General features: G+C 39.9%; 1 protein-coding gene and 1 non-coding gene across 3 annotated transcripts; one reads left to right on the forward strand and one right to left on the reverse strand.

The window, feature by feature from the left end:
- Positions 1 to 19,272: 19,272 nt before the first annotated feature.
- Positions 19,273 to 95,256, forward strand: CLINT1 (clathrin interactor 1). Of its 2 annotated transcripts, none has more exons than XM_033180453.1 (12): positions 19,273 to 19,513; positions 62,470 to 62,574; positions 63,185 to 63,281; positions 65,700 to 65,808; positions 66,765 to 66,929; positions 70,639 to 70,816; positions 74,627 to 74,873; positions 76,683 to 76,752; positions 85,892 to 85,966; positions 88,888 to 89,180; positions 91,657 to 91,861; positions 93,552 to 95,256. In XM_033180453.1, exons 1-12 carry the CDS (start codon positions 19,473 to 19,475, stop codon positions 93,896 to 93,898), a joined length of 1,932 nt encoding a protein of 643 aa, XP_033036344.1. In that variant the 5' UTR covers positions 19,273 to 19,472; the 3' UTR covers positions 93,899 to 95,256. The 2 variants fall into 2 exon arrangements, with proteins under 2 accessions (XP_033036344.1, XP_033036345.1); XM_033180454.1 differs by having other exon boundaries at positions 91,711 to 91,861.
- LOC117066201 lies at positions 71,254 to 71,359 on the reverse strand. The gene has a single exon (XR_004430189.1). It is a non-coding gene; the product is annotated as a U6 spliceosomal RNA (small nuclear RNA).
- Positions 95,257 to 105,832: the final 10,576 nt, after the last annotated feature.

Consider the following 105,832-nt stretch of genomic DNA (forward strand, 5'->3'; position numbering starts at 1 on the left):
AAATAAGGCAGGGTGCATGATGGCTCACGCCTGTAATCCCTGCACTTTGGGAGGCTGAAGCGGGCAGATCACCTGAGGCTGGGAGTCCGAGACCAACCTGACCAAAACGGAGAAACCCCATCTCTACTAAAAATATAAAATTAGCTGGGCATGGTGGTGGGTGCCTTTAATCCCAGCTTCTCGGGAGGCTGAGGCAGGAGAATCACTTGAACCTGGGAGGTGGAGGTTGCAGTGAGCCAAGATCACGCCATTGCACTCCAGTCTAGGCAACAAGAGCAGGAAAAAAAAAAAAAAGTACAAATGGCAAATAAGCACATAAAAAGATACTCAACATCACTAACCATCAGGGAAACATAAATGAAAACCACAATGAGATACTACTTCACATCTACCAATAAAAAAGACAGATGATAGTAAGTTCTCTTTTCTCTTTTTCTTTTCTTTTTTTTTTTTTTAATTTTATTTTTTGAGACTGAGTCTCGCTCTGTCACCCAGGCTGGAGTGTAGTGGCCGGATCTCAGCTCACTGCAAGCTCCGCCTCCCAGGTTCACGCCATTCTCCTGGCTCAGCCTCCCGAGTAGCTGGGACTACAAGCGCCCGCCACCTCGCCCGGCTAGTTTTTTTGTGTGTGTTTTTTAGTAGAGACGGGGTTTCACCGTGTTAGCCAGGATGGTCTCGATCTCCTGACCTCATGATCCACCCGTCTCGGCCTCCCAAAGTGCTGGGATTACAGGCTGGAGCCACGGCACCCGGCCCTTTTTTTTTTTTTTAACCTCATGATGCAACAGTAGATTATATGTTGTAACCAGGATGTGGAGAAATTAAAACTCTCATACATTGCTGGGAAGAATGTAAAATGGTAATGCTACTTTGTAAATCAGTCTGGCAGCTACTCAAAAACTTAAATATAGACTCCAGAGGCTGAGGTAGGAGGATTGCTTGAACCCAGGAGTTTGAGGCCAGCCTGGACAACATAGCAAGCCCTTGTCTCTAAAACACAAACAAGCAAAAACACAGAGTTACCAAGTGACCTATTTGTTCCATTTGTGGGTATACAGTCAAGAGAATTGAAAACATTTCTGCAGAAAATTTGTACACAAATGTTCAGAGAAGCATTATTCATAGTAGCCAAAAAGTAGAACCCAAAAGTATATCAACGGCTGCATGGGCTGGGTATGGTGGCTCGTGCCTATAATCCCAGCACTTGGGAGGCTGAGGCAAGAGGATTGCTTAAGGTCAGGAGTTCAAGACCAGCTTATGCAACATAACCAGAATATTTTTTAGAGATCTTGTTTCTAAAAAAAAAAAAATTTTTTTTTAATTAGCCAGGTGTGGTGGTGGTGTGGGCCTGTAGTCCTAGGAGTACTGGGAAGTTGAGGTGGGAGGATTGCTTGAGTCCAGGATTTTGAAGCTGCAGTGAGCTATGATTGCACCACTTATTCCAGCCTGGGTGACAGAGCTAGACCTTGTCTCTAAAAAAATTTTTTTAATGAAATAAAATAAAAACTGATGCATGGGACAGTGGCTCATGCCTATAATCCCAACACTTTGGGAGGTCGAGGTCGTGGATCACTTGAGATCAGGAGTTTGAGACCAGGCTGGGCATCATGGCAAAACCCTGTCTCTACTACAAATACCAAGAAAAAAGAATTAACTGGGCACAATGGCACAGGTCTGTAGTCCCAGCTACTTGGGAGGCTTAGGCAGGAGAATTGCTTGAACCCAGGAGGTGGAGTCTGTAGTAAGCCGAGACTGCACCACTACACTGCAGCCTAGGAGATGGAGTGAGACTCCATCTCAAAAAAAAAAAAAAAAAGATTCACGGATTAAACAAAGTATGGACATCATACAATGGAATAATAATCATACATAAAAGAGAAATGAAGCACTGATACACGCTACAGCATGCATGAATCTTGAAAACATCACCCTTAGTGCAAGAAGCCAGACACAAAATACCACATATTATATAATTCCATTTATATAAACTGTCCAGAATAGGCACATCTATAGAGATAGAAAGTATACTAATGATTGCTAGGTGTTGGGGGGAAAGAGGGAATGGAGGTAACTGCTAATGGATATTGGTTTTGAAGGGAAGGTCATGATAATGTTCTGGAATTAGATAATGAAGTGGTTTCATACTTCGTGAATATGCTAAAAAAAATCACGGAATTGTCACAAGAATGAATTTTATCATATGTGAATTATGTCTCAATTTCTATAAAAGTAACTTCTGGCTTCTCACAGGTGCTGCATTAAGGAAAACAAATCATTAATTCAGGGTATCTAAGCTCATTATCAGAGACCCAAGTAAGGAAAGAAAAATGCTCAGCAAATCATCAGGGAGACCAGATTGGTTCTTCCAACTCTAGAAGCATTCTAATAGCATCCATGCCAATCTCTAGTGAGTACGCATTTACACTTTATACAATGACTAGCCCCAAAGTGACACTGTGGCTGAAATCTAGCTTCAGGACCAACCAATTCTCTTCCTCACTAATCTTCCTACTTCAGTCTTTCAGGCATTTCCTCTGCAGCATCAGAAAGAAGAAAGGGCGAGTTTATAATTCATTCACAGATAAGTGAATTTAATTCTGCATATTTTACTATTTTACTGAGCACTTGGGAAGTGCTGGACATTTGCTAGACACTAGGGAATCAGCTGTAATCAGGATGGCCATGCCTTTGCCTTCAAGGAGCTTATATTCTTATATGAAAGACAGATAAAAACTATAGTAGGCTGGGCACAGTGGCTAGTGCCTGTAATCCCAGCACTTTGGGAGGCTGAGGCAGATGGGTCGTTTGAGTCCAGAAGTTCAAGACCAGCCCAGGCAACATGGCAAAACCCAGTCTCTACAAAAAATACAAAAAATTAGCCGGGCATGGTGGTGCGTGCCTGTAGTCCCAGTTCCACAGGAGGCTGAGGTGGGAGGATCACTTGAGCCTGGGAGGTGAAGGTTGCATAAGGCCTAGCCAGGTATTTGTTTTTCAAAGTCATTAGGTTTTGGGATGGTCTCTTTCACAACAATAGATAACTGAAACAGGAGGTAATGGCATCGCAAGTGCCTCCACATCCTTGATAATACCCTTAACCCTAACCTTGCCTCCACAAATAGTTCCTTCCCTTCATTCCGTTCAATAAAACCCTTTTGAGTTCTGTTTTCTGCTGTGGCCCTGCCTAATATAAGCAAATTAATAAATTAATTATATAATCACAGATATTTGTTGGTACCAGGATGAAAATACATTAGGCTACTGTGACAGGGAATGACAGAGAAAACCAACCTCAGGCAGAATAGCTAGGGAAGAGCTTTCTGACTCACTCTGTCAGAGTCAGTTTACATCGACAGCAAAGAGGCAGATGGAAACACAGTGCTAGAGTAAGCAAGGTGGTGGCAATCTCACCGGAGGAACCCACTTCCGATGTAAGTCACTCTTTTTCTTTTTGGTGTCTCTGCTATGGGCCACTGAACTAGCGTCTGCGACTGCTTTCGGATCTCTGGGTGTATCATTCATTTCATTCTATTAGGCAAAGTATTTGAAGCAGAAGAAAAACAATGGGAATGACTCCTTCCCCGGACGCCTGCCTTCCATCTCCCAATACACCTAAAAGTGCAGTTTCGACAGGTCCAAGCTATACTGACCAAGAAGAAATAGAACTGAAAAACAGGAGTGATATTAAAAGGGATTCTACAGAAGGTATAAAAACACAGGTTGGCCTCAACTATAAACACTTTGAAATCAAAGCAACTTATTTTTATCAATCCAGTTGGCAAGTATTCCAAAGAGCAATGGCATCCAGTGCTCGTGAGGATGTGACAAAACAGGCTCTTCAATGTGTTGCTTGCTGAGAGTGAGAACTGCCCTATTACTTCTCTGGTATACGCTCTGCCAGTATCCAATTAAATAAACACAAATCTTCCCCATGCCCTCTTTCAAGAATCTATTCTAAATATCATATGTAAAGATAAAAGTAGAAACATCCTTTTTTTTTTTTGAGATGGAGTCTCATTCTGTCGCCCAGGCTGGAGTGTGGTGGTGTGATCTCGGCTCACTGCAACCTCTGTCTCCTAGGTTCAAGCGATTCTCCTTCCTCAGTCTCCCGAAGTAGCTGCGATTACAGGCATGTGGCACCACGCCCGGATAATTTTTGTATTTTTAGTAGGGACAATGTTTCACCATGTTGCCCACGCTGGTCTCAAACCCCTGACCTCAGATGATTCACCCATCTTGGCCTCCCAAAGTGCTGGGATTACAGGCGTGAGCCATTGCAACCAGCCAAGAAATATTTATTTTATTGCAACATTATTTACCATAGCAAAGCCAAAAAATGGAAATAATCTGACTTGGCCAGGCAAGGGTACTCATACCTGTAATCCCAGCACTTTGGGAGGCCTGGGTGGGCGGATCACCTAAGCCCAGGAATTCGAGACAAACATAGCAAGACTCCATCTCTATTTTTTTCATTTTTTTTTATTTTTTTTATTTTTTTATTTTTTTTTATTTTTATTTTTGAGACGGAGTCTCGCTCTGTCGCCCGGGCTGGAGTGCAGTGGCCGGATCTCAGCTCACTGCAAACTCCGCCTCCCGGGTTTACGCCATTCTCCTGCCTCAGCCTCCCGAGTAGCTGGGACTACAGGCGCCCGCCACCTTGCCCGGCTAGTTTTTTGTATTTTTTAGTAGAGACGGGGTTTCACCGTGTTAGCCAGGATGGTCTCGATCTCCTGACCTCGTGATCCGCCCGTCTCGGCCTCCCAAAGTGCTGGGATTACAGGCTTGAGCCACCGCGCCCAGCCTCATTTTTAATAAATAAATACATGATCTGACTATCCAACAATAGGAGAATGGTTCAATAAATTATGGTACATTCATATTAAGGTATTACACCATTATTGAGATATGAGAAAAAGAATAAGTTACATCTATATTTATCAAACTGGCGGCAGATCCATGATAAACTATCGAGTATTTTTAAAAGCAAACACCATAACCTGATCCCAAAACAAAATTTACATATGTGCATGTATTATTGTTTATATCTGTCTGAGCATGGATGGAGTGTGAAAAAAAAATACTGAGATTTTAACAAAATTACCATATTAAATTTTTCTTTTTACAGCTTTGGATTGTTTTGCTTGTTAAAATGAATGTATATTACTTCTATTTATTTGTTTATTTTTGAGACAGGATTCCACTATGTTGTTCAGGCTGGTCTTAAACTCCCAGGCTCAAGAAATCCTCCTGCCTCAGCCTCCCAAGTAGCTAAGACTACAGGCTCATGCCACTATTCCTGCTCTACTTTTACTTTTTTTTTTGAGACGAAGTCTCGCTCTGTAGCCCAGGCTGGAGTGTAGTCGCGTGATCTCAGCTCACTGCAACCTCCATCTCCCAGGTTCAAGTGATTTTCCTGCCTTTGCCTCCCGAATAGCTGGGACTACAGGTGCATGCCATCACACCCGGCTAATTTTTGTATTTTTAGTAGATATGGGGTTTCACCATGTTGACCAGGCTGGTCTTGAACTCCTGACCTCAGGTGATCTGCCCACCTAGGCCTCCCCAAGTGCTGGGATTACAGGCATGAGCCACCGCACCCAGCCTACTTTTAATTCTCTTGTTCTCACTGCTCCATCTATCTCAAGCAAACATGGTTGTAATTTTTTTTTTTTTTTTTTACCTTGGATTGGTTTTTCCTGTTTTAGAATTGTACATAACTGGAGCCATAGCTTTTTGTGTCCAGCTCTTTGCTCACTTTTTTTTTTTTATTTGAGATGGAGTCTGTCTTTTGTTGCCCAGGCTGGAGTGCAGTGGCACGATCTCATTGCTACCTCCACCTCCCAGGTTCAAGTGATTCTCCTGCCTCAGTCTCCCAAGTAGCTGGGATTACAGGCCTGCCACCACACCTGGCTAATTTTTGGTTTTAGTTAGTTAGTTAGTTTGTTTGTTCTTGTTGTTGTTGTTATTGTTTTGAGACAGATTCTTGCTCTGTCACCAAGGCTGGAGTGCAGTGGTGCAATCTCAGCTCACTGCAACCTCCGCCTCCTAGGTTCAAGCAATTCTCATGCCTGGGCCTCCTGAGTGGCTGGGGTTACAGGTGCATGTACCACAATGCCCAGCTAATTTTTGTATTTTTGTAGAGACGGGGTTTCACCATGTTGGCCAGGCTGGTCTTGTACTCCTGACCTCAGGTGATCCGCCCGCCTCAGCCCCCAAAGTGCTAGGATGACAGAGCCACCACACCCAGCTTCTTTGCTCACTTTTATCTGTGAGATTCATCCAGGTTGTGATATATATCAGTCATTCATTCCTTTTTGTTGGTAAGTCATATTCCATTCCAATGATATTCCACAAAATTTGTTTATCCATACCCTGTTGATGGACATTTGGTTCATTTCTGGTTTTTGGCTATTGTGAAAAAAGCTGCTGTGGTACATTCTTACGTGAGAATTTTGATATAGCTTTTTATTTCTCTTGGATAAATACCTAAGGGTTGAATTGCTGCATCAAAGGATAGATAGATGAGGATGTATGACCATATTTTATTTTTGTAATTAAAAAAACTAATAAAAACATTTCAAAGAAAAAATTTGAAGAAACTGAATAAATCTGTTTTAAAAATGATACCACTACTACTTGCTATCTTGCTTTCCACTCCCTCCCCTCCCCATAGGTATTTGAATCTGTCAGATGTTGGATTTCAACCAGTGACCCACCACTTTTCAGGATGAATCATCAAAAACGGGGAAATTCTACTAAACCTTCCCAAGAGGAACTAGGTTTGAATACCACCCACCAGAGGCCATAAGATGCAAGTGATAATCCCGGAGAACTGCCAGCACACAGGAAAATCAGTTTCCATGGGCAGACACCACTTGCAAACAAAGCAAAACAGAAGTCATGACACTTATATTCTCTAATAACAAGGTGTCACCAGAACAGATACGTAGCATTAAAAAGAAGAAAAAAGTATGTTCTGAAATTAGTCAAATTAACACAGCAAAGAATGAGAATATCAAGAAGTAAGCTCACTGCAGGGAGGGCTTGTAAACAAATTGTGAACCAAACCTTGGTGACTTCCAAATCTAAACAGAAAGTCTAAAGCGCTACAAAAATTCCGTCAATACCCTGAAGACTGATTCTCAGGAAGGATTGGCTAGAATATAAATATGATATAAAAGAGAATGTACAGAAGTCCCTTTTTATCCACAGTTTTGCTTCCCACACTTTCAGTTACCCACGCTCAACTGCACTCTGAAAATATTAAATGGGAAATTCCGGAAAGAAACAATACATAAATTTAAAATTGCTCAATGTTCTGAGCAGCCATTCTGAGTAGCATGATGAAATCTCTTGCCATCCAGCTCCATCCCGCCTGGAATGTGAATCGTTCCTTTGGCCAGTGGATCCACACTGTCTACCACTGCCCATTAGTCATGGAGAGTGTCTGCTCCTGACATCCAACCATGGATATTGTCATGGCTGGATGATCCAGGATCACCTGAAACAGACGCTCCTCCTTCTGATGATTCATCAGAAGGTCAATACTAGCCTAATACTACCCCACAAGGCCTATGACATTCACCTAACTTCATTTCATCACGTAGGCATTGTATTATCTCACATCATCACAAGGAGGGTGAGTATGGTACAAGAGGATCTTTTTCTTAATTTAGTTTTTTTGCTTTTTTTTTTTTAGAGACAGGGTCTCGGTATGTTGCTCAGGCTGGTCTCAACTTCCTAGGCTCAAGCAATCCTGGCATTGTCCTCCTAAAGTGCTGGGATTACAGACATGAGCCACCATACCCAGCCAACAATAGAATATTTTGATAGAGAGAGAGAGAGAGAGAGAGAGGAGACAGACTACATTTACATAACTTTTATTACAGTATATTGTTACAATTGTTCCCTTTTATGATTTAAATTTTTTGAGACAGGGTCTCATTCTGTCACCCAGGCTCAAGTGCAGTGGCACAGTCTTGGCTCACTGCAACCTCTGCCTCCCAGTCTTAATCTATTCTCCCACCTCAGCCTCCCAAGTAGCTGGGATTACAGGAATGTGCCATCATGCCAGGCTAATTTTTTGTATTTTTTCATAGAGATGTTTCACCACATTGCCCAGGCTGGTCTCAAACTCCTGGGCTCAAGCCATCTTCCTGCCTCAACCTTCTCAAGCGCTGGGATTACAGGAATAAGCCATGACACCTAGTCAGTTGTTCTATTTATTATTGTTGTTGTTAATCTCTTACTGCATGTGTTAGTCCATTTCCTTTCTTTCTATTTTTTTGAGATGGAGTTTCACTCTTGTTGCCCAGGCTGGAGTGCAATGGCGTGATCTCGGCTCACCGCAACCTCTGCTTCCCAGGTTCAAGTGATTCTCCAGCCTCAGCCTCCTGAGTAGCTGGGATTACAGGCATGTGCCACCATGCCCATCTAATTTTGTATTTTTAGTAGAGATGGCATTTCTCCATGTTGGTCAGGCTGGTCTCGAACTCCCGATCGTAGGTGATCTGCCCACTTCAGCCTCTCAACGTGCTGGGATTACAGTTGTGAGCCACTGCGCCTGACCAAGTCCATTTTCATACCATGAAGAAGTACCCCAGACTGGGTATTCATAAAGAAAAAGACATGTTTGTTTGTTTTTTGAGACAGAATCTCGCTCTCTCACCCAGGCTAGAGTATAGTGGTGCCATCTTGGCTCACTGCAACCTCTGTCTCCCAGGTTCAAGGTATTCTCATGCCTCAGCCTCCCAAGTAGCTGGGCTTACGGGTGCCTGCCACGACACCTGGATATTTTTTGTATTTTTAGTAGAGACAGGGTTTCACCATGTTGGTCAGGCTGGTCTTGAACTCCTGACCTCAAGTGATCTGTCCACCTCAGCCTCCCAAAGTGCCGGGATTACAGGTGTGAGCCACTATGCCTGGCCTGAAAAAGAGGTTTAATGGACTCACAGTTCCACATGGCTGGGAGGCCTCACAATTATGGTGGAAGGCAAAGGCATGTCTTACATGGCAGCAGGCAAGGGAGTGTCTGCAGGTGAACTGCCCTTTTTAAAACCATCAGATCTTCTAAAACTTACTCACCATCACAAGAACAGCACAGGAAAAACCCACCCCCTTGATTCAATTACTTCCCACTGAGTCCTTCTCAAAACACATGGGGATTATGGGAGATACAGTTCAAGAAGAGATTTAGGTAGGGACATAGCCAAACCATATCACTGTGTTTAATTTATAAATTAAACTTTATCATAGGTATGTATGTATAGGAAAAAACATAGTATATAGAGGGGTTGGTACTATCTGCAGTTTCAGGCATCTCTTGGAATATATCCTCTCAGGATAGTGGGGAATACAGTACTGCCACACTGTCAATGACCAATTTTTCTGGTAACTGCTGAGCCTATGGCCACCACACCCCCTCTTTCTGGGAACTGGCCTTGAGTCCCAATCCACAAGGGGTCACAGTATCAGATATAGACACCTGGTAGATCAAGTTTGGATTCCAAGTGGCATGGGGAGCCACGGAATTATTTTGTGCAGATAGTAACGTGGTTGAATTTGTGATTTAAAAGGCTTTTGGAGTCCAGGTGCAGTGGTTCACACCTGTAATCCCCGCATTTTGGGAGGCCAAGGTGGGTGGATCACTTGAGGTCAGGAGTTCGAGACTGGCCTGGTCAACATGGTGAAACCCCATTTCAACTAAAAACACAAAAATTAGCCAGGCGTGGTGGTGGGTGCCTGTAATCCCAGCTACCTGGGAGGCTGAGGCAGGAGAATCGCTTGAACCCAGGAGGCGGAGGTTGCAGTGAGCCGATTGCATGGCTGCACTCCAGCCTGGGCGACAGAGCAAGACTCTGTCTAAAAAAAAAAAAAAAAAAAAAGAGAGATTTTTGGAGAGACATGTACAGGTATTTGCAATAGTTCAGATATCTAGAGAGATGATTGTGGTTGACACTGGCAGCAAAGAAGGAGAAGAGTAAGCCATAAACACCCCACCCTGCCAATATCTAGAACCTGGGAGAGAAAAAAGGAAGGTTTTCCAAGGAGCCTGAAATACAAGAAGAACCAGAAGATTCTGGGGCCATGAAAGCTAAGAGAGGAGTTTTGAGAAGGAAGAAGTGGTCAACCATAGCTTAGGAAGTAATGAAGAGAATGGCGGGTTCACGCCATTCTCCTGCCTCAGCGCCCTCCACCATGCCTGTTTGTGAAGAGGACAGCCTTCTGTTACAGGGAGCAGAGAAATGGGGCTACAGCTGGGAGAAGATAAAGGGACACGGAAGTAGCTATAGCATGTCTGTAGCTTCCTGTTGCACCTAAAATAATCTAAGAAGGCTGTGTCCTTAACTTGACATACAAGTCCCTCCATGTTGTGACCCCTTATGTTAGTCAGCGTCCCAGCAGGAAACACTGGCATTCTCAAGAGTGTAGCCAAAGACCCCGTAGTGAGGAGACAGTTTACTGCAGTGCCAGCAGGGTGAGGAAGCCAACAGCATTTGGGGAAGCATTCAGGGGTTCGCATCACGGTGAAGACATTGCCACCCAAAGCCTGAAGAGACAAGGGAAGGAAACTCAGAAGGGGAGCTGCCTGATACCAGCAGTGGCCACAGAGGGCCCAATGCCAGAAGCATGTGACAAAGCAGGTGTGCAGGGGAAGAAGTACCATGACTTCTCTTTCTTCCATCTTTGGATCCCCTCACAAAATTGGCAGAACCCTCTGAAAGCCAGAAGCCATGAGAATGCAGGTCATGGAGCTCTTAGAGGTCAGAAGGGCAAGGGGCAGGACAGAGGATAGAGAAGGGATTGCACAGGCAAATAACCAGCAGGTCCACGCTAACCTTCTGGGCTCATCTCTGCCCATCTCCCCACCCCCAGCCTCAGGGGCCTTCCTTCAGGTTCCAGAACATACTGAGCTGCATCCTCCCTGAGGCGTTGGTGCAGGCTGGTCTGTCTATCTGGAACGTTCTTTACCTCATCAACTCAAAATTATCCTTCCACTCTCATCTTAAATGTCACTTTTTCAGATAGGCCTTTCCTGGGTCATGCCCCTCCCCAGTCTAGATAAAATATCACTGTTATAGTCTCTCATAGCACCTTATTCTTTTCTTCTATAGCATTCATCATGGTTTGCGATGATAGATTTATCATGGCATTATTTGTTTAACATCCATCTCCTCTATTAGACTGCAAATTCCATGAGAACAGGAATTATGTCTGTTTTTCACAGTATAATTCTTAGCAATGGGCAAGTGCCCAAACATATATATTTATTTAAATACTTAACGAACCTGCTCTAACACTCTCTCCTGCATTGCTGAGATCTCTGGATACAAACAGTTTAGCAGTAATGGATCTTTATTAGTCCCTGTTACACTCCAGGTGCTATGCCGGAAATTTATGTCGCCTCATTCACTCCTCACAACAATCCAATGAGACAAGGACTCTTACTAGCCCCATTTTTCCAATGAGGGAACTGAGACCTGAAAAGTCAAGTTCACACTTGACCAAGGTCACACAGATCTGTGGTAGAGCCGGTTTGAATCAAAGTCCTGCTGACACCAAAGCTAGTGTTCTGAACTCCTCCCCACACACTGCACTGCCTCCTTAAATATCTTACTGTCGTTTGGGTTTGCCTATATGTCTATCTTCCATATTAGACTGTGTGAGGACCCATGTGGCCCCCCAGAGTTGGTATAAAGATTATTTTAAGCTGAAGACATTTGAGATTCAACAGATGCAGAAAGAAGCCTTCTTGGAGCTTCTCTTGTCTGACTCAAGGCAGAAACTCTACGCACCTTGCACGTATAAACGAATTCTTGCTCATTGGTTATTTGTCTGAGTAATGAAGACTGCCGTAAATTCCTTTTCTGGGGCAGCTTCTACCCCTAGGAGAGAGACCAAGAATAAATCTACCAGAAAGCCCTTCTCTGGGAAGTTTCATGGCCCTAAAGGAGACAGAAAGACTATTCATATCTATATAGAAAAACATGGTTGGACGTGTTGGTTCACACCTGTAATCCCAGCACTTTGAGAGACTGAGGCAGGAGGATTGCTTGAGCCCAGGAGTTCAAGACCAGCCTGGGCAACATAGTGAGAGCTGAACATAGTGACAACTCATCTCTACAAAAAAAAAAAAAATATATATATATATATACACACACACACACACACATATATATTTATTCCTTCTACATACGTATTTTATATACATATATTTGTCTCTACAAAAAAATATATATTTGTACTTAAAGAAAAACATGATCACAAACTTTCTTATCTCCCATTTGTTCTCCAAAAAAACCTATTTGTGTTTCCAGGGGAAACCTACTTGTTCTTCCCATAGGAATCTTTTCTCCCTGCTCCTCTTCCCCTACTAAATTAGGTATCTAAGCCTCACATTCTAACCACCGCTTTGAGTTACTCAAGTTACTCATCACTGAGCACTCCCTCTTGTATGCACACTGTACACATAAACGAATTCTTTCCTGGTGATCTGTTGTTTGTCAGTTAAATTCACAGGCCCCAGATACAAATATCAAAGGATAGAGGAAAAGTTTTTCCTTCCCTACAACTATAAGTTCCTTGGGTAACAAGTGTTAGTTATCTCTTTAACTCCAATGCACATTGCAAGTGCTCAATAAATGTTAAATATTGACTCCCACCAACAGAGTATGGCTATGCTGACTGACCTCCCCGCCCCACCCAAGTCTTTAGCCACACGTATTCTGTTTACTAAAGAGCAGCGGTCTGTGCATCAGTCTCTTTTGAGCTCCATTTTAGTAAGCTCTTTCTCTATAGCACAGTTCTTTTCTTACTTATGTATTTTTTTAAATATTGCTTTTTCTTTTTACTTTTTTTTTTCTTTTGAGATGGAGTCTCGCTCTGTCGCCCAGGCTGAGTGCAGCGGTGCTGTCTTGGCTCACTGCAACCTCTGCCTCTTGGGTTCTCGCCATTCTCCTGCCTCAGCCTCCTGAGGTAGCTGGGACTACAGGTGCCCGCCACCATGCCCAGATAATTTTTATATTTTTAGTAGAGACAGGGTTTCACCGTGTTAGCCAGGATGGTCTCGATCTCCTGACCTCGTGATCCGCCTGCCTCGGTCTCCCAAAGTGCTGGGATTATAGGCGTGAGCCACTGTGCCCAGCCTTAAATATTGTTTTTTCAAAGAAATTGTTGTTTTGTGTTTGAGACAGGGTTTACTCTGCCGCTCATGCTGGAGTGCAGTGGCGCGATCACAGCTCACTGCAACCTCTACCTTTCCAAACTCAAGCAGTCCTCCTGCTCAGCCCTCCATGTAGCTGGTACTACAGGCATGAGTCCCCATGTCTGGCTAATTTTTTTTTTTTTAGCTATGTTGCCTAGGTTAGTCTCAAACTCTTGGGCTCAAGTGATCCACCCATCTCAGTCTCCCAAAGTGCTGAGATTATAGGTGTGATCCCTGCCCCCGGCCTGGAGCACAATATTTTTATTTTTTTATTTTTGAGATAGAGTCTTGCTCTGTCACCCAGGCTGGAGTGCAGTGGCGCTATCTCGGCTCACTGCAAGCTCTGCCTCCCGGGTTCACACCATTCTCCTGCCTCAGCCTCCCAAGTAGCTGGGATTACAGGCGCCCACCACCACGCGTGGCTAATTTTTAAAAAATATTTTTTAGTAGAGACAGGGTTTCACTGTGTTAGCCAGGATGGTCTCGATCTCCTGACCTTGTGATCTGCCTCCCTCAGCCTCCCAAAGTGCTGGGGTTACATGTGTGAGCCACTGTGCCCGGCTTAGAGCACAGTTCTTTTGATGAACTGATAAGAGTTCAGGTTCTGTTGGAGCTTCAGTGTGAACTTGACACTTAGGAGTTTTCTAACCTTGTCCAGAAGGACCCTGCCTCAAAAACCAGCCAGCCCATCCTTTCTGAAATCCACCCCACTCACCCCTGACTCCGACTTGACCACGCTGGATAAATTCCCACAGTCACAAGCGGCCTAGTTGCTTCACTGATGGCACTTTCCTATGAGTGGCATTTTCAGAGGCCTAGACTCTAGGAACAGCACATCCACTCCAGGCTCGCCTATTTCAGGAGACAGAAGACAGAGCACCCAGGAGGCAGGGAAATGATTCTAAGAACATTTCTGCCTCTATCTCTCCTCCTGCTGGAGCGTGCCCATTCTCACAGAAGGAATGCAAACATGTTAGCCCTTTAGAGCATCTATCAAGCTTTCTGAATAGGCCCACCTGAGCCCCACTGACAGCCCTGAAAGGGGACTGAATGTCAGCCAAGAAGAGCCCAACTGTCGGCAGAACAGGAAGAAAGGCATGCTTCATGATCAGTCTACCTGCTGCAGAATGCCAGCCGTGCCACAGCAGCCTCAGCACCACAGCAGCCTCAGAACACTTCACTCCTTCCTTCTGCGTTGCTTCCTTTTCTTTTACGCTGTTCCTACTGGAGTTTTTTCCTTTTGTTCTTTCTCTCTTTTTTTGAGACAGAGTCTTACTTTGTTGCTTAGGCTGGAGTGCAATGGCACAATCTCGTCTCACTGCAACCTCTGCCTCCAGGGTTCAAGTGATTCTCGGGCCTCAGTCTCCCAAGTAGCTGGGACTACAGGCGTGTGCCACCATGCCCTGCTAATTTTTGTATTTTTTGTACAGATGAGGTTTCACCATGTTGGTCAGGCTGGTCTCGAACTCCTAACCCCAGGTGATCTGCCCTCCTTGGCCTCCCAAAGTGCTGGGATTACAGGTGTGAGGTACCACGCCCGGCCTCCCCATGATAGTCTTCTCTGTTTGATCTTCCCACCCCAGCTACTTTTGTGGAATTCCAAGAGCTGGGAAGGACCTGTGTCATCTAGCCCAGGGCATCACAAACCCTGGCAAAATCACTTAGAAGGTTTTTTCAAAGTACAATTCCCAGACCCCACCTTACATTCAACAGTTAACAACTCTTGCTTTTGTCTGCCAGAGCATGACTCTCTTCAGAGTTCCTTCAGAGAAGTCTTCCTTCCCCACTCCATGTGGTTCTACTAGAGCTACCAGTTCTGTAAGGCAGGCCTCTCTAGAGGTGATAGGACCCAAGATATGCACATAGTCCAAACTGGGCCAATCAGAGTTATCTTCTGAGATGTCTGAGTCAGTGTATGAAAGATCAAAGTGCCTCTTCCCCCTTGGATGCCTAATAGAAAATGTGGTTACAGCTGGGTGCAGTGGCTCACGCCTGTAATCCCAGCACTTTGGGAGACCGAGGCAGGTGGGTCACCTGAGGTCAGGAGTTCAAGGCCAGCCTAGCCAACATGGTGAAATCCTGTCTTTATTAAAAATACAAAAAAATTGTCCAGGAGTGGTGGCTCACACCTGTAATCCCAGCACTTTGGGAGGCCGAGACAGGTGGATAACCTGAGGTCAGGAGTTCGAGACCAGCCTGACCAACATAGTGAAACCCTGTCTCTACTAAAGATGCAAAAAACTAGCTGGGCTTGGTGGCAGACGCCTGTAATCCCAGCTACTCAGGAGGCTGAGACAGGAGAATCGCTTGAATCCAGGAGGCGGAGGGTGCAGTGAGCTGAGATTGCACCATTGCACTCCAGCCTGGATGACAGAGTGAGACTCCATCTCAAAAAAAAAAAAAAAAGAAAAGAAAAGAAACCAAGTATTCTGACCTCTGGAGATGAGCAGTCAGGTAGTCAGGTGTGATCAAAAACAAGACTCATGAGTCCAATACTGAAACCAAAGTGCAAATGTTCACCTGCTGTGTCAGTTTGGGTACTACAGGAAACAGAAGCCAAGATGGAATTAGAAGTATAAGATTTATTAGGGGAAATGCCTATGAAGGAAAAAGGGAAGTGAGAGCAAGAGCAGGTGGGGATGGTCTGAGACCACAGGGAAGTTCTGACACCTGTCAAGGAAGAGAAGGAAGGAAGGAAGATTGGGTAGGAAGAGTATCCGATTGCAGCAAAGCTTTGAGGAAATCTGGACCAAGTCGACGGAAAGCCCAGGTCAATGATTGCCCAGTGAAGGAGTCCAGCACTGGGCAGAAATGGCCTGGTTCCAGCACACCTTTCTCAGTCATTGCTGGGAATAGCCCCACAGAGAGTATGCCCTTGGCATAAATGATCCCAAAGGAAGACAGCAGGAAGCTGTCAGTCAACCACACTCCTTGCAACTGGTTCTCTTGAAAGTAGGTCTGGATGGTGCTTTTCCATGGCTGCCATACCCATGTACCATGAATTAAACTCCCCCAAGGAAACTCTAGGGAGGTGACCACATGAGATAAGCAGTCAGTGTCCATTGTCTACCCTGCTTTTCACAACACACATCATTAACATAACTGAGTATATATATATATAGAGAGAGAGAGAGACGGAGTTTCACACATGTTGCCCAGGCTGGCAAGTAGTGGCACAATCTCAGCTCACTGCAACCTCCGCCTCTCAGGTTCAAGTGATTCTCCTGCCTCTGCCTCCCGAGTGGCTGGGATTACAGGCACGTGCCACCATGCCCCGCTAATTTTGTATTTTTAGTAGAGACGGGGTTTCTCCATGTTGGTCAGGCTGGTCTCGAACCCCTGACCTCAGGTGATCCACCCGCCTTGGCCTCCCAAAGTGCTGGGATTAGAGGCGTGAGCCACTGCATCCGGCCTTTTTTTTTTTTTTCCTTCAAAACATGTATTGGTTTGGCCTTACTAAAAGTGTCAGCTCATTTAGTAAAAAATATATGCTATCCTGAAGAGGAGTGGGTGGAGCATTTTCTCATTTATTTTTCTACCATGAACATACTTGAATTGCCACAAAGAAGTTACTATGGAAACTGCTCTCAAACTTGCAATATAAAAGATAAAAATGGAACACTTTGTTGACATGCAAATAGTCTCTAGAGACCACTTTTTAACAAACTCTCCTGGTCTGATTTTTCTGAATCTTTTAAAGGCTCTCTTGAAATAAAAGTGGTCAGGCAGATTTTTTGGTGTTACATTCCAGATGGCTCCAGCTGACTGTGCAAATGTCACAGGTGACAACTCTAGGATGGGTCTAGACATACACAAACTTGGTTTTGGAATGAGCAAAGGGGCTGACAGTGTCCTGCTATGAACAGGCCCAGGGGAGGGAAGGTGGTTGTTTTTGAGCCAGGCCCGGTCTGCAGGTGTACTCTGGACTCATTTGTTTGAAAGTTAACTTGCTGAGCTCTTATTTATGCAAAGTAGTTTCTCTTTCTTATCTCCTCTGGCCACATTCTATCTCTGGGATCTTGAGCTGGATAGTCTTTTCAACAAAACAACACAAACTTCTTATTTGAAAGCCCTATTCCTCTATCTCTGCTCATCTTTACCTGCCTCTCCCCACCCACCTCTCCAACTTACTTTGTATCAGCCCAAGTACTCCTATCATTACAGAACTCTGAGATAACTTTGGATTTCTGCTTGTTGTACTTTTCTGCCTATCAATTCCTTCAACCTTGCTTCTTTCTCTTGGGGCCTCAATCCGAAAGCCTTACTGAAACATTTTTCAAAGCTGCTTTCAGTAATTAAGTGAATGCAACTTGGAGAGGGTTTCCTGTAGTCTCAGCTAGTTGAGAGACTGAGGTGGGAGGATTGCTTGAGCCCAGGAGTGTCAGACCAGCTGGGGCAACAGAGTGAGACCTCCAACTCAAAAAAAAAAACAACAAAAAAAGAGGTGGTTTGACTTGAGGGACCCGGGTCAGAGGTTGTTTATTTGGGATTATTGTTACCTAGCTTCATGACTAGCAACCGTCAATTTCACTTCTTTGTGAATCAGAGTCTTTATCTGATCCTTTCAAGGGATCCTCCCATTTCAGCCTCCCAAGTAGCTGGCCTCACAGTTGTGTGTCCCAACACCTGGTTGTTATTATTATTTTTTTTGTAAAGGGGGGGGGTCTCACTTTGTTGCCCAGGCTGGTCTTGAACTCCTGGGCTCAAGTGATCCTCCTGCCTCGGCCTCCCAGCCTCCCAAAATGCTGGGATAACAGGCGTGAGACACTGTGCCCGGCCTGTAATGAACTATCGTAGAACCTAAGACTAGCCTTCAGGCTTTTGCATTTCTGACAAACGGATGGCCCCACCCAGACCAGCCACTCCTCTGCTGGTCCTCCACCCAGAAGCTGACTCAGCAAAGGAGAACCATTTTCCACACTCCTCTGATTGCATCCCCAACCAATCAGCAGCACCCATGCCCTAACCCTCTGCCCAACAAACTATTTTTGAAAAACCCTAGCTTCCAAATTTTCAGGAAGATTAATTTGAGTAATAACTCTGTCTCTCAAGTGGCGTGGCCAGCTTCATGTCAAACTCTTCACTGCAATGGCTTGGTTGCAGCAAATTGATTTTATCTGTAAAGCGGGCAGAAAGAACCCGCTAAGCGATTACCCTATATGCAATTACCTTAAATGTTTCCTTGATTATTACATGTTTCTTCCAATTGCCTTTAAACTCCAAGAGAGCTGGGTCTCTAACTGTATTCCGCACTTCTGGAACACACAAGATGCCCAATAAATATTTGTAGAATGAAAAGAACTGTAAAATTTCATCAGACGGATCAAAGGAAGCTTAAGGTTGCTTGAAGCTTTAACAGGAGCATTGATAAAAATGAGTAAGTGGAGAAGGAAGTGATGACAAGCATTGCAACAAAGCAATGAAAGGAATGTGCATATTTATCCTTAAAAAAACACAAACCAGTCACATATATGCGTATGTGTGCGTGTATATATAATGTTGGCTTTTTAGTTTCCCGTGGAGTGTGAACTGAGTTTCTGAGGTTTATAATAAAGTATTTAACAAGGATTTCAGGTAGTTGTCTAAATATAAAACATTGTATAATAGAATTAGAGCAGAAAAGGATTTAGAATACAAGTTCTTCAATTTTACAGGGGTGGAAACTAAGGCCTAGAGATCTAAGTGTACTTGGGCATTGGGAAATAAATACAGCGATGTGTCTGTCGATGAGGAATACATATGCCAATCATACTTCTGTATAATCATTACTAATAACATAGCAATACTGCCTTACATTTGAAAAGTGTTTGAGTGTGACTAGATCCTGCACCAGTGGTTTTGAAACTTGAGCGTGATCAGAATCACCTGGAGGATTTGCAAAAGCACAGATCGCTGGGCCTCACCTCCAAAATTTCCAGCTCGGTAGGTCTGGTGCAGGGGACTGGGAAAGCTTGAGAAAAATTATCCCAACTCCTCTCAGCTCTCGCAACTGAACCGGCCCCGCTCGGCACTCAGGGAAAACTACAAGTCCCGGCGTGCCCCGCGCGCAGCGGCGGAAAGCCGGGCACTTCCGCTCCACGCAGGGCCTCTGCTGCCGCGTCTCGACGTGTCACCGGCGGCGCCGCTGCTGTGGCAAAGGAAGGAGCTGACTGGGGGAGTTCGAGGCGGTGGGCGGCGGTGACCCCGGCCTGGAACGGCCCCGGTACGGAAGTGTTCCAGGGTCCGTGGGGAGCAGGAGAGGGAGGCGGCGGCCCGTCCCGCGCGGGACACGATGTTGAACATGTGGAAGGTGCGCGAGCTGGTGGACAAAGCGTGAGTATCGGGGGGCAGTTGTGGCCGAGGCCCACGTGGGGGAGGGGGTAGGGGGAGACGGAGCTGGCCTTGGGCTAGGGGTTGCCCACGTCACGCCCCCCGGCTCTGCCAGTCCCATCATGGCGGCGACCCACTCCTTCCCGGCCCCGGGCCTCATCCCCGCTGGCGAGGCTGGGGAGGGACCCTCCCTCGTTTTAAAAAACCCTCCCTCGTTTTAAAAAAACATCATCTTGGCCACCCTTCTCTCCTTTCCAGGCCTTCCTGTCCCTTCCCCTATTCCAACCCCTGGGTGCCGACGCTTTGGTCATAAGGGGCGCGTTGTTTGACGCTGGGTCACTGCCCTGGCCGGAGGACTGTCTTGGCCCCAGGCTATGGGCTTTGCCTCCTGGGGAGCAGAGAAGGTTTGGGGTTGGGGGGCACAATGCACTGGTTTTCTGTGTCCCTCAGGGTGTAGTACGGAGAGACCTTAGACCTGGTTGGATTGTGTCTTTTACCTTCTTGGCCTCCTCTTAATTCCTAATGAACCTGAAGTGTTGGAGTGGGTGTTAGTAGTGTAACAAGTGGCTATTGTGGTCAGCCTGAAGTTACTCAAAAAGAGACTCATCCTTTGCTTTTCTAACACTAGTGAAAGTAGATCACTATATAACTTCTTGCGATTTTTTCTTCTGTTTCTTTTTCCACTACACATCATTTTTGGTGTGCTACTTGTTCCATTCGATTAAATTAAGAGGTCATTAAGAAATTTCCCCTTAAGAAAAAAAACAACGCAGGTTTACATCCTGTTGATCTGCTTTTAAAAGCAGGTAAAACGACCAGTACATAGTTGATTTCCTTTAAGACTGAAATAACTTCAGTCTCTTACTTGCACAAGGAAAACCTTAACTTTTAAAATGAATATAATCAGATGTAACAGTGGTTAAGTAAGGTCTTCTAGGCCAGCAGGAAATAAAGTTTAAGAATTTAGGCAGTCCTCTTCCTTTTGGGTTTTAATGATTATGCAATAAGTGTGGTGAGAAAAACAGTTCATTTGTGCCACCCACCTAACCTAAAATCAGGAAGTATAGATAACAAACTGTTTTCTTGACACCAGGAAACAAAGTAATTTCCAGTGCCTTGTCTGATACATGAGATAGAACTTAGAGCTTGATCATATTTATATATTTTCTGTGCTACTAAGAAGGCAATAGAGTGCCCAAGGAGCATAGGTTTCAGAACCTGCAAAGCTGGGTTCAAGCTTTGTAACCTTAGGGAAGTTACTTATCCTCACAGTGCCCTAGTTTTTTCTGGTTCAAAATGAAAATGCAACAATACCTACCTTAGAATATTGTTGTGAGGCTTCAGGGTTATGGGATTGTATTGCATATAAAGCCCTTAACGTATGTTTAGATCAGTGTACTTTTGAAACTAGCAAATGTTTTGCATTTAGAGATAAATCTCTTTAAGAGAGAAGCTTCAAGTTTGAAAAGTGATTTGCTTTAATAATTTTCCTTTATAACAACTCATTTGGCTATTAAGGCTTCAGCTGTTTATTTTGTACTCTTTAGCTATTTATATATTCTTTGCTTTTGCTTACCAAAGATGAAATAAACTAATAGTTCTTTTCCAGATCCAGGTTTATTGGCTTTTTTAGTATATTGTGTAAAGATTAGGATATCAACTTAAATAGTTTTTTAAAGGCCAAAAGAAGACTAAAAGCTGCCTTTTTTTTTTTTTTTTTTTTTTTGCCGGAGTCTCATTCTTTTGTGTAATCATAACTCACTACACCCTCCAACTCCTGGACTCAAGTGATCCTCCCGCCTCAGCCTCCCAAGTGGCCAGGACTACAGGCATGCACCACCGTGCCTGGCACTGCCTCTTTATTTCTAAGTCAGAGGTCAGCAGAATAAAACCATTAAGAAACACCTTGTTCTCTTAGAGGACTAAATTTGTGGTACTCAAAAATTTGAAGAGGCTGTACATTGTAAGACAGAAATTGAGGCAATATTCCTACTATTGTTGTACCTTTCATATTTGCTTATCACACTTGTTACTAATCTTCATGTGCTTTAGGTTAAATTTACCATGTAAGTAGTTATGTAAAGGAAAAGCTATTGTTGAAAAATATTATCTGTCTTTTTACTACCCAATTTAGGATGTAGACTTCAACCAGATTATTCAAGAACATAGAAGAATGTTGCCACCAAAGACTTTTTAAGGCTTTTGTGGGTGTCTGACACATTAAGATTAGAACATGAGGTTAATTTACTGATGAGTACTCGGGATTTTAATTTTCATCTTTCACTGGCAAGAAGAGAAGAAATTCTTCCCCCCAAATGTAAGCATCTTACAGAACTGTGGATCTGTTAGACTGTGCACCTTATAATGCCATAATAGATGTGCAGCAGATCCATAGAATGGCTGGTCTGATTATCAGAGATACAAAATGATGAAGGAACTTGCAAATGAAGAAACAGTGAAGCGATTAAGGACTATTCAGATAGGTAGATCAATAGAATGAGGGCTTATATGAGATAAAGATTAGGGGGTTTAACTATCTCGTTCATATTCTGGCATTACCTTTTTAATTAGCTGTATGTATGATTTGAGGCAGAATCACATGAATCTCCAGATGTTGCATTCCTTATCTGTAAAATGAGGGGACCTGGCTAGAGTAAGACTTTTTCCACCTTTAATGGCTATTGGAGAAATGTGTTTCCATCAAGGAAAAGTAGTTGGAACTAGTTTTTACAATAGCAGACAAATTTTTTAGCCATTATCCTCTGTAGGCAATTTAGGCTGAAAAGGGAAATTTTCTTAAAAAGTGGTAATAAGTGTTATACTTAAATATTTTGTGCAGTAAATACACACCATGACTCAGGAACCTGACTAGGACTTTTAGTGTGTATTGATACCCAGTGAGGTTTTACTTCAGAAAAAAAAAAAATGTACTCTTTGAAAAACGTGTTTCCTGGAGCCACTCTTAGATTCAGTATGGTAGCGGCTCTTAAGTATGATGATGTATTTATTTTACCTTATTTTATTTTTTTTTGAGACCGAGTCTCGCTCTGTCGTCCAAGCTGGAGTGCAGTGGTGCGATCTTGGCTCACTGCAACCTCTGCCTCCTGGGTTTAAGCGATTCTCCTGTCTCGCTCTCCCAAGTAGCTGGAACTATAGGCATGTGCCCCCAGGCCTGGCTGATTTTTTTAATTTTTGGTAGAGACGGGGGTTTCACCATGTTAGCCAGGATGGTCTCGATCTACTGACCTCATGATTCATCCGCCTTGGCCTCCCAAAGTGCTGGGATTACAGGTATGAGCCACCGCGCCTGGCTCTTTTTTTTTTTTTTTTTAAGATGGGGTTTCGCTCTTGTTGCCTGGGCTGAAGTGCAGTGGCGTGATGTCGGCTCACTGCCGCCTCCACCTCTGGGGTTCAAGTGATTCTCCTGCCTCAGCCTCCCTAGTAGCTGGAATTACAGGTGCCTGCCACCACAGCCATCTAATTTGTGTATTTTTAGTAGAGACAGGGTTTTGCCATATTAGCCAGGCTGGTCTCGAACTCCTGACCTCAGGTGATCCACCCATCTCAGCCACCCAAAGTGTTAATGATGTATTTCAGACATTGGCTTTTGAGACCTGGAAGACTTTCTGGAAGTGGGGGGATATTTTCCACAATCGCTGCACCTCCTAGTGGCAGTAGAGGGATTTGTTTTGCACAACATTGTGGAACTGAGAGGAAGCAGATAAAACCATAGGCCTGCCAGAGCTTGGGATGCCAGTATCTTCCCACTCGTCAAGTTGCATAAAAGGCGATGTGGCAGGAAAGGATAAGTGGCACCATTCCCACCAACTAGGAGCACTAGCTTAACCACTGTCATCCTATGACCTGTCTGTCTTTACTTGTGGCTATAATAAAATTGGACATGTTTATATTTTGTCATCCTATACATGGTAAAATTGAAAGTTGCTGCAGTTCTATTTTCTCTCCAGGTTTGAGGAATGTAATGAAGATGACACTTCATTACATAGTAACGGTAGTGGTAGATCAAAACTGCTACTTATTTGGTTAAGCTCAGCAAATCCTTCTCTTTCCTTGCAAGGAGTAATATTAGTGGTAAATCTATTTCATCAGTGGCCCGTCCCCCCTTTTTTTTTCGGAAACAGTCTCACTCTATCCCCCAGGCTGAAATGCAGTGGCGTGATTTCGGCTCACTGCAATCTCTGTCTCCTGGTTTCAAATGATTATCCTGCCTCAGCCTGCCGAATAGCTGGGATTACAGGTGTCTACCTCCATGCCTGGCTAATTTTTGTATTTTTAATAGAGATGAGGTTTTGCCATGTTGGCCAGGCTGGTCTCAAACTCGTGACCTCAGGTGATCCACCCACCTCGGCCTCCCAAAGTGCTGAGATTACAGGCATGAGCCACCTTGCCCAGCCTCAGTGGCCCTTTTTATGATAGTGATTCAGACAGCTCTGGCTTAGGTCCTAAGGCAACAGCTATGGGTAGTCCATTTTAAGTTATTCTCCTAAGCATAGCTTGCATTTTCCCTCATAAGTTGATTTTTATTAATGTATATTTGCGTGGTTTTAGTTCCTAAATGTTTAGATAATGTAATAGAGTTGTAGAAACTACTGTTCTAGTCTCCTGACTCCAGAGGGAGAAACTTTGCTTTTATGAAGAATAGTACATTCATTCATTTTAACAGACAATACATTTATTATTTACTGGATTAGTACTCTAGTTTCTTTTTATTTTTTATTTTTGAGACAGGGTCACAGTCAGTTGTCCAGGCTGGAGCACAGTGTTGCAAACACGCACACTGCAGCTGGGACCACAGCCATGCCTCCATGCTTGGCTAATTTTTAAAAATTTTTTTGTAGAGAAGGGTTCTTGCTATGTTGCCCAGGCTGGTCTTGAACTCCTGGGTTCAGGCAGTCTGCTTGCCTCAGCATCCTGAAGTGTGGGGATTATAGGCGGGAGCCATTGCGCCTGGTCTAGTACTCTATTTTCTGAACTTGAAACATTCAATACCTGCCTTAAAGAACCTTGCCACTACAGATATGCTGCAACTTGAACGGATTATTTGTTTTTCTTTTCTTTCAGTCTTCAGGTGTCATCCCCTTTATTTTCCTTATCTTACCAGTAAATCTCTGTTCAGTTTGCTTCTTGGAATTTGAAAGCAGAGATGGTAAGATAGTTGTCAGCTTTTCTAGTCTTCCCATGTCAACTTTTCTTTGAACCAACTGTAAGTAATTGTTATTGCTGAAACAATGAGTTAATTATTCTTCTCCTTTTCTAGTAACTGGACACAAGTAGATATTAAGAATTTAATTCCAAAGAAAGATGAGTTTGGTTTATTTCTGCTAGCATTTCTTAGGGGTAATTTTCTGTAGTTAAATCTATTTAGTACTACTGTCAGGGTGCTTTTAAAAAGTACTTAACTGCCTCTTACATTTTCTTGCACGCTTTAGTTTTAGTTTACAAGCAGTTTTTCTTTTTTTTTTTTTTTGAGAAGGAGTCTCACTCTTTGCCCAGTCTGGAGTACAATGGCGCGATGTCGGCTCGCTGCAACCGCTGCCTCCTGGGTTCAAGCAATTTTTCTGCCTCAACCTCCTGCGTAGCTGGGATTACAGGCACGTGCTACCATGTCCTCCTGATTTTTGTACTTTTAGTAGAGACGACATTTTGGCATGTTGGCCAGACTGGTGTTGAACTCTTGACCTCAGTTGATCCGCCTACCTCAGCCTCCCAAAGTGCTGGGATTACAGGCGTGAGCCACTGCGCCCGGCCTACAAGCCAGTTTTTCATCTGTTTACTGATAGGTCCATTGACAGTACTTAGCCTTTTTTATTTTGAGTGCCATTTGCTAGTACTCAAGGTTTCACAGTATGGCTCCACAGTTGAATCTTTTTCTGTACTTTTTTTTTCTTGAGATGAAGTCTTGTTCTGTCACCCAGGCTGGAGTGCAGTGGTGTGATCTCAACTCACTGCGACTGGCCTCCGCCTCCCGGGTTCCAGCGATTCTCCTGCCTTAGCCTCCCGAGTAGCTGGGATTACAGGCATGCGCCACCATGCCCAGCTAATTTTTGTAGAGATGGTGTTTTGCCATGTTGGCCAGGCTGGTCTCGAACTCTTGACTTCATGTGTTCCGCCTGCCTTGGCCTCCCAGAGAGCTGGGATTACAGGTGAGAGCCATCGTCCCTGGCCTTCTGTATTCTTATATTATTTTCCTACTTGTTTCCAATGTTTGTTTTGGTGAAGATCACTTTACAGATTCAAAGTACATTTTTAGTACTTTTGAAGGTTCTTATATACAGTTAACCTTTTAGTCTCAGCTACCTTTGGTGACAACATATTTTACTGTTTAGTCTTCTCTGTTTTTCAAGTTAACACTTCATGTGAGCTTTTCTTGTTTGGCTTGATTATGTGTTTGTCCATCCATGTATTTTTATAATAATTTGCTAGCCAAACGTACTTTGCCACTATACTTAGGTACCTCCAAATGGTGATTAATAAATCTGGGACTAGCTAGTGGTTCACAGGTGAGAACTGGATTGAAATCTTAGTTCTTCTACTAGAAACGGTGATCTTATGTGTTAGAATGGTATCTTTATTTCTCTGTAAAATGGAGATGATATTTTACAGGATTGTGAGGATTAAATGTGAAACAGTATAGTACTTGACATATAGTAAACTCTTGAAACATCTATTACTATTATTACTGTTACACACAAAACAGTATAATACTAGAAAAATCAAGGGAATACAGTGTTTGAGAAAATAAAGATATCGTTGTCAGACTAGGTTATTTACAAGTATGTAGGAACTGTATCTTCATCCATGAAGTCATTATTTTCAGTGAGTACTCTCTCTTAAGACTCAGTGTAGCCTACACATAGGACAGCTTATTTAAATACCTCTGTTGTTTGTGCCTTGTATTGTTTTTGCTAAATCATAAGTGGCTTCCACTTTAATTTTGCAAAGCATATTGCAGAAATACCCTTTCAAAAGACATGTTGAGGAATAAAGTCTTTGGAAAGACACGTTGTGAGTTCCATCTGCCAATTCTTAATATTTTGTCTAGCTTGTTTTGTGTATTCTCAAGATTTTAAAGTAACTGCTAATGGAAAACATTTCTAAAACCTAAAAATATTTATTTTATAAATGCACATTGAAGCAGACAATTTATTCTTGAGACCGAACAATATCAAGAAAAAGAATCCTCTAAAATATGTGATACCAAATTCATGGTGTTTGACAATGGGCGAACAGTACATACAAGGAAAGCACATTGGAGAAAGGGCCTTCCGGTTATTCAACCCCTCTTCCAAATTGGCAAGAAATTATTTTGGTTTTTTCAGGGCTCTTTTGCCTGAAAATTAAGTACAGGTAAAGGAACATAATATATTCCCATGTTAGAGCCAATTTATAGCTATTTATTACTCATGGATATATTTAGCTATAATTATAGCTAAATATATAGCTAAATAATTATAGCTAAATAATTAGCTAACAAATTATTAAATGCGAGTGATTTTGTTAATGTGCAACAGTGCACATGAATGGTTTGTACTTCATTTAAGAAGAGTCTAGTTAGCCAATTTTAGAATTTTTTTTTTTTTTTTTTGTGAGACAGGGTCTTGCTCTGTCGCCCAGGCTGGAGTGTAGTGGTGCCATCTCAGCTTCAGCCTCCCAAGTTTAAGCGATCCTTCCGAGTAGTTTAAGTGATCCTCCCAAGTAGCTGGGACAATAGACACACACCACAAAGCCCAGCTAATTTTTGTATTTTTGGTAGAAATGGAGTTTTGCCACATTTCCCAGGCTGGTCTCTAACTCCTGAACTCAAGCAATCTACCCACCTTGGCCTCCCAAAATGCTGGAATTGGAGGTGTGAGCCACTGTGCCTGGCCTAGGATACTTGTTTTGACATGAATTTTATTTAGCTTCTCAATTCTTAGGACAGTGTTTAAGTTCTAGATAACTTTAATATAAATAATCTTTTATTACAGTTTTGCACGCACTCACTATTATGTGGTAAATGTGCATGTATGCTTTTTCAACAATTACTGAATGAAATGTTTCAAAAATTCTCATTCAAATAGGCTATATTTTTATAGTAGAAAAAAAGGCATGCATTGAAAATTCAATTTTGGTGTTTTTTGTTTTTGTTTTTTCCATTTGTTTTCATGCATTTTTAGTAAATCATTAAGGAACAGTGCAAGACCAGGTGCTGTGGCTCACGCCTGTAATCCTAACACTTTGGGAGGCTGAGGAGGGAAGATCTCTTGAGCCCAGGAGTGCAAGACTAGCCTGGACAACACAGACCTTGTCTCTACAAAAAAATTTAAAAATTAGCCGGACATGGTGGTGCATGCCTATAGTCCCAGCTATGTGGGTGGCTGAAATGGGAGGATAACTCGAACACAGGAGTTGAAGGCTGCAGTGAGCTGTAATCGTGCCACTGCACTCTAGCGTGGGCAACAGTGAAACTTTGTCTCTCAAAATTTATTTTTAATATTAAAAAAAGAACAATGCAAATAAGCATACTGAGCCTTTTTCTATTAATTTTTCTCATACTCATTTTTCATTTGTCACTTTTTAAAGTGACTTAGGTTATATGGATGAAATTACATGTCTTAATTTGTAGTTAAACTCCATGGTTAAATAATACTTTTTTTTTTTTTGAGACAGGGTCTCACTTGTCACCCAGGCTGGAGTGCAGTGGCACACATGCTCTTGGCTTACTGCAGCCTTGACTTCCTGGGCTCAATCCATCCTCTCGCCTTAGTTCCCCAAGTAACTGGGACTACAGGTGCGCACCACGATGCCCGGCTAATTTTTTGTAGAGAAGGGATTTCACCATGCTTCCCAGCCTGGGCTCAAACTCCTGAGCTCAGGCAGTCTGCCCACCTAAGCCTCCCAGAGTGCTAGGATTATAGGCGTAAGCCACTGCACCCAGCCAGTAATATCCTTAGTTTGATGTATTTGGCTTATAAGTTCAGTACTGAATGGGCTTTGAAGGATGGCCTGTTTCTCACGAAGCCATGTAAAATGTTTAGCCCTCCCGAGCAGCGAGAGGGATTCTTTAAAAATACTAAGTCAAATGGGTTCAGAACTCTCCAGTGGCTTCTCATCTCATTGTTTACTGGCCTGTACAGATCTGGCTCTTTGCTGCCCTGCTCTGATCTCTTCTCCCACCGCTGTCCCTCACTGTCTCTGTTCTGTTCAGCGGACCTCCTATATTACATAGTATGCACTCACACTCGTCACTATTTTTTTCTGTGCTTGCCTTCCCCTGTTACACGTATTCATCTGCTGCCTCTGATATGCAAGTTCCTTGAGGGCAGGAATTTTGTTTTGTTTACTGCTGTATTACTAACACTTAAAACAATTATGACACAGTAGGTGCTCACATATTTTTGAATGAATACATTACATTTGGTAAGTTGATATTTGTTACAGAGGATATCCTTTAAATCCAGATATTTCTAATAATAAAAGCTAATAGTTATTGAGCATTTGCCATGTGCCAAGAACAAAGGTGACAACATTGTTATGTTCAATTTTCTGGTGAGGAAATTGAGCACAGACTGCCAAGAGCGTGCCACAGATAACACATCTAGAAAATAGTCTAGATTTAAATCTAGATGATATACTTTCAGAATACGTATTTAACAGTTTATGCTAATCTTTTACAAGACATCATGTAAACAAAAAATTGTTGTACAGGCATACCTCAGAGATATACCAGGTTTAATTCCAAACCACTGCAGTAAAGTGAATATTTGAATAAAGCAAGTCATACAAATTTTTAGTTTCCCAGTTCATATAAAAGTTATGTTTCCGGCTGGGCCTGGTGGCTCACGCCTGTAATCCCAGCACTCTGGGAGGCCAAGGTGGGTGGATCACCTGAGGTCAGGAGTTCAAGTCCAGCCTGACCAACATGGTGAAACCCCGCCTCTACTAAAATTACAGAAATTAGCCGGGTACAGTGGCGTGCACCTGTAATCCTAGCTACTCTGGAGGCTGAGGCAGGAGAATCGCTTGAACTCAGGAGGCGGAGATTGTGGTGAGCCGAGATCAGGCCACTGCACGCCAGCCTGGGCGACAGAGCAAGACTCTGTTTCAAAAAAAAAAAAAACCATACCACTATATGGTAGTCTATCAAATGCGCAATGGTATTATATTTAAAAATATTTTATTGCTAAAAGCTACAGCCATCTGAGCTTTCAGCAGATATTTATCCTTCTGCTGCTGGAAAACCTTGCCTCCATGCTGATGGCCGCTGACTTATCAGGGTTGTGGGATTGCTGGTTTGGAGTGGCTGTGGCAGTTTCTTAAAGTAACAGATGTAAAGTTTTCTGCATCATAGATTCTTCATTTCACAGATGATTTCTCTGTAGTGTGCAATGCTGCTCGATAGCATTTTACCTAAAGTAGAACTTCTTTTATAATTGGAGGCAGGCTGGGCACGGTGGCTCACGCTTGTAATCCCAGCACTTTGGGAGGTCAAAGTGGGCAAATCACTTGAGGTCAGGAGTTTGAGACCAGCCTGGCCAGCATGGCAAAATCCTGTCTCTACTAAAAATACAAAAGTTAGGCCAGGAGCAGTAGCTCACGCCTGTAATCCCAGCACTTCGGGAGGCCGAGGTGGGTGGATCACTTGAAATTAGGAGTTCGAGACCAACTTGGCCAATGTGGTGAAACCCCATCTCTACTAAAAATACAAAAATTAGCTGGGTGTGGTGGCGGGTGCCTGTGATCCCTGCTACTCAGGAGGTTGAGGCAGGAGAATCACTTGAACCCTGGAGGCAGAGGTTATAGTGAGCCAAGATCATGCCACTGCACTCCAGCCTGGGGGACAGAGTGAGACGCCACCTCAAAAAAGAAAAAAATTGGAGTCAGTCCGCTAAAGCTCTGCTACTGCTTTATCAGCTAAGTTATCCACTGCAGCCTGGGCAACAGAGCGAGACTGCATCTCAATTAAAAAAAAAAAAATTCTCAGGCCTTGGTGCAGTGGCTCATGCCTGTAATCCCAGCACTTTGTGAGGGAGAGGGGGGCGGATTGCTTGATTGCTTGAGCCTAGGAGTTCAAAACCAGTCTGGCCAATATGGTGAAACCCCATCTCTACTAAAAATATAAAAATCAGTCAGGAGTGATGGTGGGCCCCTGTAGTCCCAGCTACTCGGGAGGCCAAGGCAGAATTGCTTCAGTCTGGAAAGTGGCGGTTGCAGTGAGCCAAGATTGTGCCATTCCAGCCTGGGGGACAGAGCGAGACTCCATCTCAAAAAAAAAAATTTTTTTTTGGCCAGGTTGTGTTGGCTCACACCTGTAATCCCAGTACTTTGGGAGTTTCAAGGCATGTGGATCACTTGAGCTCGGGAGTTGAAGACCAACCTGGGCAATGTGGTGAAACCCCATCTCTGCTAAAAATACAAAAATTAGCCAGGTGTGGTGAGGTGTACCTGTAGTCTCAGCTACTCAAGAGGCTGAGGTAGGAGGATTATTTGAGCTTAGGAGATCAAGGCTGCAGTGAACAGTGATGGTGCCACTGTACTCTGGCCTGGGCAGTGGAGTGAGATGTCATCTCAAGAAAAAAAAAAAAAGTCTCTGTTGTCATTTCAACAATGTCCTTCACTGGGAGTAGAGTCCATCTCAAGAAACCACTTATTTTGCTCATCCAGAAGAAGCAACTCATCATTCAAGCTTTATCATGAGATTACAGCAATTCAGTCACATCTTCAGGCTCCACTTCTAGTTCTAGTTTTCTTGCTGTTTTCACCACATCTGCAGTGACTTCACTGAAGTCTTGAACCCCTCAAAGTGATCCATGAGGTTTGGAATCAACTTCCAGACTCCTGTAAATGTTGATATTTTGACCATGAATCACATTTTTTTTTTTCTTTTTTGAGACGAGGTCTCGCTCTGTCACTTCTCTTTTGCCCAGGCTTAGGCTGGAATGCAGTGGCACTATCAGCTCACTGCAGCCTCCACCTCCTGGGCTCAAGTGACCCTCTGGCCTCAGCCTCTTGAGTAGCTGGGACGCCAGGCATGTGCGCCACCACACCCAGCACCTGGCTACGTTTTTAATTTTCTGTGGAGACAAAGTTAAGGTTTTGGTATGTTGCTGAGGCTAGCCTTGAACTCTTGAGCTTAAGCAGTCCTCCTGCCTTGGCCTCCCAAAGTGCTAGGATTACAGGTGTGAGCTGTGCCCAGCCACTAATATTCTTAATGGCAAAACTAGTATGGTGAATTCTTTCCAGAAGGTTTTTTTTTTTTTTTTTGAGATGGAGTCTCGCTCTGTCACCCAGGCTGCAGTGCAGTGGCTGGATCTCAGCTCACTGCAAGTTCCGCCTCCCGGGTTTACGCTGTTCTCCTGCCTCAGCCTCCTGAGTAGCTGGGACTATAGGCGCCCGCCACCTCGCCTGGCTAGTTTTTTGTATTTTTTAGTAGAGACGGGGTTTTAGTGTGTTATCCAGGATGGTCTCCATCTCCTGACCTCATGATCCACCCGTCTTGGCCTCCCAAAGTGCTGGGATTAAAGGCTTGAGCCACCGCGCCCGGCCGCTCCAGAAGGTTTTCAATTTACTTTTCCCAGATCCATCAGAGAAATCACTAGCTAGGCAGTTACAGCCTTATGGAATGTATTTTCTTAAATAATAAGACTTGAAAGTCAAAATGACTTCTTGATCCATGGACTACAAAACGAACATTGTGTTAGCAGACATGAAAACACTCGTCTCTTTGTACATCTCCATCAGAGCTCCTTGGTGACTCCTCGTCCATGTGAAATAATATTTTGAAAAGAATCTTTTTTTTGAGCAGTAGATCTCAACAGTGAACTTAAAATAATCAGTAAACTGTGCTGTAAACAGATGTGCCATCATTCAGGCTTTGTTGTTCCATTTCTATAGCACATGCAGAGTAGATTTAGCATAATTCTTAAGGGCCCCAGGATTTTCATAATGTGCAGTGAGCACTGGCTCACAGCTGTGTTAGCCCATAACAAGAGAGTGAGCCTGTCCTTTGAAGTGTTGAAGCCAGGCACTGACCTCTCTTGCTATATGTCCTATATGGCGTCTTCCACTGGAAGGCTGTTTCATCTCCACTGAAAATCTGTTTAGTGTAGCCACCTTCATTAGATGATCTTAGCTAGACCTCCTGGATAACTTGCCATAGCTTCTACATCAGCACTTGCTATTTCACCGTACATTTTTCTCTTGTGGAGGTGGCTTCTTTTCTTAAACCTCGTAAACCTCTGCTAGCTTCAGCTTCTCTTCGGCAGCTCTCTCAGCCTTCATAGAACTGAACAGAGTTAGGGCCTTACTCTGGATTGGGCTTTGGCTTAAGGGAATGTTGTGGCTAGTTTGATGTTCTGTTCAAACCACTCAAATTTTTTTCATATCAGCAGTGAAGCTGTTTCATTTATCATTCTTGTATTAACTAGAGTAGCACTTTAGATTTCCTTCAAGAACATTTCCTTTGCATTCACAACCTAACTTTTTGGCACAAGAAGCATAATTTTTAGCCTGTCTCAGCTTTCGACATACCTTCCTAAGCTTAATCATTTCTAGCTTTTGATTGAAAGTAGGAGGTGTGTGGCTCTTCCTTTCACTTTTAACACTTAGAGGTCATTGTAGGGTTATTAATTGACCTAATTTCAATATTGTGTCTAAGGGAATAGAGATACCCGAGGAAAGGGAGAGTGGCAGGATTGGCCAGTCAGTGGAGCAGTCAGGACACATTAAACATATTATCAGTTAACAGCACGGTTCATGCTCTCCCCAAACAATTAAAATAGTAACATCAAAGATCACTGATCACAGACTGCTATAACAGAAAGAATAATGAAAAAGTTGGAAATATTGTAAGAAGTACTGAAATGCTTAATGCAGGGTTGCCACAAACCTTAAATATGTGTAAAGCACAGTAAAGCAAAGCATAGTAAAATTAGGTGTGTCCGTATTTCGCTATCAGAATGGTGAATTACTGGTATATACCTCACGCAAATTAAAAATTACTTGGGAAAAATTTATAGTACTTAAATTTTATTTTATTTTATTATCATTATTTTGAGACAGAGCCTTATTCTGCCGCCCAGGCTGGAGTGCAGTGGCACGATCTCGGCTCACTGCAACCTCCGCCTCCCGGATTCAAGTGATTCTCCTGCCTCAGCCTCCCAAATAGCTGGGATTACAAACGTGCGCCACCATGCCTGGCTGTTTTTTGTATTTTAGTAGAGACAGAGTTTCGCCATGTTGGCCAGGCTGGTCTCGAACTTCTGACCTCAAGTGATTCACCTGCCTTGGCCTCCCAAAGTGCTGGTATTACAGGCGTGAGCCACCACACCCAGCATACAGTACTTAAGATTCGGAACCAAATTTAGTTAGAGTGTGTTCTGTTTTCCACATATGCACCTATCATAGAAGGAAATTGTTCTGGCCTCTTGCGGTATTCTGAATAATGTCTGTGAGGTCGATGACCCTTAATGACAGGGAAGCAAATAGATGGTTCCATAGGTGAAAAAGAAAATCTTCATTGTTGTTACAAAGGTGTTCTCTATAAGCAACTGTAAAAAATATTTTTACATTTGTTGAGCTGTATTATGTGCTTCAGAATCAGTAGTCCTCTGTGACCAACTTTTAAAAGTTTCATAACCCTGTGATCTTTATATTGTGGTCACTTTGACATGCCTCAGTGTGTGCTGTGTCATATGAATTGGATTTATGCACAACTTTTTCCAATTTTTCTTATGTTCAGAGTGGATAATTTGGAATAATGTTCTTTAATCGCTTTGTACCATCTCAGTACCATTTTTCTGGCATAGGGTGTAAACATCTAGACATTATACAGAATCTCAAAATACGTTATTGATATTCTTACTAATCTTGGCTGACCTTGTAAGGGTCCTTCACTGAGTGCTTATTAAATAGCAACCATGAGCTCTGTAGAGTACTATAAGACGTGTGACAGATCGTAGGGTTCCAGTAGGCAGCTTATGGTTCTGTAAGGCATATGCACATGAAAACTGCATGAAAAAGAAATAGAAAATGACACAAGATGGTGTATCAGTGAGTGCTTTCTTAGAAGCTGGTTCTGTTGTAAAAGAAAGAAGGTCCCTATTATACCCTAATCAAATAGTCCAAAATAAATAATTTGAAATATAAATGTGTCTTTTTTGAGAACTTGAGGGGAAAATACACTATAAAAGTCTTCAAAATTTCAGTAGACAGGTTCTAGAAACAGTTCCTTCATGTCAGAAAAGTCAAGTCTAGTTTTTGAGATTGGATAATACATCTAAGTTTAATCGCTGGTGAAAAATGAAAAAAACTACAGCCTAGGCCGGGCGCGGTGGCTCAAGCCTGTAATCCCAGCACTTTGGGAGGCCGAGATGGGCGGATCACGAGGTCAGGAGATCGAGACCATCCTGGCTAACACGGTGAAACCCCATCTCTACTAAAAATACAAAAACTAGCCGGGCGAGGTGGCGGGCGCCTGTAGTCCCAGCTACTCAGGAGGCTGAGGCAGAAGAATGGTGTAAACCTGGGAGGCAGAGCTTGCAGTGAGCTGAGATCCGGCCACTGCACTCCAGCCTGGGCGACAGAGTGAGACTCCGCCTCAAAAAAAAAAAAAAAAAAAAAACTACAGCCTACTTAATTTAAACAGAATATCAAGTATTTGAGTTTACAAAGAGATGGTGTCACTCTTACCACTGTTGAGATACAGGATTTTTTGTTTTATCATTTTGTTAAGATTTTTAAGAGTTATATACTTTTGATTAGCATCTGATATTTGGCAATGTGAATTTAATCAAGCAGAAGAAAATCTATAGATGATATAACGAGACTGTACAATATCAAGCCTGTGTCTGCAAAGACGTAATTTTCACATATTGTGCCAGTGCAGGATGTCTCGTATTATCATTCTCTTAGAAGGATTTTATGCCTTTTTTTAAAGCTAACTGATTTTACTACTTTTTTTAGGTGTTGTCCTGAGGAGCAAGATAATACGATTCATAAAATTACCTTAATAGAGTGTTTTAATTGGAGCACCACCTATTTAAAGATAACTGGTTGTGAGTGTGCCACAGTTGATCAAATTTCTTTGGGTTTTAGTTTTGTTTTTTGTTTTTTGTTTTTTTTTAGTTTAGTTTTTAAATGAAGAGTGGGAAGGGTAAGTGGAGGAGGGACATGAGTCAAGATACTTCCTCTACTTCTGCTATATAAAATGAGGATGAGGGTCTACCTTCCAGGGCTGTTAAGAGAATTAAATAAGCTAATATGTTGTGAAAACATTTACCATTGTATTGTCAGTAAATTATTATTCTTTACTTTTGTTTTATTTCCTTAGTTTTGTCATTGTGAGGCATTTTCTGCAGTTGTTAAAAAGTTTAAAATGTAGATGAACAAAGGCCATTTTTAGGTTCTAATTAGTAGGAAATAAGTTGGGAAATAAATTTTTATAAAATTTAAACCCCTTTAACAGAAAAATTTTTACTCTTAAAATTATTTTAGTGACTATCTTATACCTGTGAAAACTAGAGTTGGGATCTAAAATACAAATAAAACTTAGGCTCTACTCATTTTTGAGTACCTTGGATATTTGATCTTCTTGTGAAACCAGTCTAACATATGATACTTCTTGGCAAGAAAACCACCTCACTATCCTTGCTTTTATAACACAAAATCGATGAACTTTAAAGAGCAAATAATCTGTGCAAGTGGCCTTAAGCAACTGCCAGCAATAGGAAAAAATATTTCACAGTTAAACTTACAAAACAAGGTGAGTCTGAAGTTGCTGTAAGTACAAAATAGGAGTGTTTTGCTTGTTAAATAGAAATAGTATTTTTATACTTTGTTTCTGTAAATGAACCCTGGGAACTTAAACTTTTAAAATTTATTGGATTTTGCATTTGAGGAACTTGTACTGGAATAGATAATGTGTTCCACAAGATAGGCAGTTGAATTTGTAATGGCTAGTATTTGCAAAGCTACTTTCAAATAAATATTTTATAGTAAATATTTAATTAAGTTTTTCTAGCAAGTGGGGATGGATATTCTAGTTATTTAGAGTCATAAATAGTGTGTTACCATCATATCCAAATATAACATCTCGCTAGTGTTTGTTAACTTCTGTCATTAACTAGAACAATTATCAGAGCTTTTTAAAAGTGTCCTGGAGTCTCACTGTGTCACCCAGGCTGGAGTGCAGTGGCGTGATCTCGGCTCACTGCAAGCTCCGCCTCCCGGGTTCACGCCATTCTCCTGCCTCAGCCCCTGGAGGGTATTTTTGCATATTGTTGAGTAAAATGGCTTTTAAGATTTTTGACTCATAAGTACTTAAGGCTGCTTGACATACTGACATGGCTTTGGGATATTGTTGGTAGAGGGTGTCCCAAAAGAATAAAGTTTGCATAACTTACGCAATAGTGATTGTTCCTTTTACTGTAACTTAGCTATAAAATAAGTTTTTAATTATCACCATCAGGTAAAAGTATGTGTTTTAACTCTAGTAAAATTTCCTTTACATTAAAACTTACATCTGTATCTAAAAGCGTAATGTTCATGCTGCATTTTAACTCTTCAGTGAGTTAGTGGAAGAATGATTACACTTGAGAGCTACTTACTGTCTAGTTCAGCTCTGAAATAAATGTTCTTCAAATTATAAAATCAAGAAAATGACAGCTTGACTGGACGTACTGGCTCATGTCTGTAATCCTAGCACTTTTGGAGGCTGAGGAGGGAGGATTTGTTGAGCCCAAAAGTTTGAGATTAGCCAGGGCCACATAATAAGACCCTGTCTCTACAAAAAAAAAAATTAGCCAGGCTCACAGATTATGTGCTGATGCACACCTGTAATCCCAGCTACTCAGGAGGCTGAGGCAGGAGAATTGCTTGAGCTCTGCAGATGGAGGCTTCAGTGAGCCCTGATTGTGCCACTGCACTCCAGCCTGGGCAACAGAACAAGACACACACAAAAAACCCAAAAGAAAATTATAGCTCAGAATGAAAAGGAAATACCAACCAATCCTTTTTCTTTTTCTTTTCTTTTCTTTTTTTTTTTTTTTTGAGACTGAGTCTCACTCTGTCACCCAGGCTGCAATGCAGTGGTACATCTTGGCTCACTGCAACCTCTGCCTCCCGGGTTCAAGCGATTCTCCTGTCTCAGCCTCCCGAGTGGCTGGGACTACAGGTGTGCGCTGCCACGCCCAGCTAATTTTTGTGTTTTTAGTAGAGACGGGCTTTCACCATGTTGGCCAGGCTGGTCTTGAACTCCTGACCTCAGGTGGTCTGCCCACCTTGGCCTCCCAGAGTGCTGGGATTATAGGCATGAGCCACCGTGCCTGACCATTTTCTTTTCTTTTTTAAACACACGCTCTCACTCTGTTACCCGGGCTGGATTACAGTGGCACCATCATGGCTCACTGCTGCCTCAACCTCCCGGCATCAAGCAGTTCTCCCACCCCAGACTCCCGTGTAGCTGGATCTACAGGCATATGCCACCATGCTGGCTAATTAGTTTTTGTATTTTTTTGTAGAGACGGAGTTTTGCCATGCTGCCCAGGCTGGTCTTGAACTCCTGAACTCAAGCAATCTGTCTGCCTTGGCCTTCCAAAGTGCCGGGATTGCATGTGTGAGCCACTACACCTGACTACAGCCAATCCTTTTCATGAGGTTTGACTTTGTTCCAAGTATATGTTACTTATTGAGGCACATTAAAAAATATATATATTTATATTAATATATTAATATAATAATATATTAATATATATTTAAGTATATATATATATACACACTTAAATACTTTTTTTTTTTTTTTTGAGAGATGAGGTTTCGCTGTGTTGCTCAGGCTGTTCTCCAACTCCTGGGTTCAAGCAATCCACTTATCTCGGCCTCCCAGAGTGGTGGGATTACAGGTGTGAGCCACCATCCCAGCCAAAAATATATTTTTTATTGAGATAAGCGACACATAAAATTAACAATGAATAGTGAAGAGAATACATATATACTTTTTATCCATATTCATCCGTTTTTAAGATTTTGCCACCTTTGCTTGCCATTCTCCCTCCCCCATCCCCATCTTTTTCTGTTTACATACACACACACATACTCTCTTCCCTCGTCCATTTGAAAGTAGGTTATATACATCATGCCCCCTTTGCTTCAGTGCTTCAGTGTGCATTTCCTGAGAATAGGAATTATTCTCTTAGATAGCCACAGTATAGTTTTAAAAAATACAGAAAATTTAACATTAAAACAATAGTTTTACTTCTTCCATATCCCAGTTTTGTCAGTTGTCCCATTCCAGGATTTCGTTTAGTAGCATGTGTTGTATTTAATTGTCGTGATTCTCTAGTCTCTTTTAATGAAGAATTTCTTAACCTTTCTTTGTCTTTCACAACAGGCATTTTGGAAACTACAAACCAGTTTGGTTTTTTTAAAAAATAGAATATTCCTCAGTTCTTCCTCTCTTTTTTCTTTCTTTATTTTTTTTGAGACAGTCTCACTCTGTTACCCAGGCTGGAGTGCGGTGGCACAATCTCTGCTCACTACAACCTCTGCCTTGTGGGTTCAAGCAATTCTCCTGCCTCAACCTCCTGAGTAGCTGGTACTATAGGCCCACATGCCCAGCTAATTTTTTTTGTATTTTTAGTAGAAACGGGGTTTCACCATTTGCCCAGCCTTGTCTCGAACTGCTGAGCTTAGGCAATCTGCCCGCCTTGTCTTCCCAAAGTGCTAGGATTACAGACATGAGCCATGGTGTCTGACCTCCTCTTTTTTCTTTTGAGCACCCTTAGCTTCTGATACAAAGATGTTTTAGGCTTATCCTGTACTTTGACTGCTTCAGCCCTGGAATCAGCCATTTCTCTGAGGACCCCTGGTTTTGGTTCCACTTAGTGGTAAAGCATATTTTTAAAATAGAGATTATACAGTTGATTATATGTACATAGATAGATAGATAGATTTTTGTCGTAATTAGATGATTACTAGAACTTCTTGGTATGCAGGATCACGTGTAATTCAGAGTTGGCACATGGGACAAAGGTCTGTTTTTTTGTTTTTTTTTTAAGACTGAGTCTTGCTCTGTCACCCAGGCTGGAGTGCAGTGCATGATCTCGGCTCACTGCAACCTCTGCCTCCCAGGTTCAAGCAATTCTCCTGCCTCGGCCTCCCGTGTAACTGGGATTACAGGTGCCTGCCACCATGCCCAGCTAATTTTTGTATTTTTAGTAGAGATGGGGTTTCACCATGTTAGCCAAGCTGGTCCCGAACTCCTGATTTCAAGTTATCCATTGACCTTGGCCTCCTAAAGTGTTGGGATTATAGGTGTGAGCCACTGCACCTGGCCTGGGACAAAGTTCTTTGGAAGTGTGGTGATGATACTTTTCTCTTGAGTAAAGCTTAAGGTTTTATTTTCATTTTTTTATTTTTATTTATTTATTTTTTTTGAGACGGAGTCTCGCTCCGTCGCCCAGACTCGATCTCCTGACCTCGTGATCCGCCCACCTTGGTCTCCCAAAATGCTGGGATTACAGGAATGAGCCACCGCACCAGGCCGAGAAATTTCTTTCTTTTTTTTTTTTTTTGAGACGGAGTCTTGCTCTGTCACCCAGGCTGGAGTGCTGTGGCCGGATCTTAGCTCACTGCAAGCTCCGCCTCCCGGGTTCACGCCATTCTCCTGCCTCAGCCTCCCGGGTAGCTGGGACTACAGGCGCCGCCACCTTGCCCGGCTAGTTTTTTGTATTTTTTAGTAGAGACGGGGTTTCACCGTGTTCGCCAGGATGGTCTCGATCTCCTGACCTCGTGATCCACCCGTCTTGGCCTCCCAAAGTGCTGGGATTACAGGCTTGAGCCACTGTGCCCGGCCTTTTTTTCATTTTTTGATTGTTTTGTTTTGAGTCAGGGTCTCCCTCTGTCACCCAGGCTGGAGTGCAGTGGGACGATCATGGCCCACTATAGCCTTGACCTCCTGGGCTCAGGTGATCCTCCCACCTCAGCCTCCCTGGTACCTGGGACTGCAGGTGTACGCCACTGCATCTGGCCAATTTTTGTACTTTTGTAGAGGTGGGGTTTTGCCATGTTGCCCAGGATAATCTCGAACTCCTGGGCTCAAGCAAACCACCCACCTCCCAAAGTGCTGGGATTGTAGGCATGAGCCAGCACACCTGGTCTGTTTTCATATTGTTAAGTCTAAAGAGAATAAGATTTGTGAAGAGCACTGCATTTCTGTTATTTCTATTCTCACTACTTCTAGCAATGCTATTTGGTTTGTAAAATTAGTTAATTTTGAATAGACAAAAAGCGTATGCTACACAAGTGTATGTATTGTAGATAATGGTTGTGATTATGGCAATAACATGCTCCCATAGAATGTATTCTTCCTAACAGTATTTCTTGTTACAGCCTTTCACCCGTAATTCATAGTTCTGCTTTTGGCTTTTGAATTGTTTATACCAGCAACTGATTACTGAGTAATTTAAAGAGTCTGCCTTAATTATGGCAGCACTATTCTAATTAGATGTTCGCACTTTATTTTGCAAATAGAAGTGTCAAGTATCCACATTTGCAAAATTTGTAGAAAAAAGTATTGAGAATTTATAGATAATCTTAAGATGTACATATTAAGCATGTACTTAGGCTGGCTTTACTCACAGAGTAAATACATAGTTCATTTGAAATATGAAATCCTTGACTTAGGCTGGGTGTTGTGGCTCACACCTGTAATGCCAGCACTTTGGGAGACCGAGGCAGGCAGATCACTTGAGGTCAGGAGTTTGAGACCAGCCTGGCCAACGTGGCAAAACCCAGACTCTACTAAAAATACACAGATTAGCTGGGCGTGGTTGTGGGCACCTGCAATCCCAGCTATTTGGGAGGCTGAGGCAAGAGAATTGCTTGAACCTGGGAGGCAGAGGTTGCAGTGACCCGAGATCATGCCATTACACTCCAGCCCCTGGGCAACAGAGCAAGACTCCATCTCAAAAAAAAAAAAGAAATCCTTGACTTAAATTGGATTAAATTGGCCATTTGTTTAAAGTGGCCTTTTTCCAGCAGTTAAGAAAAAAATTATACAAAGCTGAAAAATTACATAATTTTAAGTAGAACAAATAATATGTTCTTAATTTGAACATTAAGAGGTAAAAGAGCTCAGCTGGGCACAGTGGCTTATGGAATGGCTGGGATTACAGGGTGCCTATAATCCTAGCACTTTGGGAGGCGAAGGCCAGCGGATCATGAGGTCGAGAGATTGAGACCATCCTGGCCAACATGGTGAAACCCCGTCTCTACTAAAAATACAAAAGTTAGCAGGGCATGGTGGCACGTGCCTGTAGTCCCAGCTACTCGGGAAGCTGAGGCAGGAGAATCACTTGAACTCGGGAGGCGGAGGTTGCAGTGAGCCGTGATTGCGCCACTGTACTCCAGCCTGGGGACAGTATGAGACTCTGTCTCAAAAAGAAAAAGAGATTAAAAGAGCTTGAGAAATTAGCTGGTGAGACAACACGGATTTTGAATTTAATGTAAGTAGTATCCTTGTAGCCTTTTTCGGATTTTATAAGGAGTAATTTGAAAATAGCACATAATTAACATTTCTTTTAGACCGATTGCATTTCTCAAGTGTGAGTTTTTAGAATACATCATGATAAACATCTTTTAGTTAATGAGTTATTGTGTGTGTGTGTGTGCGCGTGCGTGTGTGCATGCGTGCATGTGTATATATTCCATTCTTCCTTCCTTTCCTTCCTTCTTTGGACAGGGTCTCACTCTGCCATCCAGACTGGAGTGCAATGGCACAGTCTAGCCCACTGCGGCCTTGACCTCAACCTCCCATGTAGCTGAGACCACAGGTGTGGGCCACCATGGCTGGCTAATTTTTTTATTCTTTGTAGAGGCAGGGTCTCTCCATATTTCCCAGGCTGGTCTTAAACTCCTGAGCTCAAGCAGTCCTCCCACCTCAGCCTCCCAAAGTGCTGGGATTACAGGTGTGAGCCACCACACCTGGCTTCCAGTATATTCTTAATGCTTACATAATCTCTGATAAAGGAGACTCAAATAATAGGTATGCATCTCATGTCAGATACTCTTATCCCAAGGGGAATAAAGTGTTATAACCAGAAGTAACAGGAAGCCACAGGATAACTTGGCTTTTTAATATAGTGAGGATTTATTGATCATCTGCAACTCTTGCAGGTACTTGAAAATACAACTATAAACAAGTTTTGGTAGAGAGAGGTAAATAAAAAGAACAAGTAAACAAAATAATTATGCATTCTGTGTTACGAAGAAAAGAGACTGCAGTTGAGAATGATGAGTGGGATTATTTTAGATAGAGTGGCCAGAGGAGGCCTTTCTGAGGATGTGGCACCTACATTAAGACTGAAAAGCAGAGTGAATAAAGTCAAGGAAAGTCTTCCAGGGAGAGGATATTTTAGAATGAGCAAGGTCCTGGATAAAGAAAGAGCTGGTGAGAAAGTGGCAGTGCAGTGTGGCAAGAACATGGAAGAAGAGGGGTAGCTTCAGAGGTTTGTAAGTCACTGTGTGGAGTTTGGGTTTATTCTAAGGGTCATAAGCAGCTGATGAGAAATTTTGATAAGGGAGCGAAATGACATCACTTAATGTAACTTACTCTTGATGCTGAGTTGGATAGTGGATGGGAAGGGAGAACAAGAGTAGAAGGGGATAGTGGCTGAAATCATGATTATAACACAACAATTAACAGCATGGTCTCTGGACCTTCATCTATGGAATCAGCCTGCCTGGGTTCATGTTTTGACACTTAATGGTTGCATGACCTCTAGTGAGATACTTAACCTCTTTGTGCCTCAGTTTTCTCATCTGTAAAATGGGGATAGTGATAGTAGCTGCCTCATAGAGTTGTTAGGAGGATTAAATGAATTGTTGGTGGCTTAGGACAGTGCCTGGCCCTTTAGAGTTATGTGTATTAAAAAACCAATAACCAAACAAATATGGCTTTATTATGGAAGAGAGTGTGAAGTATGAGAAAAGTGTCCTATACAAGAAGTCTTGGCTTTGTACAGTTCTTCTGTGGTAACAGATTGTGCAAAAGAAGGAGAGGGTTCCAGTATGTACAAGTTTCAGTTGACAACCTGCCAGAAAAGTGGAAATTGCTTATGTAAAAGAATTGCCACATCTATAGAAATGAAATTCATGATGGCTCCCAAATCCATAGTTTACACTCAGCCTGGGTAGGAGAAGTTTTTATGTTTTTGAAGTATGTTTTTTAACCTCAGTTTTCATTTAGTTCTTCAAATCTTTCTGTGGGACACAGAAGACTTGTGCCAAGTTATCTTAACATTTTAAGTCTTGGCAACGGATCAGTGAGTTAATTTCAGGGGATATAATAAATTAATAAATCTTTCTAGTCATGCCCCCAAAAGACCTGGCTTTGTGTGTTTGTTGAGTAGAGGGTGTTTATTTTAGTTCCCTTGTTCATATCTTGGCCTCAGCTCCCCTTTCTTCCTTTCTGCCTCTCTCTTCTCTGTTTCCAAGGTATCATGGAGTTCACTTGTATGTTAATTAGTCAGTTTTTCACAACCCATTTTTTTGTCAGACATTCATTGTTAGGCACTGAGAGGGAAAGAAAACTGCATAAGATACAGTGTAGTCAGTTCTCGTTATTTGAGGTAGCTATGTTTTATAAAGTCACCTTGAACAGAACCATTGCTTCTAGGGGAAAAGACAGGGGTAGGTTCCTGTGAGCCTCTGGTGACAACATTTTCTTTAGCCAGTCCATACATCACTTTGTTTTTTTATGTGTGTTTTTGTTTAAAGACATCTTTTTTTTTTTTGGAGATGGAGTCTCGCTCTGTCACCCAGACTGGACTGCAGTGGCGCTATCTCGGCTCACTGCAAGCTCTGCCTCCCGGGTTCATGCCATTGTCCTGTCTCAGCCTCCTGAGTAGCTGGGACTACAAGGTGCCTGCCATCGTGCCTGGCTAATTTTTTGTATTTGGAGTAGAGACAGGGTTTCACCGTGTTAGCCAGGAAGGTCTCAAATTCCTAACCTCGTGATCCACCTGCCTCAGCCTCTCAGAGTGCTGGGATTACAGGCGTGAGCCACCGTGCCCGGCCATCTTTTTAAATATGTATTTAAAAATTGCTGATTTATTAACATTGAACTCACTGCCAACAGCACTATAACTTATGCCTGAACAAAGCTTATCTTGCACACATTTTTTTTTTTCTGTAAGGTATATCACAATCTTCCTGAGCTTAGGAGCACTTGAACACTATGCTCAGGGCCATTTTAAACAGCCAAATTGCCAAATTGCCAGTATAAAGCATAAAAATGTGAAATACATTGCACCAAATAGTTTATAGAAAGGACACTTGTTTATGGTTTGAGAACTGAAACAAGAAGGCAAAGTGTCACCTTGTTTGACCGCGGACGGGAATGTGTGCTCTGGACCCCTCAGGTTTTTTGCTCCTCTGCTTATGTTCATGAACATGAAAGCACCATGAATACAGATTTTGAGGTTACATTTTAGTGAGTAGGCAAATTTGCGTATATGGAGTCCATAAATTATGAGGATCAACTCTATTTGCTTTTTAAAAAGTGATAGTATATTAAGGTAATTAAGATAAATTCATACATAGCCATTGTACGGGCAGAATATAATGCATACGAGTTAAAAAATGTAATGTTGGATTTGATCAAAGGAAGGGCAAATTATGGGTTGGAAAGAACAGGAAGGCTTCATTTTTGCATCTTTGATGAAAACTAGGTTTAAAAAGAGATGGGGATTCCGGAAGCACATAGAGTCACTGAGGTAAGAAAGTAAAGGGCGTGTTGTTAATGCAGTAATGCTAATCAGCTAGTAAAGCAGTATAATTATGCCACAAAGGAAATGAAACAGAAGGAATGAGAGAAAAGGCTAGATAGGTAAGTTGAGGCCAGATCATGCAGGTTCTGATTACCAATTCAATCAGGACTTTTTTTTATAGTCCTAAAGAAGCTATTTAAGAATTTTTGTCCTTTTGTTCTTTTACCCAGTAAATACTCATTGAACATCTGCTGTCACCAAGACTAATCCAAGAACTGGAGATTTTTTTTTGTTTTTGTTTTTAATCACTCTGTTGCCCAGGCTGGAGTGCAGTGGCGCAGTCTTAGCTTACTGCAACCTCTGCTTCCTGGTTCAAGCAGTTCTCCTACCTCAGCCTCCTGAGTAGCTGGGACTACAGGTGCAGACTGCCATGCATGGCTAATTTTTTAATTTTATTTTAGTAGAGATAGGATTTCACCATGTTGCCCGGGCTGGTCTTGAACTCCTGAACTGAGCTCAGGCAATCCGCCTGCCTTGACCTCCCAAAGTGCTAGGATTACAGGCATGAGCCTCCGTGCCTGGCTGGAACTGGAGATCTTTAAGAGAGCAAGATTATTTTGTGTCCCCAGGTATATGGAATCCAGAGGGGGAGACAGGCAAATAAACAGACATGCCTGTTACAATACATTGTTTTTGAGGCAGGGTCTCACTCTGTCACCTAGGCTGAAGTGCAGTGGCATGATCACGACTCACTGCAGCCTTGACTTCCCTGTGTTCAAGTGATCCTGCCCCCTCAGCCTCCTGAATAGCTGGGACTGCAGGTGCACACCACCTTGCCTGGATAATTTTTGTATTTTTTTGTAGAGACAAGGATTCACCATGTTGCCCAGGCTAGCTCGGACCTCCTGAGGCTCGAATGATCCACCTCAGCCTCCCAAAGTGCTGGGATTGCAGGTGTGAGCTGCCACACCAGTCTGATAACACTGGTTTTAGTTGTAATTCTAGCTAGTAGAAAGCAAAGGGTGCTATGAAGAGTGTGTACGTAGACTCCCAACTGTTTTGGGAGTTAAGGAAGATTTCTTGGAGGAAGTGACATTCAAGCTAAGACCTGATGATCAGGTGGAGTTAGCTGGAGAGCCGGGACAGAGAGAACAGCCTGTGCAAAAGGCCTATTCTTCAGGTGAGAATGACACATGAATGGGACTGAAGAAGTAAACTGGTATCTCACATGAAGGATTTTTTATATCTTGTTAAGGAATTTGGACTTCCTCCCTTTTTTTTCTTTTTTTTTTTGAGACAGAGTTTCTCTCTGTCACCCAGGCTGGAGTGCAATGGCGCGATCTCAGCTCACAGCAGCCTCCACCTCCCAAGTTCAAGCTATTCTCCTGCCTCAGCTTCCCGAGTAGCTAGGATTACAGGCATGCGCCACCATGCCTGGCTGATTTTTGTATTTTAAGTAGAGACAGGATTTCACCATGTTGGCCAGGCTGGTCTCGATTTCCTGACCTCAAGTGATCTGCCCGCCTTGGCCTGCCCAAGTGCTGGAATTACAGTAGTGAGCCACTGCGCCTGGCCTGGACTTCTGCTTAGAGGCAATAAGGAAGCCTTTACTAGATTTAAAATAGGAGCTCAATTAGTTAGGATTTGTCTTTCATCAAGAGCTCCCTTTGGCCCTAGTCTGGTAGAAGATGAGTCGAAGCAGAGAGACTAGTTACAAAGCTGTTCCCAGTAATCCAGGTGAAAAATAGTGGTGACCCTGGATTAAGGTAGTGTTGGTGTGGGTAGGGAGAAGTGGACGGTCATATTTGAGAGGTACCTAGGGAATAGAATTGCAAAGACCTGGGAGTAGATTGGATATTCAGTGGGAGGAAGGGAGAGAAGTAATCTCTGAAGTGATGCTCAAGCCATAACCTTGGATGGTACTGTCCACTGATACAGTAGGAGGAAAATGAGGGAAAGTGGTGATGAATTTGTGGTGCACTAACATGGCCAACACTAAATATTAGGAAGATTAATGTGGTCATGGTTTAGAAGATGAATGAAAAGAAGATACCCCAGAAGTGAAGAGATAGTTAAATGGCTTTTGTAGCAATCTCAGCCAGAAGTAAGGGTCTGTATTCTTAGTGCAGAACTAACAGGTTTGGGAAAGTAATGGGAGGTAAACACCAAGCAAATAGTTCCCCAAAGATTAGTATCAAATATCCCAGTGATGGCTTGCAGCCAGCTCAGGTTTATGATATGCCCCTCAGATCATTTTTCAGGACGAAAAGTAGTGAAACTACCTTTATATGTTACTTCTCAAATATACATAGAAAGTAATGTTTAAAAAGCAGCTCTCGCTGAGCGCAGTAGCTCAAGCCTATAATTCCAGCACTTTGGGAGGCTGAGGCGGGCAGATGACTTGAGGTCAAGAGTTGAAGACCATCCTGGCCAACATGGCAAAACTCCATCTCTACTAAAAATACAAAAATTAGCATGGCAGCACGTGCCTGTAACCCCAGCTACTGTGGAAGCTGAGGTATGAGAGTCGCTTGAATTTGGGAGGTGGAGACTGCAGTGAGCCGAGATCCTACCACTGCACTCTAGCTTGGGGGGACAGTGTGAGACTCTGGCTTTAAAAAAAGTGGCCTGGCGCAGTGGCTTACACCTGTAATCCCAGCACTTTGGGAGGCTGAGGCGGGCAGGGGCAGATCACAAGGTCAGGAGATCAAGACCATCCTGGCCAACATGGTTGGCCCGTCTCTACTAAAAATACAAAAATTAGCTGGGCATGGTGGTGTACGCCTGTAGTCCCAGCTACTGGGGAGGCTGAGACGGGGGAGGCTGAGATGGGAATCTCTTGAACCTGGGAGGTAGAGGTTGCAGTGAGCTGAGATCGCACCACTACACTCCAGCCTGGCGACAGAGCAAGACTGTCTAGAATAGAATAGAATAGAGTAGAATAGAATTTTTCACTCTTGGGACTTGATAAAGCTAGTTTCTTTCGATTCTCTCCTATACATATTTAATTGGCCTCTATGAACAATGTTACCTCTTTATGAGGGGACCCAAAGAAGTAGCTGCTCGTGTGAGAGTGAGAGATCATCCGTCTTTTCTATTGTGCTTTTTGCTGTTTCTTTGTCCTGCTGTGTGTTATAAGTAAGACGGGCGCAGTGGCTCACGCCTGTAATCCCAGCACTTAGGGAGGCTGAGGCCAGAACCCTGAGGTCAAGAGTTGAAGACCAGCCCTGTCAACATGGTGAAACCTCGTCTCTACTAAAAATACAGAAAAATTAGCTGGGCGGGGTGGCATGTGCCTGTAGTCCCAGCTATTCGGGGAGGCTGAGGCAGGAGAATCGTTTGAACCCAGGAGGCAGAAGTTGTAGTGAGCTGAGATCCTGCCACCGCACTCCAGCCTGGGCAACAGAGGGAGTCGCCATCTCCAAAAAAAAAAAAAAAAAACTAAAACATGAAGAAAAAAGAAAACTGTTTAACATAAGGTTATTAAGTGAGGATTATTAGGAAATTAAAACTTAAAGCTAAAAACAGGTGAGAATTTTGAAAGGATTGCAATAAAGTTTAAACTTTTTTTTTTTTTTTTTGAGACAGGGTCTTGTTATGTCGTCTAGTCTGGAGTGTAGTGGAACTATCATGTCTCACTGCAGCCTCAACTTCCCAGGCCCAAGCAGTGTTTCCACCTCAGCCCCACCCTCCACCCTCACCTCCAGTAGCTGGGACTACAGGTGTGTCCTACCATGCCTGGCTAATTTTTAAAAATCTTTTGTAGAGATGGAGGTCTCACTCTGTTGCCCAGGCTTAAATGTGTGTGTATGTGTGTGTGTGTGTGTGTATATATAGAGAGAGAGAGAGTGTGTGTGAGTGTGTGTGTGTGCAGAGACAAGGTCTCTCTACGTTGCCCAGGCTGGTCTTGAACACCTGGGCTCAAGTCGTCATCCCACCATGGCCTCCCAAAGTGCTGAGATTATAGCCGTGAACCATCTTGCCAGCCCTTAGGTATTTTGTTTAAACCCAACGAAAACCCATGTTTTTGAAGTACCGTATTTTTAAAAAGCAATGTGAAGCATTTACTCTTACGAAAATAATAAAGCAGATGACGTTTAAAATAAGCAAAGTAGGAAACTAAGATTAACAGTAAAAAACAAGAGTTTTAAAAAATGAGATTTAAAGCAAAATAAAAGGCTGAAAGCTAGCTAACAAGAATATAAAAACAATAAAAGACTAAAGGAAAACCTATTCATAAAAAAAAAAAAAAAAAGAAATAGCAGATACCAAAAACAAGAATGGCAAGATGAAAGTATAAACTAAAAATATTTTTGGAAGTTTGAAGAAAAGGACAACTGGTCGCAGTGGCTCATGCCTGTAATCCCAACACTTTGGAATGCAGAGGTGGTTGGATCAGTTGAGCCCAGGAGTTCGAGACCAGGCTAGGCAACATGGTGAAACCCCCATCTCTACAAAAAAATACAAAAACTAACTGGTGTGGTGGCATGCACCTGTAGTCCCAGCTACTTGGAAGGCTGATGTGAGAGGATCGCTTTAGCCTGGGAGGTCAAGACTGTAGTCAGGCATGATCGCACCACTGTACTCCGGCCTGGGTGACAGCAGGACCCTGTCCCTAAAGAAAGAAGAAAAGGGTAATTTTTTAGAATAGCATATACCAAAATGAGTTTCTTGGGATACTAACAAGACGGTAACAGGAAAAGGATAAATTGTCACAAAAGTTTTAGAAATGTTACATATTGGCGGGGCACAGTGGCTCCTGCCTGTAATCCCAGCATTTTGGGAGGCCAAGGTGGGCAGATCGCTTGAGTCCAGGAGTTTGAGACCAGCCTAGGCAACATGACAAAACCCTGTCTCTACTAAAAATTCCACACAAAAAAAATAGCTGAGGGTGTTGGCGTGCACCTATAGCCCCAGGTACTTGGGAGGCTGAGGTGGCAGAATCTCCTGAGCCCAGGGAGGTCAAGGCTGCAGTGAGCTGAAAAATCACACCACTGCACTCCAGCCTGGGCAATCAGAATGAGACTCTGTCTCAAAAAAAAAAAAAAAAAAAAAGTAATATCTCTCTTGGAGACTCACAGTGCACCATTAAAGTAATAGTCTCTGAGAAGTGTTACATGAATAAAGTTGTCTTTGTTTAAACATTTTCCAGACCTTCCCTGGAACCCTTTTTTGACATAGCACCTATTACATCTTCCAGGCAGAGTACTTTTTACAAAACATCATTTAGACTACTGTTATAAAAAAAAATTAAAATGGAAATCTTGGAAGTTTTAAACATGCTAAGAGAAATCAGCTGGAAATTTTAGTTTGAGTTGAGACTGTCATTTCCAGTCTTTCCTGTTGAGGGCACAGTGTTCCACAGTTAGCCTAGGGGCAGAGAGCAACTTGACACGCTTACCTTCTGGCCCCTCCTCCACCCAAAGCTGTCTTTTTAGGTTTTTTTTTTTTTTTTTGAGGCGGAGTCTCGCTGCGATACCCAGGCTGGAGTGCAATGGTGTGATCTCCACAGCCTCCCAGCTTTAACCCGATTCTCCTGCCTCAGCCCCCTGAGTAGCTGGGACTACAGGAGCACTCCACTATGCCTGGCAAATTTTTTTTTTTTTTTAGTAGAGACAAGAGTTTCACCATATTGACCAGGCTGGTCTTGAACTCCTGATCTCAAGTGAGCCGCCTGCCTCGGCCTCCCAAAGTGCTGCGATTACAAGCGTGAGCCACCGCCCTTTTTAGTTTTTATCTGTGCAGGTGGTGCACTGATAGAATACAGACTGCTGAGCCAGGGGAGTTAGGGGTGATCCCCAGCAAAATTAAGTCAGCCCAGGGATACTTCCTTAGCAATTTGAGAGAAGTTTTACTACAAGTGCTATTTTAGTTTTCTTTTAAAAAGTCAATTTTTAAAATTGTATAAATAAAAAATTTTTAAATTTTTAAACAGATGCTCCCCCTTCACCCCACTCTAGTTATTACCACTCTAACACAGCTGTTTTCATTTGGTTTTTTTGGTTCTTCCAGGCTTTGCTCACATGTACATGTGTTTTTATATAGTTGTTAGTGTTCATATACTTCTGTGTTATGAGGCCTCTTTTTCTATGGCCATGGAAGGAAAGGAATTTTCTAGTGGTGATTGTCTCTGCCTGCTCTGTTGCTTAGCATTGTTCCAAGTACCATTGCTGCCACATTTTGGAAGCTATTTTTCATCCTACTTCCCTTAATGTCACAGTTTGTTCTTCACTTTTGCCAGCCACAAAACAGCCCCTCCTGCAATCTTACTGGTGCCAGAGTGCCTCTGTGGAAAACAAAAACGACTTAGCATTGTGGGACTAGCCTGTCTTAAGACAGTTTTTCTGTAAGCCTGTCATCTGCCCAGGTCGTAATAGCAGGAGCACCTGTGCTAGAGAGGGAGTAGAAGGGCTTCCATATACAACATAATAAATAATAACAGAAAACTAAATGCTTTACACATGTCATTTCATTTAATCTCCATAATGGTAATAATACATAGGGGCCTTTCAGATGAGGAAGCCGAGGCACACAGTGGTTGATGTGTCCAGGGATCAGGTAGTGTATGCCAGAGACAAAATTCAGGCCCCAATAATCACTTAAAAAATTATTGATTGACTAATATACAATATTACTTTGCATTTGCCACAAAAATAGCCATAAAAGATGAAGCAGTTTATGAAAAATACGTAAGTGTGCAATGTTTTCCTTTAGCGTGGCCTTGTCTTTTGGAACAGTTTCTGGGGTCTAGATTCATTTTAATATCTGAAAATGGGCAAAATCTGAAAATTTGGTATTGGTAACCATTGAAGTTGTAAGGAAGGGGAAATAGTTTTATAGTTTCTTCCTTCCACAGGTCATAATTTAGCTATGGACATTAGGATGTTTTTCTTGGCTTATCTCATTCGTGTAGTTTTCTTTGCACATCTGTTACATAAATTACTAAACTATTTCCTTGAAAAGTTGCCAGTTTAAGTCATGTTTAATAGCAATCAAGAGTTGTTGCTTTTGGGGAAGAAGAATTAAATGACAGACTTTAAGGGGCAGAAATCCCACCATTCTCCTGGTTTAAATTTTTTTTTTTTTTTGATCAATCCCTGGATTTTTTGAGGCATTAAAATAATTATGTGGTTTTGGGTGTTTCCCAAAAGACTTTATGTTGGACTATAAACATTTAATGACCTTTTATATAAAATGAGTTATTTTAGTCCTTGCTTCTGTAAGTTCCTAACTTTTCAGTTATCCTCTTATATAGACATTTTGGTCTGACAAATTGTCATTTGAAACTAAACTTGAAGGGTTGACTTCTTTAGTGATTGTTCATACTCGGTAATCTTTTCTGACCTTGAATTTTTCATAAAATAATTATTTTCTGTGGCTTGCTTTTGGAAAAAAATTTTCAGATTTATTCTTCTAGTTATATTTTAGGACAAACATATTGGTTGTTGGAAATCTCAGAAATTTAAAAGTGAGTCTGGTTAATTTTGCCCCATCCAAACTGATAATTGAATCAATACTGGAAATTTTCCTGGAATGTTAGGTAAACTCTTCTGTAAGCAAGGTACCGTGTATTTCCTAAATGTACAGTTTGCAGTTGTCAGGATTTGGAAACTGGTTTTTAAGCTTGAAATTTTTAAGTAAAGACTATTTGTAATACAAATAATCTGTACTGGGTATTTTTAGCAATTAGAAGAGAAAGTATGGTATAAAATAGGTTAATGTCAGCTACTCATCAGATTGCTCAGATTAAATTTCTTGCATTACATTTCCTGCTATGAAACCATTCTTTGTGAAATGCAGTAAGTTTTTGGTAGATTTTTCTGTACAAAGTTTTGACTTTTTAAAACATCTGGAAGGTTTGTCACAGGAAATTTATAATTATGTTATGATCTCATATGCATGTATGGAAACATGTCACTTGACTAAACCAGTCCCTGACATCCACCTCACAGCTTAGCTTTGTTGTCCAGCTTTGAGGCTGTGGTACCAAATTATTTCTGTATTTAAAAAAAAAAAAAAGTGACTCAAAGCCAGCCTCTTGTGCTAGTAGTTAATGTGATAGGGTCTAAGAAAATGATAATTCATGGGCAGAAAATAAATACTTTACATATATTTGAGGAATACATCGTGTTTGGCAATAACTTGGATTGATGACACAGTCAAATCTATGTGGAATCCGTAAATTTATGAAGTGTTCTGCTATGCAAAAGTTTCTTACCTGAGAAATAAGACTTTGGTGACAATGTGTATTTGTTACTCAGTGGTGAGGATAAGCACAGGATCTTTAATTTATGGATGAATGTGGGAGATTGTTAACAGTCTGTACAGACATTTCCATTTTCATAATTTTGAAGATACACACAAGGGTCTTTAATCTTCCTTGAATGTTGGGAGTTCTTAACAGCTTTTTGAATTTTCCTACTTGCAGAGTATTGCTCGGTGTTTCACTTGCTCCCCCTCCTCCTCTCCCTTCTTCCTCAAACTGAAAAATACTTACATATAAAACAGTTCTATAATATTTATCTATTTTATCTATAAGTAGTACAAATACAGTCTAAAAATTTGAATTAAGATTACAAGAATATTGAGCCTTATCAATCAGCAATGTTCAGTGGTATTAAAACACTAAGAGTGATTAAAATTCTGTGGTTCATTTCTCTGCCTTCATAATACTGGACTCAACGATTATTGAAATTGAGGGCAGGCCGGGCACGGTGGCTCAAGCCTGTAATCCCAGCACTTTGGGAGGCTGAGACGGGCGGATCACGAGGTCAGGAGATCGAGACCATCCTGGCTAACACGGTGAAACCCCGTCTCTAATAAAAAATACAAAAAAACAAGCCGGGCGAGGTGGCGGGCGCCTGTAGTCCCAGCTACTCGGGAGGCTGAGACAGGAGAATGGCATGAACCCGGGAGGCGGAGCTTGCAGTGAGCTGAGATCCGGCCACTGCATTCCAGCCTGGGTAACACAGCAAGACTCCGTCTCAAAAAAAAAAAAAAAAAAAAAAAAAAAAGAAATTGAGGGCCAGCATTAGTCAGGATGAAACAAAGAATCTGATAGTAGAATCGATGTAAGAGTAGGATTGGTTTTAAAAAAATACAGTCCTTAATTTTCTGACAACTTAAACAATTATAATTTTAAAAATAGTTGTACCAGTTTCTATGGTCTTACCTCATGTCGGGAGGAAACAATTGGAAGTGGTGTTTTTAAACATTAAGACAGCATTTTCTGTAATTTTAATCTCATACAGACAGGCAGCTAGAGTTTGGACTTAGGCAGTTTGGCATGTTTTAAAGATGTATTAGGTACTCAAGTAACTATCTTGATCTTTCTTTGAGTATCCAGAATTAAGTAGGTTTAAAAAGTATTATGGGACTCCCCTCCTCCTTCAAAGCCTGGTAGTAAGTTGTTCTTTACTTATTTGATTGTAATTTTTTTTTTTTTTGACTGAGAAAGCTAAACGCTAAAAGATGGGATATAGTATTTTTGTGCAAATTCCTGATGGTTACTTTTAAAAGCAAAGCTTTGTATTTCAGCATTTAGGAATTTAGTGTTCCCTCTTGAAAAGTAAGAGGAAACAGAAGATGCATAATCCAGCATAGTCTTTTGTGTACATAGTTGAAGCCATAAATAATATGCATCCCATATACATATGATATCATTGGATTGAATAGGTTATATGTTTTAAGTATTGATAACTAGGTGTACTCTTTTCTGAAATCCTGTTATTGCAGAATGGGTAAAAGAGCTTCAGATTTTAGATGTCTCTCATTTCAGTTTTTCCCTAATCAAACTGGTATTTTCTTTACTTTTAAGAGTACATGTATAAGAGGAGAGACATAGGTTTCCTCCCTTTCAATTAGATGGTTTGTGTTTAATATTTACTAAAACCAAAGAGTATGTGATTTCCGTGACTGAGAATATATCTTTTTAAATATTTATTCAGCATATAGCTCCTTTGTAGGATAATTTGTGATGCTGCATTTGATATCATCTTAGACCAGAATATATTCTATGATTTTAGGACAGTGTGACATAATAGAAAATGGGCTTTGGAATGAAAAGACCTAATAGTTTTTAAATCTGCCATTTACTAGTTGTAGGATTTCGAGTGAGTTAGAGGAAGCGTCCAGGATTGTGATATTTGTTTCTTCTGTACTTTTCTAAACTTTATTTTATTGGAATTCTTGCAATATGGAGGGAGTACTATGGTTTATTATTGCTTTAACAGTATGACTGTTTTATAACATGTTTACTATAGCAAAATTATCTCTTCTACTGAACCATGTTGTCACTTGTGTTAAGACTTTCAGTGCATTGTATTTCATTTGCATTTTCAGATCAATGAGAGACTTTTTTTTTAATGGGTGGCGAATATCCCACCATGTGGACGAGTCAATTTTTCTACCTCCCCACATCATTTCTGTAGAGCCCCAGATATTCTGTTAACAGTGAAAGTAATCTACCTATTGAAATTAGGAATAGTAGACTTCTTGGCCGTTGACACAGTACATTTGATACTCTTCACAGGACTGTAATGAGATATAACTTGGTATTAAAATATGAGCATTGAACCTGTAAAATGTTCAACTTGCAAATAAGGGTAATGTGATGGAGGCTGTCTCCGCTGATAAAAAATGAATATCACAAGGTTCATTATCTAGCTTCTAGAGTTATTCTTAAAACTATTTCTGTAATGTTATGGATGGAAACATAAAAAAAAGAGCAAATGTTTCTGGCTTAAGACTTTTGTTACTTGAGGAAACTGTCTTCTATAGCAGTGATCTCCACCCTTTTTGGCACCAGGGATCAGTTTTGTGGAAGACAATTTTTCCACAGACCAGGGGTTGGGGAGGATAGTTTCCAGATGAAACTGTTCCATCTCAGACCATCAGGCATTAGATTCTCATTAGCAGCACACAACCTAGGTCCCTCATGCGCACCGTTCACAACAGGGTTCACGCTTCTGTGAGAATCTGATGCCACTGCTGATCTGACAGGAGGCAGAGCTCAGGCAGTGATACTGGTTTGCCGCTCCTCATGTCCAGCTGTGCAACCCCATTCCCAACAAGCCGGTCCGCAGCTCTGGGGGTTGGGGACCCCTATTCTACAATGTTAATTTTATGGGTGTTTTATGGTTAAAAAAATTATCAAGAAGATTGATACTTAATAAGAGCATAACTGTTCTACAACACTTAATTTATAAAAGTATCTTTTCTGAAACCTTTGTGGCATTGAGGTAAAAGGTGACTTTTAAATACAGGTTTTGATGTCAAGAATTATTCATCCCTAATACAGTTTTTAAAAATCATATTAATTCCAAAATTGGGTACTTAAATTGTTCTCTGTGGTTTTGCATACATAGCACTTAGTGTACATATTTTAGTGTGTATGCATATATTTTAGTTACTGTTTGCTGCACTTATTAACCTGATAAAACAAGATGTTGGAAGTACAAATAATATTCACGTGGTCTACTATGATGTTTGCTTGCCTATAAATAGTTAAAAATGTAGCTAATGATGATACAGTACTTATATTTTTAGTGGCCTTTAGTAGTTTAACCGTGGTTACAATATAATACTTTGAAAAAATTTGGAAAATACAGGAAAATATTAATATAAAGAAAAAAATACCATTATTTAAAACTGTTGCTTGGAACTAAATTATGTTTATTTCTGTCTCCAGATGTTTCTGTCTCTGATTATCTTAGTATGGGTGTGTGTATGCATACATATATCAAAACACATTTAGAGGTCTCAAATAAAAGACTGCCTGATCTCAGGGTGAGTGAAGTCTTGACAATAAGCTTAAAACAAAGAAGAAACCATACTAAAAATATAGATTCCTCTGACTTCAGTTTTTTAAAAAGGAATGAAATTTTAAAGGCAAACTGGGAAAAATACTTCTCAATCTGTTTCAGTTTCCTCCTTATTCCTTTGTTAGCAGTTAGTACCACATTATACCTATACTTTACCTTTTCCCTTGGTGTATAGTTCTGTTTTAGCAAAGCATATTCTTGAACTTTTAAGAGGAAAAGATATCAATAAGGACTGCTCAAGTTCTTTCTTGTTAATTATTTTACCGATGATTCTTAATGTAGATAAGAAGTATTGACTATCTGTAAGTAAAAGCCTCATTTTAGCTTTTAACCAATTCTGCCTCTAAAAACTGGACTGAAACTTATCAAGTAAAATAATTTTATATTATATGAGTGCCAAGTAGTCAAATAAGCAGAAAATGGGGAATAAAGAGGAGGGCTACAATGAACACTAATAATTTACAAACTGAATAGTTGACCGTTGACTAACTGAATATTGGCTGTGTTTACATAGCTGTGGAAGCATATGTTAGTCCATTTTCATGCTGCTGATAAAGACATACCCAAGTCTGGGACGAAAAAGAGGTTTAATTGGACTTACAGTTCCACATGGCTGGGGAGGCCCCAGAGTCATGACAGGAGGTGAAAGGCACTTTTTACATGGCAGCGGCAAGAGAAAATGAGGAAGAAGCAAAAGCGGAAACCCCTGATAAGACCATCAGATCTCGTGAGACTTATTCACTACTAAGAACAGTATGAGGGAAAACGCCCTCATGATTCAAATTATCTCCCACTCAGTCCCTCCCACAACACGTGGGAATTATGGGAGTACAATTCAATATGAGATTTGGGTGGAGACACGGAGCCAAACCATATCAAAGCATGTGTGCAAAACTTGAGGACGGTAGCTTCTCACAGTTGGCATAAAGATCTAGTGAGTCAGTGTTGCTGAGTTGTACAGAGTTAAGTTGCTGGAGTGTTCTGAGAAGCAAATGTAAAAATGGGTAAAAGACTGTGGAAACAACAAACAGTTTTATAAATATAAACAATAATGATTGTGTCTATGGATTTTATTCTTGTATTCTTCATTCTTTGGTCATTCCATCTTTCATTCTCTCTGTTAACTTTCTTTTTGGCCTAATATTAGAGTCCGTTAAGATTTGGTATTGTTAACCGGTTATACTGCTGAACTACCCAGTAGTTGTAACTGTTAAATTTAAACAGTGTGATCCTAATAATTACCTATCTTTATCAGGACAGAGAAACCTACTCTTCAGGTCACTCATTTTCAAGACTTTTGTTTTAAGCAAAGAGAAAGTTAATATATTGAGTAAGCCTAGATAGAACATATGTGAGAAGGGCTCATTTTGTACTTTCTGGTGACTATTAGATTGTTCTCAAAATTACAGATACTTTTTAATACTGGTGAAGAAATGTCAAAATTACAGCGACATTTTTTCCCCTGGTTTACATTCTCTTGTGAAAGAGCAGCATTTCTTAAAAGTTGTTTTTCTTCTTTTACTTTCCCTCCATTATTACATTCTCATGTCTGTTTATGTTTGCAGAGATGAAATACAGATAAAAATCTAGAGATAAAAGGTTATTGATGGTGACAGCAGAAATGTTAAAAATCATTAGATATTTTGTGGGTCAAGTTTTCTTTTGATAATACTGTCAAACTGGTTTAAAATAATATACAGAAAAATTTTTTGGTGTTATCAAAGTATTCTTCGTTACTTTCTTAAGTGTTATAATGATAATTACATGAAAGGAAATGTAAGTAGAAAAGCCTGTATCCAAAGACTTTTAGCCTTCAACAGAAGGTCATAATAATGGCCTATACTTTAAAAAAACAAGAACTGAGTGTAAAGAGATAACTTTTTAAAATTTCAAGTTAGGAATCTCAATTTAGGATTGGTGAAAGTCCGTAAGTCACTTGTTTGATTGTAGTGTTAGTTTAAATGGTATGAAATTTATTGGTAAGCGGGGTGTCTTTTTCTGTAATTTTGTTTGCAGTTCAAATTCTAGACCTTTGTCTGGAGGATTGTTTGTGTGTGTGTTTAAGAAACCGTTGAGAGTGCCCCCTCTAGCGTCTGTGATATATTCTTAAAACATCCATGTCAGAAGTTTTCAGAATTAAAAAGCCGTTTTTTTCCTTTCAAATCTGGACATAAATTTTTATTTTTATTTTTAGCACAGAAGAATGTTTTTTTTTTTAAAAGGTCACTGGAATTGTGGGTAGGGCATAGATTGAGGGCGGTAGAAAACATGAGAAAGGAAGGATCAAAATACCATTTCTACCTTTTTGGAAATAGTTATTTTTAAATGACCTGGAATAAGGCCAAACCATACAGTGTTGTTTTTAGTTTACGTTTGTTTCTGAATTAATTGAAGCTTAAAATACTTTGTTTTGGAATTCTTTATGCCATCAGATCTCATCTTCGGGGGGTTCTTTGCAGTTTCTGAAAGCAACAGCTTCATTGGAAAATAGCTTTTTTCTGGGGAGGGGAGTAGGAGACAGGGTCTTGTTCTCTGTCGCCTCAACCTCCTGGGCTCATGCAGTCCTCCCACCTCAGTGTCCTGAGAAGTTGGGACCACAGGTAGACACTACCACGCCCGGCAAATTTTTGTATTTTTTGTAGTGACGGAGTTTTGCCATGTTGGCCAGGCTGGTAAGTGAACTTCTAGACTCAAGTGATCCACCTGCCTCATCTTCCCAAAGTGCTAGGGATTACAGGTAGGAGCCACTGCACCTGGCCTGGAAAATAACTTTAAAATAGATCTGGATTCTTCGTGTAAGCGTTCTGTTATTTTTTTGTTTTGTATTTGCCATATCCTTCTGTGGTTATACTTAATAATAACTATTTCGTGAGTATGTGCTGATGGCTCCCATTGTTTTTCAACCAAAGAAATGAGATTCTTAGATTATTGGCTCTCTGCCACCTCTCCCTCTAAACACAGCACTCACACAGGCCTTCAGCTAAGAATCTGGTGAAGGGTTACGGAAACAGAACCTTTCTTACTTGACCCATGGGCCTTTGTCGGTTGAACAAGGAAAGTAGTGTTCTGAAAGCTACAACATTTATGAAGGCTCTGGTAAAAATATTTCATGTATATGGACTGGAGATTAACTTCTTTCATCTTGTTCTCCAACAAATTAAACAATGCAAAGAGATTTCAAGTGCATTCTTGGTAATGAAATGCTTGGGTGAATTATAATCCTAATTGCTATTGTTCATTTTCACAGCTGCATTTTGACACTTTTAACTGCCTAAGCCATGCATTCTTCAGCCACCAGGATAAACAAAAGCATTCTGAAATTCATCTTTTTGTGGCATCTTAAATTGTGAATCTGTTATTGGCTGCCTTAGTTTTATTTTGGTTCCATGGTTAATAAGATTAGGAGGAAACTTATTCTTCTACATTTATACATAAAACTGTTGTAATAGAACCATTACTGGATTTTAACGAAAATGTATTCCTTAGTGGTCTTAACATTTTTAAGTGGGGGTGGGCAGTGGAGATTATGGATTTATTTTAGTCCTGGGGAAGGAATTTGTATTTATTTTATCACATTAATTGGTATCTTAGGAGGCAGTTTTCTCCAAGATTTGAAAGAAAATAATAGGATTTTGCTTTTCTTCCATAGAAGAACAGTGTCCTGAATTTAAATCTGAAAGCCAGATTGATTCAGTTTTTTGGCAAGTCGCACTTATATGCATAATGGTTCCTTTAAAATTTGATCCAAACCTGTTTGTTGGTCTGTTCTATAAACATGAAGACATTGAAGTGTTTGCAATAAATGTGAAATTTATATTTAAGATATTTGAGTGCCAATTTCAACCAAACCTTCCTTATTCTAAAAATAGAACTTTCTGATGACTGAAAAGCCATATAGCAAAAGTGGGGTATATGTATGTAATAGTTACCAAATTCTGATTTTTCACTATTTCTAAGACTTAATGCTAAGTGGAAGAATTGAATTACCATATTCACAGACACCTGTTATAACAATTGTTTGGTAATAATTGGAGCTTTCGATGTCAAATGAATACTACTACAGAATGTCACAGTTTTGCAGTATTTCTTTATTCTCAAAATGTCTTTGAATCCTTAAATTCATATAAGCATGAGAAACTCCATTTTGACAACCAAACATTTTGCCATCTCATGTCTTAATTTTATTTTTTCCAAAGTAAATTCTTTCATATAAAAATATTACGTGATGTTTTTAAATTCTCCTAATAGATGGTTATTTTATATATATTACCTTTTGTGTTTTGGAGACAGGGTCTTGCTCTGCTGCTCAGGCTGGAGTACAGTTGGGTGGTCATGGCTCCCTGAAGCCTTGACCTCCTGGGATCAAGCAATCTTCCCACCTCAGCCTCCCTGGTAGCTGGGACTACAGGTGCACGCCAACACGTCTGGCTAATTTTCAATTTTTTGTTTTTGTTTTTAGAGACCAGATTTCACTGTGTTGCCCAGGCTGGTGTTGGTTATTATATTTAATAGTAATAATAGCTAACATTTACTGAGTACTTCCTGTATGTCAGACACTGTGCTAAATAAACACCATTTGCTGTGCTAGCCTTTGAGGTAGTATGCTTATTTATTCCCATTTTATGGTTAAGGAAACTGAGATTAAGATAATTAAAATAATTTTGCCAAAGGTCACATAGTAAGTGATTGGAATCAGATCTTTCTGACTCCTGAGGCCCAGATCATTGCCAAAGTCCTAAGGGAAAGTTAAGTGTGCATCATACATTCTCCTGATGGAATATTATGCAGCCAGTAAAAGTGAGGGTTACAGTGAATATATGACATAGAAGTGCATATGATAGAGTAAACGAAAAAAGACTAAGAGATTACAGTTCAACATTTATAGTGGTTCTAAACATCTGTAGGTATCTTTGATTTATTCTTTTTAAAAAACGTGATATAGATACTGTTTAGCTGTTACATAATTTTGCCTAATTTATAGGATTTCTATAAGCAGGAAACATAAGCCTGCATTGCATGTAAACCAGATCTGGTCAAGAAACTTGACAACTTAGTTTTATAATAGACTCTAGCATGTTCATTTTTTTATTTTTAATTTGACCCTCAGCCATTTTTTACTGGACTTATGCCAGCTCTAATGCAGTCTCTCATCTGTATTCTTGAAGACTAATGGAATAGTAAAATCAGCTTAAAGATAACTTAAGTGTGTTACATAGTGTGCTTGGGGTAGCTTGTGCACAAAAGATGTTTTCTCTCCCACCCTGTAGAGGTAGCTCATTAAGACACCCCGTAGTGTCATTATTAAGTTTTCATGTGTTTCTCAGTTTTGATGCTAATCTTTGTGCGTATGTGCGTGCATTTTTTTCCTCTGCAGCACCAATGTGGTTATGAATTATTCAGAGATCGAGTCTAAGGTTCGAGAGGCAACGAACGATGATCCTTGGGGACCTTCTGGGCAACTCATGGGAGAGATTGCCAAGTAAGTGATAATTTGACTCAGCAGTGCAGAAAAAAATCAAAGTATCTTAACACAGAAATGTGAAATTTGCTTTCAGATTTAAACTGTTTGGCTGTCAGAATATAAATTTTGCATAATCATTCAGATAGTAATGTAGAAAGTTTCAGATAGTAATGTGGAAAGTTTTATGCAGTCCATTCCCCTTAAAAATTTGGCTCAAAAACGAAACCCACAATGTATCTTTTTCAATTAAGTTTTGAGATATGCTATAGCTCACCATGTAAAATTTTGGCAAATATATATAAAATAATTTGCAGTGCAAGTTAGAAAAATTTTTTTCTGTGAACATCTGGGACACTGTACCAGTGAATGAAGAGCTTGCAAATATGATATTAATTAAATTATTAATTGCGAAGTATTGATTAATTAGTGGGACTTACATATGTGCCAGGTAGTGTATAAAACATAGGGAAAACATTTTCAAGGAAGTACATAATCTTCTAAATTTTTTGAATTATGTTTATTAATTTTTAAAAATGCTTCGGGGAAACACCAAATTAGAACAAGTCTGCCATCTACTGTCAAAATTAATATACTGCAGACTCTTAAAAGAAGATGATTCTTTTTTCAGGGCTACATTTATGTATGAACAATTTCCAGAACTTATGAACATGCTTTGGTCACGAATGTTAAAAGACAACAAAAAGAATTGGAGAAGAGTTTATAAGGTATGAACACAAATCTGCTTTAATTACTTGACATGTTGAAAACAAATGCTGGAAATTTAAAGTGTATATACATAGGTGGTTTTGAAGTATATTAAATCCTAGAATAGAATAATCGAAAACACATGAAAGAAATAGATTTGTTATTTGTGTTCTATTATCTAGTCATCATGAACAACTGTTCTGAATGAGAAATTCTTAATACTTCTAAATGTTGATTATTTCTTAAAATTTTTCCTACTAAAATGTTGATGCATGTCAAAAATAATGCATCTATAGTAGTGTGCATGTTTAGTGTATGAGCAGTTAAGATGAATACCACAGTCTGAATGGTTTGTCATCTACATAGACATTTACCGAATTTATGGTAGTAGTCTCACAGTATTCTGTATCACAAATGTTCAAAATGTAATTCTAATTTTAAATTTGTGAATATGAACTTTTTATCAGATTCCTTTTGTTTAGTTCTGATCTCATATAATGCAGAATTCTATAGTAATATAGTCATCTGTGCTTCTATACCTACCATATTTTCTTGCTTCTTCAGAATGTTTTTCTTTGCTATCCAAAATGACATAATTTGGCTTTTAGGATTGAAAATCTATGTGTTAGTTTCATGTTTTTTTATGTTATTTCTTTCTGAAAACATTCAGTGTCATTCCCTTAGGTTGCATGGTAGGTGTGATGAAATAATTGAAATATCGTAAATTAAATTTGCTTTTGGTTTTTTGTTTTTTTTTAATTCTTGGGTAGACTCCTTTTTTAAAGAATACAGTCATATGTACCACATAAGGACATTTTAGTCAGTGATGGTCTGCTTGTATGACAGTGGTCCCATTGGATTATAATACTGTATTTTTTCTGTACTTTTTCTATGTTTAGATACAAAAATACTCAGCATTGTGTTACAGCTGCCTATAGTAGTCATTACAGTAACAATGTTGCACAGGTTTGTAGCTGAGGAGCAATAGGTTGTCCTATAGATCGTCAGTGTGTAGCAGGACATACCATCTAGGTTTGTGTAAGTACACTCTGTGATATTAGTATAGTGACGAAATTTCCTAATGGCACATTACGCAGAACATATCCCTATCATTAAGTGACACATGGCTGTAAATTACTGGTAGGAGGAGGTTTTGTGTCCCTCAGTTTTACCAACCTAACTAGATTTTTTTTGTTTTTGCCACCCTCTCCTCTCTGCCTAACTAGATTTTCATATACCTAATCAAGTGAGGTTTGTTCCAAGCAATGTTAAGTTCAAATTGTACAATTTATTATATAGTATATTCACAAAGTTTTGTAGGAGTAACTACTATCTAATTCCAGAACATTGTTGTCACCCTATGAAGAAACGCTATACCCATTAGCAGTCATTCTAAATTTACATTTTAACAAAATTTAGTTTGGGGCCAGGGGTTGGTTGTTGGTTGTTTGTTTTTGAGACAGTCTGGCTTTGTCACCCAAGCCAGAATGCAGTGGCGTGACCTTGGCTCACTGCAGTCTTGACCTCCTGGGCTCAAGAGATCCTCCTGCCTCAATCCCGTAAGTACCTGGGACTATTGGCGTGTGCCTCAATCAATACCCAGCTATTTTTGTTTGTTTGTTTGTTTTGTAAAGACATCTCACTATTTTGCAAATTTTTCTACAGGTTTTATTATTATTATTATTATTATTATTTGGTAACAACTTTTTTTTTTTTGGAGACAGTCTCTCTGTCGCCAAGGCTGGAGTGCAGTGGTGCAGGCTGAGCTCACTGCAACCTCCACCTTCTGGGTTCTAGTGATTTTTGTGCCTCATCCACCTGAGTAGCTGGGATTACAGGCGTGGGCCACTGTGCCCAGCTAATTTTTGTATTTTTAGTAGAGACGAGGTTTCACCATGTTGCCCAGTCTGGTCTCAAATTCCTGACCTCAAGTCATCCGCCCACCTCGGCCTCCTAGAAAGTGCTGAGGTTACAGGCATGAGCCACGGAGCCTGGCCACAACCTTTTAAAACAAAAGCCACATAATTAACCTCAAAATTAAATTTTATCTGGGGAAAATACTATAGGATTGCTTAATTACCAAATAATTTCTGGCAATTCAGTTCCATAATGCTCAGATAAAAAGTAAAAACTGAGTCAGCTTTCTAAAACCTTATTGTCTATTTATATCATGCATTCAGATATTTTGAACATCAGAGTTTAAGTCTTTGACACATAGTATCCAGATGATTTATAATTATTTACTATGCTTAATATAAGAGGAACTTCAAATTGATTATGTAAGTTCTAGATTATGTGTTTAGAGTCTAATGTAAAGAAACCTCACCACCAGCATGAAGATTCTTTGTTTGCTGTGTTAGAAGTATTTTTTTTAACCATTTACCAAAGCTCTACTGACTTTATTTCATTAAATCATTTAGTGCTTTGTATTTTTACAGTCGTTGCTGCTCCTAGCTTACCTCATAAGGAATGGATCAGAGCGTGTTGTTACAAGTGCCAGAGAACACATTTATGATTTACGATCCCTGGAAAATTACCACTTTGTAGGTGAGCAATAGAAAAACCTTATAAGCAAATTAAAACAGTAGTTGGAGTTGTCAGTCACCTGAACCAGCTTAGAAGCTTCTCTGCTCTAATTAGAATGTGACTGTTGCTGGTTGTGTGACGAGTGCAGAATCCAAGACGTGGGGCCCTAGAGTATTAATTAGTGAAGACAAGAACTTGCAGAAAAGACTGGCTAATAACAACAGAACCAACACAACATGAGTGTTCGGGTTTATATTAAAATATGCACTGGAGACTGGTCCCCTGTGGTGTCCATAAAGGAATAGCTTTAATCATATGGGAAGAAAAGGTTAGAGCTCCAAAACACACACATCTGTTTGAAGCTGGGTTTTTTTCCCTCCCACCAAATAATATTTACTGTGCAAAGGCAGCAAGGCCACAGTGTGTTTTGAATGTGAAAGAGGCTGGAGAATGAAGCACATTTCAGTTTGTAGCGTACCCCAGTTGTAAGCACTTTAAAAATTCAGTTTTTGAGCTACACTAAAACCTGATAATTAGTGTTCCAGACTTGTACTGGAGAAACCAAGACATTTGTGTGCTTTTCAGTTATTAACATGCTAAAGTGATTCTTCCTTTGGTTTGTTTTCTTAAAATATGATAGAAAAACACAATAGCACTTATGGATATGTCTATTTTGTGTGGTCATCATCAGTAATCCTTTCTAGTGAATCTTTAATTGACCTTGCATAGTACCGTTGTCTGTGGTCCTTTTTAGTTCATCTTTACATGCTCTTATAAGCCAAAATTCCATTTTAGAACTTATAATTTGCTGAGGAGGAAATGACAAAGTTAAATAGCACAACTTGCTTCTTTTTATTTTTTTTTAAATATTGAAGGTTTCTTATGTTGAAGTTTTTGAGTCTGTTTTTTTATCTTAAAGAGCTTGATACATATTAAGTGAATTCTTAGGTTTTGCTTCTCTCTTACCATCCTTATAGATGAGCATGGCAAGGATCAAGGTATAAATATTCGACAGAAGGTGAAGGAATTAGTTGAATTTGCCCAGGATGACGACAGACTTCGTGAAGAGCGAAAAAAAGCAAAGAAGAACAAAGACAAATATGTTGGGGTTTCCTCAGACAGTGTTGGAGGATTCAGATACAGTGAGTATCAAAGACAAGCTGACACCTAAGCATCAGCTTAACTTCTTGAGTATATTTTAAGAATCAGTGAAATACCAAAGACCAAAATGCTAATTTTCTTTTCTAGGAATACATAGAATACTAAAATACACACAGTACTAATTTTGGCTTCTACCAACACATGAATCTTCCTATTTTTTAACTTGTGGGTTTGGCAATAGGATTTTAACCATTAATGGCTAATTAAATGACTGCGTACTTTGTGGTGACATACAGAGATAAAAACACATGTATACCCTTCCCTCTTAGGCTTACCATTCTTTTAAAAAGAAAGGGAAGAAAGTTTCTATAACTTAGAGTTTAGAGTATAAAAATATAAAGTTTGATCAGGAGATTCATCTTTCTAATTTGAAACCAATTTAGCTATATTTTTGGCCCAAAGCAGATAAGCTTCCTGTCAGTCATTCCAGCCTCAGTCTCTCTTTCCTTATTTAAGCATTGCATAATTTGACATATAAAAGATGACTGACAGTACTCTCAGATTTTCATCTAGGCCTATTGCTTTGTTTATTCTTCCCAGTACATTTAAGAGCAGCTAGAACATTCATCTTTCATGTTTATTTTTAATGTAATAATGTAGTTTCTCTAAAATAGGGCATAGGTGCTTGAAGCAGATACACAAAATCAGAACTGTCTTTCACGGCATGTCCCTTTGGACTTGTTCTGTCTTCTGTGAGCTCTGACAATCTCTTGGTCATTTTGTGTATATGCAGACAGGCCAGTGCTGTGTATTTTAGCAGCTGTTCACTGAGGCTCTCCAGCTCCCCCCTACCCATATATGTTTATATTTGGATTATATTGAGGTCTTGTATCTCCTTCAGTGGAACCAAGTAAAAATCTTAACATATAAAATATACTTACTCATTTGTTCCTCTGCTTTCCGCTCTCAAAGAAAAAATACTGCATTTAATTAGCTGTTTAAGGATGTTTCTAACAGCAGAAAAATTCCCTTTTTTATATTGAAACATCATATGCAAGTCAGGTTTTTCTTTTTCTTTTTCTTTTTTTGACAGGGCTAATTCATAGGCAGTGCAACCAGAGTCAGCCACAAGTCGGTTTTTGAATTGGGCAAAAGTATTTCTCCTAAAGCATATAAGTAATGTTTTGGAGTTTCTATTTGGGGAAGTCTGAAGTTTTTGGATTATTTACCCAAGTAGTAATTTTATTCTTTAGTTTTTTCAAAGTAGTTATAGCAACTTAATGTGTTTTTTTTTTATTATTATTATTATACTTTAAGTTCCAGGGTACATGTGCATAACGTACAGGTTTGTTACATATGTATACTTGTGCCATGTTGGTGTGCTGCACCCATCAACTCGTCAGCACCCGTCAACTCGTCATTTACAACTTAATGTGTTTTTAATAGAAATTGCTATTTGAAACTTATTTCCACACTATTCTTGCTTGTATCTTTCTTTTTGCCAGTATGATATATAATTATATCAGCTAAACTTAGAAAATTGAATACGTTTTCAAACTCAAATGCACTAACTGCAGCATCTGTATTAAAGGTAGAGTTGGATATCCTGTGTGTTTGCATCACATTCTTTTGCTAAGTTATTGTTCATGGTTTATATTATTCAGACTTAACTAATCACTATTAGCAGTTTTGTGTTTTTTCTTTTCTTTTTGAGATGGAGTCTCGCTCTGTCGTCCAGGCTGGAATGCAGTGGCACCATCTCGGCTCACTGCAAGCTCTGCCTCCCAGGTTCATGCCATTCTCCTGCCTCAGCCTCCCGAGTAGCTGGGATTACAGGCACCCACCACCACGCCTGGCTAATTTTTTGTATTTTTAGTAGAGATGGGGTTTCACCATGTTGGCCAGGATGGTCTCGATCTCCTGACCTTGTGATCCGCCCACCTCAGCCTCCCAAAGTGCTGGGATTATAGGCGTGAGCAACCATGCCTGGCCTGTGTTTTTCCTTTTTCTTTCTTTCTTTTTTTTTTTTTTTAGGAGTCTCGCTCTGTCACCCAGGCTGGAGTGCGGTGGTGCAACCTCAGCTCACTGCAACCTCCGCCTCCCGGATTGAAGTGATTCTCCTGCCTCATCCTCCTGAGAAGCTGGGACCACAGGCGGGAGCCACCATGCCTTGCCGATTTTTGTATTTTTAGTAGAGACAGGGTTTCGCCACGTCAGCCAGGCTGGTCTCAAACTCCTGACCTCAAGTGATCCACCCACCTCAGCCTCCCAGAGTGCTGGGATTAGAGGCGTAAGCCACCATGCCGGGCCAGTTTTGTGTTTTTTCATTCTGACATTAGATAATGTCTTGCCAGTATCCAGTATCTTTAGCACTAATTCAGTATGATATTGACCATGCTAATCAGTTTGGTTTTCATCCACTTCCATTTTTTGTGTAAATTTGTTTCTTTCCAAAGTCTAGTTCATCACACTGTTGTTGAAATGTACATACACGTGGTTGGAAAATCACTTATTTTTTAAAAATTGTCCTGTTTTAAATTTTGTCTAGAAAACTTCATTTTGTCGTGTTTTCTTTAAGTTGATGGTCACTTCCAGATTCAGTAAATATGTTAAAATCCTTAAACATTTACAGAAAATTTTAGCCTTGCAATTTTAGCAGGCAATTCAACAGAATGATTTTGTTCAATCTCCAAAGGCTGTGTATACTTTTAGATCCTATAAGCAAATGTTCAACACAAAAGCTTCATTAGCCACTTTTCAGTTATTTTGTTGTTCCTCATTGTCCTTCTTTTCTTCCAACCTGCCTTAATTTTGAATGTTTTCTTTTTTTAAAAAACCTTACGTGCTCTCTGTACCTTCTACTCTTGCTTCTTAAGTTGAATTTGGACATGGAAATAAAAGAATTTCATTTTGTGTCCATAATTCCTATGTCTCCTTCAGGGCCCTAAGGGCAAGGACTAAAACAAATCTTGACATTTTGGGTTTTTTGTTTACTGCCAGGATCTATTCTCTGCATTCGCAAATTCACACAGAGGCTTTAGGTTTCACCAGTCTCTGCATATGTTTGGAATGGATGTTTGAATTGGTTGACACTGTTCTGAACTATTGTTTGAGCATACTTCCTGATTCTAGCGTGTGTACTTTTTGGTAGTTAGAGTAATCCTTTCTTTGTACAGTAATGACGGAATGCTTTCCCATCCTTTGAAAATTCATTGAATTATTATTTTAGTTTGATACTGAGGAATGACAGTTATTGAGACCTTTTAGCTTATTGGGACATGTGGCATTCAGAGTGGAGTTCCCTCAGATTGTATTTTTTAAGACACTGTTGCTATCCAATACTTTTCTGAAAATTGGGAAACCATTAAGGGACAGGAATAAAATATATTAAGTGGCTTTTGTAAAAACAAAAAGATTTTCATTTCTCTTTTGCTTATATAGCTTGTGTTGGTTTTGAGTTTTCCACTGCTCCTTTCAGTAGCCTTTAAGAATTTCCTGATATGCTGCGCTGTGCATTAAGGTTGTGTAAGTATTCATAAACAAAAGCTTTTGAATCTGCATTCCTGCCACTTAATGACTGGCATTACGTGCTATGCCTTGCTGTAATTGTGTTGATTCAGCACTGTGGGAGCTTTCTGTTTTCCTTTGAAAATGATTTTATTATGAGGAAAAGCCTGAGAAATAAGGACTTGTAGATACCTTTTGAATTTAATGTCCTTAGAGTTGCTTGTTTTTTAATGCTCTATATAGGTGAAAGATATGATCCTGAGCCCAAATCAAAATGGGATGAGGAGTGGGATAAAAACAAGAGTGCTTTTCCATTCAGTGATAAATTAGGTGAGCTGAGTGATAAAATTGGAAGCACAATTGATGACACCATCAGCAAGTTCCGGAGGAAAGATAGAGAAGACTCTCCAGAAAGATGCAGGTATTTTAACACTTTGTCTCCCAGGTCTCTTAGAAAGAGTCCTAAATTTATGCCACTGGGTTTTTGGTTTTTTGTTGGTTTTGTTTGGGGTATTAACATTATCTGAAATTGGGCCTTTTTTTTGTCTTTTTTTTTTTTTTTAAATAGACTTCATTTGTTTTTAGAGCAATTTAAGCTCACAGAAAAATTGTGCATAAAGTACAGAGAGTTGCCATATGCTCATTTCCCCTTCATAACAGGTTCTGTGAACATCTTGCATTACTATGGTGCATTTGTTGACAATTGAAAAGTCAGTATTGATACACTTATTAGCTAAAGTCTATAGTTTACATTGGGGTTTCCTATATTGTACACTTCTATGGATTTTGACAAATGCATAATATTTCTCATTACTGTGTCATATAGAATAGTTTCACTGCCCTAAATATGCCCTGTGCAGAAACGTGGAACAAGTCTTAAATGTGCAAGTCATCCTTGCACAGGGAGCCTACTAATCTTCCTATATTGTTCTGGTTTTAGTATGTGTGCTGCCGAAGCAAGCACTGTGCAACTATTTTTAAGATGCTAGGTTATACACTACTTGCAATTAGTATTGACATACTTTCCATGTTGCCAGTGTCTACTTATTTTTGAAGTTGATCCTGTGTATTTTTATGCAGGCTGGTAGTCTTCCCTTGGATTTTTTTTCCGCAGTAAAAACTTGTATAGATTATTTTGCATTTGAACCTTAGATGATCCAGGGACCTAAGATGTTAAGGGATAATGAAGTTTATATATTAAGTTTAAACATAAGTTAAAGGATTTGAAATTTAGTGCTTCCTTGACATTTCATTATGATTCTGTGTCAGTGTGTACCAGAAAAACAATCCAAATGGATTTTGAACCGGTTTTTGAGAACAGATCTGTATTTTTATAAACCACATTTTCTGATGGTAGGGCATTCGTATTTCGTTTTACATGGAACAATACTTTGAACTTTGCAGCACTTTTGTTCTTACCTACCAATATAGTTATAAACCAGTTTTTCTGACAATGTAAAGGGTAATGCATATAGCACTTAATTTACAAAGCAAATTTTACTTTGTAAATTTGACCCTTATAATTTGTGCCTCACAGTATCTCTGCTAGAGTAGCATAAGAATTTTGCCTTTATTGTTTATAAGTAAAACCTAAGATCCAGTCACACTGTGTGGAATTGCCTAAGTAACACAGTGATGGAACCAAGCCTTCAAGTGAGTTCTCGTAACTAAATACCATCTCTTTTTTTTTTACCCTGTGCCAAAAATCTTAATAATTCAGAATTAGGGATCATTAAAAAGAGGCCCAAACAAAAATACAATCTAATTAGTGTATTTTTAGGATATTTTCATATCTTTTAAATCCCTGGAATGTCTCTTCAGGAAATACAACAGAATAATGACCATAATTTCAATAATGTTTTCCAAATCAAGCCAAAATTTATACAGGCCACAAAAACATTAATGAAGAAAACAACTCCATATATTTGAAATGGGCACCATTTCCCTCCCAATGTTTAGTGTTTATAATTATCATATGCATCCTTTTTCAGTATAAAAAAGCTAGATATATAGTTGTAAAATCGTTTTATTCAAAGTGCTAAAAATAAGTTCTGGCTCTTCAAAGATCACATTCCACAGTCTTGAAAAAGAAGCATTCCAGGGCAGGCTCAGTGCCATCACTAACTGTGTTACTTTAGGCAGGTCCGGTCCACACAGTCTGATTGGGTCTTAGATTTTACTTATAAACAATAAGGCTGTGTAGGCTGGTTAGAAATCTGTGTGTGTTCTGTATTGTTACTTTCTCTCCTTTGTCCTTCTATCCTTAGTTTTTTTCTTTCTTTGTCTCCCTTCTTTTATTTCTGTTTCTCCCATGATTTTTATTTTTTATGTTGCCTTTAAGACAGGATCTCCTAGAGTTTCTAAATCTTTAATGAGTATTTAGGTTTAAAAGAGTGAAAATGCAGGGAACATGATTTATCGTGATAATGATAGGACACACCAGGAACTTTTGATCTTGAAGTATGTGTGAGAGAAGAGTAGATTTTTTGACAAAGTTGCATGTGACCTCAATCTCAATGGCACGTTACCTGAATTTCATACTTATTAGTTCACTGTTACATTCAGGAATTCTTGAACATTGATCAGATATGGAGCTTCCATTTATTTCATTGTGTGCTAGTCAGAGTTATATTCTCAACTTGTAAACAAATTATTTTGCACTGAAATAAAATTGGGCACCAAAAAAGTAAGAAATTTCAGTTTTACAGCCGGGCGCGGTGGCCCAAGCCTGTAATCCCAGCACTTTGGGAGGCTGAGACGGGCGGATCACGAGGTCAGGAGATCGAGACCATCCTGGCTAACCCGATGAAACCCCGTCTCTACTAAAAATACAAAAAAACTAGCCGGGTGAGGTGGCGGGCGCCTGTGGTCCCAGCTACTTGGGAGGCTGAGGCAGGAGAATGGTGTGAACCCGGGAGGCGGAGCTTGCAGTGAGCTGAGATCCGGCCACTGCACTCCAGCCTGGGTGACAGAGCGAGACTCCGTCTCAAAAAAAAAAAAAAAAAGAAATTTCAGTTTTACTTATAGGACTGATGGGAATCTTCAGGTCATTTGTTGTTGAGAAATTAGTAAGGGCTTTTGAATGCGTATTAGAACTTGTAGGTTCCTTAAAATGTTTATATATAAAAATATATTTAACCTCTTTGCTCTGTGTGGGAAGTCATTCTTGTTGATCTTTGATTTATACAAGTTCCAAGTTGGTTTATATTTAAGTACAAGTTGCTGTAGTTCAGTCTGAGGTAAATTGTATCAGCAATAGTCATAGTTTAAAGGAGAATTTTAAATATTATATTCCAGGATATTTATAAATTAAACCACCTGCTCTAAAATTAAGTAGTATAGGTAATGGAACATGTTTCAAGTAATTTTTTTCTCTCTTTCTGTCTCCTACTTACAATGACGTGTTCCTGGAGAACAGACTAGGGCTGATATTTTCATTCCTAGCATATGAAAAACCCAGGTTTTTACTCTTTAGTTTTTAAAATCTTTTTCACTATTAAAGAAAAAGGAAAGAAAATTTTTTTGAATGTGGCTGAAGGATAATTATCTTTAAAATATTTTAAATATAGTTGTTTTCTATAAAGCATTTTCTATAGTTATGTAAAAGTTTGATCTCCTGATACTATAGTAAAATAGCACAGTTGTAAAGTGCATTCCCTTATATTTTCATGCATTTACAGATGAGAGTTTAATTATTTGAATTAAGACATATGACTTTTTTTTAGCATCCATTGAAATTTTAATATTATGTACATATATTAGTCTTTGAGAGTTGATGCAGAATTGTGTTATAAAAGTGGAACTATAGCTATTTGCACACAATCCATGTCAAGAAAATAATCATCAAATGCAAGTGTTTGAACTCTCAGGGTCTTATTGTGGATTCTGATACCATATTCTGCCATTTTATTTTTAAATTAAGCTTAAATCTGTAATAAACAAAAACTTGAGTTATTTTGACATTTTTTATTTATGCACATTTATGTAAATACTTTTTTGTAGCAGTGTTTTAGACTTATGTAGGATATTCTCTGTGTTCCCACTTCCCCTCCCCAGCACACGCATATCATTATTCAGACAGCTTAGATAACATTCTGTTGATCCCTGTCAAATAGTCAAAGTGTGAAATTTTGGAGTTACTGCATTTGAAATTCTTTAGCTCAAATCACTGAGGGACCCATTTTAAAATAATCCCATCTTATTATTTTGCTTCATTTTTAATATCTTTTAGCGACAGCGATGAGGAAAAGAAAGCGAGAAGAGGCAGATCTCCCAAAGGTGAATTCAAAGATGAAGAGGAGACTGTGACGACAAAGCATATTCATATCACACAGGCCACAGAGACCACCACAACCAGACACAAGCGCACAGCAAATCCTTCCAAAACCATTGATCTTGGAGCAGCAGCACATTACACAGGGGACAAAGCAAGTCCAGATCAGAATGCTTCAACCCACATACCTCAGTCTTCAGTTAAGGTGGGAATGGCGGTAGTTTACACATTATACATGGTTTTATTTTTATAAACCGCTCTTAGAATTTCTGCATTAGTAGGCTTGGGCATTTCTAGGCAATCATATTAATTATAGATCATATGGCATGTATTACCCAGAGACGTTAATAATAAGAAATCTCTTTGAGGGAAGAAACCTGTCCAATTGCTGAATAATTGTCTGGGTACTTTCTATGAAAGTAGAAATGACACTTTTGGTTCATTTGGGGAAGGTTGTGAATCAGAATGTAGTGCATCTGTTCCCTTCTAGACAGCACTGGTTACCAACCACAAGTAGATTCACTAAAGAAAACATTGGAAGTATTTGGAAGTTTTAAGAAATGACAAACGAGGGAGTAAGAAGAGATATATAGGGGCAAGTTATCTCATTTAATGTAGAAACATTGCCTATAAAGGGAGGTGTGTTTGCCTCACAGTCATTACTGATTGGTACCAGAAGAAGCACTGACTCTTGTACCATCTTCGTTTGTTTTTATTTACCATAGACATGAAATCCACCTGGTAGGCCAAACCCTAGTCTTTTCAGCAGAAATCTGCCAAAGGGGGAGATCTGCCTCAAAAGACTAAATTATCGTTTTTATCACTTTCCCCCACTACTGTTTCCCGAGTTTGTGTCTTTGCAAGAGAAATAGCTACAAGCTGGGAAAAACAGTTTTCTAATGTATCCGGCAAATTGTAGGTGACTCTAAAAATAGAACCAGGCCTACTTAGTTGCAATAACAAATACCGTGTCAGCTTTTGCCAGATATCTGTATAATTTTTTTAATAATAGATTGAGACTTTTATCACGTATCTTAAAGGATTTTAAATAACAGCTTGTAGTATAGCCTGAATATATGACACTGTGCAATAAATATTTTATATTTGTAGTACAAGCTTCTTCTTTTTTATTTTCATTTACCCTTCTCCCCCCTAAAATGTCTAGAAGGTTGAAGTTACCCAACTCATTTGAATCTCTTTTTTAAGGTGTTTTGGAATCACAGTTAATCTTCCAAGTTCAAATCAACGTGCCTAGGATCTTAGTGTTTCCCGATTGCCTAATAATTGAGTTCTAATTTAGCATGTATGTATCGAACATACAGGACATAGGTATTTTGGTATCAGGGTGCTTATTAGCTCTGTGGGAGAAGACAAAAATAGTATTACAGGTATAGGCCTCACAGTTTAGTTTGGGAACTAAATATGAAACAGATTCCAGAATATATCAAATAACATAGAATTACACTAACTTGTGTGATATACAAACAATAAGGATTGCTAAGATTCATAGAAATTTAGAGCTGTTTAGGATCTTGACCTCTAATCCAGTGGATCTCAAGCCTTGGAATTATCTAGGGAGCTTTCTTGTAAACAGGCCAAGGTCTTGGCCTTTTTAGTTTATACCTGGGCAATTATGACTCAATATATTGTATGGGACTGGTACATATGCTAGGGGTTTTTTTTGTTTTTTGTTTTAAATGAACTGATACATAGCATTAAGATTTGAGTGGGATCTGGCATTTACGTTTTCCAGTGTGAAATGCAGTCAGAAAAGTGAGGTAGGAAACAAAATGTCGATGTTAAGAGATTTTTTCACTGCTGGGAATGGAGTTACTTAAAGGTGCTTACTGCCTCTCCATAAGGATTCAAGGTCAGTACTCTTTCTCCAGAAAACCCTACCCTTATTAAGCTAATTACAGGTATTTATGTCTAAATTGAGAATTAGAGATGGATAGAGCTGATTTTAGAAAAACAATCTTTTCTAAGCTCCTGAATGTTATGTGTGTGTTTTCAGACTTCAGTGCCTAGCAGCAAGTCATCTGGTGACCTTGTTGATCTGTTTGATGGCACCAGCCAGTCAACAGGTAAGCTTCTACATTGGCCTTTTGTTCTTGGTAACCTTGGTTCGAGAGTCATTTTTTAAAATGCCAAATAAAAGATAGGTTGAAAAATGAAATTATATATTTGCATTGGGTTCATTTTTTATGTGAAATTAGTCTTGAGCATTATTTGGAATCATTGTGTTGTTACTTTTGCTTATCTTTTTATATGTACACCCATTTCTCTAAGTTATCCCTAATTTATACCTTTTTCTGACCGACCCTCAGACTAGCAAAGCTTTATTTGTGGTCAATACTTATTGGAGGTTAATAATAGTATCCTCAATTCATTATCATACTTACATTTTAATGACTCCTCATAACCTGATGTAGTGCGTCTTCCCTAATTAATAATAAATAGTATTTCAAGGCATCATGTACTTTTCTGAAATTTTTCATCAAAGATTTTGGAATATGTAGTTTCCATTTTTACTTTTTTAAGATTAACTTGGAGAAACAAAAAAATTGCATTTAAGCTGTTGCCTTTACTTTCTTTATAAGCAAAATGTACTGCTCTTCACATTTTACTGTCTTTCCCTAAATTTTAATTGCGGCTGCCTTGGGCATGCCTAGCGATCATTTAACTTTTTATTCTTTTAATTCAACAAATATTTGTTGAACCAGACATTGATCTGAGTGCTTGTAAATGTTAAAACAGAGTTGTTGTCCTCATGCAAAGGTCAAGTGGAGAAAATAATCATTAATCAGTTACAAATAGTTATCTAGTGATAAACAATGGCAAGTGTTTCAGTCAGAGGAATGACATTCTCTGAAAGTATGTAACTACCAAACATATGTAAAGAGGGCAGCAGCTGGGCGCGGTGGCTCAAGCCTGTAATCCCAGCACTTTGGGAGGCCGAGGCGGGTGGATCACCTGAGATCAGATTTCAAGACCAGCATGGCCAACATGGTGAAACCCATCTCTACTAAAAATACAAAAATTAGCCGGGCATGTGGCGGGCACCTGTAATCCCAGCTACTTGGGAGGCTGAGGCAGGAGAATTGCTTGAACCCGGGAGGCGGAGGTTGCAGTGAGCAGAGACCGCGCCATTGCATTCCAGCCTGGGTGACAACCGCGAAAAACTCCATCTCAAAAAAAAAAAAAAGAAGGCTACAGCAAAAGAACTGTTTACCTTGAATTCTCATAGATGAGAAATCATCAATCCCATCTATGGTTTGGGATTTCTTCAGTTTGATTTCCAGGATATGCTAGATTTTGAGTCATTTCTAATCAGTTGTTTTCAAGAAAATTGGTATTTTTAGAGTTGCATTGGATGATTTTGGAGTTTTAATAAACTGTTGTGTGACATGTCAGAACAGCTTAACAAATACAACTTCTGTTTAAAGACAGTCTTTTCCAAGCCTAAGTTCATTTCGCATTAAAATGTAGACAGTAAGATTGGAGTATGACTAATGTGCAAAGTAAATTTATTATTCCCAGTTGTGTGTAATGATTTTTCAAAGTCGAATTGTGGCTCTGCACAGTGGCTCACACCTGTAATCCTGGCACTTTGGGAGACTGAGGCAGGCAGATCACCTGAGGTCAGGAGTTTGAGAGCAGCATGGCCTACATGGTGAAATCCCGTCTCTACTAAAACTATAAAAATTAGCTGGGCATGGTGATGGGCACCTGTAATCCCAGCTACTCAGGAGACTAAGGAAGGAGAATCGCTTGAACCTAGGAGGTGGAGTTTGCAGTGAGCTGATATCACGCCACTGCATTCCAGCTAGGGCGACAGAACAAGACTCTGTCTCAAAAAAAAAAAAAAAACCAAAACTTTAAATTAACATTTAAGTGTAAGTCTATGATGGAAATTACTTTTCATTGATAGTTTAGTATAATTAATATAATATAAAGCCCCGTTATTTCCTCCTCTTCACATACTATGTTAAAATTATTAGATTAGACATGAACTTTATTCAAGCAATTCTCTTGCCTCAGCCTCTCGAGTAGCTGGGTTTACAGTCACCTGCCACCGTGCCTGGCTAATTTTTGTATATTTAGTAGCATTTCACCGTGTTGGCCAGGCTGGTCTCGAACTCCTGACCTCAGATGATCTGCCTGCCTCAGCCTCCCGAAGTGCTGAGATTACAGGCGTGAGCCACTGCACCCAGCCCAGACATCTGGTTTGACTCCCCTTCCCTTCCCTTCCCTTCCCTTCCTGTCCTGTCCCTCCCCTCCCCTCCCCTCCCCTCCCCTCCCCTCCCTGTCCCTCCCCGTCCCTCCCCTCCCTATTCCTCCCCTCCCCTCCCCTCCCCCCCTCCCTCCCCTCCCTCCCTTCCTTCCTTCCTTCTCCCCTCCCTCCCTTCCTTCCTTCTCTTTCTTTTCTTTCTTTCTTAGAGTTTTGCCCTTGTAGCCCAGGCTGGAGTGCAGTGCACAATCTTGGCTCACTGCAACCTCTGCCTCCCAGGTTCAAGCGATTCTCCTGCCTCAGCCTCCTGAGTAGCTGGAATTACAGGCATGCGCCACCATGCCTGGCTGATTTTTGTATTTTTAGTAGAGACAGGGTTTCTCCATGTTGACCAGCCTAGTCTCGAACTCCTGACCTCAGGTGATCCACCCGTTTCAGCCTCCCAAAGTGCTGGGATTACAGGCGTGAGCCCCTGCGCCTGGCTGGCCTACTTTCTGAAATTCTTCAATTCCCTTTCCTTTTTTTCTGTAACTGCCAATTGTTCCTAAAATTATTCTTTAAACTTGATTGGACTGTAATGTCCAAGGTTACAGACAGCTACATTAGTCGTTTAACAATTTATGTGACATATTTTTATATGTTTAAGATTTGAACTGTAGAATTAACTGGTAGTTAGCATGTAGTCATATAATACAGATATAGTGTCACAGAATATCAACTATTTTGGACTTCCTGGTGTGAAATATTTAAAGGGCCCCTTTCATGCATCTGTAGAAAGTTTTAATGGAGCAATCAGAGAAGAATTAACTAGGAAGGTCAGATGGGTGGATGTAACTTTTCCTCCCTGACATCAAGATTGCTTTGAACAGAGAGAATTATTAAATACCAACATGCTTCCTTTACTTGGCAAGGAACCTTTGAGTGGTTTTTCTTCTCTAGTGCAAACAGTAGTTTGACTAATTAAATAGAAGTAGCAATTAATATTAATATAGTAACTGAGAAAGTTTGAATGAAATCTAGAAGGTTTCTTGCCTTAAAGTTTATTTTGTCTTAATAAAAAGCAACTAATAAGATTAATATTAGAAGAATTTTTTAAAATTAAAGTTATCTCCTATTTGAAACCATATGTTTAACCAGTTTGTGCAGTTCCCTCTTAAATCAGTACATAAATTTAGTTACTCCCAATCTCTATTTAAATATTTTAATAATATCTTTTAAATTGAATTCAGCAGTGAAGGGAAATTGGACATTAAATCTTTAGCACTTACACATGAGAAGGTATAAGAATCTACCATATTAACATTGGTATTTGGTATGTCATTTGGGTGTCATTTACCAGATGTGCCCATATTTATAATAGTACCGTCATGCAAGTAATGTGGGCACAAACTGTAAAGCTAAGCAGATATGGCATCTGTACCACTCACCAGATAAATATATCCTCTGAGAAAATGCTTAGATTTTCCTGTGTGTGTCTGTGTGTGTGATTACATGTTCTTAGCATTCTCAAAAGTATATATGGTAAAAATCATTGTAGAATATCTTACTAAGTTTAAAAATATATATGTAAAACCTGATTATCAAGATTTACTTGAGACTGTCTTATATCTTAATAAATGTCCCATTGTGGTGATATTTTTTTAAAATCTGTACTCAAATGGTGTTTCAGTGGCTTTTACATAAAGTACCTTTCTAAGTAAACATTTTAAGTAATGAAAAGTAATTTAAAGTACAGTCATGGACTGCGTAGTGTGTGACCATGGTTCCACATACAATACTATATTTCTACTGTACCTTTCTTATGTTTAGATATATGAACACTTTCTATTGTGTTATAGTTGCCTACAGTATCCAGTATAGTGACATGATGTACAGATTTGAAGTCAAGGAGTGATAGGCTATACCTTATAACCTAGGTATGTAGTAGGCTAAGTAGGTTTGTGTAAGTACACTCTATGATGTTTGCACAATGACAAAATTGCCTAATGCCCCAATGCATTCTGTCATTAAGAAATGTGTGACTATATTTAGAAAATAAGCCAATTGGAAATAGAATGCCAAAAACTGTGCCATTTCTTTTTTTAGTTGATCTCACCTCTTTAAAAAGAAGTCCAACTTGTCCCCTTTGTCCCTTTGTAATTAAGAAATTTAGGTCTTGATTAACATACTGTTACACAAGGTATTTCTAGTACAATAAATGAGGTTGAGAAAATTCAGCATAATCAATACAGATAGAACTTAAATGACTTGCAATATATCTTGATTTTTTTTAAGTTGAAAAGAAACATTTGAAAGGATTAAGGTATATCAAATCCAAAATGTGTATTACATTTACATTTGAACCTGCTGCTTTGTACCCAGTAATCACTAGTTGAAGACATTTACATGAATATGTAAATACTCACCTTGTTCCACTCTTAGTGCACCAACTTATTTGGGTAGGGGTTGTCTCTGGTTTTAAACTAAGTTTACTGAAAATAAAATTTTTTCAGTATATTCTCATGCTCAATTTGGTGGAAAACAAGTGATTTGCCATAATTTAGACACATAAAGTATGTATCTGCTGAATATCTTTTTTAAATACATTTTCTACATATTCCATGAATGTAGTTATTTAAGCATTTATTATGTGGCCAATCTTTTTCAGGCTTTTAGATATGACTTCATTTGTTTGGATTTTTCTGGGTTTTATTCATTTCTTTATGTATGTTGATAAACTGCTTTTCACCTAAGATCTCACGACCATTTTCTTATGATACTTGGTATTCTTTTATAATACTTTTCATTGCTTTATAATCTTACATTGGGTGGCTATATTATAATTTAGCCAGTTAGTCCCTTGTTTTCTAGATGTTCTTTTTTTATTTTTCCAAAATTTTGTAGCACAATAGCATCTTTTAAAGCTTTTTCAGTTTGGTAAGAGAAAACAATATTTCATTTTATTTTGCATTGATTGAGTTTGAACACTTCATATTTTTATGGGCCAGTTGTTACTATCTATTCATGTTCTTTGTTTATTAGGAGTATTCATCCTTATTGATATTCTAAAATTTGTGTATTATAGATAATAACTCTTTGTCATGTATTTACATATTTTATTGTACTTTGCCATTGCTTTGATGTTGTGTGTATTAGAATTCTTCATGCAAAAGTTTGTCTTAATGTGATCTAGATTAAATTTTTTTGTCAAAGAAAATTTCCATTTGTCGTTTAAGTACTGTCTAGTTTAGCTGTATTTTCTTGTTCACAATATTGCTTTGGGAAATAACATGTTCCCAGCTGGTGACTGTAAATAACCTCCTTGCCGCCCTGAAAAGGCAGATGGAAATGGCTCATTTATAATGACAGTTCTCATGTGGGAATCTTGAAGGATAGCACTTGTTGTGAAAATCAGCAGTCTTCCACATGCAGCAATTTTTGGTAGAGTCTTATTTATATTCCTTTAGAATATAAATTTAGATAGAAGTTATCTGGGAAAATGCTTAAGTATAGAAAATGAATGTGGAATTTGGTATGCGTATCATACATACAGATATGGATAGTCCTAGGAGAGAGAAACATTTTCTAAATAAAGAGATTTTTAATTTTTGAGAGTTTTCAAAGTTGAAGATCACATTTCTTAAAGTACCAGTAAAAGCATAGTATGTGGCACTTTAAAAGATTAGAGAGAAAAAACATTTTCAGAGAAAGACAACTTCTAGTTGTAAAATAGTTACATGCATCTTTCCATTCTTTGCTCTCAATATTCTTAAGCTACTCATGTTGAAATCAAAATCCCTGTGATATGGATGGAGAGGAATACTATTTGCAATAGATAAGTTATGAACATCATATAATTTCTGTTTTGGTGATAGAAGGAGGATAATTATCTGAATTACTAAATACAGGATATGTCTAAAATAAAATTTCTTACCAGTTTGAAGTTGTGATCTACAGCTTTTATCCTCAACGTGTATTTTCTTTGTAGCCTAGACTGAATAAGATTTGAAAATCCCTAACACTGCCAGACGCGGTGGTTCATCCCTGTAATCCCAGCACTTTGGGAGGCCGAGGCAGGCAGATCACCTGAGGTCGGGAGCTCGAGACCAGCCTGGCGAACATGGCAAAACCCCATCTCTATTAAAAATAAAAAAAATTAACTGGGCATGGTGGCGGGCGCCTGTAATCCCAGCTACTCGGGAGGTAGAGGGTGGAGAATCACTTGAACCTGGGAGGCGGAGGTTGCAGTGAGCTGAGAGCGTGCCATTGCACTCTAGCCTGGGTGACAAGAGTGGAACTCCGTCTCAAAAAAGAAAAGAAAATCCCTAACTCCTAACTTGTTTGGTATAGTAAGTTATATATCAATGTTTATTTACTGCTTAAATGAAGCAAATTAAAATAATCTTTAATTTTTAAATCCCTTAATGTTGTATTAATTGATTAACTATCATTCTGTTACCCAACAGTATACTTGACCAATGTTTTTAACACAAGGAACTTTACAGAAAACAAACTTATGAATATTAAGCAGCAACTGTTTGAAGCATTCATTTACTTGCTAGATTTTATTAATATGTGTGCTTGTTTAAATGGTTTAAACATACAACTTATTGAACTTTTGTGTTCCTTGTCACATTTTGTCACAATGTTTGTACCTTTAAGGAAGAGAAAACCAGATCACTGTGATACTCTCTTTTAGATGAAGTAAAAATTAGACTAAGCTGTAGGGTTGATAGAATTGAAGCACCTTCACTTTGGTTGGCATTAGTCAGCTGGTGAGGGAGGATATATATATGTGTATGAGCATGTACATCTGTGCTGAAGCAATGAGGAATTAGTTATGCCTGCTGATAGTTACCTACAGTAAATGTGCATTAAAAAGAAATACCAAGTACACACATATCAGAAACTGATCTGTTCCTTTTATTACTGTTGGCCATATATTAAGAAGGGGAGATGGTTCTAGTTTAATTAACCCAGTTGAGTGTAGCAGATGGGGCAGAATGTCTTGCAGCGATAAGACAATTCAGAAATGGCACCAGATGTTGGAAGCTGTCCCTAGTGGTGTTTGAGTGCAGCCCAGATGTTCCAGTCCCACCTGGCTAGTTTCTAAGCACTGCAGGCTAAACAGCTGTGATGTAACCTATATAATGTTCACATAACACTAAAAGCACCATAATTGAACTGCTGTAGACTTCTAAGGTTGTGACTATTCAGAGGTGAAATCTTTAAGGACAGACAAAAGTAAGGACAACTATTTAAAGTTTCAGATATTGGGCTATTTCACTACTTAAACTGAGAAAAAAAAGGAGTATTACTTGAAATAATGTTATAATTGAAATTATAGGTAAAAGTAAATATTCTTACCCATGTAGTATTTACAAATATAATTTTATGTCAGAATGTAATGTTACGCACACAGAGGTTGATTTGCAGACTTATAATTTGGATCTTACCCTTTTAAAAACACCTATCTAGAAGTAGCAAAAAAGCTATTTTTTTTCCCATGCATTAAAATTACAAAATATAAGTATTTACTCTTTTATGGAGTAAACACTACGGGGGGAGAACATTCACCAAAACTATTGTATTGATATTTCTCCCTCTCTCTGCTTAAAATAATTTTTTTTGTTTTGTTTTGTTTTTGTTTTTTTGAGACAGTGTCTCACTGTGTCACCCAGTCTGGAGTGCAGCAATCTCGGCTCACTGCAGCCTCTGCCTCCTGGGCTCAAGCAGTCCTCCCACCTCAGCCTCCTGAGTAGCTGGGGCTACAGGTGCGTGCGACCATGCTCAGTTTAATATTTTAAGGTTTTGTAGAGACAAGGTCTCACTATATTGCCCAGGCTGATCTCTCAACTCCTGGGCTCAAGCAATTCCCCCGCCTCATCATCCCAAAGTGCTGAGATTTACAGGCATGAGCCACCACACCAGACTCTAAAATGATTTTATACAAGTGGACTTTATCTTTCTAACTTTTTATTTTTAAAAATTCCAAGCCGGGCGCGGTGGCTCACGCCTGTAATCCCAGCACTCTGGGAGGCCGAGGCGGGCGGATCATAAGGTCAGGAGATCGAGACCATCCTGGCTAACGCGGTGAAACCCCGTCTCTATAAAAATACAAAAAATTAGCCGGGCGCAGTGACGGGCGCCTGTAGTCCCAGCTACTCGGGAGGCTGAGGCAGGAGAATGGCGTGAACCGGGCGGCGGAGCTTGCAGTGAGCCGAGATCGTGCCACTGCACTCCAGCCTGGGCGACAGAGCAAGACTCCGTCTCAAAAAAAAAAAAAAAAAAAATTAAAAAATAAAAATAAAAATTACAAACGTACAGAAAATTTGCCCTGTTTATCTCTCTCTCTGGTTCTTTTTTATTTGTTTGTTGTGTACTGTTTGTTCATCCATATCATTTGAGAGGAAATCGCAATCATGACATTTTGCCCCTAAAATACTTCAACCTATATTTCTTTACAAGGACATTCTCCTTTATGATCGTGATATAATCATACTTGGGATTTAACATTAAAACAGTATTAATGCTAATATACAGACCACATTCAGATTTCCCCAGTGTCTCAATTCTGTCATTTCAGGATAGCAATTAGAAAAAAATTCGGGGTCCAATCAAGGATCCTGCATTTTATTTACTTGTTTTGTGAATATCTTATTCCCCAGCAGCATTTTACTCAGGTTTTAGAATCCATCGAAGACTCTTATAAAGAGCATAATTGGCTGGATAAGTTGTATTCTTTCCACATTATGCTCGTGAAATATTAGATAATTTTAACCACAGATACAGTGTCATTTATCTTACTAGATACAGGACTGAGGAACGGAAAAGAGTCTATGGTAGCTCATAGGGAACATAGTGACATGAAAATCTAGGTCAACAGACTAGTTTTTATGAGGCATCTGGGCCTCTAATATTAGGTACTTTTTGTGTAGCACTAAAATGGCCTCCAGAAAGTATTTACAATTGTTCTCTAGTTCTAACAGTTTTACCTTTTTCTTAACTTCTAGGAGGATCAGCTGATTTATTTGGAGGATTTGCTGACTTTGGCTCAGCTGCTGCATCAGGCAGTTTCCCTTCCCAAGGTATGATTCTATTTGATTGGCCAGAAGCCTGGGGTGGTAAAAAGGTCATTAAAAACAACTCCCATTCCCCCCAAGTCAACTTCTTTCTGTCATTTTTCTACTTGTAGTATTCATAATTCATAATTCCTAAAGAACTTACTCACAAGGTGTTTTATGGGGCAGATGCCTTAAATGTGCCAAATGAATTACTTTGGTCACAGACTACTCCGGTACATCTAAAGAAAATTGCCCGTATTCATAGGTGACTCTTGTTTAGCTTTTTTGAAAGGGAAAGGAGGATGTGAGTATCTCTAACTAATCTCATTTTGTTTAATAGCAGCAAGAATATCATGGTTTATGTTTAGTTTAGCTTATGATTTTCATGAATGAAAGTTAGGGACATGGGGATCAGACCAACTATCTTACTAAAATGTATTCCTTTTTTAATTTAGATATGTTAAAAGTATGTGAAAAATAACCGAACTTCGTTTTGACATATCCTAAAATAATGAGCAGTTGAACCTTAGGCAAAACTTTCTCATTCTTTATTAGAATAGAATTTTAAAACAAAAAGCAGCATTCAAACAGGATACGGACTTAAACATCAAGGATTGAGGTGAAAGGCCTGTTTCTTTTTTTAATTAATATTTTTATCTTATTACCTACCCCAGCCATATGGTAACTGTTTAACTTTACGAAAGCCTCTGAACCTTCAACTTTTTAAAACTAGGAACTGTATTACTTGTCTTGGTTCTTTTTGAGGATAGTGTCTATAGAGGTATGTATTAGGTTGGTGCAATTATCGCAGTTACTCTTGAACCAACCTAATAAAATAGGGGCTACATTCATTATTAAGTGTCTGTTTATTTTTTTTAAGGTTGTGAAGAGGTTGTGTTATTTATTTTATAAAATCTGGTCAGTCTGAAGTTTGAGAGAGAATATTTTTAAAATATGGCTATGAGAATCTTAAACATGAGGTGAGGCAGGGAGAAAAGATGTAATTTAACCGAGTTAGTGTTATTACTGATCACAAGTCAAATAATCTATTGCCGTTATATTAAACTGGTTTAAAATTTATATTTAGTAATATCTGGTTAGGTTTGTGAGGAGTCAGGAAAAAAGATACATAGCTTATAAAATGATTTGGGGTTATTTTGACAACTTATTTTTGTAAATTCCAAGTATTTTCCAGAAACTAGAATTGTTGAGGAATTCTCTGCTTCATTTTTAAAGTGTGATTATGCCCTCTAAGGGTTGACGCCTTACTTTAGGCAAACCAAAGTGGAAGGTAAACGTTACCCTTATTTTACAGCTTCCTTGTCTAATTCTCAAAGTTTTTATGTATATAAAGTTGCCTACTATGCAAATAATTTAAATATGTTAATGTTGCCTAAGTGATACATCTCTTCATCTGTATGCATGTGATTAATATAACCTGACCACCTTTATGCAGGGGGCTGAAACCACTGCAACAATGATTAATCATTTCTGAACAATACATGCCCCACTAGAAATCTTTTCCTCCCGTGATTAATCATTTCAGATATGAAGTTTTCAGGTGGGGCAACACATTTTGCCCCAGTTTCCATTCATATTCTGCATTATAGATCAAACAAATAGAAAATCCGCATAAAGTTTACATTGACCCAACAGCCTTACTTAGTTTAAATTGTTTAATATCTAGAGCTAATTGTAAAACTCTTAATGCGGTCTCTTTAAAAAAAATTAAAAAAGAAGATCAAAGACATGTATTAGTAAAACCCTGAGGTAAAGAATATTAGTCCAATTCTTATATTAAATTGTTAGTAGTTTCTAAGTGAATTATTTTCTCTTTCAAGGGTGCTTACATTTTAATATGGTAATGGAAGAATGTAATTTTAAAGACTTCACATTATTATTCTCTTAATATTTAGCATAATGAGACATGGTATTGTAGTGGTTGGTCACTTTTTAGGCTAGACAAAATGTATTTCCAAGTTGTAAATGAACATGGAGTGCAAAGAGATGGTGTTAATTAACTTGGAAGGTACATACTTACTATTTGCTTTCAGATGACAGTTTTTATGTAGCTCTTTCTTCACCTTTTGCTTTTTCAAATTCCATTTATTCATATTTATCTATTTGTTCCTTTCAATATAAAAATTGATTAGAGGTTAATTGATAAGACTGTAGTGATTAAGAGTATGGATTTTATGCATTCAACCTTGCACTTGCAAAGTATAGTGATAGGGTTTTGCTTGTTTCTGGCTTGGTTGTGTTTTTTAATATTACATGAGTTTTCTTCCTCTCTTTTATTGTAAATAAACAGTCCCAGTTGAAGTGGGCAATGTGCTAAAGTTATAGCCCTTGTGTTGTCAGTAGAAGTATGGCCAAATAAGTGAGAAATTCTTTTTTTTTTTTAGACGGAGTCTTGCTCTGTCACCCAGGCTGGAGTGCAGTGGCACAATCACTGCAGCCTGCACCTCCTAGGTTCAACCAATTCTCGTGCCCGAGCCTCCCGAGTAGCTGGGACTACAGGCGCGTGTCACAACACCCAGCTAATTTTTTTGTGTTTTTAGTAGATACTGGGTTTCACCGCGCTAGCCAGGATGGTCTCAATCTCCTGACCTTGTGATCTACCTGCTCGGCCTCCCAAAGTCCTAGGATTACAGGCGTGAGCCACCATGCCTGGCCATTTTTTTTGTGGTAAATTCAGTGTGTCACCTATAGAGCTGCCAAGAGATGGATTTCCCTTTATATTTGGAAGAATTTTTTTTTCTTTGCCACCTTGTTACTCTCGTGTAATATTCATGAGAAAGAATACTGTCCAGATGGAGATGGTACCTGCAGATGTTAATCTGGGTGGACTCAAATCAGCTCTAATTTGTTTCAGTTCATAGATTGTTATATTTGTTCTGTGCATTTCATGAAGTTTCTTACCCTTAGAGTTATTCCTGTCTTAGTAACAGCAGCAAGTGGGAATGGAGACTTTGGTGACTGGAGTGCCTTCAACCAAGCCCCATCAGGCCCTGTTGCTTCCAGTGGCGAGTTCTTTGGCAGTGCCTCACAGCCAGCGGTAGAACTCGTTAGTGGCTCACAATCAGCTCTAGGCCCACCTCCCGCTGCCTCGAATTCTTCAGACCTGTTTGATCTTATGGGCTCATCCCAGGCAACCATGACATCTTCCCAGAGTATGAATTTCTCTATGATGAGCACTAATACTGTGGGACTTGGTTTGCCTATGTCAAGATCACAGGTAAGTTGTCTGGTTCTCTTGGAAGTTGTTATTTATAATCTTTGAGATGCTCTAACTCATCTAACAATAGATTAGTGTAAAACAGAAAAATAAGCAAGTCCTTTTTATGTGTATCAATACGTGTCTGTGTGTATATATATACACGCATTTGCACATTTCATTTACCTTATACTCTTTCCCCTAGCATAGTCATTTGCATTCTGGAAGGCAAGACCTTCTCCCCCATCTTGTAGTTACTGTAAAGCCAAGCATGGTACCTTTGTACAGAGGAGGAACATGGCAAAAATTTATTCTTTTAACAAATTGGTATTTGATAGTTTTTTAAAATTGTCTTTAAGAAAAAGAAGTAGGCCAGGCGCAGTGGTTCACCCCTGTAATCCCAGCATTTTGGAAGGCTAAGGCGGGTGGATCACGAGGTCGGGAGATCAAGACCATCCTGGCTAACACGGCGAAACCCCGTCTCTACTAAAAATACAAAAAATTAGCCAGGTGTGGTGGCGGGCACCTGTAGTCCCAGCTACTCAGGAGGCTGAGTCAGGAGAATGGCGTGAACCTGGGAGGCAGAGCTTGCATTGAGCCAAGATCGCACCACTGCACTCCAGCCTGGGCGACAGAGTGAGACTCCGTCTCATTAAAAAAAAAAAAAAAAAAAAAATGGAAAAGACATAGAGATATTGTTTCACTCATGGCAAGTATCCATTTAGTAAAATTTCTGGTCGTGTCCCTAAAGAAATATCACTGATTGGTTGTAAATAATCAGTGCTAATATGGAAAATTATTCTGTCAAATGGTGAATGTTCTTCACAATTCTGGACCTGCTCTACATTATGTAAGTGTTTTATAGGCTCATCTTTCAACTTTCATTTTCATAAAGAAAAACAACTAAAATGGGAGCCTCTTAATTCACTATTTTATTTATAGTTAAATCCAAATTACCTAGTATTAGCTTAGAATTCAAACAAGTGCAGGCTTGGAAAATATGTGTCTGAATGGTACCAGGAACTTGCTATTTTTGACTCAAACTATTGAGAATATGTGTTTATGATGCTAATTACTCATTTTAATGTGTAGATTCTCGTCTTTGGGGTATTAGGATGAAGGAAAAGAAGAAAGAAGCAGAAAGGTGACTACTCTGTATAACAGAAATAAGACCTAATGTATGAGTTAAGCATAAAGCCAGTCTACTTTATTTGCAGCCTTAATTGTAACTGTCGTAATTCTTTGCATTGGTACATTTTTTTTTTTTTTTTTTTTTTTTTGAGACGGAGTCTCACTCTGTCGCCGGGGCTGGAGTGCAGTGGCCGGATCTCAGCTCACTGCAAGCTCCGCCTCCCGGGTTCACGCTATTCTCCTGCCTCAGCCTCCCGAGTAGCTGGGACTACAGGCGCCCGCCACCTCGCCCGGCTAGTTTTTTGTATTTTTTAGTAGAGACGGGGTTTCACAGTGTTAGCCAGGATGGTCTCGATCTCCTGACCTCGTGATCCGCCCGTCTCGGCCTCCCAAAGTGCTGGGATTACAGGCTTGAGCCACCGCGCCCGGCCGCATTGGTACATTTTTAATTATTCTTCCTCTTCTTGTTCCTTTTTTCTGTCCTTTTCACAGTTATCCTCAGTAACCATTAGGAACCTCTGCTTCTTTCTCCTGAATTTCTTCTTTCTCCTACATTGGTCCATATACATCAAGTTCATTTAGTGTTACTCACTTTAGGTAGTAAAAGTATACACAGAGCAGGGAAATGCCAGTCAGGATATGTGAAATATAAATTGCTTTTTCATGGTTTTGCCTTATATCCTTGTATAATGTGAGATGTCATATCCTGAATTCTCTGTTTTGTTGTGTTGTTTTGAAACAGAGTCTCACTGTGTTGCCCAGGCTGGAGTGCAGTGGCACGATCTCTGCTCACTGCAACCTCCACCTCCTCGGTTCAAGCGATTCTACTGCCTTAGCCTCCCAAGTAACTGGGACTACAGGCGTGTGCCACCATGCCTGGCTAATTTTGTATTTTTAGTACAGATGGGGTTTCATCCTGTTGGCCACGCTGGTCTTGAACTTCTGACCTCAGGTGATCCACCCACCTTAGTCTCCCAAAGTGCTGGGATTACAGGCATAAATCACCGCGCCTGGCCTCTGAATTCTGTTTTGAAAGGATAAATTTCCACTTGTGTATCTCCTTAAAGCTATACTAACCTAAAGTTGGTAGTTCCCCTGGGCATTTGCCAGGAATGGTGGCTTCTAGACTTTGAGTGTTGGGAGAATAATTGTTAGTGTAGGTAAATTGTTGGTTTTATCCACCTCAAATCTGATTGGGACTTCAGAGGAACCTCTTTGGGAAGCTAATGATTTAGGGTATTGAAGGCATTAGGATAGAACATTGTGGTTCTCTTTGTTTCAGAAGTGCATTGTTGTGATTAAATTGCCATCTGATAATTTTTATAGAACAGATGCTTAATTTTTAGAGCATTTTTCTATTTTCCAGCCTTTGCAAAATGTTAGCACAGTGCTGCAGAAGCCTAATCCTCTCTATAATCAGAATACAGATATGGTCCAGAAATCAGTCAGCAAAACCTTGCCCTCTACTTGGTCTGACCCCAGTGTAAACATCAGCTTAGACAACTTACTACCTGGTATGCAGCCTTCCAAACCCCAGCAGCCATCACTGAATACAATGATTCAGCAACAGAGTAAGTTACCTTAAGACGTCCCACTTCTTTGTGTACTTGCAGTCTTTTGCCTTAATGCTAGGACTACTACAAACTATGAAATAAAAATACATCACATAAATTGTAACTAACAGTTAACCAAATGCCTGTTCACTTAAGATATTTTCACATAATATTTACTGGATATTCCTCCTGGCACATTGAATTACTTTATATTCTATTCTTGGCCTGATAACATTTATTGTATTGTGGAGAGTTTTGAGGACCTGATCACTAAAACAAAAATTTGCTATACAGATGTTTTTTAAAACATATAGGCAAATATGATGGACAAACATATGTCTGATTCTGCCGTTGAGTGGTAATCACCATTCATACATATTTCTTTCTATCTTTTCTTTTTTCTTTTTTTTTTGAGATGGAGTCTTGCTCTGTCGCCCAGGCTGGAGTGCAGTGGCGCAATCTTGGCTCACTCCGGCGTCCACCTCCCAGCTTTAAGCGATTCCTTGCCTCAGCCTTCTGAGCAGCCAGGATTACAGGCATGTGCCGCCACACCCAGCTAATTTTTGTATTTTAATAGAGACAGGATTTCACCATGTTGGCCAGGCTGGTCTTGAACTCCTGACCTCAAGTGATCCACCCGCCTTGGCCTCCCAAAATGCTGGGACTACAGGTGTGAGGCACCACGTCCAGCCACTTTCCATCTTTTCTAAGCATATTTTTATTTTTTTTTTTCTTTTTTTTCTTTTTTTTTTGAGACGGAGTCTCGCTCTGTCACCCAGGCTGGAGTGCTGTGGCCGGATCTCAGCTCACTACAAGCTCCGCCTCCCGGGTTCCCGCCATTCACCTGCCTCAGCCTCCCGGGTAGCTGGGACTACAGGTGCCGCCACCTCGCCCGGCTAGTTTTTTGTAGTTTTTAGCAGAGGCGGGGTTTCACTGTGTTAGCCAGGATGGTCTCGATCTCCTGACCTCGTGACCCGCCCGTCTCGGCCTCCCAAAGTGCTGGGATTACAGGCTTGAGCCACTGCGCCCGGCCTCTAAGCATATTTTTAATACTTGGGATCATTCTCTCTATGTTGGTTTGTTTCTTGCTGTTCTTATTCAACATTAAGTCATCATTTTCCCTGTATGGAATAATATTCTTAGGAAAAATGATTGTTAGCGCTTGATAGTTATCATATTAGTGTATGATTTCCCTTGCTAATTATTTCGGTTGTTTCCAGCTGTTTTGTATAAATCTTCATACTTTGGTTTTTTTCCTTAATAGAATGTTCTAAAAATAAGTCAATGGATATAAACTTTTAAAAGATTTTTGTATAAATCTTCATACTTCTAATTTTTTTAATAGAATGTTCTAAAAATAGAATAAGTCAAAGGATATAAACTTTTTTAAGATTTTTGATACACACTAGCTCTTGACAACTTGTTAAGTAGGATTTAACAGTAGGTTTTGTAGGAATGTTTTTAAGTTGGCTGTTTTTCCCCAGTCTACTCTTACTGTTTCTACATCTCTGGGGAACCAGAGCCAATAGTCACTGAATATATTTCTCAAGAGGAACCAGTGCAGAGTAACTGACTTCTTATAAAATCACTGTAAAGGAATTTTAATGGGGCTAAAGAAGTACAGATGCTCAAGAAGTTATTAATTCTCTGCTCTATGAACCTAAGAATTTATTGTGGTAAAGTTCTTCTGTCTGTTTTCTTCTGGTAGATATGCAGCAGCCTATGAATGTGATGACTCAAAGTTTTGGAGCCGTGAACCTCAGTTCTCCATCGAACATGCTTCCTGTCCGACCCCAAACTAACACTTTGATAGGGGGACCCATGCCTATGAGCATGCCCAGTGTGGTGACTGGCCCCATGGGAATGGCCCCTCTTGGAAATACTCCAATGATGAACCAGAGCATGATGGGCATGAACATGAACATAGGGATGTCCGCTGCTGGGATGGGCCTGACGGGCACTATGGGAATGGGCATGCCCAACATAGCCATGACTTCTGGAACTGTGCAACCCAAGCAAGATGCCTTTGCAAATTTCGCCAATTTTAGCAAATAAGAGATTGTAAAAGAAGCAGATTGAATGAAGAATTTTTAGCTGTGCAGATAGGTGATGTTGGGATGGAAAATGCTAATCAACTACCCTTTCTTTTATCAATTAATTAAAGTCTACATAAAGAACCAAAAAGGCTGTTTTATAAAAGTGAAATATCCAGTATTTCAGAGGGCCAGGCAAGAGCACTTCAGATGAGGCAGTCAGAATCATTTTTTCCAGTGAGGATAGACCACAAGTGGGTGGTGAGGCCATCGAAAGCCTTTGTCAACTGAGGAGCCCATTTAACAGCATAATTTGTAGGAAGATTGGTATAGGGCTGAATAAATGTGTTTGAATCTCTAATTTTATACTTTCTTTTCCTGAGGAACTTGATTTTTCTGTCCCTGGATCGCCTTGTCATAATTGGGTCTGTTCCTTTTACTACCACTCTTGAGTCCATATATGAAATCATTAAAGTTGGATGATCAGTTTTTTATAAAAATATATATTTTTGTCCAAAAAAGGCATACATACGTGATTATGGCTAAATCAAAGGTAACTGGAATGTATATACTTTTGCTAATGTTCCAGCAACACTGCTATTATACTATCCAAATTTTTATTGTAACAAAACCTCTTTAAGCAATTGGTGATCGCTATGGGACTTTTCCCATGTCTTCTGCTGTAATTATCCTGTGCAGAACTAGGAAATTTTTTTTTTTCAGGACTGCTCTATGGTTTCCTTTAAAAGAAAAAAAAAGTCTGTTTGTTTTTAGCCATCATTATTTACAATTTGCAGTGATTAACTTGGCAAGGCTTCCTTCCGTGTTTATCCCTGTAGCCATCATTTAAGTCAGGAACACTCAAAAGAGAAAAATACTTATTTTATTTTTTTCGGGGGGGTGTCTGAAAAGGTGAAAATCTATTAAAACCTTAAGTTAAATATAAATGTTACAACTCAAATGTTTGCTTTTAGATTTTATACAGTATTTGTTTTGTTTTGGTTTTGAGTGTATATAATACAGCATTAGCAGTATGGTTCCAGTAGAGGAGTTAAATATATATTATTAAAGGAGACCTGTAGCAGTCAAAGATTTTATTGATTTAACGACAAAGGAAATTAATTAAAATGTTTTCATTTTTCTGCTGTAATTCTGCATTAAGCTAACATGAAAATCATGATTCTAGAGTTTGGAATGCAAAATTAATTGTTTTACCCTCAAGCTGGGGATATTTTTCAAAATAAATACTATAATATAGATATCAAATTATTACCTCCCCATGTTATGTTGAAAATTTTTTTATTAAATTGATAAAACTTTATTTCCATTATATTCATAATGTTCTGTTATACATAACATTAAAATGTTCATTAAAATCAATGTTGAACTGCTTTTTCTTTCATTCTGTTAGACATTTGAGACCATTGTATAATTTGGGCAAAGTAATCTTTATAAATAATTTAAAATTATTTAATGACTTCTCTATTCTTTCCTATCAGAGTCTACTGTTAGGAATTAAAAATGAAGTAGCAAAGATATCCTGACCTGCTCCATTCTTGCTAATGTTCCATCTACAACATTTCTAATTAGGCAGAAATTCATGTACTTCAGCTAAGTGGTAATGAAAAGTGATTCATTTGCTGAATAAGAGATGAGAGAGAGTGTAATTAGCTGACTGCGGTTTTTAATCTTTCAGCAATTCAATGTGTTTAACTTAGTTTCAAAGAAGAGGAGCTTTCAAGTGTTGTTACGTCAGAGCAGTCAAGCCCCTCTCTGGTGGCAGCAATAGAATATGGTCCCTGATGTTTAAAACCTATAATCTTAAGTAAATTTTTTCTTTAAGAAGTGTGTCTTCACTTCCTCAAATATGTGTGATTCTTAGACGAAATGTTTATCTGAACCTTTGTGTTTTAATTCTTTTTCTAATCAGATTGACCTCTAAAGCATTTTCTGTATCATGCCCTCCTATGTTATATCTTCTTTTTTCTTGAACTTCAACCTACAGTTTCTTATCAGTATTTTTCTTTCAGAGCCCATGAAAGAGAAAAACAATGGTGGTTTCACTGAGTGTCCAGTTTAATGATTTGTCTCCGAAGGGGTAAGTTATACTTGAAGAAAAGCATAAATACCCCTAAATCATTTGGAATTGGGAAGAAAATACTCTTCCTTTCTTTCACTGTTGGGTTTCCTTTAGCCCATCCTCTATACCCTTTCCTTCTTCAACCAAAGTTTTTCTGCTTGTATCAAGTTTTTATTCTGCCTAATGGTGTGAGGGGAAAGTTAATACTGTTCCAGCAATTTTTGTATGGTGAGTCTACACAGCCACTCCAGATTTATTTTTGTTTCCTTCCCTCTAGGGTTTTTTTTTTTTCCCTCCACTTCTCTGGTGTCTTCAAGAACCACATACACTGTTTTTAAATAGTACTTTGGTTAGATGTTTCCTTTTCTTTTTTTGAATTGCCTGAATGATAACCATAATACTATTGGTTTGAGGGTAATCACTAGCTCACTAGCGAGTTGAGGCCTATAGTTATGGTTGGAGGGAAGGGTTAGTACTTTTTTTCCTCAAATATTTATGAAACAGTTTTTCTTTTTGGCAGATGAATTAAAGAATTTGCCATCTTTCTGAACTTTGCACTGTCTCATTTTGAAGATAAAGCATGGTGGCATAGTTTCCTAGCTGAGATATCAGGAAATACAGCTAAATCTATACTAAGCGTGGAGCAAACCTTATATTAAGTGGATTTCTGAGGTAAATGCTGTGTGTTTCAGCTCTCCTGGAAGACAGCACTGACTGCATTGTGGAAAGACCATGTGCTGGGAATCTCATTTTAATCACCCACCATCTGTGTGACCTTGATAATTTACCAGACCTCTCTGGGCCCTCATTTTTTCCAAAATGAACTTAAGTCTTGAAATGTTGGATAATTAAATAAATGATGAGTGAGATCCACCAGCACCGACATATGTGCAGTACATGTTTTCCTGCCTCCCATTCTTTGTTTATGTAAATGCTTACATATCAGCAACTTTTTTTGTGCCAGTCACTGTGCTAAACACTTCACGTGTCAGTTTACACAGCAAATTCAAAAGTTCGTATTCCTGTTTTATTCTTAAAAGCAGAGTATAGTAAAGAAAGCCTGAGAGACTTGTAAGTTGGTTTCTAATTAAGGGGTTTTACTAGCTGCATGAATTTAACTCCACTTTTTTTTTTTTTTTTTAACTGTCAAGGAAATTGTAAATGAATTGTTCTGTGAATGTTTTGAGTCATTTCTTACCACATTGGTTTAGATATGAGACAGAGAGCTATTGAATTGAGCTCCTGGTGTAGGATTTGCCACACAATTCTCATTAGAATGTTCTCCACTTTTACAAGCTTTACAGATCAGTTTTTTAATTGATCGACTTGCAGTTTTGTTGACTAGGATCTTGCTATTCTAATACCCAGATGAGCAATCAGATAAAAAGACTAAATGAAATCCATGAAAGGATTTTTTGTTTAACTCACTATGACCTTAATTCCTTTTTTGTTGTTGAAACAGGGTCTTGCTCTATCACCCGGGCTGGAGTGCCAGTGGCACAATCACGGTTCATTGCAGCCCCAACCTCTTGGGCGCAAGCAGTCCTCACGCATGAGCCTCCCAAGTAGCTGGGACTATCAGTGTTGCGCCACACACCTGGCTAAGTTTTTAATTTTAGTAGAGACAGGGTCTCCCTATTTTGCCCAGGCTGGCCTTGAACACATGGGCTCAAGCAGTTTGTCCACCTCAGCCTCCCGAAGTGCTGGGATTATAGGTGTGAGCCATCCTGCCCACCTATGACCATAATTCTTGTGTCTTCCTTCTTTATTAAATGGCAGCCTTGCCTAATACATTGTTCCTGGGCAGCCATGAGTAGCTACTGCAGCCCTTTCCTCTGGGCTTGCTTATCCCTATGGGCAGCAAATCAGCACATGGCCAGTTCAAGGCTTACCTTCCCAGGGATTTGAAGCCCCGAAGGGCAAAAGTGGGTTTTGTTTCCTGTTCTTTAAATCTCATTTTAAATAACTGAATTATGAACTATGAAATCCTACTTTTCCTTTCCATTTGATTTTTCTTTCTTTCTTTCTTTTTTTAATAGAAACAAGGTCCCACCATGTTGCCCAGGCTGGTCTTGAACTCCTGAGCTCAAGTGATCCTGCGCCTTGGCCTCCCAAAGTGTTAGGATTACAAGCGTGAGCCACCACACCTGGCCTAATTTTTCTTAACTGTACATCCTGCAGATGTGGTCTTTAAATGCTCCAAGCACACTTTTTTCTTTTTCTTTTTTTTTTTTTTTGAGACGGAGTCTCACTCTGTCACCCAGGCTGGAGTGCAGTGGCTGGATCTCGGCTCACTGCAAGCTCCGCCTCCTGGGTTTACGCCATTCTCCTGCCTCAGCCTCCCGAGTAGCTGGGACTACAGGCGCCCGCCATCTCGCCCGGCTAGTTTTTTGTCTTTTTTAGTAGAGACGGGGTTTCACCGTGTTAGCCAGGATGGTCTCAATCTCCTGACCTCGTGATGCGCCCATCTCGGCCTCCCAAAATGCTGGGATTACAGGCTTGAGCCACCGCGCCCGGCAACTTTTTTCTACTTTGTAATGAAGTAAGAGTGCTTACAGTTGGTATACGGAGCATTTTGGTCTCAGATCCCTCTTTACACCCTTAAAAACTGAGGACTTCAGGAGCTGTTATTTATGTGGGTTGCATCTATCAATATTTACTGTATTTGAAATATGAAGTGCAAAGCTTTGAAAATATTAATTGGTTTCACAATAACCCATTATTACGTGTTAACAAACTGCAACTTTATAAGCTATATTTTCCAAAATAAAAACTTCCGAGAACAGCGGCATGGTTTTACATTATTGCAAATCTCTTTCATACCTGACATAATGCCAGGTTGGTGCAAAAGTAATTGCGGTTTTTGGCTTTTCAATGGCATTTGAATTTTTGGCATTTGAATGTAGCTGGGCTCTTGTTTCTGCATTCAATCTGCTGTGATAGGTTATTTTGGAGGATGTTTGTGAAACAAGTCTGGTCTCGGGTAGGTGGCTGAAAAAGATGGGAACTTGCAACTTCTGGGAATGGTCTCAGGGCCCCTCAGTAGTCCCCAGCCTGGGCTTGGCAACTACAACTGTGGAGAATTATCAGATAAGATGATTCCCTAGTATACTGTGTATCATTTACTTGATTTTTGTCTGGTTATAAGATGACCTGCTTGAGGTACAAAGAATTTAGCTTTGCCTTTCACTAGTCATCAGCAAAATGCCTGTCACATGAGATTTGCCCCCTTGGATTCTGAATATGAAAAATTGGTGACATCATAACCTTTGTTCAGTTTTCGAGATGATTTTTGTGGTACACAGTGCATGTCTACTGATTTTATAGTTTTATAGTTGTGTTACGTATTATGCTAACTGGAACAGAAACTCACTTCTAAGATCACATGGAAGTGTGGACAGGTGTTAAGTGTGCTGAAGGAGCTAGTCATGGTGCTGTTAGAAAAGAATAGGAGCAGAGGCCTAATTTAGGTGGGATCACTCCAGATGCCCCCACTGAGAAGGGAGCTTTTACACAGAGATCTGAAGAATGATGAAAAGGGGACAGCCATGCTGAACCAGAAAGAGTGTCGTTTGACCACAGAGAACTCCATGTGTGAGGACTCCTTGTGGAGAAAGAGCTACCAGAGAAGCTCATAGGTGTAGCTGGAGCTCCGCATAAAAGGAGTGGAATTGGGGAGATAGGCAAGGACCATGTTAGTAACTGGCATTTAGTGTGCTGAGATAAGTAATTACTTTATTCTCCTCAAAAGTTCCCCAGAGGGGGGCTGTCACCACCAGAAATGGAATATTCTGAAGGCCCCTTTTGCTTTCCTTGCCATACTTGTCATATAGAATAGGGATCACTCTACTTGGGCTTTAAGAAACTTGAATGGAAAATTGGTAATATTGATTTGATATATTCACTATTTACCCTGAAATGCATTAATAGTTCATTTATATGTGAAAGATATGAATTGTTTGTATGTAAGGGACCGTTTTATATGCAAATGGAGTATTTCAAATAGTGATAACTTGCATTTGCATATTACAGCTTACAGAGCGGATTCACACTCTTTTCTTGCCTGATTATCACAATAACTCTAAGCCAAAAAGTTAAGACACTTATTATTTCCTTGTTACAGATAAGGAAACTGAGACTGTGACTGAGAGATCAAGGTAGTTACGAAAGCCACATTTCCTAGGACAGGTCCCTGGAATCCAGGTTCAGTGTCACTGCACTGTCCTCATTCCCCTCTATTAATGTTTCAGATCTTTGAATTTAGAAATTGTACATGCCACACAGATAAATTGTCAGCTTTTTCTTGCATATCCCTGCGCTCTAACCACGTTGTCCCCAGATGCCATGTTAATGTTCCATACCTGGTAGACAGCTAGTAAAGGGTTGTTAACTAATACGTTTTTAAAATAAGCGCTGAAATGTTTATGCACTCTATTTGCATTTTCTAAAGGTCAACAGCAGGAGATGGGCCACAGAACAAATAAAAACTGACCTCTTCTGAAGGGTAAATCTTTTGTCTTGTAGAAATGGTGATATAACTTAGCATAAGACATTAGCCAAATCCAGTAGCAGAAAAATCCAGCAGATTTGGAGTAGTAATATAACACAAAGGCACCTCAAGGGATCAAAAGATAAGTTAAGAGTAAGCCACAGGCTAAAGGTGGATGGCAAGGAATTGCTTGACTGAGGAAACCATTTCAAAAAGTGCACTCAAGAATTGAAAACATTGTGTGGTCTTGGCCATTTTTCATCTGCTCCTGTGATTCTTGCACTTGAGAAATAGAATTGAGATGTCCAGCTACCAAATAAAAGTAGAAATGGAATTTCTAGATTTAAGTTCTTCTTCAGGGAATATTTGAATAGGGTTTTAAAGAGCATTTAGAAATACCTGGCAATAAAAAAAAAAAAAAAAACCTGGCAATTTGAAAACCCTATTTGGATTGCCAATAGCTGAACTACCTTCTTTTTGATGGAGGAAAAAAATAATCTGTTTAATGGAAAATACACAATGAGGTTTCAGGCATGAGTTACACAAAGAACCATTTGTCACGTCCTCTTTTACAGGAAAGTAATAAAGTTAGATAAAAGAAATATTATTAAAGTACTTTAATTTTAACTAATTTACTAGGTTTATCAGTTTTATCCCTTAGACCTAATTCCTGTGATGAACCAAGGAAAAGAATTTGTCAGTTAAGAATTTTGCACATACCTTTTGTCTACCCATATAGTATCTATCTGTATATAAAATACATAATAAAGATTGGCTCTTAAATACTGTCTCCTCACCAAAATTTTTAGATGTCCCAAGAGTTATCAGATTTGAATGATAAAAAGAGTGGCATAAGGTACCGTTTTAGTAATTAACTGGTTCTTTAATAAGGCCTCAATTACTTTGTTTCATGATAAGGAAAAAAAAAATATGTTCCAAGACAGAGTTACATTCGACATCTGGGAACCTCCTAACAGCTGGCTACCTAATGAATATGCATCTGCTTAAGAGGCTGTAGACCATTAATAAACCAATAGATGTAAAGCAGAAACAATCTTTGTCAGCTTCAAATGAGATTGGATGCAATGTGCTGTGAAGTGTCACTGTCACATTGAATTGAGTTTGGGAGGTTAACAATCAACTCTTAGCTCCTCATGTCTTTGTATCTCTACGCTCATGCTGACACTCTTCCCAAACTGGTGGCTGTGTTTCTGATGTACAACTTATTTTTCCTGAGAGCCTGATTTGAGGCTTACATATGTCTGTGTCTCAGAAATGTCTTCCATTTTGTTCCACTGAACTACATGTTCACCAAGACTTCTTAAAACAAAGGAGTCATCTCCAGGTGGAAAAGGCAGGAAATGTCAGCATTAAATTGGTACAAGACGGACTTCCAGTGAATTTGAAGATTCTTAGGATGAAATCTGCAGTTAAGTTGGAAACATCATTTGTTGGGTCCTTCAGAAGAAATTCCTCACTCCCTGTGCAGACAGTGATTCTGGTGTTAATTAACTGTTCTAAATGGGCCCTTAGAGTGAATGGTGCTACCCTAACTGTGGTGTGGTGATGAGCACACTTCCCCAGTTTCTTGGTTGAGATGTCTTGAGGGACACTATATCCACAGAAGCCTTGTTTGAGAGGATATCCTGTGTGAGGGGAGACTAGACCAAGGTGAGCCTACACTTCCACAGCCAAACATGTAACCATCACTGTTCTCATCCAAGCGCTCACAGATATGTTTTAGGAGAATATTATGGTTAAGGGAGAAAACTGGAAATTCAAGCCCTGGGGAGTTCTTTTAACCACCTTCTGTATGCCATTTGGCTTATCTTTTCAAATTGTGGTAAAATATACATACCATATGTGTAGAATGTGGTAAGTGTATAATGTAAATATGTATGTGTATAGAGGTAAAACACATGAAATTTTACCATTTTAACCATTTCTAAGTACAGTTCAGTGGCTTACATTCACATTATTGTGCAACCATCACCACCCTCCATCTCCAGAACTTCCCATCTTCCCAAACTGAAACTCTCTACCCATTAAACACTAATGCCCCAGCCCTCTCTCCTCCATCCCCCACTAACCACCTCTACTTTCTGTCTCTATGAATTTGACTACCCTAAGTAGTTATATAAGTAGAATCATACCGTATTTGCCCTTTTGTGACTGACTTATTTCTCTTAGCATAATGTCCTCAAGGTTCATCCATGCTGTATCATGTTCTAGAATTTCATTTTTTTTTTCTTTTGGTTGGCGTGATCTCGGCTCACTGCAACCTCTGCCTACCGGGTTCAAGCAATTCTTCTGCCTCAGCCTCCTGAGTAGCTGGGACTACAGGCGCCTGCCACTACACCTGGCTAGTTTTTTGGGGTTTTTTTGTTTGTTTGTTTGTTTGTCTCAAAACAGAGTCTGGCTCTTGTTGCCCAGGCTGGAGTGCAGTGGCGTTATCTCGGCTCACTGCAAGCTCCACCTCCCGGGTTCAAGTGATTCCCCTGCCTCAGCCTCAGGGACTACAGGCACGTGCTACCATGCCCGGCTAATTTTATTTATTTATTTATTTTATTTTAGTAGAGATGAGGTTTCACCATGTTGACCAGGATGGTCTCAATCTCCTGACCTCATCATCTGTCCGCCTTGGGCTCCCAACGTGCTGGGATTACAGGCGTGAGCCATGGCGCCTGGCCAATTTTTTGTATTTTTTTTTTTAAGCAGAGACAGGGTTTCACCAATTTGTACAGGCTGGTCTCGAACTCCTGACCTCTGGTGATCCACCCACCTCAGCATCCTAAAGTGCTGGGATTATAGGCATGAGCCACCATGCCCAGTCTAGAATTTCATTCCTTGTCAAGTCTGTGTAATATTCCATTGCACGAATACACCACATTTTGTTTATCCATTCATCCATCAATGGATATTTGCTTCCACTTTCTGGCTATGTGAGTAATGCTGCTATGAACATGGGTATACAAATATCTGTTGAAGTACCTGCTTTCAATTATTTTGGGTGTACACCCAGAAGTGGAATTGCTGGGTCATATAGAAATTTTTTTTCATATAGAAATTTTGTGTTTAATTGTGAAGAACTGTCATTTGGCTCTTTTTTTGTTGTTTTTTTTTTTTGAGATGGAGTTTTGCTCTTGTTGCCCAGGCTGGAGTGCAGTGGCACGATCTCGGCTCACTGCAACCTCCTCCTCCTGGGTTCCAATGATTCTTCTGCCGCAGCCTCCTGAGTAGCTGGGATTACAGGCATGCACCACTATGCCTGGCTAATTTTGTATTTGTAGTAGAGACGGGGTTTCTCCATGTCGGTCAGGCTGGTCTTGAACTCCCGACCTTAGGTGATCCGCTCGCCTGGGCCTCCCAAAATTCTGGGATTACACGCGTGAGTCACCGCGTCCAGCCTTGGCTCATTTTTAATTTCTGTTCTGCTTACCTCTCGACACAGCGTCTTTAACAGATTCCATTTTCTCACCGTGGCCTTTTCAAGGGGAAAGCTCAGTAAGCCCTTAGACTTCATTATTTTTTATTTTATTTTTTATTCATTTCATGGCTAGAAAACAAAGGAAAATGCACACCATGGGAGTAAGAAAATGGGAATTCAAGCTCACCTACTCCCCACAAAGAGAAGCAATTTATAACAAATGTGTGCTATCACAAACTGAGAATTACGGTTGTCTCTTAAAGAACTCGCGGTAACAAATGTGTAAAAGGATGAGAGCGCTCGGTTGTGTGTGACTCCTTTGTTAAATAAAAGAAAACATCACCTTGAATTCTACACAGAGATTATTACTGTATTTATGGGATGTAAGATCCCATTTACCCCCAAAACTATATAAAAATTACCAGCATGACTACCTCATCTAATATGCTCATATTACAGATGGAAGGTCAAACACCAACAACTTAAAATGACAGATTAGTTCAATGACAGAGGGAAGTGGTTCCGTAGGGAAGGATGGGTTGTACCGTTCATGTAAACGGGACAACATTCATATAAAAATCCAGCAGGGGCCGGGTGCAGTGGCTCATGCCTATAATCCCAGCACTTTGGGAGGCCGAAGTGGGCAGATCGTGAGGTCAGGAGTTCGAGACCAGCCTGGCCAACATGGTAAAACTCCGTCTCTACTAACAATACAAAAATTAACCAGACGTGGTGGTGGGCGCCTGTAATCCCAGCTACTCAGGAGGCTGAGGCAGGATAATTGCTTGAACCCAGGAGGCAGCGGTTACAGTGAGCCGAGACCATGCCATTGTACTCCAGCCTGGGCGGCAGAGTGAGATTCCGTCTCAAAAAATAAAAAGCCAATAAAATATCCAGAGTCTGCTCAGAAAATATACAGGATTATCACTGCCCTGAATCAACCAGTATCTTTCTATCCCCTCTGCTTCTGCTCTCATTTGAGCTTAGGATGACTTCTCAGTTTTGTGGCCGCCTCACTGCTTTCCATGTTTCTAGCCTCTCCATCTTTTCATATGTCTTGTTCATCACTCCCCAGCTCCTGGACTATCAGTGGCTCCCCACTCCCACCTGAATCAAGTCCAGGTATTCAAGGTCATCTAACCATGGGCTACCTTTCCTGGCTTTTATTCTCCAGCTCCTCTCACACGTGCCAACCAAAGGAACCTGCTTCACCCTCTCAGCACATCTAGTGCCTGTTTCATCTCCCCTAACACTGCTCCCGGCCGGTCCTGGCACCAGGACCATGGAGGTCTTCGCCTGGACTCAGGTTCTGTCAGTTGAAAACCCATTTTTCTCTATGAAAACTCAGTAACTCTAGGGGGAGTTACTCTCTCTCTCCGTCCACTTGGATGATCCTATCAGTAATAACCACAGAGTAGAGGCACTCATAGCTGATAGCTCCCTCCTGGATGGAAAACAATAATAGTAACATTGTTACTGCGGTTACAGTAACCTTTATTGTCAGCCATGTGCCAGCACTGTGCTCAGAGGTTTACACCATTATCCCATCGAATTCTCAGATGACTAGTGAGCTGGTATTAGAGTGAAGTTGCAGATTCTGTGTGGGTTTGATTGTAGAAGCAGGAATATGGCAGGTATTGGGTGGGATTAGACTTGCCCTTGAAAATTCCCTAAATTGCACGTGGTTTTGCATTAGTAACTCCACACAGCAATATATATGTATAAACATGCAGTTATGTACAACATACACTAAAGTGACTCTGAGTAGAGTACAATTTTATGACACTGGATCTGAGTTTGTTTTGTTTTGTTTGAGAAAGGGTCTTACTTGTCTAGGCTGGAATGCAGTGGTGCAATCTTGGCTCACTGTAACCTCCACCTCCCAGGTTCAAGAGATCCTCCCACCTTAGTTAGCCTCCTGAGTAGCTGGGACTACAGGTGTGCAGCACTACACCAGGCT

This window comes from Trachypithecus francoisi, unplaced genomic scaffold (genome assembly GCF_009764315.1).
Source record: "Trachypithecus francoisi isolate TF-2019V2 unplaced genomic scaffold, Tfra_2.0 Lachesis_group2, whole genome shotgun sequence".
Lineage (NCBI taxonomy): Eukaryota > Metazoa > Chordata > Mammalia > Primates > Cercopithecidae > Trachypithecus > Trachypithecus francoisi.

Bases quoted from the DNA above. Each gene is read 5' to 3' on its own strand.
- CLINT1 (XM_033180453.1), top strand. From the start codon at position 19,473: ATGTTGAACATGTGGAAGGTGCGCGAGCTGGTGGACAAAGC. The intron at 63,282-65,699 runs GTATGAACACAA...GTATTTTTACAG, and splicing joins ATTGGAGAAGAGTTTATAAG to TCGTTGCTGCTCCTAGCTTA. The intron at 70,817-74,626 runs GTATTTTAACAC...AATATCTTTTAG, and splicing joins GACTCTCCAGAAAGATGCAG to CGACAGCGATGAGGAAAAGA.